This window comes from Poecilia reticulata, chromosome 7 (assembly GCF_904066995.2).
Source record: "Poecilia reticulata chromosome 7, P_reticulata-male-v2, whole genome shotgun sequence".
Classification (NCBI taxonomy): Eukaryota; Metazoa; Chordata; class Actinopteri; order Cyprinodontiformes; family Poeciliidae; genus Poecilia; species Poecilia reticulata.
The window spans coordinates 27,070,016-27,191,729 of NC_088836.1; the positions used below are offsets into that span (position 1 = coordinate 27,070,016).

Genomic DNA, 121,714 nt, shown 5'->3' on the forward strand with positions numbered 1-121,714 from the left:
TTTAGAAAAATGTCAGTGGTTTCTATAAGTTAAAATTCACACCGTTTGGCCAATCTGTAATTCTAAACAGAAACAAGTTTCCTTGTTTACTTTTAAAAGATTTCCCACAATGCTTTGAATTGTAGGCGCAGGATGTAAACATGAAAACACCAAACAGTAACAACAAAAACCAAAATCCATTAATAATTGTGAGGAAAAATATGATTTCATTTTATTTAGCACATAAAATCATACGCAATTTTATCTGCTAAATATAATACAGCAGTAGCTTCTGTCTGATCTGGAGAACAAAGAGGATAAAAAGCAGGAAATGTGTAACTGAATCATTGGGGCTGACCAGGCCAAAGTCCAGGGACAAATACAAAGCGATGAGTTTTTAAAGAAATTTTTCGAACCTGTTCATTTCTACGCATGTTTGAGGATTTGCTGGTTGGAGTCCTTCAGGGTTTAATAATCAGCCCCCTGATTTTTATTTATTATGTCTGGAGGGAATATGTATGGCTGTGCTGACGATGTTCAGCTGTTTCTAATACCAACCAGCTAAACCAACCAGTAAAACAAACCAGCTAAAAAAACAGCTAAACCAACCAGCTAAACCAACCAGCTAACCCAACCAGCAGGGATTCCAGTCAGATGTTTAGATGTGTTTTCCCTTCATTCATTGAATATATCAGGATAAATTTATACAAAAATGTAACCAGAATGAGACAAAGAAAAAATACAAATTCAGTTATTGTTGGTTTTCTTAATACAAAAACAAAATGAGAACAGACAATCAAAACGTAGAGACATGGTTTGCAATCAGATCTCATGCAGGACAAAAACATCTTAAAAACAAATTCCTGTTTATTATGAAAAACTTTTAGCTAAAATCAGCCTGGTGTAACTTTTATCTCGTCTTTAAAACAACATTTCACAGTCAGTACTTTTGCAAGTCACCAGGCCTGTTCTATCAAAGCTGATAAGACCATCTACCATGACTTGGAGGAAAACAGAAAGGCCGATTCATGGCTGCTTGGTCACAGCTGCACAAGTTCAGCGTTAGCTCCCGCTTCCTAGGCCTTAGCCTCAGAGGTCCTAAAAACACATTTCAGTTAAATATTGTCTGAATAAATAACTGAGGTTATGACATTTGGTTTATTTTTCAATGCTATTTGACTCAGAAAGAGACTGAATAAAATGCATGCCACACTTTTCAGGTTTTTGTCTATGTTCCTCCTATTCTAAACTGAGGATAAACTTCTAAAATCCCTAAAACACTAAAACAGAGAATAGTCACTTCAGACCAACCTCCACAGTTTTTAAATGGAAACCAAGAATATTCTTGTCTAATAATTAAAGGAAGCATATTAAAAAGTTCTGATCCAAAGATAACAAAGCTTAAAGTTTTCTGTCTGGTCAGCTGATCTAAGGGTTCAGTTTTAATAAACCTTGTGTTTTCATTTAATGCGATAAAGAGGAAAATGTTGCATGTTGGAAAAGTTCTGTTGGTTCTGATTTGGACTAGTTGGTTCTGGAAGATTAGCAATCAGATGTTTTCCACTTGTACCCAGTGGTTGTCTATAAACCAGTGGAGGTCATGTAGCCTCAAAAAAACCTTCCCAAGTTGCAGATGTGCAACAATTTCTTTTCTATGTTAAAATATTATGACTGAGGACACAAGTAGAGTCCTCATTTATAGATAGTGGAAGAAGGCGGACAGGTAAACAACTTTAATAAAGGTCTATAAATGCTCAAAAATAGGCTGCATGATGAAGAAAAACTCAACATTTAAACAACAAAATCCAACTGTTTTTGAGTCTGAGAGATAAAACTGCTGCTAGAAAATGGAGAGACTCAAATAAACACCAGGGAAATTAATAAATGAGAGTTAGAGTTAGTTACAAAACTAACTATTTCTATGGTTTGCAATCAGATCTCATGCAGGACAAAAACATCTTAAAAACAAATTCCTGTTTATTATGAAAAACTTTTAGCTAAAATCAGCCTGGTGTAACTTTTATCTCGTCTTTAAAACAACATTTCACAGTCAGTACTTTTGCAAGTCACCAGGCCTGTTCTATCAAAGCTGATAAGACCATCTACCATGACTTGGAGGAAAACAGAAAGGCCGATTCATGGCTGCTTGGTCACAGCTGCACAAGTTCAGCGTTAGCTCCTGCTTCCTAGGCCTTAGCCTCAGAGGTCCTAAAAACACATTTCAGTTAAATATTGTCTGAATAAATAACTGAGGTTATGAAATTTGGTTTATTTTTCAATGCTATTTGACTCAGAAAGAGACTGAATAAAATGCATGCCACACTTTTCAGGTTTTTGTCTATGTTCCTCCTATTCTAAACTGAGGATAAACTTCTAAAATCCCTAAAACACTAAAACAGAGAATAGTCACTTCAGACCAACCTCCACAGTTTTTAAATGGAAACCAAGAACATTCTTGTCTAATAATTAAAGGAAGCATATTAAAAAGTTCTGATCCAAAGATAACAAAGCTTAAAGTTTTCTGTCTGGTCAGCTGATCTAAGGGTTCAGTTTTAATAAACCTTGTGTTTTCATTTAATGCGATAAAGAGGAAAATGTTGCATGTTGGAAAAGTTCTGTTGGTTCTGATTTCTTGTTTTCTAGATTTTCTGGTTGGATCATTTCTGGTTTCCCTCTGGTTCTGGATGCTGAACAGCTGCAAGGATTTCCAGTAGTTATAATGCGTAACCACGGCAACATGGTATCGTTTTACATATAAACAAAATTGCCAGGATCGATGGGTTAATTATTTTTTATATTTAATGATGCAGGAAAAATTGTTTTTATTTCTGTTAAAGCAACTTAAGTCTATTTTTCTTTAATTGTGCTTCTAAATCATAAATAGCCCTAAATGTTATTAATTCACACAATTTATTATTTTATTTCCATGTGTTTGACAACAATGGAAAGCTTAGATATGCCAGAATCTGTAAATAACTCAAAATGCCCAAGTTGTTCATGGCTTTGTTGTGGCCAGTCACATTTACCAAACAGCACCACTTTTCTCATTGGCACGAACAAAGAAAACAACAATAAGTGAGTTAAGAGAGTAATATTTTCATTTCAGGTTGTATTATATATTACGATGTGTTATCGCGAGGCAATTTCAGGTTAGGTGGTCCGTGAGTGTTTGTTAAATGGGTTAAGTGGTCCTTGGCCTGAAAAAGTTTGAGAAACACTGCGCTGGAGGAACGTGGTTAGGCGTGACGAGCGTTATATTTGTGGTTATGTGTGCCGTCAATATTGTCAGGGTCTGTGTTTGTTCCCCTTGTTTGTGCCTTAGTTCATTTCCTTTAGTTATTATTTACTGGTCTCCGAGCCGCTATTCCTTGGACATCCACCAGAGGTCACCTATGTGCCACCCCTGGGAAGCGGCAGAGTTCAACCCGGGCACACACCTGCAGCTCGTTGAGAAGGCTCCTGCCCTGGATATAAGCAGCAGCGCCACTCCGTCTCATCGCCTGAGTGTTTGCTCACCTCGGTACTAAATGCTCCAGAGAAAGGCCCTCTGCGATCTTCGTTGTTGCTAACTTTGTTGTTTCCCTCGTCAGAAATCCAGCTGTCTTCCCGTTGTTCCCCGAGACCAGTTACCCCGAGTCTGTGTGAGTCTGTCTCCCCGTTGTGGATCACCTGCCTCCTGTGTCTTCCCCCGACGCTACCGGTGTTGCCGGTTTTGACGCCACCCCTCGTGTGCTCGTCTTCTCCCTGTCGTGGATCCTTCTTCGGCGAAATCCCCTTCGGAGTGTTCCGGGTTAGGAGACCCACGTCCGAACCTCACCGGAGAAAAGGAAAGTAACATCACCTTCGGAGCCTTCCGGGTCAGGAGACCCGCGTCCGAACTTCACCGGAGAAAGGATTGTACAAGACCGGAACCTACTCCGCCATCCCTGTCCGCTCTCCAACGTTTTCTAGTTCACGCCACATATCCACCCAGCTCAAGTAAGCCCTCTCTGTTTACCTCCGGATCCCTTTCCTACGCAGCCTCTAACTCTGTTCTCTCATCGACAGTAGACGACCTGGTTCTTCATTCCAGTATTCACCATCCTTCCCCTGACTTCAATAAATCATTATTGTATTCATTATCGTCTCTTCTGGTCGTGTTCTCGCATGTGGGTTCGAAATATTACATCCATCATGACAGAACACTCAGGCCAGTTCACGACCTCCGCAGACGCGATCAGAAGAGCGATAACAGACCAACACACTCTACTCCAGTCCCACGAAGCAGCTCTAAGAGAGCTGGGAACCCGCCAAGCGGAAACTAATCTCCGACTAACTGAATTATCCACTTTCTTACAGAACTCTGTTTCACAAGACGCTAACCGCTCCTCTGCTTCCCCGTCTGCTCCGTCAGTGACTCCCGATCCACCGGTCCGTTCCGGGATTCCTGAAATCCGCCCGGCAACTCCAGAGAAGTTCTCTGGGGACATCACAAAAGTAAAAGGTTTTGTACTCCAGTGTACCATTGTTTTCAACCACTCACCACAGAGTTTCCCTCATGATGACTGTAAGATCTCCTACATGTTATCCTTGTTGACGGGCCAAGCCCTAGAATGGGCCGAGTCACGTTTTGAAACAGCATCCAACTATGGGTGTTCTTACCCCGAGTTCCTAGCTGAGTTAAAGGAAATGTTTTGCCAAGAGGCTGAGGGAACATCATCCTCTAGGGACTTGCATGGGCTCAAGCAGGGCCAACAGAGCGTTTCTGATTTTTCCATCAAGTTCAGAATTAAGGCCGCCGCCTCGGGGTGGAACGCTGTGGCGCTCAAAAGCGCGTTTTTTCACGGCTTGAACGAGCACCTTAAGGATGAGCTAGCCACGCTAGATGAACCCGAGTCCCTAGGTGACTTCATCAATCTAGCCATAAGGTTGGACAATCGGATCCGGGCTAGGGCTAGGGAACGTAGCCGCCGGGTCACCTCACCACGTCCCTCCTCGTCCTATACTCAGTCTTCCGCTCAGTCATGTACCCCATCTCCTCTGTTTTCAGGCTCCGAACCCATGCAGCTGGGTAACGCTAGGCTCACGCCCGAGGAGCGCCGACGCAGGCTCCGAGCCCGGCTCTGCATATATTGCGGGGAGCCCAACCATGTGATCGCTAATTGTCCGTCACGTTTAAACCCACAGGTCCGGCAGTAGAAACGGGGACACTGCCGGCACCTTCCACCATCAGACCCCGCCTCACCATTCCTGTCACCCTGTTCACCCAAGACGACTCTCTGTCCCTGTCAGTTCTCATAGACTCCGGTTGCGAACAGAATCTCATCAGCTCCGACCTAGTTTCTCAGCTCTCCGTGCCCACTGAACTCCTACCTGTTCCCCTCCGTGTCACCGCCTTAGATGGCAAGGGTCTTCCACAGATCACCCACCGGACTAAACCTCTGCGCCTGTTAATTTCTGGCAATCACACCGAGGAAATTAACTTCTTTGTTTTTCCCACAGCCAGCTCACCCATAGTTCTTGGATTCAACTGGTTGTTCTCTCACAACCCCCAAATAGATTGGGTCGAGGGAAGGATCAATTCATGGTCTCCCAGATGTCACTCCACCTGTCTCCGTTCCGCAGTCCCTCCGCTGTCCAGGTCATCTACCATGCCGGAGGTGGAATTGCCTGACGTCAAGTCTGTCCCGAGTGAGTACCATGATCTCATCGGTGTTTTCAGTAAGGACAAGGCCCTTTCTCTCCCACCTCATAGGCCGTATGACTGCGCCATCGACCTCCTCCCTGGGGCGCCTCTACCTGGTAGTCGGCTATACAACATCTCTAGGGCCGAGCGCCAGTCAATGGAGGAGTACATCAATAACTCACTCGCTGCAGGTATAATCCGTACCTCTTCCTCCCCGTTGGCTGCCGGCTTCTTCTTCGTCGGCAAGAAGGATGGTTCACTGAGACCCTGCATCGACTATAGAGGTCTCAACCAAATCACAGTAAAAAACAAATACCCGTTACCACTACTTTCTTCAGCCTTCGAGCCCGTTCAGGGGGCAACCGTCTTTACCAAATTAGACCTAAGAAACGCCTACCACCTACTCCGGATCAGGGAAGGTGATGAATGGAAGACAGCCTTCAAGACCCCTCTGGGGCACTATGAATATTTGGTTATGCCGTTCGGGCTGTCTAATGCCCCCTCCTTTTTCCAGGCCCTCGTTAATGACGTCCTTAGAGATTTTATTAACGTGTTTGTTTTCGTCTACCTAGACGACATCCTTATTTACTCCGAGTCCCTCGTCGAACACCAAAGACATGTCCGCCTAGTCCTTCAAAGGCTGTTGGAGAATAAGCTCTACGTGAAGGCTGAGAAGTGTGAGTTCCACCGTCAGTCAGTTACCTTCCTCGGTTATGTCCTCGAGAGCGGACAGGTGAGAGCGGCCGAGGATAAGATCAAGGCAGTTCTGGACTGGCCCCGTCCCGAGACGCGTAAGCAGCTCCAAAGGTTCCTAGGCTTCGCGAACTTCTATCGGCGCTTCATCAGGAACTATAGCCAGACTGCATCCCCTCTCACAGCTCTAACCTCCATCAAGAAGGCATTTACATGGACTCCACTAGCTGAAGCCGCCTTCACGGAGCTTAAGTCCCGGTTCTCCAAGGCTCCCATCCTCGTACAACCCGACCCTAGAAAGCAGTTCGTGGTGGAGGTTGACGCCTCGGACACTGGGGTTGGAGCCGTATTGTCCCAGATCACGGACCCTGATCTGAAATTACACCCATGCGCCTTCTATTCCCGCAGACTCTCTCCTGCTGAGAGAAACTATAACGTCGGGGATAGAGAACTCCTGGCCATAAAACTGGCGTTGGAGGAGTGGCGTCACTGGCTGGAGGGAGCAGAACACCCCGTCCTTGTCTGGACGGACCACAAGAACTTGTCGTACCTCCAGTCAGCTAAGAGATCCAACCCTCGCCAGTCCCGTTGGTCTCTGTTTTTTGCACGTTTTAACCTCTCCATCTCTTATCGTCCAGGGTCTAAAAACACCAAGCCGGACGCCCTTTCCAGGGTCTACTCCCCAGATGACTCTGAGGAGAGTCTGGCCCCCATCCTGCCTCCCAGCTGTACGGTTGGAGGCTTGACGTGGGAGATGGAGGACATCATCCGCCAGGCCCAAGTCGCCGAGCCTCCCCCCGAATCCTGTCCCCAGGGTAAGATCTATGTACCCTCAGTGGTCCGTGCCAGTTTCCTGCAGTGGATTCATGCCTCAAGGTTCTCCGCGCACCCTGGAATCAGCCGCACCATAGGAATGGTGAACCGCAGGTTCTGGTGGAGGTCGGTACACAAGGATGTCAAGGAGTACGTCTCCGCCTGCACTGTTTGTGCACGCAATAAGTCATCCAACCGACCCCCTGCGGGCCTGTTGCAGCCGCTACCCATCCCCAAACGTCCTTGGTCACACATCGCAGTCGACTTTGTCACCGGACTCCCTGTCTCTAAAGGTATGACCACTATTCTCACCATTGTTGACCGTTTCTCCAAGGCCTGTCACCTCGTCCCCCTGCGCAAACTACCCACCGCCGCACAGACTGCCTTATTACTTATAAAACATGTCTTCAAGTTACATGGTATCCCCCAGGAGATCCTCTCCGACCGCGGACCCCAGTTCATCTCACAGGTCTGGCGCCAGTTCTGCTCCGCCTTAGGGGCCAAGGTGGCTCTCAGCTCTGGGTATCACCCCCAGACCAACGGACAAACAGAGCGCATGAACCAGGAGCTGGAGACCACCCTGCGATGCCTCACTTCCACCAACCCCGATGATTGGGCCCAACAACTACCATGGGTAGAGTACGCACACAACAGTCATATTTCAGCTGCAACAGGTCTTTCCCCGTTTGAGGTTGTTCTGGGCTATCAACCTCCGCTCCTCCCGTCAGACGAGGATAATATTTCGGTCACGTCAGTGCAGCACCATATCCGGAGGTGCCACCGGATCTGGAGTGACACCATCTCTGCCCTGAACAACTCGTCTGCTACCAACAAGAGGCTGGCCGACCGACGAAGAGTCCCGGCGCCAACTTACTCCGTTGGACAGAAGGTATGGCTGTCCACACGGGACGTTCCCCTAAAGTCCATGTCCAAGAAGTTGTCCCCTAGGTTCATCGGGCCGTTCGAGATTCTGGCGCTGGCTGGTCCCGCAGCAGTTCGCCTACAACTCCCTCCGTCCCTGCGAATCCACCCTACCTTCCATGTGTCACAGGTTAAACCAGTACATTCCAGTGAACTGTGCCCTCCGGCCGAACCCCCTCCACCCACCCTGGACAGAGATGGCCAACCGCTCTTTGCCGTCCGTCGCCTCATTGCCTCCCGTCGACGGGGTCGGGGCTACCAGTACCTCGTTGACTGGGAGGGCTACGGCCCCGAAGAACGGTCCTGGGTCCCCGGATCGTTCATAGTCAATCGCACCCTCATTAGGGAGTATTGGGACTCTCAACCCTCGACCTCTGATCGGCCGCCAGGTGGCGTCCGTTGAGGGGGGGGTACTGTCAGGGTCTGTGTTTGTTCCCCTTGTTTGTGCCTTAGTTCATTTCCTTTAGTTATTATTTACTGGTCTCCGAGCCGCTATTCCTTGGACATCCACCAGAGGTCACCTATGTGCCACCCCTGGGAAGCGGCAGAGTTCAACCCGGGCACACACCTGCAGCTCGTTGAGAAGGCTCCTGCCCTGGATATAAGCAGCAGCGCCACTCCGTCTCATCGCCTGAGTGTTTGCTCACCTCGGTACTAAATGCTCCAGAGAAAGGCCCTCTGCGATCTTCGTTGTTGCTAACTTTGTTGTTTCCCTCGTCAGAAATCCAGCTGTCTTCCCGTTGTTCCCCGAGACCAGTTACCCCGAGTCTGTGTGAGTCTGTCTCCCCGTTGTGGATCACCTGCCTCCTGTGTCTTCCCCCGACGCTACCGGTGTTGCCGGTTTTGACGCCACCCCTCGTGTGCTCGTCTTCTCCCTGTCGTGGATCCTTCTTCGGCGAAATCCCCTTCGGAGTGTTCCGGGTTAGGAGACCCACGTCCGAACCTCACCGGAGAAAAGGAAAGTAACATCACCTTCGGAGCCTTCCGGGTCAGGAGACCCGCGTCCGAACTTCACCGGAGAAAGGATTGTACAAGACCGGAACCTACTCCGCCATCCCTGTCCGCTCTCCAACGTTTTCTAGTTCACGCCACATATCCACCCAGCTCAAGTAAGCCCTCTCTGTTTACCTCCGGATCCCTTTCCTACGCAGCCTCTAACTCTGTTCTCTCATCGACAGTAGACGACCTGGTTCTTCATTCCAGTATTCACCATCCTTCCCCTGACTTCAATAAATCATTATTGTATTCATTATCGTCTCTTCTGGTCGTGTTCTCGCATGTGGGTTCGAAATATTACATCCATCATGACAAATATGGCTTCATTGTGGTTTTGACCTTTCAAACCCATTGGGTGGCGCTGTGGTACTTCAGGAAAAACAAAATCTCATTTCAGGAAATGAACAATAACAGATTAGATCTCGTAATTTCTGGATTTCTATATTGGCCCAGATAGATGAAATGGATTAAATCAACCGGTTTCATGCGTGTAACAAATAATTCACCAGGCTATTCAAAAATAGATAATACATTTTAAAATTTCTGAAGAAGTTCTTTGCATATCAAAGGCTTCCCATGAGGCTGGGGGGGTTTATTTTAAGACGCGTCCCAGAATATTAATAGAAAACGTCTTTATAATCTATTTTTGCTCCTGACACTGTGTCCACTTCGTGATTCTCTTAACATGCAATCGCCTGTGCAAAAATAATCGTCCTTTTCAGATTTCTGTTGGTTAGAATCAACTACACAATTAAAAAAATAAACTATAAAAATATGTACTAATTAATCTAAATGACCTGATTTTTTTGTAGTATAATATTTGATTATCTATATTTTTCCAAATTAATTTTTGTATATTTGGCATGTACTGAATTACAACCTGCAAAAATAGAGTTATGAAAACCTAAAGAAACTACAACTCAAGATTTCTTCATCTGAATACCAAACGTGATGTACAGAGGTCATAATAATAATTATGTTTTGATGTTTTCTTCTCCAAAGCTGTTCCAGGCAGCCTGAATACTGAACATCTTTTATTTGAAAATGGAGAAACTTCCATTAGTATTCAAAATGATGGTCCTGTGCACAGAAACAGGGTTTAAGACCTTTTTCTTTCAGGCTGGATTCTGAAATCAGTCACTTTGAAGCATTAGACACTCAGGATGAATCACTCTTTCAGGCTGCTTAAGGATGTAAACATCATCATAACTTCTTTTTACCGTGTTTCCAGCTCTGAAAATAACAAATAGGTTGCTCTGTCAGCAAGTAGACCAATGTTTGAGACTGGATGTTGAATGTGTAGCATCTCTACAAACAACATTGTTGCAAAAGTCCTGTAGTTCATTTTAATTCAGCTTTATGAATCTTTATGAACCTAAAATGTGTTGCCATATTTGTTTTAGGGAGGTTTTTGCTTCTCCACCCTTCCAAGCACGCTATACGTGTTTAGTATTTCCTAATATTAGAGGTTTCTTAGGGCTGCAGATTATGAGATGCATCTCTTGGGTTTTTGCAATTTTTGTGAACAAAAAATAATGTGTCTTGGTATTAAATTTCACTTCCTGGAAGATTAGCAATCAGATGTTTTCCACTTGTAACCTGTGGTTGTCTATAAACCAGTGGAGGTCATGTAGCCTCAAAAAAACCTTCCCAAGTTGCAGATGTGCAACAATTTCTTTTCTATGTTAAAATATTATGACTGAGGACACAAGTAGAGTCCTCATTTATGGACTCTACTATTAAAGCATTTATAGACCTTTGATAAAGGTCTATAAATGCTCAAAAATAGGCTGCATGATGAAGAAAAACTCAACATTTAAACAACAAAATCCAACTGTTTTTGAGTCTGAGAGATAAAACTGCTGTTAGAAAATGGAGAGACTCAAATAAACACCAGGGAAATTAATAAATGAGAGTTAGAGTTAGTTACAAAACTATTTCTAAACTAACTAGAAAACTAACTATTTCTAGTTAGTTTTGTAACTAGAAATACAAAACAAATCTTACCAAGTATTTTGGTCTATTTTCTAGTCCAAATATCTTAGTGAACTTTAAATAAAACAAAACTAGCTCACAAGTAACATTTCAGAAAGAAATATGAGCTTTAAGCCAATAAAACCTTTATATTAATGAAAAAGTACTAGTTCCACTGGCAGATTATTTCACTTATAACCATTTGAAAAATGTCTTGCTATATGTGACATAATCTGCCAATGGAACTAAAATCACTGAATTTTTGACTTAAAACAAGCACATATCTTGCTGAAAAGTTACTTGTAAGTTAGTTATGTATTAATTCATCAAGTGTATAATATCACAAATAAGCAAAGCTGTTACTTAGCAACCCAAGCTGAACTCCAGCAGCTGGTTTTATCACTGTATGCCATGTACAATGGCTGCAGGAAAAGACAAGTGTTTTGTTGTTGACTTACCATCCAGACACCACTTGGTGCATTCTTGTTGATTGTGCAGGAAGTTCTACTAATTATTTTCAAAGGTTGTATAACTGCGCATTGTTTTTGCAGCCATTTTCTTATGCGAGTATAAGCACTGAGTTGGGGGGCGTGGCCAGCAGCAGCTTATTTGAATTTAAAGCTACAGAAATCCTAAAACAGTTCATTCTAGAAGGAACTGAGAACACACTAAAATCTCATTGTCCAAGAATGATTTTGAGTAAAAAATGTAATAAACGCTTTATTTTAGCATAGCCCATATTAACCTGCTGATGGTCACCTTTAAGTTAGCCTCTTCAGACTATGGAGAGTCAGCTAATTTATGTCTGCAAGGGACACAACAGTAACAAGCCTGATAAAATTAGCATCAATTAGTTCTGTTTAAATTTATAAACCAACGTTTGCAGCGGTAAAACTTGTGGCTGCCTCCCCTATTCTGCCAGCACTAACATGGCACCTTTGATAGTTGAGGCACAATTGATTTTTAGAACAAGGACTGAACCAGTGAGGATGTAATGGTGAGTGGATGAGAGAGGGAGGGAGAAGAGAAGAGAAGAGAGAGAGAGAGAGAGATAAGGACGAGTAGAAGCATCAGTGGAGGAGGACAGAGCGGACCAGAACGCTGCCACCATCTCTGAACGAACGCTGCTTCGTCCAACTCATGGTGAGCTGGATGTTACTAACATCTGTGATTAGCTTGGTCATGTATTTATCTTTATATTATATTTAAAATGATATATTTTTAATGCTAGCTTTAGGTAATGATATAATTCCTCTGGATTTAATATGGCTTTTGTGTTTTATTGTTTCTTTTTACCTGAATTTTGTATGTATTTGGTATAATTAACACCTTTTAGTGATAATTTGAGTTTAGATTCAATCGACAAAGAAATGTAAGCTACAGAAAAAGTAATTAAGCTTCATCTCAATGCAGATCTGAGTGACATTTCACCATAAATGTCATCTGAAAGCACTGAAAGCAAACAAACAGAATAGAATAGAATAGAATAGAATAGAATAGAATAGAATAGAATAGAATAGACATCATTGATCCCCAGGAGAAATTGGTTCAAAAAAGTAAATAAATGTGGTTTTGTAAGTAATTAAATATGACTAAATATAAATTAATAAAGTAAAATAATAACAAGCATGCATAAGAAACGAGTTAATCTATAAATGAGTCCAGATCAAATATAGATTTAAAGACACTCAGAGTTGGGGATTGTACAATCTGATAGCTAAAGGCAGGAATGATTTCCTATTTCAGATAAATCCAATTTACATCCAGATATTTACTGTGTTTAGTTAAAATCCAACTCATTCCACTTTAATCCAATCAGATTCAGGATCCAGTGGATGACTAATGCCAGTGACTTTGCATAGATCTCCTCATCGTTTTGTTAAACACATCGTGGTCCCATTCAGTGTTCTGCTTCACTCGCCTCCCCGTTTCTGCTCAGTTTTAATGCAATAGAGACACATCAGGCTTTGGGGAGGATCTGCTGTCAACAAGCAGCGACAAACACAATTTTAAAGCACTTCACACTTTCATTCATCCATTCATTCATTCATTCATTCATTCATTCATTCATTCATGCAGCATCACCCTTTAACACGTCTGCTTACGCCAGAAACGAGGATGATTGGGAGGAAACAGGAAAAATACTTTTCTGACTAAATGTTGTATTTTAGTTTGGTAACATAAACTAAAACACTGTAGTTGTAGAAAAAGCGTTTATAATAATACCAGCAGCTGTGGTTGCCAGAAATTTCCCATATAAATACATACATATACGATAAATTTTACCTCATGAAATTGATCAAATTGATTTTACACAGTAAAATGATCAGTTCATACCAGAAAGTGACCATATTTTATACAATAAAACCAATAATTTGATATGATAAAAAGATAATTTTTATGCAATACAACAAACAATTTAATTGTATAAAAGCACTAAAATAATGACAGCCCTATAAGAAACTGTAATTTACTCTGATTTTATACATATGATGTAAAAATAAGGTATTTGGGCCTGGTTACTTTATTTTGGCATTGTTACACACAGAGCTAAATTTGACCTTCACTATAATGTATTTACATGTTAGCTTGTAAATATTTCCAAGAAAATTCAAGAAATTTTAAGAGTCTTGCTGTTTTTTCCCTCTATTGATAGTAGATAACATGTTTATATCATGATTCTAGTGTGTCTCTAGTTAAACTTTCCACTTGGTCTTCTGTGTTGAGGCTCCTCGTCTTTGAATCGTTCCTGCTGGACTGAAAAACAAAGATGGAGAACAACACCACCGTTTTCCAGGACGTCGCTCGGCTTGTGAATCTGACTGCGATGCCTCTGAACTCTGTCGAAGAACAAGTCATAACCATATTGTTGACGATGCTCATTTGTGGCGTCGGGATCGCGGGGAACGTCATGGTCGTGCTCGTCGTCCTGCGCACCAAACACATGGTGACGCCAACGAACTGCTACCTGGTCAGCCTGGCCGTCGCTGATCTTATTGTGCTGCTGGCTGCAGGCCTGCCCAACATCTCCGATGTGGTGGCTTTCTGGATTTACGGCTACACAGGGTGCCTGTGCATAACGTACCTTCAGTATCTGGGCATCAACGTGTCGTCCTGCTCCATCACGGCGTTCACCATTGAGCGCTACATCGCAATCTGTCACTCCATAAAGGCCCAGTTCATATGCACGGTCTCCAGAGCCAAAAGGATCATAGCTGGGATCTGGATCTTCACTTCCCTCTACTGCACCATGTGGTTCTTCTTGGCAGACACTAAGGAAACCGTTTACACCAACGGAGTGGTTGTTACGTGCGCCTACCGCGTCTCCAGGAGCTTCTACATGCCCATCTACTTCCTGGACTTCACTCTTTTTTATGTGGTCCCCCTGATTGTAGCCACTGTGCTGTATGGGCTCATCGCAAGGATTTTGTTCATGAGTCCTCTGCCGTCACATCTGAGCGACCGAGCAGGAGGAGGGTCGGTTCATCAGGGCCACTCCCACAGCACCAACAAGCCCAACAAGGGAGCCATTACTGCAAGAAAGCAGGTGCTGCAACTGTTTTATGACGTTTTGTTTTAGATAAAATTTTGTAAAAAAAGCACATGTTGGGTCTCAACTGCATCTAAAAAAAGCCCAAGCCCTTAAAACAAAAACACCCAGTGATTTTTAGGCAATAAAGTTACTTCTTGTGTCTGGAAAATTAGCTGTTTCAGAAACCTCCCAATAATCAAGTTATAATCAATGGGCACTGCGCTGCTACCTAGCAACCTCAGCGAAGTCCAGCCCATCACCTAGCAACCCAAGCAGAGCTCCAGCACCTTTGGTCAGCTGGTTTTACCACTGTATGTGCTTTACAATGGCTGCTGGAAAAGATGAGTGTTCTGTTGTTGACTTACCATCCAGAAATCACTTGCTGCATTCTTGTTCGTTGTGCAGAAGGCTCTACTATTGTTTTTCAAAGATGTATTGTAGTATAACTGCGCATCTGTTAACAGGCCTTTTCATGTGTGAATGTAAGCATTCAGCAGCAGTTTATTTGGATGTAAAGTGACAAGATGCTCTAAAACAGCTCAATGGCAGAGCTAAAATCTCAATATCCTCACCCATAGACCATCCTAACCTGTTTAACGAAGCATATTAGGTCACCTTTAAGATAAACACCTCCAGGGTGTTTTCACACCTGATGGTCTGGTAGACTTGACTTGACTGGAGACCAAAATTGCAACTTTTGTTACATTTTCAGCTGCTTCGGTTCACTTTCACACTGCACTGTCATGGGTACCAAACCCTTTGAAAAACCATTTCCCCTCCTCACCTGTGGTGGCGCTTTGTTCTATGAACTACAGACAACATGTCTCTGAAATTCTAAGCAAAATTTAATATTTGCAGAATACCACGACACCTCCGTACCACGACACCTGGTCAAATAACGAAAAAGATGCAGGGCTTTCAGACCTCAAATAATGCAAAGAAAACATGTTTATATTCATTCAGAAACAACAAAACTAATGTTTTAACTCAGAAATCAGTATTTGGTGGAATAACCAGGAGGTTTTCAATGGGGTTCAGTGCAGAGGCCTCTATTTTTTCCAGTCACCTGAATTTCCCCTTTGAGGGGTTAATAAAGTCTGTTTCTTTTCTAACAATCAAGCTTTAGGATTTCTTCAATCACCTTATAGAAAAGCCTGATCTTCCCATTGTTTCATAAAGTAATGATAGCCGCGTAACTAAATGATTTCCGTAATTTCCCCTCTACAGATAACAAAGATGCTGGCCGTGGTGGTGATCCTCTTCGCGTTGCTGTGGATGCCTTACAGGACGCTGGTGGTGGTCAACTCCTTCATCGACCCTCCGTACCACGACACCTGGTTCCTCCTCTTCTGCCGGATGTGCATCTACACCAACAGCGCCATCAACCCCATCGTCTACAACCTCATGTCTCAGAAGTTTCGCGTCGCGTTTAAAAAGCTGTGCAGGTGCAGCTGCCACGGCAGGGAGGCCGAGTACAACGTGCCGATTTACTACAGCGTGATGAAGAGCTCGTCCCATGGGAGCAACGAACCGGTCACAGAGCAGGAGGAGCTCAGCGGTCAAACGTGCAGCAGGTTCAACGTAACGGAGGACGATGTCAGCGCGCTCAGTGCATGAAACGTTGTTCAAAAGGTTTCCGGTTATTTCTATGGGTAAAAGGATGTGTGGATATTCTTCATGAACTCTAGTAGTGCTTATGTGTGGATCTGTATATTTTGCATTTCTCAGCAGTGTAGTTATTTTAATATTCCTGTTTGTACTGTAAATATGAAACACGACGAGCTTCGGTGTTTGTAAAGTCACAAAGTAAAAATTAACAGCAATATTTATGTTTATTTGGCCTCTTAGAGATAGAATTTAAATTTTTCAAAGTCATGTTTATGTACTTTATTCATACATAAAGTCATTTATGTATGAATAACATACATAAATGCATGTTATTCATACATTTATAAATATCAGAGCAGAGTTCCAGACTAAATATTTAATGCACAAGCTAAATATTTACTTTGCAAATGAAATATTTGGCCTTGAAATTAAATATTTAGTTGGGAATATACTTTATATATATTTAAACTTCTGAACTAAATGTTTAAGTCTGAGCTTAATGAGGGGTTTTAGGAAATATGACATCCACTTTCATCCTAGTTTTAATTGTTGACATAAACTTCCAGTTGAATCATTTTGATCCCTTCTTTGGAGAATAAATCATTTAAAAAGCCCCTGACTTGCTAAATTTGCAGAGTTGTGTTGCTGCTGGTGGTTTTCTTGCTAATTAACAGTTAAAGTATCATTATATTAAACCCAACAGTTATTAAGTTACATTTTTTAACACCCTTATTTAATGTTTTTTAAAATAAATGTCAGCCATGTTTATTTCACATCATTTACTGTCACCAAATTATAATCCTCTGTAAGTGAGTTCAGGAAAACTTTAAGAACTTTCAAGATTATAGCAACCCTTTATTAACAGCATTATGATTAATAACACCCACGGCTTCAGCTCTACAAAATGAGTACACAGCAAAACGGAGGTGAGAGTGCTCTAATTGGCTTATTTTGATAAATGAGGCCACAACGAGAGCCTGAGTCTGAGGGGAATTGGATTTTGGCACCAGATGAGCTTATTAATTAGCAGATCGAACATGTAGCCTGTTTCAAAGTTTTTAAGTTACGTGTATTAGTTTTTCAATGTCTATCATTGGTTATGTGGTTTAGTTTCTCCAATATACATATTTTCTCTGTTGACTTTTAGCTCCCAGATTGTCTTGATTAATGACATTTAAAAAATGCATTTTCTACATTTTGGATCCTTTGGCTTGTTTGGCCATATTCGATTTAAATCAATATTTGTTTTTTTGCCTTACTTTAAATCAGTCGGTTAGTTTCTCTAGGTTAGATCATGTTTGTTTATCTAGTTATTCTTCATCTCTTTTAGTTTTAAGTTCTGCCTGTTCCCCAGTTTTGCTCCTCTGTGCCATTTCTCTCTCTCTCCCTCAGCCTGCCTTCTGCTCTCTCCCCACAGCTGCACCCTGTTTTCTAATTAGCATTCTTCCCATTGTCTAGCAATCAATTTAACTCCCTTACTGGATTCTCCTGTTAGTTCACGTTGCTCCTTGTTTCATGGTTTGTTGATCATCCTGTTTGCCTTTTCGCATTTTTGTAAATTCTGTATTTGTTTCTCAATTTTTACTTAAGATGCGCAATGCCTCAGAAAGCGTCTGCGCCCAAATTCAACCAACATCAAATCTTGACGATTCTTTAGTTACATCCTCCATAGGCCTGAACGATTAATCCGATTAATTGTGATTAAATAATTGTCAACTAATTCAGTAATTGATTACTCGTTAATTGGAGTATGGAGACTTTAAAAAATGGTTGATTGTTGAAATAAAAGAACACTCTTAGATAAGTAAATAAGCCAAACGTACAAAAAATACGTACATTTTGTATTTAAGGTTAACATGATTGAATTATTAATCATCTAAAAACTCCTCAAATGGCAGTTTTAACTTCACCTAGTTCAAATTCTGTAAAAAATCTCGTATTAAACACCTTTTGCTCTCAATTACTAAGTGATTAATTGAAAATTGATAGCAGATCAGCACTATACACTTTATTGATAATACAGTAAGTCAAGCAGAAAGGCTTGAGCTTTTCACATGTTGATGTTAGAAGTATTTGTGCTACAGATGCATCTTATTCTACAAATGTCCAAGCAGACCATATGTTGTTGCATTTTAGGAAATTACATTTTCACTTGTCTACTTGCAACTTTGGCATGACTGAACTTGGACTACAAAATCGCTGCAAGGGAAAAAAAATGGCAGATTCACAAAACTTATGAACTGGAAGTTGTGATTTTATTCAGCAGTTCCACAGTAAATGTGGTGAGGTCATAAAAAACAAGACGTTATAGGCTAAAAACTGAAAAATATAACTTAAAAAGAATATAAAGAAGCAGCAGAGAGAGAGAATAAATTAAAAAATGAACTCCCAGACATTCAAAGCATATATATATATATATATATATATATAGTAAGCTAAAAAAAGTGAATTTTGCATGATATTCCCCTTTAATCCAATGCATCTGTTTTTAAACTCTTCATAGTTTTAAAATCTAATTTTACAAGTAACATATTTGCTGACATAGTTATATTTAGAAACTGTGAGGCTGAAATAATTAGCATTAGAAGAAGACAGGATGTCAGCAGAAAGTACTCCATAACTGGATCCCTTTTGAAAGCAGACGACACAATGAGTCGTTCCTACGCCAGAATGAATAATTTATTCACTGCATCTGTCAAGAGCTCTCGTCATTAACACAAATATTCAAAGAGCAACTAGAGTTGATTGTTGCACAGCAGTAAAGAGGCTCGTCTTTGTTTTTTACCCATTTATCCTGTGGGGTACAAACCGACCAGGTCCAGATCTGGAAGCTCCTTCAGTAAAAGGACAAAATGCAGATCAGATATTATTACAACATAATAAGTTTCTAAGAAATCAGACACTTTATTCCTGTAAATTATTGAAGAACTCGCTTTGTTTTGTTGCTTGTTAGACTGTCATATTTTTGTGCATGAAGCTCCATGTTCTAATCCTGAACAAAGAACAACAAGCCAATAAGTAAACAAATAAATACCAGTTTTAGTGTACACAAATATTTGTTAACTTTCATTTTATAATCTTGTAAAACAAATTCTAGACTTGTAATGATGGCTCTTTCTCTGCTGCTGAAAACTTAAATTTCATCATCATCTGGAGGTTTCTAGGGTTGGGGTCAAACATCACTGGCTTTTGGCCTGTTTATAATTTAATCCAGTGGAAATGAACATGATGCTGCCACCACCGTGTTTCATTGCGTCGATTTGTGCCAAACGTTCATTTAAAATTAAAGACCCAAAGTGTAGGTTCAGTTTAATCAGATCAACATTGATTTGGCCACCAAATTCAAGGAGATTTTATAGAAGCTGGACGGTATTATTTTGGAAATACCGTATTTTCTGGACTATAGAGCGCACCTCAATATAAGCCGCATCTACAAAGTTGTTTAAAAAAAACTGGAAAAGTACCTATATTAGCCGCACTGGGCTGTAAGCCGCTGATATCTCCGTCGCTCTCGGTTTTTCACAACGACGGGGCAGAGGGCTAAGGACGCAGCCCTCCGAACCATGGACTCGTTCACTTCCAAGTTTTATTTGCAGCGGCTCCATTTCCCTCCTGTACTACCAGATCGATCGCTTTCAACTTAAAAGCGAATGAACTTCTTCCTGTGGTTTCCATGATGAGGGGGGTTTGAAAACATTTCTCCGTTGTATCTGCTGTTAGCATGTGCTTGTTCTAAATGAAAATTAGAGCTTTCTTCTTTCATTTCCAATTTTGACTTCCAATGATTCACTTCCTGCTAAAGCGCCCCCTGGTGGTTAAAGAAAAACCCACAGAAAAGCAGCACCGGATTACAAGCCACATGGTTCGAAACGTGGGAAAAAAAGCACCGGCTTATAGTCCGAAAAATACGGTAAATGCTTTTTCTTGACACCCTTCTGCATAATCTAGAGATATTGTGAACAGATGAGCTTCTGAGGTTTTGGTCACAGCCGGTACTTTGCAGGAACACTCAGCTTTTCCCTGAAGGCTGCAAATACTTGAAGTTAATGTGACGAGAGTCCATGTGGGAGAGCTGCTGGTTTTACAGCTGAATCACATTGGATACATTTTTACATCACACAACCTCCAGGTTTTATAGGGTTGAATGGACTTTAAAGATCCACTGCAAATATATACACTGTATAGGAAACCAATCTGAGTAGATGCCTGGTGTTCCTTCACACCAACAACAAACATTTCTGTATGGATTAGTGGCTGCAGCAGTTTTGTACTTTGAACTCAGTAAACCTCTGATGTATAAAAACAGACATGTTAGTTCTTACACCCAGTTCTCATTGATAATCTTGGAGAGTTTTTAAGGTTAATCTCCTTGTTTGCACACAAGCTATGTGTGTTTCTGCTGATTTTATGGAACATAACCGACTGAGCGGTTCTTAAAAACTGGTGTGTTGTTTTCATTTTGAATATAAAACAGATTTTACTTTGAAGGATCTAACAGAAAATGCTTTAACTTTCTCATACAGAATCAATATAACTTCACTATCACAGGCGTTGGAGACAATCTGGTGACAGACGGTTCATTTCATTTAGAAATGAGAAAGAGTCCGTTCTGATCAATAGTCCCCACTCAGCAATCACATGTGACTTTCTGTGAATTGATTAACTTTGTCTTTTAATATTTCAGGAAGCAACTGAGCTTTTAGAGTGATCATTTATTTAGATTTATATTGCAGTATGCAGCATGTTAAACAGGCTCATTCTGTTGCTGTTCGACTGAAAAATTACAAATATGACTTGTCCACCAGCAGGAGGATGCGGCCAAATCAAAAGTAGCTTTTGCATGGCTGAGATGAAATGAAACAAGCTCCCCACCTTCTCTTCCACAAAGCACTTTTGTTGGTTTTTATTCAACTACTCAAATGTTAAAAGCATGCTTTCCTTTCATCTGCAAATTCAGAAGATGGAAAAGCATATTTGGTTGATGGAAGCATAAAAGGCTTGTTCTTTCTTTGGTACGTTTCTCACAAGTGGAGCCTAATTCAAGCAGGCAGCTCAAAACCTGAGCCAACCTTAGTGCCGCTCATCCGATCTAAATATTCAGTAGATCAGCGTCTGTCATTATTAATGTCCACTTTTCGTTTTCATGTGTTTAAAGTCTGCTGCAGATTTTTCTTTAAATGCTCTGCTCATACACAGCCATAGGAGGCAGGAATGGCGTAAGTCACATCAATAATATGTTACTTTTAATGCATCTTACTGAGATTTTGTGCGATAGACGAACACAAAGACATGCAAAAGTTCATGTTTTTCCTCCTTCTGGGTCAGAAACTCTTTGTTACACTTTGAAAGTTTTGTTCCTCAGAGCTTTGCGGCTCTAGAGAGTGATATTTTTGGCCTTTCTTCTTTCCAAAATAACTCACGTTTAGTTTGTGAACATAACTTGCCCCTGGTTTTCATTTAGATTAAGGGCTGGACTTTATGCATCGCGGTCACTGCAGTGGACAGCTATCTAAAAGCCATTTTCTTGTGCTGCTCATGGATTTTTCTATGTTTTAAATGCACACAGACCACTGAAGTGGACACTAGTGCATTATACAATACACTACCAACTACTGGCCCTCCACTGCAAGTGAAAGAAATGTTTTGTTAAATCCAAAGCAACTCAAGAATATCCAGTCCCTCCTTTTACTCTTGCAGGTAAAAAAATAAATAAATGATTGAGACATCAAGTAACACTACGGATGTATTTTCCAAATAATAATTTTGTATTTGGAGAAATTTACAACTGATCACCTTGAAAAAATATGTTTTCCCACTAGTTTTTTATGCCTTTTGGAAAAATAAATCCTGACATAAAGGCTTATAATTGATGCATGAAAGCGCTAAGTGTCGTGGGATAGATGAGTAGATAAAAATATATACTTAATTGCAGCTTATAAAGGATTTTTGTGGATTTAGCTTTCACATGAGGAACGGAGGAGCAGAGTCACCGGCAGGGGGCGACAAAGAGACACAAATCTAAAAAGCTCAGATATTCAGAGCCGCTTAGAAAACATTTGAGTCTGTGGCCTTCAACATCAACGCTTTTCTTCACAAATGCATATTTTTATTGTTGCTTTATATTATTTTCGCCATGTCTAATTTATAAATATATTTTATGGTTAGGCTGCTTTCACGCAATGAAAAATGCAAATTGTATCTCTGAATTACAGCAAAGGATCTTTTTTAAATCCAAAACTCCTCACTGTTTTTTGGGACTTCTAAGGTTGTCTCTGAGTGCCAACAGCAGCACCGCGCTATACTTGTCACTGTGGTATTTTAAACTACATTATATCTTTAGCTTGTTTTACTGCTTGCAGCTGCAGGGCAGAAATGTCTGTTTTTAGCAGCTGTAAAATCAAGTCTGCGACAGCTTTAATTTTAGCTTTTTATCCAACTGAGGTTAGATGGTGGAAATGGTGTTGAGTGTGAGTGGCACTTTGAGCAAACTGCATTAACGTCTCTATGCTTGGTGTACAACTGCTGGGATGAACATGTGTTGTAAAAGTCCATCCAGATGTTGTCATGGTTTGTTCTGATCAAAAATCCAGACTGGAAAACGACCAACTGGCATTTTTACAATTTTACATTTCCTGGTTTGAATTGTACTGGATTTGATGGAAGTGCATCTGGTGCAGCAAGAAACATCTACCCGTAATGTTTTTCTTATTTCTTTTTTTGTTTCTTTGTTTGTTTTGAAAGGATTAAACCAGATTATTTAGATTAAGGGTGTCCAAAATGTGGCCCGTAGGACATTTACGTCCACTCAAGCGATTTTCTTCAGCCCTTCACCACAATAAAAGAATATATACATTTTGTGGCCCTCGATTACTTTCATCTTGCAAACATACAGTCTTACTAGTCTTTATTTCGTATGAAGTATTTCTTTTTACACTTGAAATGCGCCAAAACTAACTTAAATTTTCAGGAAGTTATTGGATCTTGTTTTAAGACAGTAGTTTCTTAATATTGATTAAAAAGTACTGATACCACTGGTAAATCATTTCACTTATAACATGGGGAAAAATGTTTTATTATAAGTGAGATAATCTACCAGTGAAACCAGTACATTTAAAATAAATGTTAAGGAAATACTAATTTAAAACAAGCTCCTATTTTAAATTAATCCATCCATTTTCTTACACCCTTGTCCCTTTGTGGGGTTGGGAGAGGTGCTGGTGCCCATCTCCAGCTAGCGTACTGGGTGAGAGGCGGGGTCACCCTGGACAGGTCGCCAGTCTGTCGCAGGACAACACAGAGACACACAACCATGCACACACACACTCACACCTAGGGGCAATCTGGAGAGGCCAACTAGCCTAACAGTCATGTTTTTGGACTGTGGGAGGAAACCCGAGTAACCGGAGAAAACCCACACATGCACAGGGAGAACATGCAAACTCCATGCAGAAAGACCGGGGCTGGGAATTGAACCCTGAACCTTCTTGCTGCAAGGCAACAGCTCTACCAACTGCACCACTGTGCAGCCCTTATCCAGGAAGATGTTATCGTTTTATATGAACTGTTTGATGCAGATTTTAGTTTTCGTTTCTTTATGATGAGTTTAACAGCTTTTAAAACTAAAAATGTGTTTAATATTTTATTGAAAATCAATTGTTTTCTTCACTAACAACCAGAAATAAATGCAACAGTAAATCTGATCAAACGACAGACATTTATTTTCTAATTAATATTAACTTAAAATACAAGTAACGTAACTTGCAAGTAACTTAAGTAACTTACGTTACTTGTAAGTTAGTTTTGTTGCATTTCAAGCGTACTTAGATATTTTACTTAGTAAAATTTTGCGGTTTTGTGTGTGGTGAAAAGTTTGGACAGTTACTTTAATTCTCAGGTGTACAAGGACACATCTAGGTTCAAAGCTGAACCTATTAAAAAGATATGCTGGGTATCTTAAAGCTAGCAGACCTGCAGGTCAGTGTTCCTGGAGGATTATGGGTAGAGAGGGTCGAACTCCCTGACTTGGCCTTGGACTTGGCAGCTGTGTCGGTCTAACGCTGGGGGCAGATGGCCGCCCTCCCAGGCGTCAGCTGCTGACAAGCACAGATGACGGACTTACCGGTTGGACGCGCTCAGTGGGAAACAACACAGCCGATGTAGAAACTCCGGACAAACTCCTGCCTGAACGCTCCCTGTTTACAGGAATTGGACAAGCCGACCAGGATGCTAACGTTTCTCCTTTAAAGAGCACATTAAAAACCCGAGGATGTGAGCCGCTGCAGGTAGGCCATGAGAATGTTTTCACACGTTTTATCTTCTCATTTGTCACGTTTTCATGTTGTTTGTGGTAATTCAGTAGTTTATCTGACACTGCAGTAGTGTTGTTGTTTTTTAAAGTAAAATTAACAGAAAATCAGGTGTTTTTGTTGCTATTCTTTCATATTTTAGTATTAATGTTTTAGTTTTACCAGAGAAATTTCAACGTCTGAAAGTCTTCTAGTGCTTTACAGTAACATGATAAAGACTCACCTGCTAAAGCTCCTCTAAGTCCATTGGCTGACCGTAGGATCTGCCTCAACAGCTTATCTTTACAGGAGGCTAATGCATCCTGCAATCACACAATCAGCTGCAGGTGAACATGCTTAAAATGTTCAGAAAGTTTACAAATAAGCTTGAAATTATGACATTTACTTTATAAATGGTAATCTTTAATTATATTTTGTTACACGTCATCAGCAAATAAATGCTGTAAATACAAAACTATTCAAATAAATTTGAATATTTTGGAAAAGTCATTTTGTTACTTCCACATTATACCAATTAATTAGACAAATATGAATGTTTTAACACCTTCATGTCTCTAAATAATGATGATTTTCTGCTAACAGCTAATAGAATATTACATCAGACCAATAAAAAACTATTTTTAAAAGCAGAAATGAGGGATTAATTAAAGTATGTTTAATACCTGCTTGAGGGTTATCTTCAGAAGATAATTTTAATCTTAAAAACTGAATGAGTACTTTTACTCTTTTTGAATGCAGGATTATTCAAGTATTTCTTAAGTGTTTTTTGATTGACATTATTGTTCATTTTGGGAAAATGTCCATCCTGCTGCTTTTATTGGTGTCTAAATGTTTGTTTCCTTCTTATTGTTTGGCAAACTGAGGACCAAACCACATGCTCAGAACAATGCATGTGAAAAACAGAGGCATGGAGCCAGCAGGTCATTTCCTCAGCTGCATCCTGTTCTTAAACAAAACATAAAACTTGGAAGGGATGCTAGGTTTCCCTCTCTGCTTCCCGAATAGAAAATTTGGGCATGGGAAAAGGCACTTCCTCATCAGCAGTTTAAAAATGACCTGTTATGTTTCCGTGAATAGGTTGGGACAGGTCTAAAGGGGTTATACAAAACATGTTTGCCACACTTTTTTGCACAAAATCATTCTTGGATCATCATATTTTAATCTGGTCAGCTCTGCCTATGATGAGCTGCTGTCACTTTAAATCCAAATAAACTGCTGCTGGCCACACCCCTCCAACTCACCGTTTACACTCACATGTGAAAATACCTGCAAAAAGATGTGCAATTATACAACTGTACATCTCTGAAAAGCATTAGTAGAGCCTCCTGCACGACCAACTAGAACCCAGCAAATTGTTTCTAAATAATAAGTCAACAAAAAAAACACTTGTCTTTTACAGTAGCCATTGTAGAGCACAAACCGCAGTAAAGCTAGTTGACCAAACATGCTGGAGCTCCACTTGGGTTGCTAGGTAACAGGCTGGAATTCACTGTAGTTGCTAGGTAACGGGCGTTGCCTGCTGATCTGTGGCGTTACATTCAGAAGGTTTTTGAAATGGCTCACTTTTCAGACACCAAAAAACAGCTGGGTGATTGATTTTAAGCACTTGAGTTGTTTTTAGAAGCAGTAAAAACCCAAACTGAAGTACAGGGGAATTTCATGACTTGTCACTGTTTCAGTCTCTATCAAACCCTGAAATCATGTCCTTTTCTTTGTGCAGGTGCACATCAGGAAACGGTTTAATGCATGCTCTGGATCCAGGAACTTCCTCTTTGCTTGGACTTCCAGCTTCCCTCCTCCAATGAACAAAGCAGATTCATGTCCAAAGCAGCTGGGCAGCACAAAAGCAATAATCCTCCATGATGGCAGTGTCTTCACTCTACATTACACAGGAGCCTGGAGCTGGAATCACTGAGCTGGATATTTGTGTTCTTAACAATAATGTGCAATACGAAGTCATCCCGTCTGTCGTCTGCTCCGTCTGCCTTTCATTCGGCCTCATCTACTGCTTTTTTGGTGCGTATCCGCGCTGACATTAGATGCTAGTATTAGCTTACACGAAGCTGTTTTAAATGTTTCAGTAGCTCACCTGTTGGCTTAAATCCCCTGAGGCAGACGTCTGCAGGTTGCCAGGGGTTTAGAGTGGATAAGTCCAAAGCTGGAGGAGGCAGATGGGAATCTAAATTTTATACACATAGCGTTCATGAGACGCCACCTGTTGCGCTGAATGAAATCCCACTGATGTCATGGTGTTAAGGCTCATTCGGTTTTTAACGGGGATTTTGTGTTTAATGTGCACGCATTGCAACGTGAAGCAAACATTTCCCGTTCTGCTTTCACTGGGAGAAAATGTTGAGATGAATCAGGCAACCATGAACCCTGACATTACGCAAACACACATGCTCCAAAGTCCGTGTGTTTACATATGGCAATACATTTTACATTTTATCAGACCAGCTAGTCCAAACATTACTGAAATAACCTTAAAGTTTCTTTCCATAAATGCCCCAACTTCCTAAAATACTTAACTCTGCAAAGAAATGAAGGTGCTTCTTATCATAAACATAAAAAACTAAAATAGTTGTTCTATGGAGAGATCTGGAAATTGATCATAAGTGAAAGTATTCAAACTTTTGTAACATTTCAGGTTACAACCAAAAATTTTAATGTTGTTTTAATTTATTTTCAATGGTAACAGAGTTGTGCTAAACTGTAAAGTGACATGGAAAACACGCAATTATTCAATATTTTTTACAAATAAATTGAGAAAACCTCTTATGAGTCATTTATTAATCTGACTGCACTTCATTGGTTGTAATGTTAATTATGATTCAATATTTCGTGGCCATCACGGACTGAAGGGCTTCGTTCGTTTCCTCTGCTGCCTTTGCTAAAACTACAGGGAGACTACAATTCTACAGCGCAGAAAATTGACATCATCGTTCACAACTGTTTGCTGATTGACCCATTAGAAAATCTACTGGAGGAATCGAAGTAAACGGGAGAAAACCCAGACTGTCTGTGAAGCGAGAGTTGAATCGAGTGGAACAGCGCAGGGAGGCTAACAGGAAACTAGCTTCGGAGAGTCTAAGATTGCTATTATTTCTTTTCGCAGGCTATCGCTGCTTCAAGATGGTCATGTTCTTCTCCGGTTTCATGTTTGCCTCATCTGCCGTGCTCCTGTTCTACCATAAGGAACCGGACTTCACGGGTCAGCTGAGAGAGGACGCCAAGGCGGGCATCGGGCTGGGAGTCGGCGTGCTGTGTGGACTGTTTACCGCGCTGGTGTCCACGCTGGGACTCCTCCTCTGTGGCCTGCAGCTCGGAAGCCTCCTGTCCCTGTCCATGCTGGTGATTGTGGGACAGTTTCACAGCCTTGCTCCGGTGTGGGTGCCTCTTTGTGCCATACTGGCCGCCAGCATCGCGTCTGCTGTGTTCACGCTGCAGTGGCAGAGGCTGTTCAGCATCTTCTACACGTCTGTGTTTGGAGCTACGACCGTGATGCTGTGCGCGGACTACATGGTGGGCGCGTTTGTGCTGCCGCATCAGGTGTATGACGTGTTTTGTGAAGCGGCTCCGCGACCCTTCTGCTGGTTTAACTGGGCGATCGCTGGGATCTGTCCTGTTTTGAGCACCGTAGGCGTGTTGGTGCAGTGGTGGTTTACTGCAAGAGGAGTTTCACACTTTGAAGGTGAGTTTTGTTCAGTTTGCAGTCACAAAGGTGGCTCTTTTGAACTTTTTTACATTTTGCTTCTAAATTACAACAAACTTAGACACTGTAAACATTTGAAGGTGGTTTAACTTGAAAATGAAATTTAAGTCAACAAGAAATTTGTTTTGGTTTTAACTCAGAATTAAAGTTTGTGAAGTTTATTTAACAACAAGAGACAAGTTGTCCAAACATTGTTTTTTAAATAAATCTTGAATTGTGAGTTTTAACTAAATGCTGCAATTTAAACCAAATAATTTCACAACATGCAAGAAAAAAATCTGCCCTCACCTGGTTAAAGAGCCACATTTCTCTATTACTTTCACTCACAATATTAAGTTAAAATAACTACTTATTTTACTTTAGAATAATTTAAATTCTTGTTTCAAATTACATGGACAAAATTTCTGCTCTGATAATGAATTTTATTGAACATTTAGTGTGAACAGGACATTAAAATAAACATTTGCCTCAATAAAACACAAGAGTCAGATCAATGTAACACACTTCTCCTGATACAAAAACGTGCAGCTAAGCATTCTGGGAAATGGCTGTCACCCTTGTCTTTTTCTTCTTTCAGTTTTTTAAGTGCTAACTTAAAAACTCTAATTTATTCAACTCTTGGAAGTTAACACAACTTACAAACTCACACATTTAGGTTTAAAATATAAAACTTGCTAAATTTACTTGACTTGAAGAGTAGAAAATAGTAGACCCAACTAAATGTTGCTCAAATGTTTTACAGTGAATTTGTATGAAAGGGATTTTATTAGATAACTCAATACAAAGTAGTGCAAACTTGTAGAGTGAGAGGAAAATAATCCATCAGTCGTCTGTACCTGCATGTTATTTCTCCACGTTGCAGGTTTGACTTTTGCAGAAGGACAATTTAGAAAAGCCATTTAGCAGATCAGTCAATCAATCAGTCAGGTTTATTTGCAAAGCACATTTCATCAACACGGCATTTCAAAGTGTTTCACGTCTTGAAAACATTTTTAAGACCAGTAACAGATATTGGTACATTTTGTCAAGTTCCATCATGAAAATCATCAACACAACAAAATCATGACCACATGTTGGTCAATGTTCCATTTATTATGGCTAAGCAGTAACTCTAAACTGTTTTTTATTCGCATTAATGACATTCACTACGTTGTATGCAAGAAGCTCTTGGCTTTTGAATCTAGAACTTTATTCTTCCAAGACAATAGCAGTGATAACTGAGCCCTTTAATTTTATTACTCATTAAATATTTTCCCTTAAAACAAACCACCATCCTCCTACTGCATCCTGTTGTCGTCTTCTTTGTCGTTTTTGCCAGTAGTAACACCGGCAGTTTACATTTATTTTGATATGGCAGAAAAACCTCCTCAAAAAACTTTTTACTGAATAATATGATCTTTTTTTAAATAATTGCTTCCATTAAGGATTTTTTTAAATTATACAGCTCGTGTTGATTTCTCACATAAAGTTTTTGATTGGGACATTAAATGTGAAAAAGTTCAAACGGCATGAGTAAATAAATGATTTATTTTAATTCTCTTTTCCAGGTGCCAATAAAAAACAGAAGAAAAATGAAAATAAGCAGAAATGTAGAGAAGGAAGGAGAAGACCCCGGCCATACCGTCGGCGCAGGCCTCCGCCTCTGAAGCGATACGCTGGAGATGTCCTCGCACCAGTAAGAGGCTCAAATAAAAACATAAAATGAAAAAATATCCTCATTTCATGAGAGATTGTTGATGAGTTTTTGTCAGTAGCTGGTTCGTGTAACAACGCGCTCCTCTCTGCTGCCTGCCTTGCAGAGTTATCTCCACAAACTCCAGGAGCGTCAGCTGGGCACCGGCTCCTCTGCCAGCAGCATCAGCACCATCACTCACACTCTGATCGACTTCAACTTCGAGACGGGCTCCATGGTGCCTCTGACCTCCGCCTCCCCCATCTTCACAGTCTGAACGAACACAGCTAACCGAAAGAGCAAATCTCTGGGAAAGTAACTTTGAACTGTTTGTTTTCACTAAACTTGTTCAGATATTTCAGTTTCTGCTTTGGATTTCCTTCACAAGCTTCGTTAGACAGTTACCATCTTTCCTGATTGTTAAATTACATTTATTATTCCTCAGCCTCGTAATTCCAACATTCTTTGAGAAGTTTTATTCTCACAGTATTCACCTTGAAAAAGTGTGCTGTTAAATGTAAATATTGAAAAACTTTTCTTTTTTAAAGGTGACCTTTTATGCTTCCAACCAGGTTAGGATTGGCCTACGGATTATTAAAAATGTGTTCATTCCTTTTTTTTTTTGCACAAAATCATTCTTGGATATTGAGATTTTAGTCGGGTCAGTCCTACCTATTTGAGTTCCTTCTTTGAAAAGCATTAGTAGAGCCTGCTGCACAACCAATAAGAATGGAGCAACTGTTTTCTGGATGGTAAGCCAACAAAAAAAACGCTTGACTTTTCCTGCAGCCATTGTACAGTGCATACAGCAGTAAAGCCAGCTGACCAAACATGCTGGAGCTCAGCTTGGTAACGGCACAGTGCCCATTGATTGTGGCATGTGCTTAGATTTAGGAGGTTTTTTTAAATAGCTAATTTTCCAGATACCTAAAAACATTAACTTATTACCAAAAAACAGTTTTTAATCGCTCAGGCCCAAATGGAAGTAAAAAAAAACATGCAAAATGTGAATTTTGCACAATAGGTCTCCGTTAATTTTTTCTTCATGTTTGGAACAGTCCATGCCACTTGATGCATCCAGATCCAAACCATATCTTACTTGGGCAATGATATGGATGACCTGATCAAGGCATATTAGAACAATATTGGCCAAACTCGACTCCCAACACCTGTTGCTCTTGTACTGGCTGTGATTTCATGTCAGCTGTATCCGTGATGTTAGCCAACAAGCTTTGTGGTCACGGTTTGTGCGTCAGATTTTCTAAACATGGCAGCCAATTATTATGTGCATGACTGGCAAACTGTGTCAGTCTTTATGCTGTATTATAGGCTCTGCATATTATTTTGTTGGGTATTTTCCTAACAAAGTGACGAAAATTGGCTGCTGCAGCTTCCATGCACACAACTAGAAGCTACGGTTTTGGAGCAGAAACTTTTGTACTGTTGGGTTTCCACTGGCTGGAACCTCACTGAGTTATCAACAAGTCGTATAACAATAGAGAGTAAACATGCTAACATTAGCTTAGCGCTGTGGGAAACTGCTGAGCAGGAAAACGTCATTAGCAGTAGCAAGTTGAAGGGTGTAGTTTTACTGAGAGAACAAAATATAAATTTTTAACCAAGTTATGCCTGTGTTGACGGCATATTAAAGCTGTCAAGATTCTGTTGGGACAAAATATGCAAAGTAAATACTGCATATGTAAAATAAAGGGATACGTGGATCATGAAATTGATGGACTGTAGTGTGATTGTACTCAGTTTACAGGCATATGCATGGCATTGATTTAATTTGCTTTTAATGTGAAAACCAATTAAAACATGATATCTGTAGATGCCCAAATTACTTGGATTTGTCTGTAGGACAAAAAAAAATCTTGATCAGGACATTCTTAACTCACTTAAATAAGACAAGTTAGTTTGCTCAAAGTAAATGTGAATAAAATTGTTAACTGTGGACTATAAACTACTACAATGTTGAGTTGGGCCAAAGCCTCAGAGCTTTTATTTCCTGTATCTTATTTTAAGCTTTATTAAAATGATTTTTTTTAAATTACACTGGTATTTTACTTTATATGAATGCAAACTAGAGATAAAATCCATCCATCCAGGGGAGAGAAAAAAAAAGACTTGTTTTAGATATAGTTGCTGTTTTCTCAACAAGAAAAACTGAGCGATGCACAAAATACAGTGTTTGTCATAGTGACAGAATTATGAAAATATTTTGTTTCTCTTCAGTGTAAACTGAATAAAATGCCAAGTCATTTTCTTAAATGCACTAAAAGATCTTTAGTAAATCTAAAAGTTGTTATTGTAACGAAGATTGTTGTATTTGACAAATTTTATGTTGCCTTTTTCACTTTAGACAACAGTAAACTCAAATATTTGTTATTTTAAATTCTTCTGACATCATCAGGTGAGGTGAAGGATCTCTCCGTCGATCCAATCCGCCTTCATTAGTTCAACATGCTAATCCATCCACGGATTGTTTGCTTGAGAGGTAAACTTTCTAACAACTAATCCAAATCCTGTAAAGGTTCTGCATCATTCGCCACGCAGGTGGATTCACCTTACCTGACCCACTGACACAGGTGAGAGTGAGGCAGACGGCTCAGTAATCTAAAGTTAAAAGCAGATGCTTGAATCCTTTTTATTCTGTTTGTTAAATTTTAAAATAATGAAATATAGATTTTTTTAAGTAACTGTTTGCTTGCTCCAAATTCCAAAGGTTATTTAAATTATTTAATGTTTAGTTAACTTGTATTTTAAACTGTATGAATAGCTTTGCTAGCTCTGCTAACAAATTTTCCCAGAGACTGAAAGTTTGATTTTTGTGATGCTGCTCCAAAATATTCACTTTAATGTCCTTGTGCTACTTTGTAATTGATCTATTTGTTTTCTTGGAGACTTTGTGCTTTTTGAAAACCCATTTATGCACAAGTTTAACTCCTGACCAATTCCTCATCATGATGCTGCCACACTGTGCTTCATGTTTGGAAATTTAATCGGTTTTCCAGCAGATAGCATCAATGACAAAAGCATTTAGCAGGTTGTGCATAATGAATTTCAGTTATTGATGTTTTCTCCACTCTTCCACGAGAGCATGAGTAAATATCAATAAATTCCAAAATATGATTAAATGCAGATGCTCTGTGCAGCTTAAGGAGATAAATTAAAAAATTTTAAGTAACTGGCGCCCTGAAGAAACACATTTCAAATGGGAATGTTTTTCAAGAACAATATTTATGTTTGTGGCACTATGAATGCTGTGCTGTGTAGTCACTGCCATACAGAAATGTAAAAAATAAGGAATAAAATGTGGTTTTTTTATCAGAATTTTGTTGTTATCCCAATATTGCGATAAAATTCTGAGTCCATATGGCTTCGTGTTTGTCGAGTTGCCTTTCAGCTCATGTTGGCACAGGACTTTCTTTAATGTTGATAAAGACAATCAATAAAGACATCTACTGTTTATACTTGCATGTATAAATTGTTCCTCACAAATGAGACTAACTTCTTCTTGGCGGATTTCTTTAGATTTTCCTATAATGTTACACGAGGAGGCGATGTGTTTGAGGAGCTCACCTCCTCAAATGAGCCTTCATTTAACTCAAACATTTCAAATTAACCTATCAGAACCTTCCAAAACTACGACATCATCATTTGGGTTTTCTTATATGATTTTAAAGAGAGCACAATTTTAAAAACTCTGCTGCTCTCTTAATATGGCATTTAGCAAATGGATGTAATTTTAATAATCCTAAATGACCTAAAACAGGAAATGTTGAGACTTTTCTGATCTCCGACAGTCAGGGAAAATAATGTTATTTGTCTCTTCATACAGTTTATGAACATTTCAACAGTATATTTTCAGTTTATTTTAATCAATTTGACAAGGCAGGTAATATTTTATTTGCTAACACAACCTATTTCATACAATCTACATAAATCGCAGAATAAATATAAAAACAAGTATACAGTAAAATACACTAGGGAGACGCTGTTTCAGGGTAACATTCACCGACTACAATACAGACTAAATAAATGAGAAAAAATATGACTATAAATATCTGTCATGTGTTATTCTAACTTTTATTGCAGTAATACAGTGTCCTCTATTCGTGAACTGTTTATAGTAACAGTATATTTCTTGAATCTCCAAGAATCTTGAGTCAAATCCTTCCTCTCTGCTGCCAACGTGAAACATTGTGCCTGTGTTGAACGCCTGGCGGCCCCTAGTGGCTCAGTCGTCGCATTGCATCCAGTTAGATGCCGTGTCCTGGGGATACTTCTTCTCCACTACTTGATTCTTCTGGTTCACACGCCAGTGCTGGCTGCCTTTGAACATGTACACGTAGCCGTCTGTCCACGTCACGGCAGCGTCCGTGTTGCTGGGTACCCCATTGAAGAGATCCCCGATCGGTCTGGGGTACGAACGGAGGTCCGTGGGGCCAAATTCATCCCACGGCCAGTATCCAGAGCCCTGAAATGGAGAAAAACGTAATATTTGACGCAAGAGGAGTCGCAAAAAAGAGAGAGAGAGAGAGAGTAAGTTGATGGAAAGGCTATTTCTGTTTGACTCTGAAATGTTATTTTAATAATCGTCGATTAATTTAGTATTGATTGGCTAACTGAAATCTACAGACTCAAAAAGAGTCAATTTCCTGAAAGAAAACACCGTGAAATAAATAAATAAAATAATTTTTTTTAGAATTTTAAGAAGTCCTAATTGAACGCAGAGAAATTTTTGCAGCTTGATCTTTATGTGGCCTGAAATAAAAATGAATTTAACGCCACTGTTATATAGATAGGACTGAAACGATTAACCGGATAAATTGTGATTGGAATAATCAACTAATTTAGTAATCAATTAATAATAAACTGGAGCACACAGACACAAAAAGGCCATTTGCTAAAAGACCAACCTTTTTGGTGAGTAAACAAGCAAAAAATGTACAAAAATATATATATATATTTGCATTTAAGATAAAAAAGAAATGCTTTTTTCCAGTATATGTTTTGCCCAGAACTCCTCAAATGGCATAATTTTAGATTCACCTGATTCAAATTCGGTGAAAATATAAGAAATCTCCTGTTAAGCACCTTTTGCTATCCAGTTATGAATAGGTAAATCTAAAAATTAATCAACATATCAACTCTATTTTGGTGTGGAGATGAGCAGAAAAGGTTGAGCTTTTCTCTTGTTGATTGTAAAAGGTTTTTTTAGCTGCAGATCCATCCTTTGCTCCAAATAATGAAGCATTCACTAAACAAATGGTGTTATTGTATTTTAGGTGATAAAATGGCTATTTTATCATTTTAAAAAGAATTTCATTATTTGCTTATTTGCATCTTCTAATGTCTTTCTAATATTGTTTTAAAAAGGCGTAAGCTGCTAAATGAAAAATGTAGAGAATGTACCAATGATTGTATTCAAGTAATCATCAGAATAGTCAATAGAATAATCAGTTATTAGAATATTTATTAGTTGCAGCCCTACTTCTGTTTCTTACTTTCAAAAAGATCAGCTTCTTGTTCTTGGGGAAGTAAAGAGCTGAGTCGATATTTCCAGGAATGTTGGTCAAACGTCTAGGGAAGCCTCTGTCGAGCTTGGAGCCAGTATACCTCCACACTTTGTCTCCTGAAAAGCAGAAAAACATGTAAAAATCACAGAGAGTTTCTTTATTACGAATAAAACTTGGCCAGCAAAAACAACTGGATCCACCTTTCAGGAAGTAAGATTTTCCAGTCCGCTGAGAATAAACAGCTGCATCGATGCTTCCTGGCAGCTCCTTCCACAGAGCAGAAATCACAGTGGGAGTGTTGAAGCCAGAGCTGGACACCGTCCACACATACTGTCCACTGAACACATAAGTCTTACTCGGAGGAGCTGAAGGAAAAACAGGAAGAAAATTACGTATGTCCTCTTGAAGCAAAGTATTACGGCCATTGTAGATACAAAAAGAAAAAAAAGGGAAGAGTAAATGTCCCCCAAAGAACTGAGATTTATCTCAGAAATTTTCTAGAAAAATTCGGAAATTTCTGAGTTTGAAAAGTTGAACATATCCTAACAAAAAAAAAGAAGCCCTCCAAAAATCTGAAATGTTTTTCATAAATTTTCTTGAAATTTCTGAGTTTGAAAAGTCAAAAATTTGTGAGAAAAAACTCAGTCTTCACTAATCTGGGAGATCGCCAAGTTTATTTTTCACAAATTTTTGACTTTTCAAACTCTGAAATTTTCTTCCAGAAAATTACTGAGATTAATCTCAGAATTTCTTTTTTATCTTGCAAATTTCTGACTTTTCAAATTCTGAAATTTTCATGTTTCCCAAGAAAATTTCTGAGTTAATCTCAGATTTTTTTTTTAGCTTTTTCTTGCAAAATGTTAAGTTTTCCAAACTGATAAATGTCCATGTTTTTTGTAAAAAATTTCAGAGATTAATTCCAGAATTTCTGAGATTCTTCTTGCAGAATTTTCAGAAATTTTCTTGTTTTTTCTAGAAAATTTCAGTTTAATTCCAGATTTCTTTTTTTTTTTTGCCTTTTCTTGTACATTTTCAGCTTGTCAAACTCTCAAAACTATCATTTTTTTATGAAATGATAGCAAAGACATTAATGTTTTACTTAAGTAAAATATAGAGCTAATCTCTGTACCTAGCATAACTGCATCCAGTTTGGCTTTGCACGGATCTGGGGCAGCGCCTCGCGGCACCGGCTGGTGAGGAATCACAGATGGAGGACTGTTCTCTGGTTTTCCTAAAAAACAGAAACAACTACATGTTATGTGAACTGCTGCTTAAAGAGGAAAGTCATATTTTAGAGGTAAATAAATTATAAATCTAAATATATTTTTATGAGCTTTACTGTTCATGTTTTAAAGCTAAAAAATAATTTTAAAAAACTATCTTAAAAACAAGAAGTGAGTATTATGTATGATGTCTATGAATTGAGCAGGTTTTAAGATCATACCACAAAGGAAACTAATAAAAAGAAAGCATAACTAATAGCGATGGCCTTTTGGGAAGCAATCAGTAAAGAAATCTATTTGGACATGTAGTCAGATATTTCTGAGTTTGAAAACTTGAAAATTGGCTAGAACAAAAGTTTCCAAAAGTCTAACATGTTTTTCTAGAATATTTCTGAGATTAATCTCAAAATTGATCAGTTTTTTGGCATAAACTTAGACTGCCGTGAAAAAGTTGGGTATAGGTGACATCTGGGCAAAAAAAGTGGATTTTGGCCACATTTGCTTACTGTGTGAACCTGATCTCTGTCTGCATGGTCATATGGCAAATAATCAACTATGTATTTAGGGGTACAGAGTGTTTTCTTGTTTTTTCTGAGCAGGAGAAAACAAGGATCACAAGTTAAAAGTCTGAACAGACCATATAAAAGCTTATGCATCCTTTATTAAAAAAAAACAATTTCTCTTTCACCAGATTCAAGCATTACCATACAAAGCTTGGATCCCCTTTATATCATCCGGATGCAGCTTGAAGTCAGCGCGGTATCCGATATAAATGGGTCCCATAAGCGCGCTGTAGTACTGCGAGTGGCCCAAGCCGAGAGCGTGACCGATCTCATGAGCAGCCACAATCCTCAGGTTGGAGCCGGAGCTCTTTCCCTCTGTCCACAGTTCATCTTCATCAAAGTGCACGATGCCTGACTCGGGAGCATCAGCGTGCGCTAAAACGTGACCTGTGGGCGAAGAAAGAACGTCATCTCACTCTTTTTCAAATCTCACCTTAAAGGGGACCTATTATGCAAAACATTTTGCAGATAATTGTACTTCCATTTGTGTCTCAACTGCTTCTAAAAAACACCCAGCCATTTTTTGGTAAAAAGTTATTGTTTTTTGGTGTCTGAAAAAGGAGCCTTTTCAAAAACCTCCCGAATGTTAAGTCACATTTGATGGGCACTGCGCTGTTACCTGGGTGAGTGTTTGGTCAACTGGTTTTACTGCTGTATGCGCTCTACAATGGCTGCTGGAAAACACAAGTGTTTTGTTGTTGACTTACCATTGTGCAGGAGGCTCAACTAATGCTTTTCAAAGATGTACTGTTGTATAATTATACATTTGTTAGCAGCCATTTTGAATTAGGGGGCGTGGCCAGCAGCAACTTATTTTGATTTAAAGTGACAAGACACCCTAAAACAGCTTATTCTGAACTGAGCAGAGTAAAACTTCATTATCTAAGAAGGATTTTGTGCAAAAAAATGTAAAGAATATGTTTTGTGCAGCCCATACACCCATCCTAATCTGTTCAAGGAAGCATAATAGGTCACCTTTAAAGCAGAAATGTCTACAAACTTGAATTTCAGAATCAGAAAAATTTATTGTCATTGTCAGAAAGACAACAAAATTGCAGTTTCAGTGATCTAATTTTCCTCCCACCTCGTCCATCAAAGGGCACGGGGCACGACTTGTCTTTTGTGTGAAAGGAGATTTTTATATCTGCCCTTCCTTGGTGCAGCTCCCTGAACTTTAAAGATGACACGTCGCTCCAGTACTTGAATGCGGTCTGAATGGCCTGCCGGGTCTTTGAGGCGCCCAGGTCGGGGGTGTAATTGTAAATGCGATACGTCAGCATCTTCTTCCGCCAGTAACCTGTTCAATAATAACCGTAGTTAACGCTTACACACTTCACCGGTCAGTGAATGTGTTTCACAGAGGAAAGATACTCACCCATAATTCGATATTTGAGAGAATTGTTTGTGAAAGAGTCTTCCAGACCGCAGCGGGGCTGCCTCATCATTTCCAGTGTGGATGAATCCAGGTTTCCAGACACTTGAAGGTTGGATACTTTCTGAAAGATTCTGACATGGACATTAAACTTAACTCTCATTGATTCCAATGAATAGCCAATAATAAATGAAGATGTGAACCTCATTTAGCGTCACCTCAGGGCTTCCTCTATTTTTTCAGGTGGAGGGTTGAGATGTGTGTTCTCCAGTGGGATGTGCAGGTAGCCATACTTCCTTAAATATGCCTAAAAAGAAAAAGGAATCAGTTTAACAGCCGGGCACCAAATCAATTTATTGAACCCTCGAGGGAAGGGTTACTGCCACGTTACAATCATAATCTTCACCGTATTTGATTGTGCATGTGATTCCAGGGAAGTAAATAATGTTTTACAAATCAGGAAGACTGACAAGTAACAAAATTGAACCACTTTTTTTTTCAGAAATTACAGCTGGTATGAGGAGTTTCTACCAGCTTTACAGATGTAGAGACTGAAATTCCTGCTCATTTTTGTTTACAAAATTACAAAAAGCTTAGTTAAATAGATAAGATTCATGAACGGCAACATTCAGCGTAAGTTACATGACAAAACCGGTTTAAACTGGTTTTTCTTTTAGTGCAGTTATATTGTTGCATTACTGCCCCCTTATGGCCAAGAGAGGTATCGGTGTGTTAATTCACTCAACTAAATTTTGTTCACACAAAGCTAAATTATTTCGTATGTTATCTTTACTAGAATTAGAATTAATTTAACACAACAAACACATTTTTATGTGTTAACTTGAAATTAAATACTAATATTTAATTCCAATATTCATTAAATATGAATATTAATTCCCTGTTTCACATCTTTGAGGGCAAATTTGTAATTGGATTTAAGTCCAATTAAACCCATTTGATGAAGTCATGCTAACACACTGCAAAAACACAAAACCTTGTCAAATATTTTTGGTCTAGTTTCTAGTGCAAATGCCTTAGCACACTTGAAACAAAACATTTTCCTCATTGTTGTGAGCAAAATAATCTGCTAGTGGAACTAGTATTTTTAAATACTTAAAATAGCATTCTTTAAATCAATATTAATTACTCATTTAAAACAAGTTTCTATGTTGCTGAAAAAAATATTGTAAGTTAGTTTTGCCATATTTCAAATTGGTAAAATCATCAGAAAACCTGGGATAAATGTTCACTGTTATGCTGATAATACCCAACTATATTTATCAATAAATACTGATGTGTTTGTTGGGTAGACAACAGACATAAAGACATAAAAATCTAAACAGAAACTGATTAGTCAGTTTTGCATTGGCCCCCAAGAATAAAGTAAAGAACCTCTGTGTTATTTTTGACCAGAATATTGAAGTATCATATTAAACAAGTTTATATCATTTCCTATTTTAATTTCGGGGATATTGCCTAAATTAGAAATATCTTGTCCAGGAGTGATGCTGAAAAACTAATTCATGCATTTGCTACTTCAAGGCTGCTTCAGCTGATCCAAAGCAAGAGTTCAAACAGAGAAATCTCCTATTTCAGTTTGTTAAATCCAAATTATAATTCAAGGTTCTCCTTCTCACATATGTAGCTCTTAATAATCAAACTCAATCGTATGTCAGAGATCTGATTGAATATTTTCATAACAGAGAACTTCACTACATCTACAAACTCTAGAAGTTGAATGTAAGGCAGATATTTTAGTTATCAGTGCAAAATTATCAAAATCAAATTAGCCAGTATTGCTGGGGATATTGCTGAGATAATGACTATCAGGAATCTGCTGGGAATCGCCTTGAGATTTATTATAAATTACTGATATTTAAATAAACTGAAGTGCATTGAATTTCCTTTGCCTGCCAGTGAATGACAGATTGAAAAACCCTCTACGGGATGTTCAAAACTCAGGATATTACTGTATAAACTACATTTTAATCTTTTCGCAACTTTACTTTTTATTTGTTTCCATGGAGCTTAAAACAAAAACTTCATGGAAAAGAGTCCAATTCACGTTGAATTTATGTCATTAAAATGACAAAATGTTTACAACTAAAGGGGCATGAATACTGCATTATACACAGAATATGCTCTACAAACTTTAAAAAATGTAATTATCCATTTAATGATGACAATAAAAAATCTAATAAACATTTAAATAATTGAGTATTAAACTGAGTTTTCATTTATAGCTGCTAAATTCCCTCTATCTGCAGTAAAACTGCAGCAGCACCGCGGTTTAGTTTTTTCTTACCACTGCTTCGGTGACGTCCTCGCTGCTCAGAGCAACAGATGAAGCTGTTGTCAGCAAAACAAGAAGCACCATTAGCTCCGGTCTGCAGAACATTTTCCGCTTTGGCTCCTTTGCCATCACAGATGAAAAGAAAAAACTGTCTAGAATAAAGTATGTTGGTTTCTTTTTTAACTTAATGCATGCATTAATGCTCTGTCTTTGTAGCTGTAGCCACAGTCATCCTCTGTAAATTAGCCCTTTTACATCTGCGTTGAAGCTGGTTAGTTTGGGCACTCGCTTTTATAGCGAGTATTTGTTCCAGACATGCCTCCTAACCACACAATAAAACCTTGACAAGGAATGTGAAGAGTGGAGTATAGAAAAAAAACATGCTAATTTCAGGCACAAACTGCATGATCAACTCTTTGCACACCATCATTTTGAGCCCCTTGAAGTGTGCAAAAATAACTCAGACATGTTTGCTTCAAAGGGAGCAAATTTTGGGATTAGGGCTGTTGAGAAAAGGGGGCTAGCTTCCTGCTAGTAATGAAAGGTGCTGACTGTGAACAAATAAACATTTAATTATAAAACAAGAAACATGGGACTGATAAGCTGAGGTAGCTTGAGTCATCCCGAACTTGTGTGAACGAGAAATTGTTTCATATTTGCATGTCTTGCAGCGTCTCCAGCAGAATCTGATTCTATTTTTTTGTTGCTTCATTGTTTCCAGTTTGTGAAAAAACAAGTGACCACATGTTCCCTAGAGGGACAAGAGGAACCGCTTGTTATTTTCCTCCTTAATGTAGGATCACATTCAAGGAAAACCAGCGACGCCTCCAAGTAACCATTGCAACAAATCAGTGACAGAGAACGTCTCGTTTTCAGTCTCACTGAGAGACAATGGCTCATAAAAACTGGGAGGAGAGAAAAAGTCACATCTCTAATCTCCAACCATGTTTAAAAAGCATGGCTAATATTAATGGTAACGCATGATTTAGTCATTCTGAGAAAAGTAAAAGATTTTTTTCTGTTCCCTTAAGGCTTAAGCTTTTGGCTTAATCTAATGGAGGAGAAAAAAACCCAGTTCAAGTTGCACATGACTACTGAAAGTGTTATTGGATGTACACTACAAAAACACAAAGTCTTACAAAGTATTTATGCTTCGTTTCTAGTGCAAATATCTTAGCACACTTGACATGAGACGAAACTAAGTTAAAAGTAACTTTTCAGTAAAATAAACATGCTTGTTTCAAGTAAATAATCCTTGAATAAAGATTAATAAAGTACTGCTTTCACTTTTAGATTATTTCTCTTATAAAATGGGAAAATGTGTTATTATAAGTGACATAATCTGCAACAATATTAATTTGTTATTGACTTAAAAAAAATCCTATGCTGAAAAGTTACTTGTTAGTTTTGTAATATAACAGAGTACTATAATATTTGCACTAGAAACTGTACAAAAACTACTTGGTAAGAGTGTGTTTTTCAGTGTACTTAGAAAACTACGAAAAGATATTGCATGATTGATTGCCAACAGCAAATGTTGATATATTTGTTAATTTTACAGCTATGAGGTTTAGTTTATGTCTAATTATTGGTTATTTATAATCACACTGTTTAAAATTTATTAAAGAGGTTTAATAAATACCGTTTAAAAGTTTCTTTCTTTTTATCTGTTTCTTTCAAACACAACAGAAACATAATGTGGATCAAAGTGAGCAATATGTAACACAGTTATGTAAAATATAACTGAAGCCTCATCTGTAACCAGATACAAGCAGATGTCCAGTAAGAACGATCATCCTTCAGTTACCTAGTGCAGGTAAGATACTGACTGCTCTTAGTGGAGCTGTCCCTTTAAGTTAACTACATTCATCAGAGAGAAAGAAATGGCTGCATTCATATAATGCCTTTCTATTCTTGTTGACCACTTGATGCTTTACAACACAAACCACAACAACCCCAATGGCACACATATGAATACATCGCTTTTTACTCAACGCACCATGTACATTTCTGTTCCAACGCTCAGCGACCGCATAAGAAGCAATATTGTGAAGGGAAAGATTGGGCTGCTTGTTTAATTTTTTTTTTTTTTAATTTAATTATAACTACATGCAATAGGATACAACAACATTGAGTAACCTTTGGTGTTATTGGGGGTCTCCCTTTTTTTAAATCAGGATAAATAAGACATTGGAATAATTTACCAAATACTTCAGGACAGCGGTGAAAGGTACGAGCAGACTTTGCATCTGCTGTTAGGTCAAAGAATTTCCTTTTGTTTCACTTTTTTGAGAAAAATGTTTTGAGTAACACTTTACTCAAAATCAGACTTGGGTGCCATCCTGCCCAGCCATGGTTAATAAAGATGTGTATTAAGTAGTGGCTGGGCAGAAAGAAAACTAACTACACCATAAAAAATGTTTTAAAAAAAATTTACTAAAGAAATTCTGACCATTTTGTTGGTTTCAATCAAATCTTGCCTGTTTAGATTGTAGTTGAGCAGATAAAAAATGTTTAAAAAAGACACAAGACATTTTATTTAAATGTATAATAATTATTGTTGTTGTTGTTTTTTGTTGGTTATTTTGCTGAGCTGACAGAAAAAAACCCAATTTGCATTGTCATTTTACATCTTCGTTGTTCTTTGCACAATCATTTGCACATTGTTTTGTAAATAGGATTTTGTAAAATCAGGCATATTTTGTACATTTTTAAAATGATCGTGTTGAATGGAAAAATGGAAAAAATAAAAACATTATTCTACTCAGTTGCAAATTTCTTTGAAACTTTTTTCAGTAAATGCACAGAATTGTTCCTTATGTTGTAACTTTAACCTCATGTTGTAACTTTTATTGGTTTTTTTTTTTATATATTTTACCTTTGTGTGAATCAGCATGCTATTCCCCCACTGAGAGACAACATATCTACTCTAAAAAGTCAAAAGTTAAATTTAAGAATCTCTCCTCCCATAGGTTTCCTTTGGAGTCTAAATGTAGACAAAGCAAGCTGTTTAAGTTTAAGTTGATTAAAATAGACAAAATTAGAATGTCTGTTTAGTCTAAATTTTGATGGAGAATGTGAGCTAAAAAAAGTCATGTTTTACTGAGTCTTTTTGAGCAAAATGAGGGCAACGACTGGCTGACCTGACAAGAGCAAAAAAATTAAAAAAAAGGGGAGTCCATCCATATCCAGTGTTTGGAGAGCAATTCAACAATGCAATGAAAAGCTCACAGCCTTCTAGGAATAACTTTTATTGTCTGGATAATGACATGTACATATCAAGTGTTTGTTTGGAAAAATATCAAACCAAAACAGAAATTTCATTTTTAGGAAGAAGCTTGTGCTACATTCTAGCATGAAACCCATTCAGTCTGGTGACAAAAAATTAACTGGTTCAACTTAGTTGTTGCAGCATCGGTGCCAGGAAAGGAAGGTGGAACAATAATTAATTAAATATAACTGGATTTCATGAAAAACAAATTTCAGAAAATCATGTTTTTGCAATACGTTTTGTAAATAAACTGCAACAATACCTGAGAATAGTAGGACGCAAACAATTAATTGACTTATTAGTAGTTTATTAGATTAAAATTAGTTCCAAACAATTAACTAATAACGTCAACTCAGACCTTCAGTTAGTATTTTATTTTGACCGCCGTCCAGCAGAGGGCGCCGCTGGTCATCCATCTTTTAAAAACTTAAAATTTACGCAAAATATTTGGAGATTGCTTGTTGGATCATTGATCTGCAGTGCCCATGTTAAGAAAGAAAAAAGAACCAAAGCTTTATTCTGTTGAATGGTTTTAATAAGTTTTGACCAACAATTGAGCTCCAAGACGGAAAAATAAAATCTATAAGTCTTTAGCTACACATGTAATGCTCCTTGGTAGGATAGGTTCACTTTTCCTCGCTTAATTATGGGATTTATTAGCAAAACGAAAAGTACAGCCACACCTTCCTCTCAACATACACATACAGTTTTCCATGGTCTCTGTCCTGCTGGCCACAGTAACATCCAGGTTACTTAGAGTAAAAAGTAAAACTTTTTACTCTTACTGAAACAAGAAGACAAATACATGATTTATTTACTGTACTGACTCAAGATGTGGCATCAGTGACAATGATAAACCATTTCAACATCAAATACTGCAAAAACACAAAATCCTACCTTGTACTTTTGTCTAGTTTCTAATGCAAATATGTGAAAACTAAATTACAAGTAACTTTTCAGCTTATAGGAGCTTCTTTTAAGTCAATATTTCATTAATATTGTTAAAAAGTACTATTTCACTTATTACATGGAAATAATAAATTAATCTGTCAGAGGAAATAGTACTTTTTGAAATCAATATTAAAGAATTATTAACCTAAAACAAACTCCTATAACTTGCTGAAAATGTACTTTTAAATTTGTTCTGTCTTATTTCAAGTGTTTTAAGAAACTAAACCAAACCTTTTCAGTAAGAGTTTTTGTTTTTGTAGTGTGGCAATTGTTTAAAGCAGAAAGGGGGACACAAACTAAACCCTCTTTCACAAAGCTTTGTTTTTATTTCCTGTGGTTCCAGATGGGATTAAAAATACAAAAATGGAAACAACATAAAAGCACAAAACAAGTCACAATGATCAGTTTAAAAGACAGTTAGAAAGTATATTTGCAGACGGGTCACAAACTAAAACTAAAGAAAACAGGTGTGATGATGTCTGCCACACAAACATGGTGTCCTCAGAGCGGCACTTCCTGCCATCATCCACGATGGATGTCAAATAGGGAAACTGTTTCTGGAAGTTGCAAAGGTCCCTTCCGGTTTGCGATTCGCATGATGAGTCCGACTCTCCCGTTTTGTTCCCGTTCAGGAGTCGCGCTCCAGCTGCTCCAGCTCTTCCCGTAAGGTCTCGGCCCGGCCCAGCTTTTCCAGTTGATCCTTTGTCAGCTGCTTTATTTCCCCTGAGTCCACCTTCTGCTGCAGCTCCTCCACCTGCCGCAGCTTCTTTTTCAGGTTCTTGATCTTCTTGGCCTTTTCGGCTCCCACTGCTGCAGCTGCTGAAGACTCATCTGGTGCAGAAACCGACGTGGTTCCCTGGGTCTTGGTGGCAGATTCGCCTCTCTCTGAGATGGACACGTTCTCCACGGCGCTGCTCACCGCATCCACCTCCGCCTCGCCGTCCTGATCCTGGAGCTGCTGCTGTTTTCGCTTTTCCTTGCGTTTCATGTTGCGTTTCGCCGACTTTGACAGACCGGCCGTCTCGCTGTCCGCACAGCCGGGTATCTTTTGCTGCTGCTGTATCGGCGGAGCTGCTTCTGATGGACTCATGCCAGGAGGCAGGTCGGGTTTACTCTTGAAAAACTTGACGTATTTGTTTTCATACCTGAGAAAATAAAAAAAACAATTTATGTAAGGACAGGTGTTTTGATCATCTCTCAGTATGAAGAACTAAGTTGATCGGAACTAGGGTTGAAATGACTAATCGGATTGATCATGATGAATTGATTATAAACCTGGCGGGCCACCAGGCTTTCCTTGCATCCCTACCAGGCTAAGTGTTGTTTGTTTATTTTAGATTTTTTAAAATGTTTGTCTGTTTTAGATTCTTCCAATAATATTGGTATTTTCAAATTTCTTGTCAACATCAAACATTTTTTAACTCAAAAACTTTAGTGCACCTACCACAGGACTTAGCAGGTTTTCTGAGGAAAATCTGTAAAGTCAACTAATTTAGTCATTAATAAATCACTAACTTAAGTACACAGACATAAAAAAGGCCATTTTCTGAAATAAACAACCAAAACTGTTAAAAAAAATACACACTTTGCATTTAAGATGAAAATAACCTGTCTGTAAATATGTTTTATCCAGAACTCCTCAACTAGCATAGCTTTAGCTTCATGTGGTTCAAATGATGCAAGCACCTTTTGCTGTTCAATTACTAAAAGGTTAATACAATAAATAATCACCAGATTAATCATATATTGTATTTATATCAAGTCAAGCAGAAAGAACTGAGATTTTCACATGTTTATGTTAGAAGTTAGCTTTAGCTGCAGATTCATCCTTTGCTACAAATGACCAAGAGTAAACTAAAGGGAAGCCGTTATTGAATTTTAGGCAATAAAAAGTTAATTTTATTGAATACATTTTTATTTGCCTCTTTTAATGCATTTCTAATATTGTATTTAAAAAAAAGGCTAAAGTGGTTAAATGAAAAACCTGTAGAATGTGCCATTTTTTTTATCTTTTAGTTGCAGCCCTGATCTAAACTATTTAGGAAATCATTAACAAGATCAGATTAGTCATCAGATATGATGTCTAGTAACTGTATAAAAATATCTTCTCTAAAAGGCTGGATAAAAGAGGCGGTTTGTAAAAGGGGCTAAAGAAAGGGAAAACATGGAATCGTGAAAAGATAAAACAGTCAATTCCTTTGATGAGGCCAAACTTACACAAAACTTCAAGGAAAAGCCTGTTGTTTATAGCAGGTCTCTGAGCCGCATCCTGCCTCATTCCTCATTCATAAAAAACTGAGTAATTCTGGAGCAGCTGAGACGCTGTCTGGCATCGGCTCACGTGTAAGAAAACCAGCTTATAATTACTGTGTGCGTGTAAAGCAGAGAGAGGGAGGACTTGCACTTACACGGGGACCTCCTCCTGGGGGACATAACCATCCTTCACCCGTCTCGGCTTCCTCCATGTCCCATCGGGTCGCTGAGTTGCAGCTATGTATTTCCCTGAGGAAAAAAAAGGATTTAAAGGAGGCTTTGGTTGGCCCTCTAGTGGTGCTGTAAAAGTATTATCTCATTATTTTTATTGGTTTGTTCAGATCAAACTCTACTTAATATCCCAAGTAAATGTAAAATAAAATAGAACATTTTGTCTTGTTTGAAAGCTTTTGAACCCTTTCCATCATTTTATCCAAAATTAAAAAAAACACTTGATCTTTTATTAACTTATCCAATGAATCAATATTGTATTTATTAAGGGAAAAGCCTATCGAAACCACTTATGAAATCATGTGAGTAAAGACACTTTTTAGAACGATCTGTTCTGATTCCTTCCAGATTAGGGCTTAAACGGATTAATCGTGATAAATCAATTATTGAAATAATCCTCTACTAATTTAAAAATCAAGTTATTATTGAATAGAGTATACAGACTTTAAAAATGTACATTTGGCGAAAAAACAACATTCTCAGAGCGGCAATTAAGCCAAAACTGTTTCCATAAACCACTTGTCGTTCACACTCTGACCACTAGGTGGAATCAAAGTAATTCTAATAGTATTAGAACCACACTATTAACCAACAAGCTATTCATACACCCACTTGGCTGTATTCACAATGAAACAGGCATAAATTTAACTAGGTTCATTAGTTAATAAGGGGTTAATGGAATTGAACATAAATAAAATCTAATAAAGTCAGAAAATATCGTTTCAATTGACATTTCATCCATCACGATAGCTGAGGGTAGTAGACCGGTTGCTAACTTATGCTAACAGGCTGCAAAATCGGCTTCCATGTAAGTTATAAACTCATTATTACATAAAGTTTCACTGTGAGTGGGTATGTGTGTTCCTGGTAAGAGGAGGTTTACTATTCACTGTAATGTTTACATGTGTAAATTACACAGAGCGATAGCAACAAGCTAACTAGCTCTGGAGATAGCGTGCTAGCTAGCAGGCTAAGCTAACATTGAAACCTAATATGCGAGTTAAATGCATTGATTGAAATCAAAACCTCTAAGCACTGCAGATAGAAAACGCAAGTTCAGTTCAGGAGAGACTGTGGGTTTGCTCAATGAAACTGATTTCAGTTGGACAAATGTCTACCACATGCAACAGCCTTACCAGATTCATCTGTCACATAGGGGGTTGCCATTTTGATGTAATACGCTTCTCCGCTGTCCTCAGTGAGGCTTTCAGACCCTTTTATTATATCTCCCAGAACTTCCCTTCACTCGGCTCGATCCCACGCTGCAGCAGCTCGACTACCGCTGTTATAACATTTGCCTAAAAGTTGTTATTTCAGTCGATGTGAGAGCGGTCATGGCAACTGCAGCAGACATGTACTAAAAGCTCAGGCGGGCGGTGCAAGGTCACGAACCAAGCGAACCCTATTCTTCGGCTTCGGAAATGACGACGTGGACGGTACGGTTGCCAGATTTGGATTCTCAAACCCGTTGTTAAAGAAAAAACGCTGTAAAAAATATGACAACTTATGAGAGAACTTGTAATTATTAAAGTAAATTATGTACATATTGGTATAATTATTGGGCTTTTGTTGTTGCAAAATTTAGCAACCAAAACTTTTATCAATGAACGTTTTCATAGTAAGTAGTACTATGAAAATCACTTTCTTGCTTTCAAATCATTGTGATTTTTTTATTTTCACTTTATTTTAATATAATTTACTAATCACTATAATTTTTTTCTCTTCGCAAAATAAATGTGGCTGCATTTCAAATTTGAATGTTGCAGCAAGTTATGTCCTTCTTTTTGTAGACTTGAGTCCTCTGTTTTGCGTGCTTAGACAAAACATGCTGTTCCCTCCGGTTTTGGATGCAGTACAGCTGAAAGGATTATTGCTCCTACTTTTCTACTTTCGGATTGCTGTTATGATGCGTAACCATGGCAACAACATATTGTTTTTACCGACGGGGAGCAGCTAATTAGCATATTAAAAGCTCAAATAATACCTGAACTGCAACACCAAATTCCAGAGCAGTTGAAAAGGAAGCTTCATTGATGCAGAGCAGGACAAAAGAACAGAGGAAGAAGGAAACTAAAACAACTTCTTCTTTACACAGAGATCTAGGACATGTTATTGTAAAATATCTCTGCAGATCAGAACTGGAACTGCTGGTTTGTAATGACCGTCATGAAACTGTCATACAGCAGTATTCAGTCAGAGGCCTCTTCATATTAATTGCAAGACTGACTGCTACCCACAGTATAATCACTCACAAAAAGTCTTTGAAGACTTTTAAAGGATTTCTTGAAACATTTATTATTTGGATTTTATATAATTGGATCAATTTTATTTTATATTTCCGTATATGAATTGGACCTGCTTTGCTTTGTAAATGTGCAATTTTAAAATTACATTTTTAAAAATGTTTCTTTGAAAGGCGCAATATAGACAAACTTAATTACTTAGAGTTGACTTGTTACATTTACTCAGTTCAAATACTTGAGTAATATTTTTGGGGAAAAATGTACTTTTAGGAGTATTTTTACTAGAGTAATTTATTACAAAATATAGGTACTCTTACTTGAGTAAAATTTCCAGATTTTCATCCACTGTAAATAATGTCACTGAATGTAGGACAAACGGAAACAGACACACACCGGCAGTTTTTGTCTGTTTCATAAGCTTCATATTGAAAGAAATTGATTAGGGATAACGTTTATTTTTACCTGATTTTGTTATTTATATTTATTCTTTTCATTTTGGTCTTTAAAATATCAAAATTTCCACATAGTTTGATATTTTTGGTCCAATGTAATTTTTAAACATAAATGATTGATGTTTTGACCATTTACTCAGTACTTTTACCAAATACTTTTTTTTACTCTTAGTCGAGTCATTTCTTGGACGGCTATTTTTTACTTTTACTTGTGTTAGAATATGTTCTCATCTTAACTTGTCTTTGCGTTATTTTGTGTTATGTGTTCATGTTTTATAATTTACTTTGAAAGGTAAAGCTGCAAGTTCTATATCCTGTCACTTTGTTTATGTGCATGTTGTACTGTTGTTGTCCACCAGGGGCGATGAGAGTGAGTTCTTGTGTAAAAGCAACACTGTTCTAATAAACTGAAGTAGAGATGGAGTTAACGGAAGGCTGAACGTTAGCAATAAAGTGAACACAGCTATCTAACGAAAAGAAGTGTGATTCATTTTAAAGATGAGTTCAGAACAAGAAAACGCAACAGGTTATGGGCCCAGGCACCGCACGGGAGGACGATGGGACAGACTAGTTTTCAACGGAGACGAAAACAACTACGAACTTTGGGAGGTAAAGTTCCTCGCTTACTTAAGAACGCTAGGCTTAAAAGACACCATCCTATCTACCGTGGACCCAGACGAAGAGAAAAACGCGGAATGTTACGCGGAACTAATCCAGGTCCTCGATGATAAGAGCCTGTCGTTGGTGATGAGAGATGCCGCCGACGATGGGAAGAAAGCTCTGCAGATATTACGCGGCCATTACGCCAGCCAGGGTAAGCCCAGGATCATCGCCCTTTACACAGAGCTCACGTCCCTGTTTAAAGAACCTGGCGAAACAATGACAGACTATGTTTTACGTGCTGAAAAAGCAGTAACGTCTCTGAGAAATGCAAAAGAGGTTATTAGTGATGGACTAATAATAGCAATGATTCTGAAAGGACTCCCGGAATCATACAAGCCTTTTGCTATTCACACAACACAGAGCAGTGAAGACTTGACGTTCACTCAGTTTAAGAGCAGACTTCGAAGCTATGAAGAGACAGAAAAGTTTGAGAGCAAACCGAAGTCAGATAATGTAATGAAAGTGGACATGACGACTGTAAACTGCTACAACTGTGGACAGCGCGGGCACATGGCGAGAGACTGCCGCCAAAAGACCGCGCCAAAATGGTGCAGCTACCACAGAAGTACAACTCACAGTGACGAGACATGCAGAAGAAGATCGAAACGGAAAGATGATGCCAAACAGACTTCAGACATGCAGGACATCCATGTGGAGGACCAGACCATGGTGTTCAAAGTCAGCCGGAATCTTCTACCTGACAACATCAAGCTTAATGGAATAATGGTGGACTGTGGAGCCACATCACACATCATCACTGATGAGGAAATGTTCACAAGAATTGACAAGACTTTTAACCCAAGTAGGCACTACATGGAACTGGCAGATGGAAAGAAGATGAACAATGTTGCACTGAAGCGTGGTGATGCACAGATTGAACTGTTGAATTCAAAGGGGAGGTATGTTAAAGTTACTCTGAAAAATGCTTTACTCATCCCATCCTACCCACAGAGCATATTTTCTGTGATATCAGCTACAGCCAATGGAGCCAGTGTAACATTTACAGATGGGCAAAATGAACTGCTGAGCAAGGATGGTACTGTGTTCCCTATTGAGGCACATGAGAAACTATATTACCTGAGAATGAAAAGCAATAATGAAGGATGCATTGAGGAAAACTTAAATGACATGATGAACAGAGATAAAGTGAAGCTAGCTTGTGATCTGAAAACATGGCATGAAATATTAGGACATTGCAACATGGCTGATGTTCTGAAATTACAAAATGTGGTAGAGGGAATGAAAGTCACTGACAATAGTAAAATGGAGTGTAACATCTGTACAGAAGGGAAATTTATCAACAGCAAAACAAAGAGTCAGATGTTAAAACGAGCAAGCCACTAGAGTTGGTTCATACTGACCTATCAGGACCTATTGACCCTATAGGCTTAGAAGAACACAGGTATGCTATTTCCTTTACCGATGACTTCTCAGGATCTATTGCAGTCTACTTTCTGAAAACAAAAGTGATGTGACTAAAGCAACAAAACAGTTTCTGGCAGACTGTGCACCCTATGGTAATGTTAAGTGTTTTAGGTCTGACAATGGTACAGAGTACACATGTAATGATTTTCAAACACTACTCAGAGATAAAGGCATTAGACATGAAACGTCATCACCGTACTCCCCACACCAAAACGGAAAAGCAGAGAGACAGTGGAGAACACTCTTTGAAATGGGAAGGTGTATGTTATCAGAAAAGGACTTACCTAAAGAACTGTGGCCATATGCTGTTCAGTGTGCTGCCCACATTCGCAACAGATGTTATAATAACAGAACCAAAAACACCCCATATTTCTTGATGACAGGAAGAAAGCCTGATCTTTCAAACATGTGGGTATTTGGATCAGAGTGTTACTCGTACAACAACCGCCACAAGAAACTAGACTCAAGAGGGGAAAAGGGACTGTTTTTAGGGTACAGCAAGAACAGCCCAGCTTATTTGGTGTACCACCCACAGGTGAGAAAAGTTTCTAGACACAGGCTGGTAAAGTTCATCAAAGAAAATGGTGTTGACCAACAGACACAGACAGATGTTTGGGATCTAGGGACCCAGGATCACAGATACCCGATGCAGACAGACAGACATGATGTAACACCCTTAACCCAGAATGTAACCCCAAGTGACAAAGAGGAAATTACTCTTCAGGAAACTCAAAATGCAGAGTTTTCAGATTATATCACTGGGAGTGAAATTGATGATCAAACAAAACAAAGTGATCGTTATCCAAAAAGAGAGAAAAGACCCCCAAAATACCTTGAAGATTACCAATTAGATTCTAAAACTAAAGATGTCACACAGATAACTGTTGATCACTGTTACAGGGCTGTGTTTGGTATCCCTCAAACATTCAGTGAGGCTCAGAAGTTACCACAGGCAGACAAATGGAGACAGGCAATGAGGGACGAAATTGACTCGCTTAAAGAAAACGAAACATTTGAACTGAGCGTTCTACCAGAAGGTAGGAACACAGTTGGAGGGAAGTGGGTATATACGCTTAAAGAACATGAAGGAAAAGAGATTTTCAAAGCTAGGTATGTAGCAAAAGGCTACAGCCAAACAGAAGGTATAGACTACCATGAAACTTTTGCTCCAACAGCTAACATAACATCAGTGCGAGCATTAATGCAGATAGCAGTTCAGAACAACCTTAAAGTACATCAGATGGATGTCAAAACAGCTTATTTGCATGCCCCAATTGCAGAAGAAATTTACTTGGAACAGCCTGAGGGTTTTGAACAACAAACAGAAACAGGACAAAAATGTGTGTACAAATTAAAGAAATCTCTGTATGGATTAAAACAATCAGGGAGAAATTGGTACAAACTCCTGAACGATCATCTTGAACAAAACGACTTTGAAAGGAACCCAGTCGATCATTGTGTGTACAGAAAACAAACAGAAAATGACACGGTTATTGTGCTCATCTGGGTGGATGACTTGATCATTGCTGCTAGCAGCATTGAAGTTTTGGACAGTTTCAAAGAAACAATGAAATCAAAGTTTAACATGAAGGACTTAGGAAAAATATCAAATTTTTTAGGCATACATTTTGAGCAAAAGATGATGAAATAAAAATGAGCCAAAAGAAGTACATCCTAAAAATGTTGGAAAAATATGGAATGTTGGACTGCAAACCAAGATCCACCCCATGCGAACTAAGACTTGATCACAAAGAAAATCGTGAGTGCGATGAAGCAAAAGTAATGAATCCTACAAACTATCGCGAGATAGTAGGTAGTCTGATTTATGCCATGACCTGCACCAGACCAGACATCAGTTGGATAGTGAGCAAACTTTCCCAGACATTAGCTAAACCTATGACAGAGGATTTAGTGAATGCTAAACATGTTTTGAGGTATCTAAAAGGTACTTGTGACTATGAACTAAGTTTCAAGAGAAACAATGAAGACTTGAACCTTATAGCCTACAGTGACTCTGACTGGGCATCCTCAGTAGAGGACAGACGCAGCACCACAGGTTATTGTTTCAGTTTAACGCCACAAGGTCCAGCCATTTCCTGGAAATCCAAGAAGCAACCAACTGTGGCTCTTTCCACATGTGAGGCTGAGTACATTGGGTTAACAGCTACTACTCAAGAAAGTCTATATTTAAGTCAACTCTTAAATGGTATTGATAACAAGAAGTACAGCTGCACAATGCTTCATGGCGATAACCAAGGGGCCATTGCATTGTGTAAGAACCCTGTGAACAGACAGAGATCCAAACACATTGATGTGAAGTATCATTTTATACGCGATGCACTGAGAGAGGGAAAAATCAATGTGGTGTACTGTCCATCTGAAAATATGTTTGCTGACATCTTAACCAAACCGGCACCAAAAGCAAAATTTCTGAAATTTAAAGGATGGTTTTTTGGACATTAAATATTTAAAGGTAAAGAAGATGAGGACAAGGGAGGGTGTTAGAATATGTTCTCATCTTAACTTGTCTTTGCGTTATTTTGTGTTATGTGTTCATGTTTTATAATTTACTTTGAAAGGTAAAGCTGCAAGTTCTATATCCTGTCACTTTGTTTATGTGCATGTTGTACTGTTGTTGTCCACCAGGGGCGATGAGAGTGAGTTCTTGTGTAAAAGCAACACTGTTCTAATAAACTGAAGTAGAGATGGAGTTAACGGAAGGCTGAACGTTAGCAATAAAGTGAACACAGCTATCTAACGAAAAGAAGTGTGATTCATTTTAAAGATGAGTTCAGAACAAGAAAACGCAACAACTTGAGTAAAAATTTGTCCAGGTAGTGCTACTTTTACATACAATCTTTGAATACAATACACACCTCCGCCACTCCTCAGAGTATTAAAAGGGGGGTTGTCTGCCTCCAACCTGGCAACCGCGAAGCCTAGCTGGAGGAAAATATTGGCCACAGCAGCAGACTGCTTGGCTTTACAGACGGCTGGCTGCTGTGGAAACTGCAGTAAGCTCTTTCCAGAAGCTACCGTCCACTTCGCTGCCAACACCAGGTACGTGTTTGGTATATTTGAGCTCCTAACATAGTTTGCTTTTTTTTATTTAAGTAAAGCAGACAAATACTTAGCTTAGCAGCTGCTAAGTCTTTTTTTTTGTAATGGCAGAATTGATCATCTCACTGGTCGTTAGCCTTTCAGCACAGACTGCTAGCTGCGAGCTAATGTTAGCTAATGCTCTGTTTAAAGGTGAAAGAAATCATTTCTATCTAGTGCTGCGAGTTGCAGTCAGTGGTTGTTTGTCCTGGAAAGCTTTTACAATGGGATAAATTAGCAGTCGGTGATATTGAGTTTCACCGAGCTAATCATAAAACGTTAGGTAATATTTGCAGGCTAACGGTAACCTACGGACTTTAGTGATGAGGGGGCTGAGGAATAAAGGCTCCCTGTAGTTGTCCAAGTTAAATCCGGTCCAATTCAGGTAAAAATAAAACAAAAACTTCAGTGTTGGGGAGAATTAGAGAGGCTGCGGGTGTATAGTGGGTGAAAAGTGGGTGATTTCACACCTCCCAGCATACAGGGCTGTGTGGTTGGGAGATGGTCAGTCTTTGTCGCGAAGCTGCTTCCACAAAAGATGATTTCTGTGTTAGAAAAGCGACGTCGTCTGGGCTCGTTTCACGGCAGACGAGCTAGAAAAACGTATGGACGTTTGAATACGGAGGAAGGATTTCAATAAAAACATTGCATTGAATGTGTGGAGCTGCAGAATGAGATGAATTGTTCTCTACAGGCTTTACACTTCCTCTTTTTTATTGACTTGATTGATGACCTACCTGGACTGGACCCATCAGATAAATTAATTTGAATAGTTAATGACTCTCCGCAATGTAGGGTAGTTCTGGTTCATGTTGTGTAATCTCTCAGGCTTGACTGAAGAAGTGATTTCCTTTTATGTTTTTTGAGATGCACTGATCAGGCGTTGCAACCTCGTTTTGATTTTTCTAAGATCTGAACAGCTGATTCTAATATTAACCAGATTTTTCTTTCTAAAAACTAACAAATTGGAAGGAAAACGTGTAGTAGTTCGGGATACTATAGGAAATTTAAACAACTACTCCCATTTACGCACCAAAATGCAAACCTTTAACAGTCATCTGATCATTAATTAAAACGTGCATTGTGTTTTTTAGGTATTTATAGATTTAATGCAATTTATAAATTAGGGGGGGGGGATTTTTAATTTTCCCAAATCATATTAATGGAATATATCCCAGTTCTTATTTAAAGCTTTTCTTGTAGTTTTTTTATGCTTCTTGAGTTTATTCAATCAAAATATTCATATTTTTAAAAATGTGCATTATTTTTCAACCAATTTTGAAAGCTTATGAGTGTCCATTTAAATTGGATACTCTTAACCAGAATTTAAAAGATTTAAATATGAAGCATCACGTTCTTAATTATTGTTTTAAAAAAAATTGGGATTTGATTAAAATATTGTTTGGTATTTTTTTCCTTACTCATCGTAGAAGCTTAGTAGTGCTCTTCCATATTTCATATAGAAGTCCACTGAAACCGAGATTTTCTATTGCCAAAGTCCTAGAAAATGACAAATTAGAGTTGCCAATAAAGATAAAGTTCCTCTTATCATAAAGGTGAGAGGTGCTCGTTTAAAACGGGGGCAAAAAAAGTCAACCAATATAGGTTTTTTTTGTTGTTTTTTTAAATAAAAATGAAAAAAAAACATATATAGATCGTTTATATATGATCTTAAATGTAAATTATTTTATTTTTCTATGTGAGAATTTCATATAAATTCAAAATGTTAATATATATGCATTTTTTAAAAAACATATTTAATAGTATCAGGGATTTAAGGATTTATGCATCGTTGGGTTGGTTCAAACTCGCATTGGAGAAACGTAATTAGTGTTTTATCGTTGAATAAATCGGCCAACAAACTCTGATGTCTGATTTATGTGAGGGTGTAGTTAAGTTTCATTTGTGTAGTTTTACAGTTTCCTCCAGGCAGACGATCCCTGCCAGTTACTTATAAAAAAAAATTAAAAAACTGCAGCATTGTATCCAGAACCGGGTCAAACTGCAACAGATTGCTTTGTGTTGCTGCAGCATTTAATAAACAACGTCTTCATGCAAACGATCTCATTGGTTTTTAAACAGTTTTTATTTCCTCTTCATATCTGCATGTCGCTCTTAAAACCTTTTGTTTAATTTCTTTTTGTTTAATCCGAATGTTTCCTGTCTTCTTCTTCTTTTTTTTTTTAAAAACACAAACGAGTGCACCTGGTTTGCTTGAATATTCAAACACCATCCCTCTTGATAAACAGGATGCATCCTAGTGCTGGCATGAGCGGCGGCTGCTGTGTCATTTGTTATTTGTGCTTACGTGGGTCTGACGTCTGAAGGTGTGGTGGAACCGGGACCGTGACATGCCTGCTCCTCGTGAAGAAGGTGTTGGTTTGCTCCGGTCTTTTCAAAAGTTTCCCTTTCAAGAGAAAAAGAAACTTAAAGAGGGGAAACGGCTGGCCTGCAAACTGGTTCCAGATTTCCAGATGTCTGGTTTAGAGCATCAGAAAGGCCAAGATGGACATCAAGTTAAAAAGTGGAAAATGATCTTCTTCCTTTTCTGTCTTGTTTTTTTGTTTTATCCCATCAAAATTAAGTAACACTTTGAGTTTCTGGTCTCTCATAATCTAACCAGCTGTTTCACATACAGTGAAACAGAGTTGTAAAAAGGTCCAAAGGTCAAAAAGCATTTTTCTTTTTTTTCTTTTTCTTATTTTAAGATAGCAGTCCTCTTGATTAGACATTCCTGAACTCCTGGAGCTGGTTTATTAAATTTTCTGATCATCTGTTAATTTCCCAGATGTGTTAAACGGATCAAACATCCGGGACTTTAAAGGTGAGGGTTCTGACCCGACGGCTCGTCTTTGTTATCATGAATCCTGCAGTGAACAGGGGGAGAAAAAATCCTTCAGAGATTTGATTCTACTGACTCTTCTCTTGAAATGAAATGCAGCGGTTCTGCCAAGGACGTTATTAAGGACAGACTTTCTCAAGACAGACAATAATTCATTGAAATCTGGTTTTCATTTATGCGTCATTGCCAGAGGAAATGGATTTCTATTTACTTATTTTTTTTTATTTTGCATTTAGTTTGCAGATCCTACAGAAGCGGTTATTTCTGCTGCATTTATATTTATGTATTTATCAGATTAACCGTCTTTTCTTTAATTTTTCTCTTTCCAACAGGTTGGATCAAGTTGACTGCTGGAAGGGAAAATCTGTCTTTGCCCAAGTGGAGACGTTCTGGATGTGAACCTTGTTCTTCCACTTTGCCTGCCAGTTGGAAACCTTATTTGGGATCTCCTTTTATCAAGAGCTACCCTCAGTCTGAACACCAGGATAAATATTATACGAAAAGGGTTAAGTCTCGGTTTTACTCTGATTCTTCTGCATGACGATGATGGCGAAGAAAAACAGTCTGAAGGGTACGTACCGCCGTTTGTCTTGTAAATGTCTTTCTGGTGAAACTTTAACTTTCGAGCTCAGCAGTTCGGTTGTGTTTGTGAATTTCCTTGGGGTCAAATGATGCAGCCGCGCTCCTTTCAGAGAATCTGAGCTTTGAGTGTTTACACCGACATCGACGTGTTTTCATCGCACGAGAAAGACGGCTTGACTGCGACTCAGCAGTTTCCATCTTTTAATGGTCGTAGATTAACTTTGGACTTTGCTCGTCGGCCTTAATTCTCTGCTCACATCTTCATAGGATTTCTTTTCTTCGACTCATCGTTTTGTGGGTTTTATAAACTGATTCTGCAGACCTCGCGGTTGGTCTCCTCCAGCTCCATTTATGTATTTCTTTGAGTCATTTGAATCAGAGTCTGATTCCAAACCGTTCACGCACAAAAGCGCTGAAGTGCTTGCTGCTTGCGCTGCTAGCTCAAGTGTTTGTGCTTAAATGCCTCAACAGAAAGTCCTTCCACCTCCGCGGTTTAAAGAGGTTTGCATCCTTATTTTACGGAAATTGTATGCACATATGTGTGCACATAAAAACAAACTGATTTTCCAAATAATCCGCAGCTGTTATGTGATAAGGATTCATGTGTAATTTTTTCAGGCCATCTCTGCAAAGATATCTGGGGCTTCTTTTGTTTTGCAAATTATGTTCTTCGGTGGTTTGCAAATGTGGGTCAAGGCCTGGACTGATTGCCTTGTTTTTCTTTTCTTCTTTATAGATACATCTGGTGTGGTGTTTGATACTCGCTCAAAAATGGTCATGTCCCAGGGAGGAATGACGGAGAGGATGAAGGACAAGGTAAGACGCAAATCTCAATAAGTTAATTCGGTAAATCTATTCAATATGTGAAACTTTAAGTGTTTACTTCTGGTCATAAAACTAGGGCTTACAGCTGATTTATGAGACAATTTAAATGATAATCATTGTATTTATGTCTGAACCCTCAGACGCTTCACAGGAATCAAGAAAATTACAAACACCAAGTACATCAAGAAAACGCATCAATACAAAACGCATAAAAAATAAAAAAGGAAAACGGTATTGCATAATTTTGACCAAAATGGTTTTTAAATACAGAAAGTATGTTCTCCACAGTTATAGAAGTCTAGGGGAGTAAACTATGGGAGGTTTTATAAAAGAATTGTGGTGTATTGTAGAATATTAATAGAAGGTTGAGTGGAAGAATAACGTATGGTCGCCTCATGCTGCCTTGATAGTTAGGATTACGAAGCGAAGTCTGTCCAATGTCATTTTCTGGTAAATAAATCAACAAAGTAAAATGCAATAAATCAATCAGAATAAACAGAAACTAAAGTGTTGTACTCTATAAAAATATTGGTTATTTATTTATAAATGTGCTAAACTGATCAGCAAAATCGCCTGATCTCAACGTTTTAGTGAATCTGTGAAGTTTTGTCTAAAGCTGCATGACGCATTTTATCAAAATCTGCTATTGCAATCTCAGAGTGGGACTGATTTGGTGAACTATTTTGCAGGATGTTATATTTTAGTCACCATGCAACTTGACATGAATTTTGCATGTCAAGTTTTATTTTTTCAGATAATGGAAACCGTTTTATCAACTACTTTAAACCCTTCTAGATAACTACACCAGAATAAATATAAGAGTAATGTGTTTTTTTGTTATGTTTTAATTTGGTGATATTTTTGTTTGGATAGGGATTGGTGTCAGCTGATGATTCCAACTGATTTCTTGAGTTGGGCTATTTCTTTTAATACCACTTATATCTGAGTCTGTGTTGACACGTTTTATAGATATAAAAAAAGATGCATCAATTAAGTATTGACTGCATTTATCGCTCAAGACACAGACATTTACTTCAACAGGCTATATTATTTTTGTTTGAGAATTTTCAGAGAAATATAGGGTTACTTTTTCCCTCCACTAAACTTTCCATTAATATGCTCTTTTAACTCAGATTTTTTATTTGGCGTTTATATATGATTCATATTTGAAGGAACTGGATTTTTGTTTTTCAGCTGTTATTCATAATAATTAAACTTGGAAGCTTTTTCTTTAAAATATCTGAGTGAAACGAGTCTTTTTAAATAAGTTTCACTTCTTAAATTAAGTTACTCGTATAAGTTGACTTCTAATGTGTCGAGATGCACCTGTATTTGTGGTTAAATGCACTCGAAAGTTCTCAGACTTGCACATGTCGAGTCATGTTTGCATTTAGTTTCGCTCCATACTTTTTTTTCCAAGCAGCAGAGCTGCTACAGTTTGTCAGCTACAAAAAGTTGCAAAAAAAAAAAAAAAATGCAGTATGTTCTTTTTAAATAAGAGCTGCCGCACCCCTCATCTGGGAATGTTTGAGTTATTCAACATCCAGATATCCTGGATATTCAGCTTGAGATATGAAAGTTTGCAGCTAATGGATTCGGTGATGTTGGGCTTCTTTCACGGACAGGAAGAAAACCTTTAGTTTGCTCTGCTAGTGAGTCTTTATTTCCTCAATGTGAAACGTTTAGGGAAGTTGGACAAATATAGTCGATGCAAATGACGGCACAAAAACGTCCAATATTTAAAATTTGTCTTTCGCTGCAAACATGCAGTGAAAGTCGCTAAACGGGCGAAGTGTGAGTGGATGAAATATTTATTCATTTTGCTGTAAAATCTGAGCAGCGGGACTGAAGGTGTGTTTTTTTTCCCTCTTTCTTCACAGATCAGTGCGGTGAGGGCAGTTGTCCCCAACAAAAGCAACAATGAGATCGTGCTGGTGCTGCAGCACTTTGAGAACTGCGTCGACAAGGCGGTGCAGGCGTTCCTGGAAGGTATGAGGCTGTTGCTACTGATCTCAGAGTTCACACGAGTAAAGGATCGTCACATAAGTGGCTTTACTTTGTTTTCACACTTCAAGCAAACCCGCCTGCATGTTTTCTCCTTTCTTTTCTGTTGCCAGCTTGTGCTGACATGTTGCCCTAATGCCTGTGAGCTGAAGCAGCCCATTTCTCTGCTTTCATCAGGCGTATCATGCTTTGAATTCAGCTGTTGAGCGTCATTTGCATGCCTTCAGTTTCGCAGGGTTAAATTTAGAAACAGGGTTGTCCTGGACGTCACACTGCTTTGTTCCTCACTGGCATCCAATAAAATTCTCAGGGCGTTTTGTATTTTAAGGCGGTATTACAAGACTTTGACGCTCTGACGTGCAACTGATTGAACTAGTTGTGACCTTGATGTTCTGCTTTTTTTTTTTCTCTCTCTCTCTCTCTCCATAGGGAGTGCAGCCGAAATCCTGAAAGAGTGGAATGTGACCAGCAAAAAGAAGGTGAGAGAAATAAAGCATGCAATTAAAATTCCTCTGAGTCAGCATGTTCATCTACCTCACAGATGCTGGTTTACATTTCCAGAGTTGCATTCCTACTTACTTGTAAAATGCACTTAACTGCAGATATTCATGTCTCTACTTTTTGCTGTGATTTGATCATAAGCTTCATATGAATTCCTTGAAAGTGTCTGATATTCAAACTGCACAGTTTTGATCAAATGCAGCCTACAGAGAGTTCCCACTTCCTTAAAAAGTCTTGAATTTTAATGCCTTCATCTGTTTTAAATTCTTGTTTTAAGTAAGCTGGTCTTATATTTTGTCTTGACAGAACTATTTACTTTTCTGGGTATTTCTTTTTTGTCTTGTGGGATTTTTCTCTCTGGCGAAAGTTTAAGTTGCATTCAAACATCTTTATTGCATTTTTGAGACGGTAAATAACTGCTAATGCTAACTTAGCTTTTTTTTGCGTCCATCATGGGCAAGTGCAAATTCATCACCAGTTTGTACATTTCTGCGGAGATGTAAGTCTTAATTTTCACCCATAATGGTGTTTAAAAGTCTTAAATTTGAGGTGGTAAAACCTGCAGAAACCCTGAATCTAACATTTGATTAAAAGCCCAAATTTGAAAACCGTTACTTGCAGTCAAAACCAGATATTTTCATACACCTAATAATAAACACGTTTTTTCTCATTAGCTGCGTTTCTACTGACCATTACTGCACAAATTATCCATTCATCCATCCATTTTCTTTCACCCTTGTCCCTCAGTGGGGTCAGGAGGGTTGCTGGTGCCCATCTCCAGCTAACGTTCCGGGCGAGAGGCGGGGTTCACCCTGGACAGGTCGCCAGTCTGTCGCAGGGCAACACAGAGACACACAGGACAAACAACCATGCACACACACTCACACCTAGGGACAATTTAGAGAGGCCAATTAACCTGACAGTCATGTTTTGGACTGTGGGAGGAAACCGGAGTACCCGGAGAAAACCCACGCATGCACAGGGAGAACATGCAAACTCCATGCAGAAAGACCCCAGGCCGGGAATCGAACCCAGAACATTCTTGCTGCAAGGCAACAGCTCTACCAACTGCGCCACTTTATGAAAATTATGAAAATAAATTTGCTTAATGGAAACACAGCAATACAAATACTCGCTTTTTTTTGTGCTTTTTTTTTGCTAATTCGTCGCGCTAAGATGAGTTGTTTTATTTTATAGAAATCTGTGTATTTCACAAACCTGAAGTGGAAACACTTTTTAGCACAAGAGTCATGTGATCAACAACCAGACATTACTACTGGTGGAAATGACAAAGGAGACGACAGGAAGTGGACGATAGTGACGCGATAAACTTATTCACATGTAATTATTATAATTTTTTTAAAATTGCGTTTCTCATTTAATAATAACACAACAATTGTGAAATTGTTTTAATGACATTATCAGAATATTGTCACAGTTTTGAGCAGCTTTGTAATGGAAATGCATCTGACGTCTGAAGTTAATCAGACTAAACTTCTCTTGGTCTGGGTCAGTTGGAATTACCAAACATATTTTATGTGAGAGAGAAAATTAAAATTTAGTCCCTGCCGTAGAATACTATCACAATATTAACAGCGATAAATGACATTGCATAATGGTGGATCGAGGCTTGAGCTTGAGCTCATTTGTATTGTTTTTACCTCCAATGTGGTGCTGGAAAAGTTTTAAAATTTACCTTGAAAAGTGCTTGAATGTTACTGTGGGTAAACCTGCACAAACCCAACATTTAGAGTTGGATTGAACGTGTGCGACGTGAATATTTTCGTTTCCAGCCCAAGAAGAAAAAGAAGCCCAAGCCTCAGCCTGAGGTTTCCACAGAGGCGTCTCAGCCGGAGGCGGCGTCGCCCGACGAGAGCAAGGACGATGAGATGAACGGCTTCCACGCCAACGGGTCGGTGATGGACGGAGAGTCTCTGGATTCGCTGAGCGAGCAGCTGGACTCTGCCTCCCTGGATGCAGCCGAGCTGGACTCTGAACCCGCTACACCCGAAACGCCGGGTAAGAACGAACGGCGTGTTGTTTTCCTCTTAAGATCTGATGGAAAGAAAATCAATGGATTGGTTGATGTGAAGGGGAAAATCTGAACTTTATTGAACTAAAACCACTTGATGTAAAGGTTGAAGCTGCTGATCTTCCAGCTAAAAACCAAGACTAGAGCTGGATGATGAGGTGATTTATTTATTTTATATATTTATTACGTTTTCTGTTTTTGAAGTTTTAATATTTGGAAACTGGGGGATATTTTCCCCCTCAGGAATCCACTCCTTGTGTTTCCATAGTTCAGAGAACCACAGCGTCTTTTTGTTTTACAGCTTCTATTCATTTCACCTGACAGAAGGAATAACTGTAATAAAAACCTTATTTTTTAATTTAACATATTCTGTCTTTTTTTTTTTTTTCTTACATTTTTCCTTAAAAAAAAAAGAGGGGGGAATCAATTAAAATCGGAATTTGAATTTTGGATAAATTTACAGGTTTTATTTTTAAACTATATTGCCCAGTTCTAACAATGAACCGAAACTTATTTCACAATAATAAAACAAAAACCTTTATTTTAATTAACCTGTCATGTTGTAGTTGAAGATGTGTTTTTGTTATATTTAGGAAAACTTTTTCTAGCTGCATTTCTTTTTTTAATTTTGAGTTCTTAACGTTTATTTCCTTAAATTAAAAATGCACAATATTTAAAGTTACCACATAGTATTTTTCTTTCAGAAGCCATTTTTTAAATTTAAAAGCACCCAGTGATTAAACTGGACTAAAAACAGAAACTGTTTTTAAAATCTGTTTTTTGCTTCATTCAAATATTGCATGTTTCTATTTAATTCTGAGCAGCTGAAAAGATGGTAACTCGCAATAAAATTTATAATTTTATTTTGCAACATTATGGCTCCCAAGTACTTTCTATTTATTGTACTTGAAGCAAATGATTTATACATATTTATACACTTGGGTTTTTTTTTGACATAATTAAAGCAAAATTTTAATGCTAAGGATTAATTTCCTAAATTGTGCTTAAATCACACTTTATAATTAAGACACTTGCTGTGCTTTTAGATTATTTTTTTATCTGTTGACTGAAAGCTTAGTTTGTATCACGGCAGGATTTTTCTCACTCTGAAGACGTGTTGAACTTCTGTATCTGAAGCTGGCCGCTCACCCACACAACGCAGCAACAGACTTCACCCACATTTCTGCAGAAAAACAGTTTTTGAAAGACATAAAATTACAACAAACATCTAAAGGATTTTAACGATTGGTGTGTCTCCTTACAGGTGTCGAGGCAGAAAGTATCGTTAGCGCTCCAAGTCCTGCTTCCCAGCAGGGAGGAAGGAATCACCACCAGGTTTCCAGAGGCAACAAGCCCCGGCACAGGACGAGCTCAAACCTTCATCCCTCCTCATCCTCGCTAGCAGCCGCCTTTGATGAGCAGGGATCAACAGGAGGGAAAAAGATGGGTGAGTAACTTAAAATAGAGATGCACCGATCCGATATTCATATCTGTATCGGTCCCAATGTTGGGGGAGGAGGGGCTTCTAGATTTTGTATCATGACGATGTGCCCCATTCATGAGGGCAGATCTATTCAGTCTAGCTCTATCAGGGTTTCCCCCAGAAACATTTCTAGGCCTGGTGCTCTGGCCGCTACGCCAGTCATCCAGCCACCCGCTGTGTTTTTGATTTAAAAAATGTTTAAAGTTGACAGGAAGTTTGAAAATGTCATTTGATAGTTATGGATTTTTGGGAGATTAACACCTAAACACAAACTATAAAGTCTTAAAAGAAGGCAAACATTAAAACAACCTAATAAATCAACGAGGCTAAGCCTGGTGGGGGCACAAGTAAAGCCTGGTGGCCCGCCAGGCTTACAATACTCAGAGGAAAACCCCGGCTGGGCTTTGTGCTCTGAGCTACGTTATGCTTTATTAGAGTTCATAATTACACTTTTTGAACCATTTCAACGGTTTCTTGTAGTTTATTTTTACTTTTTGACTAAGATGGTCAACCTGTTGTTTTAATCAGGTTGAATTATTTTATTTTTTATTTAATATTGGCCGTTATTCTCCTGATTACACTGACTGAACAGATTAAAGCTGTGTTGTGTTGTTCTGACCAAACTTGTGAAGCTATTGGTGTATTTAAGGTGCTGTACAGGTGCAGAGTTATCAAACAGATTTATATTTTCCCTTTGAAGGACAATAAAGGTTGTTTTTATTCTGTAATAATTCAGTACATTTATGTCTGCTTATTTAAAAAAGAGAACTTTTAAGTCGGTTCAGCGCTGTTTTTCTGCATTGGATCGGTTTCGGCTGATGCTAAACCTCAGATATCGGTTACAAAAGTGAAAAACGTGAATCGGTGCATTTTTAACTTGAATCTAAATTAAATTAAAACGGCCCTCTAATTGGTGTTAACCTGAACATCATTTGTTCCTCAGATGTTTAAAAATAATCCGTTTCTCCTCCTCAGCTCCCAACATCGACCGCTCGATGAAAGACCTGCAGAGATGCACCGTCTCCCTGACGCGCTACAGGATGGTGGTGAAGGAGGAGATGGACTCCTCCATCAAGAGGATGAAACAGACGTTCGCTGAACTCCAGAGCTGGTACGTCGGCTTCCTGTGAAACCTTCACACGTCTGATTCTGCTGAAAGAGAAAATCATCTTTCTGAGGGTTTTAATGGCGTCTGAGGTGGAAATGATTCAGAAAAAAGCCCAGATGGTTTTGAACCTGCGTCGCAATCGCAGCCGTCTGAAACGTGCATCAAGACTGAGCTCCTGCAGAGTTTAATCATTTGGATTTGTTCTGCTGGTGCTCAATGACTAAATACGTCAATTTTTAGCTGAAAACAAGTTATTTCCTCAGATCATAGGAGGGAGGATTGAACTGCGATGGTTAAGAGGAGCGCAGTAAATTTAATTCTGACTTTTTTTAAAGAGCAGTTTTCTTTATAGCGACATCATAATTTATTTTGATGGTTTTGGTTGTAAGTAGGGCTGCAACTAACGATTATTAATTGATTATTGTACCAATCATTCTGTCAAAAATTCACATTCTGTGGATTTTTTATTTAACCCATTTTAAAAAATCAATCCTTTTTTAAAATGAGAAAATAATATACATATTTTAGCAAAGTTTCGACTTAATTACTGTTAGATGTTTCTGCACTGGCCTTTTGTGAGTCTGTACAGTGCAGTTAATGATTTACTAAATTAGAGGAGTTACTTCAATAATCAATTAATCTGATTAATCGTTTCAGCTCTTCTGGCTGCAAGTGGTTTTTACTTCCTTTTACGTTTTTCTGTGTCTTTTTATTTTGGATATTTAAAATATCTTTCAGTTCCAGTGCTAAGTCCTTACAAAAATTAAAGTTCATTTGTATTTGAGAGGGTAAATTTGCATCATTGTGCCATTATCAGTAGATTACTTAAAAATGATCTCAAAACAACAATATTATCATTTATCGCAATAATTTCTGATGCAATTTATCATCCAGCACAACGTATCTTTACAGGCCTATTTGCAGTTTGTAGTGAATTTGAGTATAGCTCTTTTTTTTTTTTTTTCGTTTCACTTTTATTACATGAAGTCAACACAACGTCTTCTGTTAAGTTGTACTGGATAAATGTGACATCTGAGACGGGAAGGTGGCAGAAAAACCTGGTTCACAAAAACAAATGTCTCCTTTTTGTTTGTTCTGTGGTTTTCCTGCCTGAGTTGTTACCTGTGATGATGTCGGCTCAACAAACAGCAGGATGGTCAGATGAAGAGCAAACTGATCACAGATTTCAGATGGGAAAACAATCCTGAGTCTCATGAGTCTAAACATGACTTGTAACAGCGTTTTCAAACGTTTCCAATGCAGTAAAATACGTTTAGTTTTTTTGTTTTCCCACTTTGGTGATTTCTGTGACCTTTTTTATACAGCTAAATCTAAAAAACAATGGAATATTATTGAAAAGTGAATTTATTTCACTTGTTCAGTTAAAAACATTAATAATCTGCAACAAAAGACTTTAGTACCGTATTTTCTGCACTATAAGGCGCACTGGATTATAAGGCTCACCTTCAATGAATGGCCTATTTTAAAACTTTTTTCATAGGTGCATAGAATAGACGCTACAGTTTGGGTTGCCAATTTGTTCCTTACTCTATTATTACACATTTTCATTTATAAACAAGTGGTCCCCTAGTGCTTTATATAGTAGGCTGCCCCAGTCATTGTTTCACTCACGGTGTTGGTGTTGCGATATTGTGCCCAACTGCTTTCTGGGTAACACAGACCAACCGACACGCTGCCGCCGCAGTCTCTGTCCCTCTTCCCCCGCCCCTCCGCCCCCTGGCTTTAAATGTATGATCAAACTTTATTAACAAACCAGCGTTTTGACAGCTATCCCAGCATGCACCGCGTATTTCTTCTTCTATGGGGAAAAATGAAGTCGGTGGCTGCTTACCGTAGTTGTTAGACCTGTTTTGGCTCAAAATTGGTCCATATATAAGGCGCACTGGATTATAAGGCGCACTGTCGACTTTTGAGGAAATTGAAGGTTTTTAGGTGGGCCTTATAGTGCGGAAAATGCGGTTATCGATTATTTTATCGATTTAATCTAAAGTTAAATCAGGCCAAACGTCTCGTTTTAGGTCAGTTAGAATTATCAAAATTATTTCTATTTGCAACAAGAGTGATACATTTATTAATGTTTAATAATGCCTAGTGTCACAATAAATCAATTAATTGCATCATAAATTAAAACTATCTCAATTATCTTCCATTTGCATTATTGCTGCTTTTTCTTGTTTCTCTCTTTCTAGTGAAAGATGGAAAATTATTCCCTGCTTTAATCTCAACTGGCTCCTTTTTTGAAGGAGAGTTTAGTTTAGAGGCTTCAGCTTCAATTGTAGTTTTGTGTATTTTGTTTTATTTATTTTGGGTATTTAAAATGTCTTCCAGTTCAAGTGCTAAATATTAATTAGAAATAAAAGTTTAGACATCTTTGAGATGGTTTTCTTGCATTATTATGCCATTACTGTTATGGTCTCAAAACAACAATATTATCATTTATTGCACTAACATCTGGGACAATTTATCATCCAGAAAAATATAATTGTGACGGGCCCGGCCTTAATGGATGCATAACTGTTTTATAAATCAAACTCAAGTGATCTAAAATTTAAAGGTGCAATGATTTTTCCCCCCTTAATTATATTTAGACAGTTTTTAAATAGTGGCAGCATTTCTGCTCCAAACTGTTGTGGTTTTATAATTGAGAAAAGTTTTGTTTTCCAGTGAGTTATTCGTTGTCGTCTTGTTTTCTTTCCAGCTTAATGGACAGAGAAGTGACTCTTCTGGCAGAGATGGACAAAGTGAAAGCCGAGGCCAGTAAGTGCTGCGTTTTCAAGTGTTTTCACGCTGCGCTCGGCTCGTCACTGATGACCAGAGCTGCTGGTATTCTTCCATCTTATGATCACCTGACTGAAAGCCCCGAAGAATCTGACCCAAATCATTCCCAGAAGGAGAAACGGAGATTGTTGTGGAACAGCAAGTCCCAGTTTCCTGAAAAGTGCAGCGGCGCCCTGAGGGTGCTGATCTACCTGCAGCTCCTCCTGTGTGTGTATGTGTGTGTGACATGACAGAGCAGGACTTCATATTTGTATAAGTAGGCCATTCTCTCTTCCTCTGTCCTCTCAGTGTGGAGTGTTGTGTGTTTGAGGCCTGAATAGTGTCAGGTGTCGAGGGAGACTCAATGCTGTCTTTGTGCAAGGTGTGCAGTGAATTGAGTGGAAACTTGAGTTCCTCCTCAACAGAACCAAAGCGGTTTATTGAAAATTTACCCCTTAATGTTGCGCTGTGTTTTTGTTGTTATGAAAATGTTTATTCTGATGGTAAATTATTTTTAATCAGTGCCTCACTACCTGGTTACAGAAAGCAGCAGGAAAGGTGAAGTTCATTCTTTAAAAACATCTCTAAACTCTATTTTGCTAAAATGAATGATATCCTACAAGCTTTCTGGAAAAACTGATTTTTCCCCAAATCAGGAGAAAAATGTTTTATTCCTTTCATGCACTTCCATTTTATACACACATTTATTCCTGCATGCATCTTTCTGTTCAGTCAATCCTCCGTCTTTTTTGTCTCTCCATGCCCTACATTCATCTTGCATTTTTGTATTTATAGAAAATTAGGATTTATCTAGGGAAAAAAAACTGGAGAATCTAAAAATGAGTTATGGAAATAATCTATGGCTATCTCTGCTGTCTGTATTTATATAAATCCTCCTGTCAAGAGTGATTAAAACATGTCCTGTCTCTTCACTAACACCAAATAGTGGCCGTAACATTGAAAAAAGAAGAGGAAATTTGTTAAGTTGCTGCATTTGAAGAAATGTTGAGATTTGAGCAACTTTTAACCATCATGATCGATAACTTCTGCAGCGATCAGAACCTGCCACTAGGGGGCCACAGAGGGAAAAACGGTGAATGCCAGTCAGGGTTGATTTAATTCACAGGGATGTGGAGACTGTAGGAAACCTTCTGCAGCTCCCAGTTCTCAAACTTCCTGCTGGATCTGAAAATGCATCAGTTTGAAGTGCAGAGCTGAAGATCGGTCGGGTCACCTGCTGCTGGAAAAGGCACCAGAGTTCATAAAAGGTTTTATTTACATGGATGCCTGGCTCCTTCTCTCACCAAGAGAAGAAATCACTGCAAAAACACAAAGTCTTACAAAGTATTTGTCTAGTTTTAATGCAAATATCTTAGTGCACTTGAAATAAGACAAAACTATTTTACAAGCAACTTTTCAGCAAAATATAGGAGCTTGAAATAAGTCAGTAATTCCTTTATTTTAATAAAAGAAGGTACTGGTTCCACTGGAAGATTATTTCACCTTTAACAGGACATGTTTCCATGCTAAGTGAAGTTGGCACTATTTATCAACATGAAGGACTTAAAACAAGCTCATATTTTCTGCTGAAAAGTTACTTGTAATTTAGTTTACTTTAAGACAAAACTAGGATATTTGTAGTAGAAACGGGACCAAAAATACTTGGTAAGGTTTTGTGTTTTTGCAGTTTCTTCCTTATTGCTTTGTATTAGAAACCTCACAGGACTCTGAGGTTCAGTTGAATTTATGCTTTGATGATATTTTCTTGTTTTCTGCAGACTTTACTCCAACATTTCTAATACTGGGCGCCTCTTTGAACAAATATTTGCAGCCTGTAGTTGTTTCTGTCAGACATGTTGCCGGTTTAATCTGTGAAACCTTTTCCTGATACCTGGTCCTAAAGTTAAACCAGTTATTTTTCTCTCTCTGAGTTTCTGTTTTTCTGTGTTGCAGTGATGATTCTGGACGCTCGGCAGAAGAGAGCGGAGGAGCTGAAGCGGCTGACGGACCGGTCCGGTTCCATGTCTGAGGAGCAGCTGACTGAGCTACGCGCCGACATCAAGGTGCTGCGAGATTTTCACTCTGCTTTACTTAAATGAGCTTTTATTTTATGGGATCAAACTATATGAATGAAAGACTTTAACATTCTGGCTTGAAATAAGCAGAGAGTTTTATTATTTTTTGTGTTTTTTTTTTTCAGCATTTTGTGAGTGAACGTAAATACGACGAGGACCTTGGGAAAGCTTTAAGATTTACATTTGACCTTGAGCCGCTGAAGACGAGCATCTCTGGGTTTGGATCAGGTACGGCACTTTAGTTCCTTTAATTTGCTCTTTCATTTATATTTTAATATGAATAAAGTCCAGTTTTTATCACTCTTCTCCTCATGGAGACACTTTTAACTCTTAGGTTATCCAAAAATGCAATAGTTGAGACATCAGGCGTTTTGAAAACGATCGGATATTTATCAGAATTAGAACCACATATGGACGTGGCATAAATCGGATTTATTTTATTTTGTTTTTGGGTGAAAACATTGTAATCAGGCCATTTGCTGCATGTTTTCCTCTCTTTCTCCACCCGGTTTCATGTCGCAGTAGACGCTCCCACCTGTCTGATCATGATGCTGAACTTCAATGCGTTGGATTTATTGACTGAGAGCAACAGAGAAAACGTGTTTATAGCAAATTATGATGAGGAAATTTTCAAATAGAATCTTAAAAATCAAATGATTTCTTATCGTCCTGCTGCTTCTTCACACACATCGGATAAAATCCTCTGAGATTCGGTCGGCTGACAAACACTCGGCTTATTCGTGATCAAAATGTTCAGTTATTTTTAACCTCCTTAGACTTTACTGGCTCTTGAAACCCTTAATTCTCGGATAATTACTGTTTGTGGTTAAATTAAGCTTCTTTAAATCTCCAAAAGTCCATTTTGTTAACGAGGCAGGAATCATGTTTTACCGTTTCTGACTCTGTTTCTTCTAGTGTACCATCCACGTACGGGCTACTCGGACCGGTCCCGCTGTAGCTCCACGTCCTCCTCTGTCGCCAGCCCGGTCCAAACGGAGACCCCTCCTCCCACCCAGACCCAGACCCAAACCGCCCCCGCTGAAAACCGCCCGCCTCCAGTCAAACAGGTGAGAAAGGAATAAACTCATTTATCATCTTTATCACACTTTTACTTCTAAAACGTCTCAATTCCAGAGCAAAAAAGTGGTACATAATTGTTAAATCGACAGAAAATACTTCTTAAACCTGTGGCCTAGTCAAAGTCCAGACCTAAATCCAATTAGAAATGTGTAAAGATTTGAAAATGTGACTAACTGCAGTGAAAGAGTCAACAGAGTTGATTCAAATGCAAATAAATGCAACTGTTTTTATTTGTAACAATTAAATGGTGCAGTCAGACGATTAAAACATGTGATCTGATTATTCACTCTTCTTTTGTGACCTTGAAACGTAAATATGCATAATTTCAAAACGTTTAAGAAAATATTTTATTGTCTCAAACCAAACATCCGTTTTCCAGGTTTTTATATTCAGGATATTTTTTATTTTGTTTAAAATGTTGATTATAAGCTGGTTTTGCTTCAGGAGGAGGATAAGTTATCGCTGCAACATCTCCTGCCTTGGTTTGGTGTAAAATTGCGTTTTGGTAAAATAAAACTTTTATCCAAACTCGAGATGTTTTTAAAAAGTGAAATTTGCCGCTTGGCACACCACTTCCACTCTCCCTGTTCATCTTTTCACTCACATGTGTGACTCTGAACTGTCAACAGTTCACTGTTGACAGTTCAGAGTCAAATAAATAAAATAATTAATTTATGTCTATTTTCAGTTAATTCCCACTTTGTTGTTCCATCACAAAAATTCCCAACAAAACATTAAACATTTTGGATGTTTTTATGCCTCCATTTGGGTCTCAACTGCTTCTAAAAACAACTTAAGCACTTGAGAGAGAAAACACTCAGCTGTTTTTTTAATAATTGGTTCATGTTTTTTTTTTGGTGTCTGGAAAACGAGTTGCTTCACAAACATCCTGGAAAGCCACATTCAATGGCCACTGTGTTGTTACTTGGCAAACCAAACAGAGCTCCAGCATGTTTGGTCAGCTGGTTTAGCCACTGTATGTGCTGTACAATGGCTGCTGGAAAAGAAAAGTGTTTTGTTGTTGACTTAACATTCAGAAACAACTTGCTGCATTCTGGCTGGTTGTGCAGGAGCCTCTACTAATGCTTTTCAAAGATGTATGGTTGTATAATTGCTCATCTGTTTGCAGCCATTTTCTTTTCATGTGAGTGTAAACGTTGAGTAGGGGGCGTGGCCAGCAGCAGCTAATTTGAATTTAAAATGGCAGGAGGCCCTAAAAACAACAAAGAATTGATCTGTTTTTTTAAAAAAAGTGATAAAAATGCTTATCGACCGCAGACCGATCCTAACCTGTTCAAGGAATCAAAATAGTTCACCTTTAACTTTCACATCTCGTCATGTTACAGGCACAAACTTCTAAAGAGTTTTAAAAACTCAGTTTATTCATTTTTCCGTTTTAATTTCGTCCTCAGATTTTTCAGGGAAACAGGCGAACCTTCCAGGGACCCGGCTACCACTCGGGCGGCCAGCGGTTCAACGGCAGCTCCCACCACGACAGGAACGCCGGGCGCGGGAGCCACCGTTACCAGGGCGACTCCGGCTCCTCCGGCCCGTCCTCGCAGCAGCCCCACAGCTTCAGGGGCCCCTCCCACCCCCACCACAACCCGGACCGGCCCGCCCACAACGGGCTGCCCCAGCGGCTCCCTCGAACGCACTGCCCTTGACACCGGAAACCGTCTCACTCAATCAAACCCATCCACTACCCCCCTGCCCCCAGAGCGCCCCATTACCCCTCCACCCCAACGCCCTTCAATGAAGAATAGTATACAAGTTTACATATTTCAGTCATTTGAGCTCTGCATCACTTTGTTCATTCTTTGAACTTGAAAAGCTCCGACTGTCTCTCTCCTCGTTTCGATTCTCTCGGTTTTCGTGACACTTTCTATCTTTAGCCTCTGCTGCTGTGGCTCTCCGTCGTTTCATCACCGAGACTCGCGCAATTTACCTGCAACAATCCGTGCACTATTGAAGTTGAACTCTTAGTACTTTTTTTCTTTTTGCGTCGTCAGCTCTCTGATTTGAAGTTTTTTTTTTGTTTGTTTGTTTTTTCGTCTCCTGGAACCATTTCAATGCCTTCGCTGTTTGTGGGGGGGGGGGCAAAAAAAAGTGTTGTGGAAAAGTAGCTGTAGCTTCAACGGGGCTTTCCGACATGCAATCAACACTACATACATACTGTCGTCTGTCTTCGCTGGGTGGAAACGAGACATATCAAACTGTAAATCGGAGCTTAACGTTCGGCTGCTACAAGCTGTAGGGAAAACTTAATGTTTGGACACAAAAGGAGTAGTTTAACTTTTATAAAAAAAACAAATAATGATAATAATAAAAAAGAGGCTCTCGCTCCTTTTCTCTCTGCTGGATCGCTTTGTTTGCTCTCCATTTCTGTAGGGAGTCGAGACTATTCCTGCTGATTTCGCCCAAAGCGGGATCCATTATTTTCTAAGAGGGCTCATTAGCTTTTTTTTTTTTTTTTTGTGAACTATTAATGAAGGAGGCTTTGGTGTACACATGCCGTTTCATAATCCAGAGCATTTATTCAGCTGGATGTTCTCCTGCACGCCCAGTTCCTTGCTTTATTCTGTTTCTCTTTTTATGCACACGAGTGGCATAATAATGTCCTGCTTGCCTTTAGTCGCAGACTTCACATTTGCCTTTCTGCAAACACAGATGTCTCCGTCAGAACCTGGATTTCAGGATCCGTGTTTTTGTTTTTTATTTGTTTGTTGTCCGAGTGCAGAAGTAAAGTTCTCATAGGATGATCGAACGCATCGGGCGGGTGTAGATTTCATCTTTCCGCGGCTGCCAAGGAGTTGCTTCAAGCAGCTTTTTGGGGTTAAATTTCCCTCTTTGTGTCCAGTTTGAGAACAAAACGCTGGTGAATACCTCATAGCAGATCTTCTGTCGCGACCCGTTTTCTCATTAAGAGACGGCCGACCCCCTGGTGATTCCTCGCCGCCTGCGTCGATGTAGTTGTGTACATAGAGCCGAGCTGCAGAGCCGTAGTGGGAAACCAGTCGTGTTACTTTATTGCTTCATGTCGTTATCATGTCGTCTTCCTTCAAGAGGGAAGGGAAAAATTCATCTTTAAGCTTCTTTTCTTCCCTAATTTTACTTTTTAGTTTTTTGGAGTTTAAGGTAAAAATAAGATTTAGTTTACGAGTTAAATTAGTGATTATTGTGGAGAAAATAGTGAAGGGGATGAATAAATGGTGATTAGGCTTGACTGAACGTAGTTTTTTTTTTTTGTTTGTTTGTTTTGGGAGAATGACTGTTGGCTTTCTCATAAGATTTTAGAGCATATATGATGGTATTGTGAGCAGCCAGTTAGCGTATGATAATGTAGACGGAGGGTTCTGGATGTGATCCACAGACGCTCAGACGTTTGTGCAGAAATTGTTTTGACTTTAATCTTAACTCGCCGTTAACGGCAACTCTGAGCAGACTTAAAAATCATGACAATTACTGCAAAAGTAGGGAGATACTTTGTTTTTGTTTTTTTATTGTTTTGTTTTTTGCATGGAGTTGAAAAAACTCAACCAGGTTTTTTTTTTTTTTTTTTTTTTAAATCACAAAAGATTCATATTAATTGAAGTTGTACCGAGTGCTACAACCTTCCTCACCCTCTCCTCATCAGCTCTTTGCTTGAGAACGGGCAGCACTGTGTACTGAATCAAACTGCATCGAACACAAATCCTCCGATGCCCTGTGAGAAACACTGGGTTCTCTCTCTCATCCACATGTTGCGTTTTACATTCCAGGCTCCAGAAACGTTTGGGGTTTTTACTATAGATATGAGAAAAAAATAAAATAAAATCTTAAGCGGATAAATTCAGCTCATTTTATTTTTTTTACTTCTTCCTCCTAGCCTGCTTTAGTTCTGATTCTTTCCTGTACATACATATATGTAGCTATATGATTCTGTGCTCACACCGGGCATTTTGTATGTGATATTCATACTAGGCATATTTGAAGTCAAAAACATCCGGTTTGTTCATTCTTCCAACTGTAAACTCAAGTGCCTTTTCTTATCCCTTCCTCTCCCTCCGACATTTTCTCCTTCTCCACAGTACGGACCAAAGACATCGACCGTCCCGACAGTCCAGCCCCGTCTCTCTCCCTCACTGAATGGCACACTTTTCATTTACTACAAATAAAACTGTTTGCAATACCAAATGTGTATCCTGGACTTTTTGTATTTGACAAAACGGAAAAACAAAACGAGCAAGGGTGATCTTTGTAACTTTAAAAAAAACCCTCAAATGAGGATTTAATTTATGAGGTAAAAACCTTAGTTGTAGTTTTCTTGGAAACATTAAATCAGATAAGAGGGGGGAATAGTACTGTATGTAATTTATTCTGCATCTTTATTTACATGGTAAAAAATTACATAGTTCCAATCAGCTAGTTCTTGTTTTTAAAGGTCATTTTTTTGTAACCTTACAATTGATTTTTTTTAAATTAGATTACATAATAAAATTTGCTGAGTACATTTAAATCTCTCATGCTGAAAAAATAAAACCCTGCAAATAATGACTTTATTCATTAAAGTTGAAGTATTTTGAGGATATTCATATTACAGGAGGTCGAAATGATACGAGAATAAAGTTATGTTACCAGAGGAGTCATTTCGACTTATTCCCGTACGACTTTATTTTCGTAATATTACAACTCGTTATTTTCATTTTCCGTCGTAAAACTGGGCCATCAGAATATTAAATTAGTTTAATCTTATTTTTTTAAATGTCTACAAAAAATATTAAAATGTTTCCGAAATAAGTTTGTTTGCGCTAAAGTAGAGAAGCTTAAGTTCTGAAAGATGGGCAATACCACATTCAGCCAGCAGATGGCGGTATTGTACAGAACTAGATGTGAAGCTGGAGCAGCAACTTCCTGCATAAGCAGGATTTCCCAACCAAAATGTCAGCCGTCTCCACTGAGTAACTGAAGTTGGTTGGGGGAAAAAAAAATCACTTTTTAATTATAACGCCTGAAATCACCTCTATAGACTTAAACAGATGTTCAGTTTGTTCTGCCTCTTTTTCTTTGACAATTTGGTCTTTAAAGTTGCAGTATATAACTTTGATTTTATATATATATATATATATATATATATTTTTTTTTTTACATATTTGTTAAAGCTGTAAATGTCATGAAAGTATAGTATTAGAAAATTTGAAAAAAGAAAAGCTCATGGGTTAAAAGTTCACCTTGCTATAGGTGAAATATGCTAGTACTTTTGAAAATCTATATTAAGGAATTATTGCCTCAAAACAAGCTCCTATATATATTGCTGAAAGTGTAAGTTTCATCTTATTTGTAGACAAAAAACATGGTAAAAAAAAACCCACTAGGAATTCAATTTATTTAACTTAAAACTTTTATTTTGAAATACAAAACAAAACTGTTTGGTCACTGATTCAATAATGAAGCTTCTCCAGTTGAAATGAACTGTACAAACATTCAATATTGCTCGACATAATGCAAAAAGAAATGAGCAAAAATAAAACGAGTGGATTGGTGACGGACACAAATTAACAGTGTGGCTGTAAGGTCAGAGGTCAGATCACAGCCCAATCACTGAGGGAAACACAGCAGCGCCTGTTGAAGGTAGCAAACACTTCAGAGAATTTTCTCAAACTGCTCCTCTCTCTGGTGCCGTTTTGTCCTACCTTGACCGTCTCCAGTATCTGAATCTGGGACTTTCCAGTCCAGCTGGCGGCCTTTTTCGTAGAGTCCCTTCAGGACCTTCCTTACTTCGTCGCTCCCTCCTCCGCGGCTGAGCTCCAGGTACTTCCTGTAGAGCTGCAGAGCGGTGCGTGCGTCCTCTATGCTGTCGTGGGTTTCCCCCTGGATGTTGAGATCTAGCGGCACAACACAGACAACAATCTGGAATGACCCGTTTTCACAATTCCCACTTCAGCATTCCAGATTTTTCCCAGTATTCATTTCCAGTTTGGATATTCCAGAAATGCAGGAGCGGTAGAGGAGATGGTGGCCGAGATGAAGGAGCAGGTGCAATTCACTGGAAAAAATGAAATCCTACCAAGTGTTTGGTAAATATCTGCAGAAGAGGATTAGAGACACTGAAGAAAATAATTCAGTTTTTCTTCTCAGAATTCTGACTTATCTTGAAATTCTGACTTTCATATCGGAATTTTGACTTTAATTTCATTGTCCTTTTTTCAGATTTTGACTATCTTGGAATTCTGACTTTTTAATCTCAGAATTTTCACTTTAGTCTCAGTTTCCTTTTTTTCATATTCTGACTTTATAATCTCAGATTTTTCACTTTAGTCTCAGAGTTTCATTTTTGGGGGGATTTTGACTTGAATCTAAGAATTTTGAATTAAAGTTCACATTTCTGATTTTAATCTCAGAATTCTGACTTTTTTTTCTCTCCGATTTTGACTTAAAGCTGAATTTTAATTCTGGTCAACCTGTGTAAATCGAAATAAATATCCAAAAATTCAACAATGTTGTTAGTATATTAAAATAATCACAGCATTAAATGTAAAACCATGCAGATCTTTATGTTTTCCTCCAACATGAAACCATTTTCTTCAGGCAGAGTTTTCAACATGGCAGCTGGATAATTTAGTATCAGATTATATATAGATGTTAAAGTTTGTCTGTCACTTCGGCTCTGTGGCATTTATAAACGCTGGATCGTCTCACCTAAATAATACCAAGCGAGGAATCGTAAAGAAATCATTCTCTTCCGGGGCAAATGGAAAAGGTAGACCGTGTCAATGACTTGATCCTTGGGGACCTTAAAGACACCAAATATTCAGAGTTTACATAATAAAAAGTTTTAACATTACATTACTGAATCTGACTGGAAATAACTAAATCCATCAACCTACCAGGAGATTAATGACCCGGAAGTCTTTCTGCAAACCGTGGCCGACGAAGCGAACGCCGGTGTCGATGAGGAAGCGAAGCTTTAGGTATGTGGACTTCAGTGTGGTCAAATGTTTGGAGGAAATTTTAGCATCCAGATCTCCTGGTTTGATGCCGGAGTACTGCGTCAAATAGTCGACCACCTAAAAAACAAACTACACCTTAAAACTAGCTTCTCCGTGTTTTCTGTTCAACGATTGAATGTAATAAGCATAACAAAAAAAAACTAAATGTGCTGCAGGTTCTTTAATGCAGGAAGCAGTTTGGATTCAGCAGTTTGTTGATGCGTTTACAGACCAAATAATATGAGAATTATTTGGTGCTTGTATCTGCACTTGAAAAATATTTCAAGTGCAGATACAAGCATAGAAAAAAATTTTAATATTCACCCCTAAGCCATAAGTTTATATTTTTCATATGAAATATTCAGTTGTCTGCCGCACTAATAGGAAACATATAAAAGCAGATGAAGGACCCAGGGTGTTGTTCACCTGCTCCTGAGTTGAGATGTAGTCGTCGATGAAGGGGACCCCCTCGTTGGGCCCCTGGCCCCTCACACAGGTGATCCTGGCTACGGACATCTGACTGGGTTTGATGGTGGACTTGGTGCCGTCACTCCGCAGCTCCGCCTCTTCCTGCAAAGTCATTCAGTTCATTTTATGATGGAATATTCTAGTATTTTTCTCTAAAGAGGAAAATATGAGAGGATAATGTTTACTGTTATGCCGTAAGGATTAAAAAAAGTTGCTGGGAGAGTCGGACAGAATCAGACACATAACAGACCAGACCCAGGTGTTTGAACAGAAAGCTTCAAGTTTTGTCTTGTTTTTTGAAAATATTTATAAATTCATTGGTCTGTGGCAAATGTTCAGATAAAACGTGAAACTTTAAGGAAAAAGAAATGAAGTCCATCCATTTGTTTATTTAATCATCCATCCATCCATCCATTCATCCCTCTCACCATCCACCTGTCCATTTCTCCATCGTTTGTTTATTTAACCATCCATCTATTCATTTCTCCCTCCCTCCCTCCCTCCCTTCCTCCCTCCCTCCATCCCACCTGGTTCAGCGTAACGAACTCGGCGTCCAGCCCCACCAGGTCGCCCGCCTGCGGCATCTCGCTGACCATGAGGGGGATGAAGGTGGCGTGACTCTTCCTCTGTTTCCGGGCCAGCGACGCCTCCGTCAGCAGAACGCTGGCGTCGATTGGGTTTTTGACTGAAAACCAAACGGTGATCGGATCTGAACTCCTTTAAAGTCAAACGTAAATCCTCCAGATTAGACGGTCGACTCACTGCGGAGGTCGTATCTGGAGTGGTAGTTCCTCTTGGCGTAGTACAGGATGGCTGGAACTTTCCAGCTGACGTCAAACTGAGCAGCTTCAGTCTTCAGTCGACAGCAAAGCAGAACATTTAGTCTGACAGCAAACATGATGCAAAACAAGCTAAACAAGTGGTAAAGATCCTACCTTATCAATGGGTTCGATTAGAAAATCATTGAAGAGGTACCACTGCTGGTGTGTGACTCCCTGAAACACAAACATCATTTAAAACCAGAAAGTTTTCTTTTTTCAACTGTGGAGAAGTTTTGTTTTTCTAATTTTCTTCCTTTTGTTCTTTGGTCTCCATGATTCTGTTCATCTAACATTTTATTTTAGGCAATAATATTTCCAATATTTAAAAAATTAAATTTAAACATCCTTTCAAAGTCGTAAATTCGTGCATCTAAAATGAAGGCATTAAAATGTCTTAAATTCATTAGACAATATGTAAGTTGGTCTTAAAATGTCTTAAATTCTTGATTTAATTGTTTAATTGTAAGCTTTAGTGGTTAAATGAAGAATCAGCAGACTTTGCTACTTTTCTTATTGATTCATTTATTAATTGTCAGAATAACTGATTACTAAACTAGTTATTAGTTATCAGATAACAATCAAATAAACCTCCATATATGTTTTTGGTTATATTCTGTTAAACTATGTGTGTTTACCTTTGTAGCTTTTTCTTCTTGATGTTTTAGCTCACCTCTTTCCTTTGATGGTACGTCTCTCCCACTTTGATGTGTGCGACCAGGTTTCCGCCGGTGCGAGCGTCCTGGATGTGCGGCACGGTGACCACGAGGTCGTACAGGGAAACCCCGTCCGCCTCCTCAGCGGCGCTGATCTGCCCACAGACGTCATAAAGAGTTTGAGCCGCCACAGAAATCTGAACGGCGTGACAGTAATAGTTTCTACCCTCACTTCGTCTCCTTCGGACCAGCTGACGATCTCCAGCCCTTGGCTTTTGCTGATGGACATCTTGAGCGTGGCGGGGATCCAGACGTGCCGCAGATCCTCGGCCCGGGTGTCAAAGGTGAAACCCTCCGTGCTGCAGCTCTCCTCCCCGCTGCGCAAACACAGGAATCCAGTCTGACTTAAATCACACTCACTGATCCAAACAGAGTTGAGTCTGCCGGCCAGCAGCCAGGCAGTAACTATAGTTTATAAATTACATTTATAAATATGTAAAATTCTTCCAATTTCTTCGTCTTTATGATGAAAAATGGCTGAAAATGACCTTTAACCTTTAACAAAAATATGAAATGATCACACTGTGTTCAGTCGGCTGTTTTACTATTTTGCCAAAAATATAAACGGTAATGTTTTAAATAACGACTTTATAACAAACGCTGGTTTCAGGAGCTTTATTTTCATGTAATTAATTAACTTTTTATGACAAATGACAATAAAAATAAAGAGATATTGTTGTAGATCTATTTTTGCTGGCATTACGTTTAGTCTTTTGAACGAGTGAATATACTTTACAACTGCTCTTGTTTTGTTTGCTTTTCTTTTAAATTTATTGTATCTTTGTTTTTTATTACACTATGTTTAATAAAGCCAAACTAACAAAATTTTCATTTTCCATAAATTTCAACATTCCATCTTCTTTTCTGCAAAAGTTTCATGTTTTTCTGTATTTTAAAACCTAAAAATAAAAATAAATTGGGGTTCTGTAAAAATGACAACAAATTTCTTGAAGTAAATATTTATCAAAAATTTCAAGTTGATGTTTTTTGAAGTTAATGTAACATCTGTGGCTCTAAACAATCGTATTTAGCTGGACTAACGGTAAATGTGGCTCTTAAGATTACAAACCTCTGGTTTTGGTGTTAATGTTGGTTCTAGTTCTAGTATTTTTGATCTGAATTGTATTTTTCAGATGATTTCTTGCAGTTTGGCTCAAATATCGACTTCTGTTTCCGTCCATTTATTTTGTTGTGTCTTTCAGGTTTTTAAAACCAAAATGATACGTTGATGTTTTCATTTTAAAACATTTTTGTCAACAAATTCATGTGTCTTTATTATAACTTACATTGTTTCAGCCAACAGCTCTCTTATTGAAATTCAATTCAAATTCAAAAATACTTTATTGATCTCAAAGGGAAATTAAATTAAATTAAATTGGGATCTTGTTTCCTGCTGCAACAGCTCAGGTAAGCTTACAATTAGACTTGCTAATGATTTTATTTATTGTTTTGTTTTTGCTGTTATAAAGTCAAACAGCTGAACATAATCTCCAGTAAATTATTGCATACTTTTGTAAAAGAAAAACATAATGAGGAATCAAAAGTTTCATACTCTAAGCACCACTCTGTAGGCATGGGTGGCGGCTCAGTACGCTTTGCAGGCTTCATGGCCTCTTTCTGCATGGCCTTATTGTAAGCACACTGTAAAGATAAACAAAAAAATCCCCATTATGTAAGTGTAAATAAAACTCCCTGATGAATCACAAAGGAAAACAAACTAAGATTCGTTCACCTCTGCCTGAACTTTCCAGAACTCGGCCTCTTTAGCGCTGTTTACTTCACAGTTTATGACCAGGACATCCGGCAGACACCTTATGTTGCGTGTTTGAACCTGCAATGGAGAACAAAAACATTGTAACGCCACAGCGTCGACCATAGATGCAAGTTCAAATAATGTACTGAGATTTAACTCACTGTAGGCTGGTACTTCTCACAGTTTTCACACCATGCTTGAGTGTTTTGCTCCAAACAGATGCTTCTTTTCAGAATCTCAGCAAAGTCATACTCCTTTACTGTTTTATCTACAAAATCACAATGAAATTAATACTCCTTGCCGCTACATAAGATAAGAATATGACACTAGGGATGCAAAAAAATTATCAACTTAAGTTTAATTGCCGAGTAATAGTTTATTACATTGGAATTAGTTGCAATCTATTCACTAATAACGACCGCTTCTTTAAGTGTTGTAGTTCCGCCGCCATCCAGCAGAGGGCGCCGCTGGTAATTTAAGCGGAGGCAGAAAGATGGCGCTGGCAGCAGGAAAATAAAACCGTATTCATGTCTTTGAATAAAACGGTTCAAACGGAGTTCGATGCGCGAAATTCACTTTATGTTAACCTGCTTTGAAATATAAACACACAAACTCCTTAAATTATCATCTTAACGGCTCTCATTCAGCCGAACTGCATGACGGAGTCGTCTCTAACAAAAATGACTGATATGCTAGTGCTACGAAGGCGAGATAAAAGATAAGCGGATAATGTAACAAAGAAAAATTATAACTGGTTTTATAATTTGCTTATTGCTGATTTCGAGGGCTTCCTTAAGCAGAGGTGGGTAGAGTGGCCAAAAATAGTCAAGAGAGAGTAGCACCATTACTTCAATAAAGTAAAAAGTAGCCGTCCAAGAAATCACTCAAGTAAAAAAGTATTGGGTAAAAAGGCCATTCAAGTACTAAGTGATCAAAACAATCATTTAATAATTAAAAATGACATCATCAGACAGACTAAAATATACATTTGTTTGAGAATTTTGGTATTTTAAAAATCAAGATTAAAATAATTTATACAACAATTGCAAAATAACACAATCAGGTAAAAAATATATATATATATTTCTTTCAATAAAATAAAGCTTCAACAAAAACTGCAGTTGGAACAAAGTAAAGTTACTCAGTGTGTAGAGGATCCAGAAGTTTTACTCAAGTATTAGCGATACTTAATGAAAGTAAAAAGTACAACGTTGTAAAAGTGATCCTAAACATTAATAAATATAACTAGTTACTACCCAACTTTAGTCACGAGTAAATGCGGAGTTAGGGCCACAGACTGTATTTCTTTATGAATATCTCTCTGTTCATGGGGAATTAAGTGTTTCACATATTTTGTTCTTTTCATCTTTTATTTTTCTATCCAGCAACTTAAGAGGTTGCTGTTTTGTTATGTTTTATAAAAATGTCTAAACTTAATAATGTGAGAAAAACAGAATTTTCTGTTTATTCAGCCAGTATTTAATAGAGCTGACACAAAATAATGTTAAAATTTTATTGTATTTTTGTCTAATTCAGTGTAGTAAGAGAAATTTAGCCCTGTAGGTTATGGAAAGACGGTCAGTCCTCTTCATACAAGAGAAAATGGCCGCACATCAAATAATCATTAGATGACCGATAAGGTCAATCAACTCGTTAATCAATAACTTGCATCCCTAGCTGATACTGATGGATGTGGGGAACTCACCCTGGGAGTTCTGCTCTGGGTAATGCATGGTGAAGAGCAAGGTGAGCGAGGATCGCACCGTCTCCTTCCCACAGCGGCACAGGCTGCTGTTCTCCACCTCACAGCCAAACAGCTTCCCGATGGCCGACTCAGCAGAGGAGCCCAGAGAGCTGACACCAGTTCAAAAAAACATTTACTTTTTCCTGTTTGGACCAGAGCAGAACCACCGTTGAGGTAGAAGTTGACCTCTGACCTGCTGCTGGCGCCCCTGTAGGCCTGCGGGCCTTCCTGCTCCTGAGTCTCCTGGTGAAGCTGGGTGAGGATGAAGCGATTCCAGCTCTGGATCAGGCGTCCCAGTTTGGCTTTCCCAGTTTGCTCATCGGAGTCGGCGAGGATGAGACCGAGAGCCGAGGCTTCGGGGATGGTACGAAACGCTCGGAGGAAGTTACTGGCCTAAAAACGACGAGCGGCAGGGTTAGGAAACCTACGGCTGCAGGGTGAGATTATTTTAGTAAATGTCGCTGTTGGAAAGATCGACGAGTTTCAACACATTTTAGAAGTTTTCCAGACTGAAGTGAAACTTTTTAGTCCATTTAATATAAAATAGAACTATGACTTTAGAGCAGATACTCCTACAGTGGTCAGAGATTAAATACTGAACCTTCAGCAAAAACTAGAGGAAAGATTATAAGGAAACAAAAAAGGAAGGGAATGAAGGAAGGATGGATGGAAGGGTAAAGGAAGTGAGGAAGGAAGTATAACAAGAAAACAAAAAAGGGAAAAGGATGAAAAAGAAACAAAGGAAAGATGAATAAATGGACGATAAGGATAAAGAAAAGGCAAGAAGATGAGGAAACAAAAAAGGTATAAAACAAAAAAAGGAAGGAAGGATGGATGGATGGGAGGGGAAAGAAAATTAGGGAGGAAGAATAACAAGGAAACAAAAATAAAAGAAAGGAAGGATGAATCGGTGGATGACAGAAGGAGAAATAACTAAGGAACAAAGGATGATAAGGAAGTAAAAAACGCAAATGAAGGAAGACAAGATGGACGGACTGGCAATAAGGAAATAAAAAAGGAAGGAAGCAAAACAAGGAAGGAAGGGTAAATGGATAGAATGAAAGAAGGATAAGAAGGAAATAAAAAGGAAGGGAAATATGATAAGAGAGGAATGAAGGAAGGTGGGAAACAAAACAAGCTGAGCAGATAAAGAAAATACAAAAGAAAAAAAGGAAGAAAAAGAAAGGAAATATGATGGAAGGAGGAGCAAACAAAAGTTTCTACATTTGGAAACAAAATCGAATTTTCTATTTTCTTACTCATTCAGAACTGTAAATACTTATCCTGCCAGACATTTCCTAAATGTTGCAGAATGAATAAAAACGAACCTGGCACGGATCTCCTCGGGACAAATCCAGCATGTGGAAGAGGAAACCCAGCTCACAAGCCAAACAGAACTCCTTCTGACACAAATGGTTCTGCACCAGACACCTGATCGGCTCCAGGAAGTACAACACCTGAAACACCAAAACAAACAGCAGCAGAGTTAAAAACACGACTCTACACAGAACCTGGACCGGAACGTTGGAGGGTATTACCTGGATCATACAGTTACAGTAGGCGTTGGGGATGTGAGGCTCGAGACCCGCAAACAAAGTTCTGTTGTAATGTTTGAAGTCAAAGTCCTCCAGTCCGAGTTTGGAGTATTTAATGGTGACCTGGAGCAGAACAAAGACGCTTAGAAGAAGTTCTGTCCAAACGAACAGCGCGGCGTCCAGCTCCTCCCACCTTCCTGTACTTCTTGGGCACCATGCAGAGGTGCGGCTCTTCGTCACGTCCGATGGGCGACTCTGGAACCTGGTTGTAGTTGTCGTAATCGAGCTCCACGTCTTTTATCTTATAAGGGACCTGAAATCAACATTTTACAAAACATTTAAACAACAGTCAAATGCGTATGTATCATCTTCAATTATTGAAGTACCATATTTTCCGCACTACAAGGCGCACCTTCAATGAATGGCCTATTTTAAAACTTTTTTCATATATAAGGCGCATAGAATAGACGCTACAGTTTTGGTTGCCAATTTATTCCGTACTCTATTATTACACATCCACATTGTAAAGAAGTGGTCCCCGAGTGCTTTATATAGTAGTCTGCCCCAGTCATTGTTTCACTCACGGTGTTGTGATATGGTGCCCAACTGCTTTCTGGGTAACACAGACCAACTGACACGCTGCCGCCGCAGTCTCTGTCTCTCTTCCCCTGCTCCCCCGCCCCCCCGCCTTTAAATGTATTATCAAACTTTATTAACAAACCAGCGTTCTGACAGCTATCCCAGCATGCACCGCGCACTTCTTCTTCTACAGGGAAAATGAAGTTGGCAGCTGCTTAGTGGAGTTGCTAGACGTGTTGTGGCTCAATATTGGTCCATATATAAGGCGCACCGGATTATAAGGCGCACTGTCGGCTTTTGAGGAAATTGAAGGTTTTTAGGTGCGCCTTATAGTGCGGAAAATACGGTAACTGTCAACTAATTTAGAAATCGATTGTTAACTGGAGCAAATAAACTAAAAAAAAGGCAATTTAATAAAGGAACAACAGTCAGAGTGGTAATTAAATCAAAGCTGTTGCATTTAAGATAAACTTTCTTTGACTCAAAATTCCTCTAGTTGCAGTTTATAAGAAAAATCTCCTTTCAGACCTTTTTGCATCCAATTATTTAATCCAAAAATAATCAACAGATCAAACCTACACTGTATAGATTTCAAGTCAAGCAGGAAGAAATGAGTTCTTCACATGTTGATGTTAAATGTATTTTTTAGCTGCAGATTCATCTTTTGCTACTAATTATCAAGCGTTCATATTTTATTGCATTTTAGGCAATAAAATGTCCTTTAAAAGGAAATTAATTTTGTTCATTTGTATCTTTTAATGTATTTCTAACATGGTACTAAACAGGATTTAAGTGGTTAAATGTAAAATCTGCAAAATGTGCCAATTCTTTGTCTGATTAGTCAAGTCAAAGTTTATTTTTGTACATTTATTTTTAAAAGTGCTATGTAAAAACACCATATAAATATTGATTACTTACATAAATACAGCAACGTCAGCTGACCAAAGTGCTTCACAATAAATGCAACATTATGGATAAACGATAAAATAAATAAAATTATTAAGTTTTATTTTTTTTAAAACAATACGATAATAAAAGTGGCAGTAAAACAACATAAGACTATAAATACAGAAACTAATAATATAAACAAAAACAAAAACATACTTAATTTCAGTTGCAGCAATTTCCCAAAAATTAAAATCTATTAAGTACTATTATTTTTTCCTTTAATTTAAATGGTGGTGAAGACCAGGAAAAATAAATACATTTTCCGTCTGGACTTATCAACTAATTAATTAATGGTAGAATAATTAATTACTAAAATAATTGTTACCTGCAGTCCTAAGTTATTTATTTACACTTGATGGCCTAATAATCTTTAGTCCTGGCAAACAAATAAAAATTCCTTTAAATAAATTACATAGTTTTATGCACTAGCATAGAATCCTTGACAAACACTGATGTGTCTCTTGCTACTTTTATGCTTTGATTTAATCATTATCTTCAGGTAGAAAAGATAAATATAGGTTACAATGCTAAAAAATAGATAGTGCTTTTAAAAAGCCTAAATATTTTCATATTTGTTTTTATACTAAATTTAGGTCGTGGATTACTAATTAGAAGTTTCTAAATGCGCCGATTAATTTTAAAAAGTACAGTATACATTTTATTTATTTATTTTACTTATTTAACAGAGATTTCTTAGAGTTGTTAGTATTTGTGGCACTGCTGATTCCATCACATAAAACCCTAACAAAACAGATTTTATTAGATTTTTATTAATGAAATAAAACCCTAATAAAACGGAGATTATTTTGAACTCAAGAGGAGAATTTAAAGTGTTTTTTCCTGCCTGGTTTCGAGGGCGTGTACGAGGATTTGGTGCATAACCGATGAAACCGACGGTTTTCATGGTGCGCAGGATTTCCGGGTCGACCGGAGGAGCTCGTCTGTGGAGAGAAACATGTTTTCAGATGTTTTATCACGCAACACCATGACTAAAGCCGCCACTCTGACGTCTGCTTTATGCACAACGTTGCTAAATCTCAGCCATTTTTTCCCCAAATCTGTGTTGTTCCTCCTTTTTGTTGAGTATGTAAAATAGACAAACCCGTAAACCATGTCACTTGCAGCATAACAATAAAACTCAACCATCAGTTCCACATTTACGTAATATTGCGAAGCCAGGATCCAGTTTTTGTTTTGGTTCCTTTGTATGATTTCACAAACATGTAAAACTGAGACCGATTACGTTACATTTTCGTCAATATTCAGCTGACCAAAAAAACAATAAAAAAACTACAATCTACTTGTGATTTCAGCTAGTTCTTTCCCACTTCCCTTTGGTTTCTGTGGCACAATGCCCCAGGTTCACTGGTTCCTGTTGCACATCTTGAGAAAGAAGAGGTGAATGTTGAGTTTTATTCTCACCAAAGTCTGAACTCCTTCCTAAAACATGATGGGAAACGTCACATTTTAGTCACACCATATTTATCAGGAAGCATCTTCTCCCTTTGATCAGCATTTTTAACCTTTTAACTGTGTTTTTTCAGGAACCAGGGTCTTTTTTAGGTGCCCTCCTCTATGCCCTTGTTTGCTCAACAAAAGGAATCAGGGACAAAGTTATTTTGACATGAACATCTACCTGAGAAAACATGTTTTGCAAAGAGGAATGGGTAAAAATGTCAGTCTCCAGTTGTAAGAGACGTACTGTAAAAGATCTGCAGCTGAGAAATGACTCAGGAGATTAATACTATGGAGTGATTTTATAATTTGTAAAAAGAAAAAGTTGGAAGCTATGGAGTGATTTTCCACAGTTAGATATTATTCTGTGTTTGTTTATCACATAAAACCCAAAGTACATTGAATTTTGTGGGTGTAATGTAACAAAATATGAAAAAGGTCAAAAGGAGCCAAAACTTTTGCAGTAAATTATAAACAAAATCACTCAGAAATATCTTGTGCTTTGTGATTGTAAGAGATTATTAATATAAATAATAAAAAAATTCACAACTTTAGATTAACAATGGCTCAGAATATTTGCAACACTATTATGATCAACAGCTGAGAAATGATGCCACAAAATTCATTGGACAACTTAAAAAAGCATGTTGCCAGAGCTGCAACAGGCCATGTATGCTGTGCATCTGCAACCATAAATGCTAGTCAATCACAGCAGCAATGCCACCGATGCAACCTTATGCAAACGCTCTGAAGAGCCACTCACATCGGGATGATAAATGCTTGAAACTGAAGCTAAAACTGGACGCTCAAAGTAATTTGGCTACTGCTAATCAGTTTAATATTTCATTCCAGTATGGAGAGTTGAATCTTAAATAAATATGAACGAAATGGTGATATCTCAGTCTGACGCAGCAGAATATCATGATCCCAACACACATGTACTATTCATACTGGTAAAGACAACGTGACACTTTTCCCATCTCACAGGTGAAATAATCTGCCACTGGAATTAGTACTTTTTATCAATATGGCTGAAAAGTTACTTTTAAGTTTTATTTCAAGCGTACTAAGATATTTACACTAGAAACTAGAACAAACATACTTGGTAAGATTTTATATTTTTGCAGTGAGACACATTTCAGTGGATTTCATCTGCAAACCTTAAATCTCAGATCTTAGTGGAAATGCGACAGCAGCTGTTGCCTGTGATCAGATCTCACCTGGGACTTGGTGTAGACAGAGGAGTGGACCAGTCTGACAGCAGCGGTTCGGTGCTGGTTAGCGGCATAGGGATGAGAGAAAGGGGCAGCAGGTCGTGATTCCAGTCCAGCTGAGGCAACGTGTCCACCAGACAGGGCAGAGGAAAGTCTGTTTCCCGGGAGTAGTCATTGAAGGAGACCTCCGGGACGTCAGACCACAGGTGCACACACCCACCCGAGTCCCCAAAGGCCAAGGCTTGTTTGCTCGATGAAACGTCAAAGCTCATGAGCAGCTGACCGACAGTGTTGACGTGGAAAATGTCCGCCACATTGGCAAGACCAGTGGGCTCACAGAACTGGCACTGACCTGGAGAAAGAAACAGGAAGTGGACAGATTGAACACTCAAAAAGATGACTGGATGTTTATAAAGAAACTCGGCATTTGTACACTTCTGCCGCAGTAAAATTCAAGAACTTCTCAAGAATTTTTAAGGTGAGTTTCAAACTTTTCCAGCACCAGACTTTGGAAATTAAAACAATTAAAATGAATTATAAATCACAGTTTAATTCAATATTATGTAACAATTTAATTCTGTTTTGTGGGAGTATTTTCCATTCTACAGGAGGCGCAAGGTAAACAAAAAAAAACTAATAAAATGTTACACCTGACTGGTCCTAGAAAAAATAACAAATTTTACAAAAAATTAAAAAATCAAGCCATTTCAATAACGTATAAAAAAGCCAACCTTTATTTCAATTACACATATCATTAAGTCATTAAGAAATCAGGATTATTGGTTACATTGAAACAATAAAAACAAATTAAATACTTAAACACAATAAAAAAGAAAGTCACAAAAAATTTTCTAAAAAATTTTCTTAATGTGTTTTGAGGCATTTAGCAAGTAATATTTAATTGTTATAATTTCTAAATAAAAAATAAATTCTAAATAATTTCTATTTAATTATTACTACTGCTGCTACTAATCATCATTATCATTACCATAAATTATAATTAATTATTAATAATTATTATGATTCATTATAATTATAATAATAATTACTATTATTTAATAGAAATAATTTTGGTAATTCTTACTGACCTAAAACAAGAAAAATGTAATCTAATTTAAATTCAAATATGAAGATAAAAATGTGTCTTTTTATTCCACGTATGAAAATAAATGTTTTCTAATTTTATTCTTTTAATCAAGCCTAAAATTATAAAATTGTGTAGGACTTTCTGCACAAATCAAGCAAATTCCAAACATTGAAAACACCTAATTGGAATTCAAGCATTTTCAAGGATTTCAAGGACTATTACAAATCCTGGAAAACGGACGGAGGAGTCCAACAGCAGCTTCAGTTTGTGGATGAAGTACCTGTCTGTGAGATGATGACCAGGCGGGACGTGTAGGTGGGGATGAAGCGCAGGAAGAGGGGATCCACGTGGACCTGCAGCGGAGTAACGGCTCGCATCATGCGGAGGTCGAAGACCATCAAGAAACGGTCGCACGCCAACCCGTTCAGGCCTCGGCTGGAGAAACCGCACGCAGCCAGGAGGTTCCCGTGAACGTCGAAGTCCGACAGGCTGCCGGAAAACGCGTCAAACTCATTCTCCGTCTTAAAGGTGCGAAGGTCGCGTAGGGTGACCTGTTGCAAGAGGTTTGCAAATGTGAGAAACAAAACTGGATCAAAGCATCTTTGTTAGGGCTGAAACGATTAATCAATTATTTAAATAACTAATTCAGTAATCAATTAATTGTCATCTGGCATGTACAGAACAACACACTTAGAACAGAAATTAAGCCAAAACTGTAAAAAATATATGTATATACATACATTTTACATTCAAATTAAAAAAATAACCTTTTGTTTGTGAATATTTTTTACCCATAATTCCTTAAGTGGCACCATTTTAGCTTCGCCTGGTTCAAATTCTGCAACAAATTTCCTATTCAGCAACTTTTGATATCAAATTATTTATCAGTTAATCCAAAAAAATAATCAACAGATCAGCCATGCACTGTACTGATGTTAAGTCAAATACGATACTTCCACATGTAGAATATTTTTAGCTTTTTTAGGTTTGATGAGACGACTTTCACTAGAGTAATGCTGTTATTGCATTTAAGGCGATAAAACGTTTATTTTCTTACTCAAAAATGAATTGAATGTTTTGTTTATTTGCATATTTTAAACTATTTTTAATATTGATTAAAAAGGTTTAAATGAACAATGTTGTGAATGTGTCAATTTACTTATCCGATTAATCGTTTAATCATCAGAATAGTCTAATGTTTTTTAAAACAGGCATCCTGAAGGAGTCCTCACCTTGCCAGATGTGTGGCCACAGAAGAAGAAACGACTCGTTTGACGCATTATTGCGACTCCAGGTATCTCAACTGTAAACTAATAAACACACAAACAGTAAAAAGTCAATGAAATTAGTTCAAACTTCTCTCATAGTTAATTATGAGTCCCATAAAATGCTTCAACCTTTTGAGTTTCTTGAACTGTGTTCAGATCAACTTCCACAACGTAGTTCTGTAATCCCCCCATGAGCAGCGTGTTGTTATCCGTCATCAGGAGACTGTGCATATCAGCTCCTTCCTCCATCCTGAAAAACATGTCGGTTCATTTAAAAACTTCACTGCAACATGTTGTGTTGCATCATCTTCAAAAAACTTCAGGAAACATCTGGATAAACGTCAAAAAAACTTCAGGAAACATCTGGATAAACGTCAAAAAAACTTCAGGAAACATCTGGATAAACGGCAAAAAAAACTTCAGGAAAAATCCTGATAAACTGCAAAAAAAATGTCAGGAAACATCTGGATAAACGGCAAAAAAACTTCAGGACACATCTGGATAAACGGCAAAAAAACTTCAGGAAACATCTGGATAAATGGCAAAAATAACTTCAGGAAACATCTGGATAAACGTAAAAAAAAAACTTCAGGAAACATCTGGATAAATGGCAAAAAAAACTTCAGGAAACATCTGGATAAACGTAAAAAAAAAAACTTCAGGAAACATCTGGATAAATGGCAAAAAAACTTCAGGAAACATCTGGATAAACGTAAAAAAAAAAAACTTCAGGAAACATCTGGATAAATGGCAAAAAAAACTTCAGGAAACATCTGGATAAACGTCAAAAAAAAACTTCAGGAAACATCTAGATAAATGGCAAAAAAAACTTCAGGAAACATCTGGATAAACGGCAAAAAAACTTCAGGAAACATCTGGATAAATGGCAAAAAAACTTCAGGAAACATCTGGATAAATGGCAAAAAAACCTTCAGGAAACATCTGGATAAACGTAAAAAAAAACTTCAGGAAACATCTGGATAAACGTAAAAAAAAACTTCATGAAACATCTGGATAAATGGCAAAAAAAACTTCAGCAAACATCTGGATAAACGTCAAAAAAACATCTGGATAAACGGCAAAAAAACTTCAGGAAACATCTGGATAAACGGCAGGTAGTTCAAAATAAAGCTGTAATACTATCACTGGGATGTCATTTTATAATAAATGTCAATTTCATTCATTGATGCCGATCATGGATGAAAGTTTGCGACAGGCTGGCATGAAGCTTTTTTCTTTCTTTGCACAAAATCTGGACTTCACATAAACTGCCTTTAATGTCTCTAATGTTTTGTAACTGTATAGAGCGATTGCTTCCTACAACATGACTACATTAATTGCTAATTATGTACATTTTAAAAAAGAACCTTAAAAAAAATATATGAAACATAATGAAATTATATTGAATTGGTGGAATGGGTGAATATTGTTATTTTTAACTATCTTTGAAATGTGTTTTAATTTTGTTTGTGTGTTTTAAAGTATTTCCAGGTGTCCTTTAGCAATGGTTGTAAAATGTTACTGAGGCAGTTGATTTGAATTTTGTGGTTTGATTTTGTTTGTGTCTTATGGTATTTCTTTTTTGTAATGTTTGTAAAAGTGTGATTTTATTGTAATGTTTGTGGTATGGACAGCAGGAAGAATAGTCTCTACTCTAGTAGAGACTGATGAGGATCCTTAAATAAAGAAATAAACAATCATAATAAACAATCTATCAAATAAAATCCCAATAAAAAGCAGTGAAGTGTGTGGTTGGTGCATGGAAAAAGCAGAAATAGCTCAAGCTGTTTGTAGTAAGCCTATTACTGTCAGTATAATAAACATTTATTGCATCACTTACGGGTAATCGAACATAACAAGGCCTCCTCTAGTGTAGCATTTGAGGTTGTTCTTAGAGAGGAACAACACCCCCGTCTCCAAGCTCTGAATGTGTCGGATGTCATCTGTGGCGTGGACTTGGAAAGAAGAATGGCGGCCCATTGTCGGCCCAAAGTACGACGTAACATGGCCCTATGGAGAGGACATTGGGAAAGACGATTAAACATAATAAAGGTAATAAAATTAAGCAGTAGGTACTTCAGGATCTCACTCTGTGGTTTCCCATCCAGAGCATCTCCTCTTGGAGATCAAAATGGGTTGCGGTGACTGGGATGCCAACTTCTGAGACCACGCTGTGGAGCTCAGAGAACACGCCCTCCATCAGGTGCACCGGCTCGGGGACCGTCACAGCCAGCCCCTCCGGGTCCAGCTCCACGCCCTGCAGCAAGCTCGGGTTGAGGTGCGGGTCCAGGGCGGGCTCCAGCCCTGCCTCCAGAGTCCCATGGAGGCCAGCTGGGTACTCACCCATCCCAGGGTCCAGACCCTCAAAGTTCATCATGGGAGGAGCTACGGCAGCCTGCAAGAAGAATCAAAGCTTGATTTAAACACCTAGCACATTTGTTAACTCACAAGTTAATCAACTAACAATTATTTTAATCTCCGATTAATCAATTAACCGTAAGAATAATCAATTGGCACATTCCGCAGATTTTTTTTCTTCAATATTAAAAATTCTCACTAAAAGATGCGAATAAACAAATTAATCAATCTCTTTTTAAATAATAAACACTTTATTGCCTAAAATGCAATAACATAGCATTCCTGAAGTGAAAAGTTGATTATTTGTAGCAAAAGATGCATCTGCAGCTGAATAACTCTAACATCAACATATGAAAAGTGCAGTCATTTCTGCTCTACTTAACATCATTGCTGATTATTTTTTCTAATTAACCAATTAACAATTGCATAGTAAAAGGTGCTTAATAGGAGGGATTTTTTTTTTTACATAATTTGAACTGGGTGAAGTTAAAACCGCCACTTCAGGAGTTCCGGCAAAACACATTTACAGACAAATGTCTTTTATATATTAAATGCAATATATAAGTTTATTTTTGAAAATGTTTCCTTACTGCTATGAGTATATATTGTTTGACTTTGGCTTTAACCACCTACAGCAAATAGACATTATGTATCAATCTAAGCACAACAGAAAGTAAATGAAAGGACAAAAGGAAAATTATACCGTGTCGTAAAATATAGTTTTTGACAGTAGACATTATGTGATGTGCTTCAAATGTTCTGGAAAACCACTGAAAAAATCTTTTGTATTTATGTTAAAATAATAAAAGTCTCAATAAGCCACAAATGTAGTGTTATCAGTAATAATACGCCTGAGGAAAAGTAGTTTAATTAATAAAATTGCAAAATTAGCGGATGGTTAGCTGGGCTAAAATTAGCATCGGCTTGCACCCAGCTGCACATAGTAAGATTATTTAAACCTAAACAACTTTACTATTAATATGCTTACAAAGAATCTTTAAAATAAAATCCATAAAATGCAAATGTAAAGTCTTTACGAACCTTTTATTGAAACTTTTTGACATGTAGCTGCCCATGCTAACTGCTCACAACAACAACACTAACACGGAAACATTTCCGGAGCAAACCGTGGTGCGTTCAAGAGCAGCAGAACTTCCAGGTGCATCCTGTTCCAGAACGGCAGGGAGATGTTAACGGGATTACCGCCACCTACTGGACTGGAAGGGGAGACGTTAGGGAGGAAAGGAGGAAAGACGACATTACTACCAATAATAATAATAATAATAATAATAATAATAATAATAATAATAATAATAATAATAATAATAATAATAATAATAGAGAGAAAGAAAAAAATTGGAGAGGAAAACGAAAGAAAGAAACAAACACATTTTTAAACTAAATGATTAAATTAATACATTTGTTAATATGAAATGATCAAATAAATACTTATTCCTATTTTATTTCCTTACAACATAATTTTAAAAAGTGTAAAGAAAAATACATCAATCATTAAAATGATGAAAACTAATTCCAGAAAATTGACTGAAAGCTCCCTAAGACAAGTAGAAATTACAATATATATGACTACAAACTCTGATTAACATTGAGTTAATATCTATTGTATAAAAACTCCACTTTTAGTTTGGTTTTAAAATATTTAATAGAGTTTGAAGAGTGGTGACCGATTAATCTCCTTTATACTTTTAACTCTGGATTGATCATCGCAGTGCTCATTAAAAGTTTTTTTTTTTATTATTTAATTCTTTCCCCTTTACAATTTTAGCTCTCAGTAGGCTGTGTGTAAGAACTAAAATTATCACTGCCACAAAAGAAAACACACATCTGTATTTTTTGACGTACACAGGTCATTTCTGAGCAATCATTATGGCTGTATCAGAAGGGTTTGTTTACTCAAAGCGAATAAAAACCCCAGGTGCCAGGCAGGTGTTGGTGACACAGTGACCTTAAAGCATCTTTGTGGAAAAGTAATATGATGAGGAAATTTAATCTTACACAATCGGTGGAGGTTTATGACGTAATTTACGGTTCAATGTCAGGACAGGTGTGGATAATGACGTCACAATGCCAAAAATGTTTGGTCTGGAAGATTCAAACAGCAACTTGTTGGAAATTATGAACTGATGTTATACTAATTTACAGCTATTTATATTTCTCTTCCATGCTCTGGGTTATTAAATTCTGAAATATTAGTCAGATGAATTATGTCAGTTTTTATTATTAGATTTATTTTGATTATTATTAGCCCACACTTCCGTCTCCATGGCCACGCTAAGGTGCAGCGCCTCTACTTTTAACCCTCCCTGGAGGTCAGGACTATTATTAATCAAACAATGCTCCACTGATTGCTACACATGTTATCTATAGCTAAGATTAGACACCTGTTTATTTGCTTATTGGTTTAGTTTTATTACACAAGCAAATAAAAAGAACAAGAGTAAATATTGTGCTAAAAATAATTCAATCTAAAATGAGGCAAATCGGAGTAAAACCTGTGAAGAAAGTAATACATGAAAGCAGTTACTTTTTATCAGTAATATTATATTTGATATGAAAAAAAATCATCAAATAATTTTGATCTAAAAGTATTTTGTTACTGAAAACGTTTTTTGTTGCTTGTGGCTTAAATACAGACTGCAGAGTGAATTAAAGGTCTAGATTTTCGTCCCTTTACAAAATGGACAAGAATTTAAAACCTTTCCCAGGAAAACAGTATATTCCAACTGCTTTTAACTTCATTACATAATTCTTTGGTAATCTGACCTGAAAGAAGTTTGAAACCACTGAAACCTCTTTACCTGTTGCAGGATTTCAAACAAACAAACAGATGACATACGAGGTCTTCCCCCATGCAGAACAACACTTTTAGTCATCGCCAGTTGCTCAACTTGTCCATTTAATTAGTCAGACCACATCATCACCAGTCATTATCATCACACACATGGGAAAAATGAAGGAAGTGTGATGTCTTTTGATTCCTTTCCTCATCATCCACTTTCTCAGCAGAAAGAAAACAACGCTTTTTCTCTGGTAGAGAAGAGGGCAGAGCTGGAAAGTTTGTCTGTGGGATTATGATCCAAAAAGGTAACTAAAGGTTATTCTCACTTCCTCCGTCCTGCACAGGATGAGACAATTACTCTTATTGATGAAGCTCATTAGTGAGATAGTTACATTTACTTCAGTAACTTTACTGGAAAAATGTACTTTTCACTTTTACTTGAGTAAAGTTTCTGGATACTCGACCCACTGTGAGTAACTTCAGCTTCTTTTAACCAAAGATTCAGCAAACAGACTTACAGTTTGTGTTAAAGTTTCATTCACTTTTAGTTGAAAAGAAATGTTTCTTTTGTCTGATTCTGCTACTTTGTAGTTATGTTATTTACATTAATTATTTTAATTTTGATCTTTAAAATACCAAAATTCTTTATATTTTGGCCCATTTAGAGATTAATTGATGTTTTTATCAGTTACTCTAAAACTTTTTTACCAAATACTTTTAGTTACTTTTCAGTTTTACTTGAGTAAAAATATGTTGAAGTAGCACGATAGATAGATAGATAGATAGATAGATAGATAGATAGATAGATAGATAGATAGATAGATAGATAGATAGATAGATAGATAGATAGATAGATAGATAGATAGACAGACAGACAGACAGACAGACAGACAGACAGACAGACAGACAGACAGACAGACAGACAGACAGACAGACAGACAGACAGACAGACAGACAGATAGATAGATAGATAGATAGATAGATAGATAGATAGATAGATAGATAGATAGATAGATAGATAGATAGATAGATAGATAGATACAAGGTTAGTTTGAGGGTTTTTTTCATGTATTTGAATTTTAATGACATTGATATTTGCTGCTTGTTTTTGAAATTGTTAAAAAGTTCATTTCATTTTCATTTCATTTATTTATTTATTTATTTCGAACAGACATTAAAAACAGTCAAAAAAGAACAATAAAACAAAATAGAATGAGACAAACTTAAGAAATAAAATGTAAAACAAATTATTTTGCCCATGTGACATGCAATTTTATATTTTCTGTTCGAAAAGGAGCAGGTAGAAGATACATCTTATAATATCCTGCCCCTTTCATACTTGTCGATGTATTATCAATTGACTTTCAGAACATCAACAAGAGACAACTTGTTTCCATTTTTCATTATGTTTAACTATGTACAATTATTTTAAGTACTATTTATATAATCATTTACATTATAAACTATTAAACATGTTATATAGCATATTTTGAAATGAGTTCTGCTTTAATCAATTTTTTAAACTGGTTTACATTTGTAAAGTCATCTTCTTCTTCTATTTTAATTCAATGGTTTTATTGACTCTGACACATCTTCAGTTTTAAAAAGTAGGGTTTTTTTCACCTTTACTTTATTACTAACACAGCCGCTCAGTTGTTTAAGTTACGTTGTCGGTATGATGAACACCTGAAGCTCTGAGGAAAATCCAGCTGTGGCCACACCTCCAGAGGTGTGTGAGAGTGTGTGGCTACAATATAAAAAGGCGACGTTATCCTTGAAATTCAAACACATTCAGCAGACTCCAAAACAAACAATTCACCTTCTACAAGGGGAAACCTAGAGAGATAACTTCAGCATGTCTTCCTGTCTCGCCTCGCTCGCTGGTCTTTTCGTGTTTCTACTCGCAGCATCAGCAGCTCCTGCCGGGCATCACGACGCCTGCGCAGAAGTCCGGATGAGCTCCCAGGATCTTAATCAATATGCCAGAACCGCTTCAGCAAAGGTCAGTACTACTTTAAATAAGTTTTATTTAACTTTAAGTTAAGAAAATCAATAATTAACGAAAGAAAACGTATTTGTTTTTAATGTTTTTGAACATTTCCCCTTTGATTTTTGCATTTATTCCTAATAGTTGCACTATTTATTAATTGCGTGTCTCTTCTGCAGGCACGAAACGGCTCAACTGATTTTGCACGTTACTCCAACTCCATCGCCTGGCTTGAGTCGAATGACATGTGCGACCCTGCGAGCCTCAAGCAAATGTCTACGGTAATTTAAACATTAATAATTAAGTATTTAAAAGAAGAAAAAACAACAACAACAACAGTGATGGTAATTTTATTACATTAGATTATGTTAAAGGATGCCTTTTTGCGCTGTTCCTCTTCAGGCATGCGTTGAGAAGATCCTCGGAGTCCTGACCAGCTACGCCTCTGCAGTGGAGAGGATTTCTGCATTTGAAAGCTGCTCTGAGTTCACCAGCACCGTGAATCCAGCGCTGAAGAAGCTGCACAGAGACATGGGGAAATGCGTGAGGTCGCTGGGAGGGAAGCTTGAGAAGGTAAGCTTCATCTACAACCTGTGATGCAAGAAAACCCCCCAACACAACACGTATTTATGTATTCTGATTGCTTTGTGTTTCCAAAAGGAGCACCACGGGAAGAAAGCCGAGCATCATCCTGTTGAGCACTGGAAAGAGGCGTTTGTGTGCCAGTACACCTTGGAGAGGCTGTTCTCCTTCTCCATCCTGACCGCCAGGGTGTTTGCTGCGGGTGATCCAGCTCAGCACTCAGAGGGATCCTTTCACAGATGCTCCTAAGCCTGAGCATGTCAGTGTTTGCAGCTGCTGATTGTATGATCACACAGATCAACGCGGTTTTCTGTCCCTGGTAATCAGACTAGAACAGTGTTTTCACTTCTGTTCCTGCATGATTGCATGGAAGATTGTATTTCCTATGGAATTGTTGTCTTATATATTTATTCACATTATATTTATTTTTATTTATTTGTTATCTATGAAATCCAATTTGGCTTGTTTTGGTGTTTATTTGATGCGTTTTTATGACTAATAAAAATTTTATAATGAAAAACAAAAATCTCTGTGCTTTTTTACATCCTTTCTGAGGAAAAATATTCGCTCACAAAGGAAATGTTTGAATTTACCTGCACTGTGAAACTCCCTTTTTAAAAAAAAATAAAAATATTTAATGAATGAGTCTAAACAACATGCCAGCACAAGAAGGAAGCTGTGCTTTCCTAAAACATTCCTCCTACTCTTTGGAGATCCACAACTTCCTGCATACTTCCTCCGACTCAGGCAGACATGTGGACATTATGCAATATTAAAACATTTGTAAGCCAAAGCCAGAAAAAAGGAAGGTGTCACGTTCAAAGGGGAAGAGGAAGTGTGAGATCATTGTAGAACCACGAAACGCCTCAACAAGGAAGTATCTTCCCTGGGAGACTCATTAATTCATGCCACCCTCATATTCCAACCCACAGAAACTTAGGATGTTGAAAAAAAAAAACTCTTACGTTTGCTGTTTCAGACAACAAACTCTTATTTCGTCCTTTGACTCACTGGAAGAAAATGACTTGATTGAGCCAGAATAACAAGACGAAGGGAGAAATTTCACAACTCCTATTTACGCTATATTGACTTTCACTTCAATGATAATCAAAAACAAGATGTTATGGCACAAGGTTGAATTTAACCTGGATTTGTTTTCACATACGCTGCCATTAAATGCTTCTTAACACAGTTTTCTGGTACAGAATCCACATTTGTCCACTCGTTTTTCATATGAATCAGATCAAACCCAGAGGTCTTCAACATGGGGGGCGCGATCCATAAGAGGGCCGAGGAGGTACTGCAGAAGGGTCCTCAGATTTCTGATTTAATCCAGAATAATCTCTTTAAATGCACATGACAGAGAGATAAAACAATCTAAATGTCTTTATTTGAAAGAAATGTGGAAAAAGTTAATGAAACAATATGGCATTGTTGTTTATTTTATTGCTGCAATAGTCTTCTGAGCTAAACAGCTACATTTTTATAAGTTTATATTTCTCTCGGCTCCTTTTCATTCATGATTTATTTTTGTTGTTACATAAACTATTCATATTTATCACAAATTGAATGAAATAAAAATAAAAAGAAGAACAAATTGATAAAAAACAGAGGAATATTGTATTTAAGTCATAAATCCACACATTCAGGCAGCAGAAATCTGTTCATTTTATTGAAATGAGTTTTGTTGCATAACAGAGTTAGTTCATGGCAGTGATGTTAAATACAAAATAAGGAAATAAATAATGAATAAAGTGTATTATTTGTTTATGTATACATATATACAGCTCTGGAAAATAATTGAGACAATTTAAAATGATCAGTTTCTCTGATGTTACTTTATGTTTGAGTAAAATGAACATTGTTCTTTTATTCTATGAACTACTGACAACATGTCTCCGAAGTTACAAGCAAAAATTTAGTATTTATTTATCAAAAATGAGAAATGGACAAAATAATGAAAAAGATGGAGTGATTTCAGACCTCAAATAATGCAAAGAAAACAAGTTCATGTTCAGATATACTGGAAGCAACAACGTTTTATTTCAGTATTTAATTCCTGTACTGACTGAGCAAACATTAGTGTCACAAAAGCTTATTTAACAGGCATAAAGTGCAGGTGTCTGTGAACTAATTTTATGTGCATCTTGTGGACGGGTGAAATAATTAAATTAGAGTCAGGGGTTATAATCTAATTTATGTCTGTGCCAATTTAAACAGTGACAAACTGGAAATTTGAATACGATGTTACCAAATTAAAGTTATATCTTCCTTCACCCATGAAGCCTTCGAAAATAAATGTTTGTTTTTTTAATAACAATAAAATCAGTGCCATAAAATTCACTTTGCATATAAACTGTATAAGTTAAACCAACTGAAATGCAGGTTTTGCAAATCGATGAAGACGATTGGACCAAAAGTTCAGTAAACTGTTGCGAGAAGCTTGTGGAGAAATTTGGTCTGATTTAAAGGGGACGTATGGTGCAAAATTCACATTGTGCCATATGTCCAATGTATTTTGTGCTTCAATTTGGGTTTCTAGTGTTTCTAAAAAAAAAGCCCAAGCGCGTAAAAAAAAAACACGTCCAGTTGTTTTTTGACAATAAATCAATGTTTTTTGGTGTCTTGAAACTGAGCCGTTTCAAAAACCTTCTCATTAAATCAGGACAAACGCGGTGCGGTTACCTAGCAACCTGAGTGAAGCCCATCCCTGTTACTAGCAACCCAAAGATCTGCAGGACATTTGGTCAGCTGATTTTACCGCTTTATGCGCTGTATGATGGTCCAAGCACTTAAAAAAACACCCACCCTGATGTTTTTTGGCAATAAGTTAATGTTTTTTTGTGTCATGAAAATGAGCCATTTCAAAAGCCTCTGCAGTGTAACATCACCAATCAGCAGGCGATGCCTGTTACCTAGCAACCGAAGTGGAGCTGCAGCACATTTGGTCACCTGGTTTTACCGCTGTATGTGCTGTACAATGGCTTCTGGAAAAGACAGACATTTTGTTGTTGACTTACCGTCCAGAGACCACTTGCTACATTCTTGTTGGTTGTGCAGGAGGCTCCACTTCTGCTTTTCAAAGATGTACGGTTGTATAGTTGCACATCTGTTTGCAGCCATTTTCACCAAGTGTTGGGGGGGCGTAGCCAGCAGCGTATTCTGAAAGGAGTTCACAATAGGCAGAACTGAGCAGAGTGAAGTCTCTTTATCCAAATCCTGGGAGTGGACAGGTGCCAAGTCCTGCTGATAAATGTAAGCTTGTCAGCAGAACGAAGCATGAACTTCCTGGTCGGCGGCTCGCAGTAGAAACTTCAATCTTGACCTCATCAACATGGACGCCATGTTTCCCCAGAGTCTGGGGCCTTAATATTCAAACAAGAAGATTTTGGACCACTGAGCATCAGTCCAGGTATTTCAATTTAATTGATCTGATTAGGACAGTTCACATTAATCAATATTACCACAACTCATGGCAGTGTAAATATGCATAAATTAGCACAATAGCTAAATGTCATCCTTTGCTCTAAGACAAGCAAGGACAAAAAACAAAACGCCTCACTATAAAATTCACAGGAGAGAACACAGTTACATAGTTCCAATAAAAGAAGAAAAAACATCAACAAAAGAACATTTACGCAAGAAATAACTAATTAACAGACAGAAATAAGCTTTGGAAGACATTATGAATGGATATAAAACTGCTTCTCTTTCAAACAATGCTTGAGTTTCTTTTTATAAATTATAACTGGTAGTGTTTTCTTAATAACTTTGATTTGTATTTTAATTGTGCCAACTAAGCTAGCCAGGGTTTGCATATTAGCATCTAGTTAGCGACTCGAGTTGAAGATGTCTGGGTGCAACTCAAACATTTTCCAGACAGAAAAGTCAGGCGAGAAAAAAAAAACTACATAGAATACATGATATTAACAAAATTTAAGACTTAAGTTTAGCGTACTTAAGCTCAACTTACATTTTTAAATGTAAGTTTAAGACATTTTAAGGCCTTAATTTCAGATACACCAATTTAAGCCATTTTAAGGATGTGTCAACACCTTTTTGAGTATATTTATCTTTTACAACACTTGTTCCTTCCACTCAACTTTTTATTAACCTGCACTTTGTGACCAGCCAGGTTCTTTTACAATGACCCACTACTGCTTCCCATCCTGGAGGAGGATGGTAACGACTATGTATATTTCTGAATAATATTTCTGAATTAATTTAGTCTTTTTATTGGGTTTTCAGGTTTACATCACTTGTCCTGTCCAGAAATTAAAAAAAAAAGCTGCAGTAAAACAGTTTTCGACCTCAAAATAAACAGAAACACTTGGTTGAAATATACTTCTCTATGCATATGTGAGATATGTTTCCCTTTCTGGATGTATTTGCTGAAATAGGTTAACTTTTAAAGATTTTTCTGCCTGGAAGAACTCTAAGTATCTAATGCAGAAAAAAAGCCACTCACAAATCTCAGAAGCAATCACTTTCATCACCAAATTAATTATTTTGACGTTGATCCTTGGTGCAAAGTTTCTGATTGACATACATTTCTAAGCATCTTTTGATAGTTTTAAGTTACAATAAAGTTTCGTAAATATGGAGGCTGAGGAGTTCCCAGTGAGTACAGGCCAAGGCCAAAAATGTGACATTATTTCACAGAATGTGACAAATGTTCATCCTACTATAATGACAACAGCAAACTACAGTAACTAAACACTGTCTGCCTCTAAAAAGTACACTGCATTATGTCGGGAGGAAGTCTTATTTTAATTCTGCACAGAAATGCAGCTGGGTTCAAAGAAACAGAAGCTTGGTTTGCATGAGCTCATCACACAGAAACATGTTTTCTGGTCAGATGAGGACAGTTTTATTTGTGCTCAGAGAAAAGAAGGAAGTCGGGTTCTGTCAAAGATAAAATACGGTCATCAAGGCTCGTTTTCATCAAAAGGTGCAACAGAGGTTATGTTAGTCCTCATGCTGCAAACTGCTGATCATGTTTGAATAGAACAATAATGAATGGATGACTATTTGAAATGTGAAGAACTGAAATGGATCAAACCAGAGCTTATTTTGCACAATGAAGTTTCACAGACATAGAGAAACATCCTGAGTGTAATCCAGACGTTTCTCACATGAGAAGTCTGTATGTACACTGTAAAAACACAAAATATTACCAAGTATTTTTGGTTTACTTTCTAGTGCAGTGACTGACCAGTAACTTTTCAGCAAGACATAGGAGCTTGTTTTTGGTCAACAATTCCTTAATATTGATTAAAAAAAAGTGCTAGTTCCACTGACTGATTAGTTCACTTGTAACAAGGAAAAAATGTCTTGTGAAATAATCTGCTAACAGAACCAGTATTTATTTAATCAATATTAAGGAACTAAAACAAGCTTCTATATCTTGCTGAAAAGTTATTTCAAAATTATTTATGTTTTATTTCAACTGTACCAAGACATCTGCACTAAAAGAAAAGATAAAAACACTTGGTAAGATTCTGTGTTTTTGCAGTGAATAAATGTGACACAAGAACTGCAAAGATCATTGATTTCAAGAAGCCAAATTTGAACGAAAAAAACCTGTGTCTCCCTGAAAAAACAAGAACAAAAATTATTCTTATGTACGACATATACAGTTTTAAAATAACATTTAATGTTGTCAGCATGTTTATTCTGACTGGAAGATTCAGTGTTTTTGCAGTGTAGTCTTATTTTCTGAATCCAATCAGGTTGAATTAAAATGTATATGTACATTTACAAGTTGCTGGGGTTTCCAACTTGCATGAAAATACTATTTCTATACATGGATATTCAAAACTTACATCTGTGCATTGTATGTATATGTGTGCATAGAAACAAACAGCCACACACACACACACACACACACACACACACACACACACACACACACACACCACACACACACACCACACACACACACACACACACACACACACACACACACACACACACACACCCTATAATTTGGAGAGACAGTGGGAGGAAGCTGGGGTACCCAGAGACAACAGAGAGAACATTGACGCTCCAAGCAGAAAAGCCCAAAGCCGATATTCAAATCCAGGACGTTCTTACTGCAAAGCTCCTGCGCAGCTTTTAGAAAAAAATAAAAAATGTTCATCCAATGCATTAAAGTTCATAAAGTGCTATTTAAAAAGGAAAATAAGATGCATCAGTTTTATTTAATAAATCCCTGGTCTGTAACGGCAGAAGGCAGCTCGCAAAGTTATAGATTACATCAATAACAGCTTTTGTTAAATTGAATAAATATAAAAATGCAAGAGTCAGCAAGCCTGTGTCTCTCGAGTTCCTGCAGATGTAAACAAGAGATCACAACAATTAGTTCCTATATTACATCATTTGATTACTCATAAAACTTCCTTATTAACTTCTATGTTTTATTGTTATGCTCTACTGGGAAACAATTTCATTCCTGCTTGTAAATATCTGTATTTTTTCTTATTTTTTAAGTGGATTCATTCCTCTCCACAATCCCCACATGCAGGAGGAATAGCTGCAAAATCAATGACTGGAGATAGAAACTACATTTATATTTTTATATTTAGGATTACGTTGAACTGTGTCAATAAATTATACGGTTGGAGTAGATTGGAAATTGGAAATGAACTGGTTGAGTTTTTCTTTTAAATTGCATTCAGATAATGGTTTCTGTATTAATAAGCTGCATCAAATTAAATAATTGTAAAAATGTAGGAGTCAGCAGAACTGTAAACAAGTGATCATTGCAGTTAGTTCCTACATTACATCATTTGTTTCACATGTTACGAGAAATTATTTCCTCATTTTGTCAGTAATTGTATGTTTTTTTTCTTTGTTACAAGTAGATTCTTCCTTCGCCGAGAATTAAACGCTGTTCCTTTGTTATTGCCTTAAACTTCTTTGTTGTCTTTGTTTCATTTTGTGGAATGAAGTCCACGTTGTTGTTTTCTATGTTTCCTATGTTGTTATATTTCTGCTTTTCATAAAATCGAAGGGGAAATCAGCTGTTGTATGAGATCACCAGGTGAAATAGTCTTCTCAAGCATTATTCTGGCATTGTATGAAACTTTATTGTTTACTGTAGAATGAGCCCATGCTTTATTTTGTTCCTGTTAGTGAAAAACAGATTTAATTTTCAGGATGCAGAAACACAACCATTACAGTCTTCACACTTTCATTTCTGTCTGATTATTTGTACAGAGTTTTATATTACGGAGCTTTGCTGCAGCTAGTGGTATGACTGCTGCTTAAATTCTGACTGAAAAAGGTTTTGTTTTATTTTCACATCAGCACTTTTTTTGGGAATTGCAATATAATTTTATTTTTTTCACGTCTGCTACCTCTTGCAACCGTCAACTCAACTCAGCAAGTGTTTACATTCTGCTGAAATTTGTACAGTTTTTCTGATTTCAAATAACATCCTGGTTGTTTGTAGAGCTTTTTCCACTTCTTGTAAATAGTATGCTGTTTTTTATGCACAAATAAACGTGCACTTTATGTGCATCATATGGAATGATCATAGTTTCTTTGAATTGTAATGTGTTATTTTTAATAACTGCACACATTGCACTCTTGAAATTACTGTGCAGTAAGATATTATTACTTCTATTTAGGTCTGATAATTTTTGTTCTAGAAGTCATTGGAATAAACAATAATAATGTTTTAAGAGGATTGGCATAATAATGCAAGCACACCGTCTCAAAGATCTATAAACTTTTTAATTTCTCACGAACATTTAACACTGGAACTGAAAGACATTTTAAATATACAAAAATAAATAAACAAGACAACCCAAACAGCAAATAAAATGGATACTAAAGTCTCTGCAAATACAACTGCAATTTAAAGAAGGGGGTAGTTTCAATGCCGTCTTTGCTAGAGAGAGAAATGAAAAACCAGCAATCAAATGGAAATTATCAAGCTCATTTTAATTTATTCTGAGATTAATAAGTTTATAACTTATTATGACAGGTTTCTTCTATTTTTTTTAATATTTTTATTTTTGTGTAAATGCTCTGGCTTGCTTGTCAACTGAACTTTCCTGCTGAGGGACAAAAAATACATTTCTATTTCTTTCTATTCTTTTGAGAACTGGACTTCAAGACCCTACATTAAATCCAAATAAAATCCAATCTATATGTGATTTTAATGTGACAAATATCTTAAGGATATAATTTTCACAAGATATTAAAAAAGGCTATTTGTGACATTGCACTGTTGTATTTTGATTTAATCGCCTCAAAGTGCTGCAGAAGAATTATATTTTACTGTTAAATGCAATGGGAAACCGTAATAAACTAGTTTACTTATACAATTATTATGTATTTCCAGATGGAATACGAACACAAAATGTGTTCAGATTTTGAGGTCCCTGAAAGCAGCACCACGCTCAAACCCCTTGTCTCTCTTTGGGAATTTACGATGAAGTAAAAGTATTTCTTGCTCCCACTCGGATGTATCCTGGATTATTTATATCAGTTGTAACGATGTATTTCTCCATTGTTTCTCTTCTTCACCTGCTGATCGGACGCCTTTCAGGAACTGTGCAGGCTGGACAGTGCAGCACTTCTCACCGCTGCAGCCAGAGGATCCAGTCCCGACCAGACGAGGGCGGGGTTAATAAAGAAGAAGAAGAGAAAAAAATAGAAGTTTCCTGGTGACTTACGACAACACAGGAAGGTAAAGTTAGCTTAGCGTCGGTTAAAAGTAACGTTTTAACCCTCCAAATGCAGCCCGGATCATCAGAATAACTCACAGCGTAACTTTACTCAGAGTGAATATAAAGTAGGCCGCAGCTGCTTTCGCTTAACACAAGTTTGATGATACAGCTGGAGAAACCTGTGGATGTTAGCTGACGAACGTTGTATCCGTTTATGTCATAACGGTTCAAAGTTTAAAAATCACAGCTACGGTTTGAATAGTTACGAAATTATAATACTTGAAAGTATGGATTCATTTGCAGTGGTTTGTACTTGCCTGGTTAGTGGTCGGCGGATGAAAACTGCGGCTAAGTATGTTAGCTTTGGTTATTTGGAGGCGCGTGTTTTTAGCACCGAGAACAATTTAACCGGGCGGGGTCGTACCCGCTGTGGAAAAAAAACACACCCTAAAGCTAATATTTTACATTTCTTTTCAGAATGTTTGATAATATTTAATTTTGTCAGTTCACGTCAAAAAGAAACCCGTCACATTTGTGTTTTATTACACATGACAAATATTTAAATAATCGATTCATCACATTTAAACGTTTCAGGCCTATTCTGATGAGGGGAAGACCATAATATGGGCTGAATTGGATTGCATAGGACTGAATGATTTGCAACGTGCAAATGGCTTTTGTAAAAATAAACAAAAATGGCAATAAAAGTAACCCAATCTGAACTGAATTGAACAAGTTTTCTGCATATTTGCTAGTCTGTTGCACAATCCTACTTGTTTATTATAAAATTAATGTTCTGTACTGGAACTAAGAGATTTCTTTTCATAACTAAGAAATCTCCTAGTTACAGTACAGAACATTACTGTTCTGTACTGTAACAATTCTTTAAAAAGGGTTTATAACTTTTTAAAGAATTTGAAAAAGTTATAAAAACCTCCTATGGTCAATTCCACTTCGCGTGATAATTAGTCTGACTGCAGAGAGACAAAAGGCATAAAGTCTAATCATTCTTCAAATCAAAAGCACTATGGCATGTCTTTTAAATTTTATTTTGTTTCCATTGTAGATGAATGTTGGCGTAGCTCACAGTGAGGTGAACCCCAACACGCGGGTGATGAACAGCAGGGGAATATGGCTCACCTATCTGTTACTGACGGTGGTTCTGCACATTATTCTGCTCAGCATCCCTTTCTTCTCGGTGCCGCTCGTCTGGACGCTCACCAACGTCATCCACAATCTGGTCAGTCTGACACCTGAACACAGAATAGAAATGATTTGATCTGTTGATAGATTATTGTGTGATAATCATCGTTCCCTTCCTTACTTTAATGTGTTTTTTTCGGGAGGGTTTGTAGAAAACAGCTTCTGGGTTTTCAAAATTCTAAAATCTCAAAAGTGCGGTGTGCATTTGTATCTAGTTTGTGTCAGTCAATACTTTGAAGAATCAGCTAATTTTACAGGTTTACCTGCAAGTTTTGATGGCATATTTTGTGTATATACAAGTGAACTCTTGCTACTAGGTTTGTTTTGTTTTTTTTTCTATTTTTTATTTGTCCAGATGCTGATATTTATGCAACATTGTCCTTCCAGTTAGCTTCTAGGTTGTTGTATGACAAAAAATGAAACTGACAAATTTTTCTAGTTATAGCTTATATTTACCGTAGATCTTAACGGATTTGTTTACGTTTATATTTTCTCGGTTGCCTTTTGTTTTTCCAGCCAGCCTTTATTTCAGGTGTTTCCCTCTCGCTTCTGTTATTTCACACTCATTCAGACCACATGCCAGCGCGTGGCGGTGAACCAGCAACCCCCTCGTTGCTACAAACACGAATAAAAATAAATATTGTCACATGACTTGAACTAAAACTGCTGACAAGATTTATTGGAATTTGGCCCTTCATGTTTTTTCCCCAAAAACGATGTATGGAGCAACTTCCCTGTAATAACTTTAAATTTAAATGAAAAAATTCACACGAGAAATGTTTTATCTGAGTTTTTTGTAAAGAAAGTTTTTACTTTCTGAAAAATTTCTGGCTTTTAGAAGTTGCTTGTAGATGCTCAAGGACAGTTTATGCACATTTGATGGATATTAAAGTATGTTGGTTTAAGCACAGCAGGTACTTTCTGGGTGTATTTGCATTTTTTAATTATTATTATTATTTCCTAGTTGAAAAAGGTCTCAAGACAATATTACTGTTTATTACAATAATTTCTGGGACAATTTATGGTCCAGCAAAATGTCGTCTTGAGGCACTTTATTTAAAAATATTAGTTTAGTCAGACAGATTCCCATAGATTCATATACATTTTTTTATTATAAAAAAATTTCGAAATCGTCGTCTCAATAAATTTCAATCAGTGTTAATAAATAACAAAAACTGACAGCATTATTGGAAAAGTTATTTTTACCTTTTTCTCCACTGTTTCATGAAGGCATCAATAAATAACAGTACATTTTTAAAAAGTAATTAAATGCAGTTACTGTGTGCAGCTTAGTGATATAAATCACATCTTATGTCAAATGGGAATGTTTTTCAGGAAACGTATTTAAGTTTTTGGTGCAATGAAAAAAAAAAAGTAAAAAAAATAGTTGTTTTTTTATCATATTTTTTATTGTAATCACTAATAATTTCAAGTCAGTTACATATATTTCAATTTGATGCTAGTTACCAAACAATGTAGTCAAATTGAGTTTATTATTCAGATTAATTAAAAAGTTTTGGTGACTTACTTGTCATGACGTGTCATTCGGTAAATAATGACACTTTTAATGCAAAGTTGACTCTTTTAATGGACCTTTAATGCTAATTTTAATAAAACTTTGCATTAAAAGGGTAATTATTGACCAAATAATGGACTTTTAATGCAACCCTTAGTACAACTTTGCATTAATAATGTCATTATTTACTGAGTGACACTTCATGACAACAGTTGTAAACATTCATAAAGACTCCTTCATGTTCCTGACTGTTACGTCATGTCAGTCTTATGCAAACCTCTTTAAATAAAGTGCAGCTAAAGTTTTTTATCAAAGGAAACAGGCGATTGCATTGAGTTATTCACATGTAGAGATGGTGGACAGCCGATTGCATTTGCAGCATGTTTAAAGTTTTGGCTCCTGATTGTACAGAAACTCTCAGGTTAATAACATTGAAATTCCTCCGTTTTTCAACATTTAATTAAACGAATACAGTTTTTTTCCCCCTCAGGAGTCAAACTGAGCTTCTGTTTTGACATAAATGTGTTTGTGATGGGTGACGGCCGGCTCCTGTGCTCCTTTCTCCAGGCGATGTACCTGTTCCTGCACACAGTGAAGGGCACTCCCTTCGAAACTCCAGACCAGGGCAAAGCTCGTCTGCTCACGCACTGGGAACAGATGGACTACGGCGTCCAGTTCACTTCTTCGCGCAAGTTCCTCACCATCTCACCAATTGTTCTGTGAGTATCTCTTACCGGTAAAATGCAAAAATTTGTCTGTTGTGCCGGACACAGTTTCACTTTCATTTTGACGACCCAATCAAATCCGTCGGTTATTTTATTAATTGTTTCCTTGAATGAACGTATCCCAACAAAGGGCTGCCAGTGTGCTAACTGATGGGGATGTTGAGATTAAATTAAACTTGGGAAAATTCTGAAATTCTGGGGACAATTTTGGGGGAAAACCAGGAGGGGAAAGCAGGGCCCTAAAGAAGCTCGGACAGTAGATGAGTAACAGAAAAAAAACATCAGAGAGTGGATTTTACCAACATTAAAATGAGGGCTGCAGCCAACAATAACTTTAGTAACCAATTATTCTATTGATTAATCAGATAAAAAATTGGCAGAGTTTTCATTTAACTACCTAACCCTTTTTGTACAATATTAAAATTAATTATTTTAATATTCAGTTCCTTTTTTAAATGGGAAAATAAACATTTTATTGCCTAAAATGCAATAACAGAATATCTGAACATTTGTAGCAACAGCTCCTCAAACATCAACATGTTACCTCAATACAGTGTAGTGCTAATTTGTTGATTAATTTTTGAAATTACTGATTTTTTTTACCAAGTGAACCTAAAACTATTCCAGTTTGGGTAGAACATATTTACAATTTTTTTTAAATCTTAAATGCAAAATGTTTATATTTTTAGAAACTTTTGCCTCATTTACTCATTTAAGTATATTGTTTTTTCAGCAAATACTCCAGTTAATGCTTAATTGATTACTAAATCAGTTGACGATTATTTCAATAATTCATTAATCACGATTAATCTGATTAATCGTTTCATTAATCCACAGCCTTTGCGTAATACTTTACAGCCTCAAGTCTTTCAAGAAGTACTTCTAACATCAACATGTGAAACGCCCAACTTATCAATATAATGTAGGTCTGATCTGTGTTTCGGATTCATCGATTTAATAATTAGACAGCAAAATGCGCTTAATAGATTTTTATTTTCACAGTTTTTGATGAATATTTGTTCGGAGTTCTCGTTCTTTCAGCAAATTACCTTTTTTGATTCTGTGTACACCGGTTAATGATTAATCGATTAATAAATTAGTTGACAATCATTACAATAATCGATACAGGCTGATAATGATCATGCATCTGTAATCTAAACCAGGGTGAGTAAGTCTAGTTCAACAGCCAGTACGCTGCATGTTTTCAGTCACACAGCAGGTCTTGATTTGCTGATATCTGTATGTCTTAGTTGTTCGTACTAATTAAACTTGACCGCAGTCAGACTTCTGTGTGAACGGTTTACAACCCCAAAGTGACCCACATGCACAGGGGAAGAACGTCACACAGCGTCACACAGTAGTAATGGATGCTGCCATTTACGGACCAATTTTAAAGGGAGCCAACAGCATCGTCACAACATCATAACAAAACCAGGAGAGCTCATAAAAAGAAAGCACAATTTATAGTAACGGCCTTTCGTATTGATTGCAGTTTCTGTAGAGGAATTAGTTTGAGTGTGCAGTCAGTTGCGATTGTGATGCTCTTCATGTAGATGGAGAAATACGATTACGAAGTTAAAGATCCATAAGACTGATCACTAGGATTCCTTCTCCTCTGGTTTCTTCTAGTCCACTTGGCCTGTCAGGAACAAATTTTACTGGGCGATAAATTGACCCAGAAATTATTGCAATAAACAGTAATGTGGTTTTCAGACAATTTTCAAGTAATATATTGATAATGGCATAATAATGGAAGCTCTCAAAGACCAATAAACTGGAACTGGAAGACATTTTAAATCTCCAAAATAAAACACAACCAAAAAATGGAAATAAAAACCACAAACCAAATCCACAAATAAAATTATCTGTAAAAACATAAATGATCAAAATGGGAATTATAGAGCTTATTTTAATTTGTCATGTGTTTAGTTAATTGCTTACAGGGTTTTCCCAAGAAAACCTGCTAAGCCCGGTGCTCAGGGCGCTACAGCAGTCATCCAGCCACCCGCCGTGTTTTTGAGTTAAACAATGTTTAAAGTTGACAGGAAGTTTGAAAATATAATTTGATAGTTATGCATTTTTGGAAGACTGGAAGATTAAAACCTTAACATAAACTATAAAGTGTTTAAAAAAGCAATCATTAAAAAAAACAACTAATAAATAAACAATGATAAGCCTGGTGGCCCGCCAGGCTTATTGTGAGGGAAACTGACTTATTGCAGCAAAACCGCAAGAGGTGTAACTGTTTTACTGTTCTGACCTTTCTTATTCAAAAGAGAACATATTTTACTCATAATGAGATAAATGTCATTATAACACGTATTTTAATCGCGTTTAACGAGATGTAAAACTTTCTCAATTAAACTACGTTGTTTAATTGAGAAAGTTTTCTCATTTGGATGAGAAACGCCTCCTGAATTTACATCAAATCTCTGGCAGTGAAACGCTTCCATAGTACGTGACAAAAATATAAAAATGCTTTTCCTTTTCCTTCTTTTCCTCTTAATGATTCATTTGTATATCCTCCTCTTTTATATTTTTCTAAAAAAGCAACCTGCTGTTTTTGACTTTAAATTCTGTGCATTTTGTGAGGAACAGGCAGCAGATGACAGATCAAACACACTTTTGGTTGCATCAAATGTACAAGAAAGAATTTGTCATCTAAAGTGGATTCATGAATCACCAGACACAAATGGGAATGCACCTTGTCCAACAGCTTTGTAACGCATCAGGTGTTACAAAGTTTGGGTCAGCCATCACACGTGGGCAGCTGTCGGTTTCACACCTGGCTTTCACATTCTCCCCCACACGTGTGACGAGTTACCTGCTCGATGCAAATCAGCCGACTCTACGTCACAGTCAGCCAGCCGCTGGGCGCAAACAGGATGTCATCAAGACTTTGACTGTCGCTGTAGCATCAGCAGAACATTCAGCAGGCTTTTCAAAGCATGCATGTAAAACTGTGTGGGCCTCTGAGTATCAGGGGAGACAATTGCGGTTTTATTTCTTAAAGTAATGATGATACAGAAGTCTGTCGCAATAAATCAATGTGAAAAAGTTAATTAAAACAAGCTCAAACATTTTTATTTTAATGATTTATTGCTTTTTTCTTTTCTCTATTTCTACCAAAAACTGAATGACAAAACTCTTCAGGCTGGTGTTTTGGTCTCAACTATCCTTTTTTTTCCAATTGTGTTTACAGACTTCCTACTTTATTTTATTTGTTGTTTCTGTTGTTTTGTTTGTTTGTTTTGGATATTTAAATTGTCTTTCAAATATTAAAAATGGCCTCAAAACAAAAATATAATAATTTATCGTAATAACTGGGACAATTTATCGTCCAGCAAAATGTATCATGACAGAATAACTGGACTTCTGTTTGGAAATTAAATTAAGCTGCTGATTTTAAATCAGACTGTTTGAAATCAGGATTTTTATTTTTGAAGTGATTCTTTCTAATACAAGCTTCGTGACATGCAAACGTATTCACCTCTGTGTTTCCTTTAGGTTTGAACCACAAACTTCATCCTTTACTAACATCATTTTATAAAGAAGCAACTAAAGACATTGTTAAACAAACAGACTTTTTATTAACCTTTTATGTCAGTTTTTATATTCTTGATTGTTTGTCTTTTTGAAGCATTTTATCATTTTAATGTCAGTGATAGATGCTGTATAAAGAAATTTTACCTACTTATTTACTTATCCATAATTTTCCTTCTAATTCACAACAATGCGCTACAAAAACTCACTAAAATACATTGAATGAGTGGGAGTACAGTGAGAAAATGTAGAAAAGTTCAAGGGTTTTGAATATTTTTTGTATATTTCCTTGCATTCAAGTTAATTCTGATCCGTGTTTCCCTTTGCAGGCACATTCTTGCCAGTTTCTACACAAAATACGATGCGACGCATTTTTTAATCAACACATGCTCCCTGATGACCGTCCTAATCCCAAAGCTGCCGCAGCTTCACGGAGTACGGATATTTGGCATCAACAAATACTGACGCACCCTAAAACCAGGACTTTATCCACAAAAACTGGACTTATAGTTGTTCTGGTCCTGCTGAACTGTTTTCTGAGTAACAGTTTGAGGAGATGGAGATAAAAACTGAGGAGTACCCTGAACGTCTGGAGAAACTGAAACAAGATCCGTTGCTCGTGTTTTTGAAGGTTAAAAATGCACTGGTTTTATTTTGTGATGTATGTTCAACTTTTTTCTTCTTTTTTTTGCACTGGCTGCAACTGTGTAAAGCTGAGTTTATTCGCCATAATTATAAACCAATCAGTTTTTTCTACTCAATCCAGCATGCATTTACATGCCTTCAATAAATATTTTACTGTGATATACAGAAAAAAGTAAAGTGGGTATCATTTTGGAAACCTGCCAGCTCTAAACACAGGACAGGATTTTATAGAATCCACTTGGTCCAGGGTTTCTACAGGTTTCACAAACTCAAATTTTAGACTTTTTAAGACTATTATGAATGGAATTTAAGACCTGTAGCACAACAGAAATGTACAAAGGAAAACTATAAATCAAACCGTTTGGCAACAAAAGTGAGCCAATGGCGAAAACGAACATTGTCCAGTCAAATGCCGATAAATAAATTTCTACTTACCCATAATGGATGTAAAAAAGTTAGCTAGCTTATTAGCAGCTAATTATTAGCTACTTATGGTTCCTACTTATTAGCAACCACTTTGAATCATCGTAATGCAGTGACGATGTCTGTGCACATCTCAGTTTGTGTAGCAGTAAAATCCTGCAAGGAAAAGGAAAACTACATAGAATGAGATTAAATAGTAACGGCACAACAAATTTAAGACCTTCAATTAACATATTTAAGGCCAACTTATTGTTTTACAATCAATTTAAGACATTTTAAGGTCTTTATTTTATATTGATAAATTTAAGAGAATCCTCTTCATGCTGTTAGATGACATTAAATAATTTAATCTTCTTTTGGGATAAATATATTCAGGGTTTATGCAGGTTTCACCAACTCAAATTTAAGACTTTTTAGGACCATGTGAATAAAATTTAAGACCTATATCACAAGAGATGTACACAGCAAATGAAGGGGACTAAAACTAAAATTTCCAGGGTAATTTTGTGGTACTTGGCAGCAGCTTTGCGCTTTTCACATGGCACATAGCCGTCTTCCATTAGCATCTTGGTACTGTTAGCCTTAACAGTTTTGAGTCACAGAACACAGTGAGTGAAGATTTCAGAGCAAAGTCTTGTAAGAAAAAACTGAATATATTACAGTAATTGGTCCTACCACAAGCAAAATTTAAGACCTCTGATTGATGTTTTTAAGGCCAACTTATTGTTTTTCAATGAATTTAAGAAATTTAAGGTCTTAATTTTATATTCATAAATTTAAGAGAATCATCTTCTTGCTCTCAAATGACATTAAATCATTTAATCTCAAATGTAAGATTTTTAGGACCATTACGAATAAAATTTTTAAGACCTTCATCACAAGCAATGTAAAAAAAAAAAAAGGGGGCCGGGGAAACCAAAACTAAAATTTCTGGGGTCAATGTGTGGCACTTGGCAGTAGCTACATGGCTTCTCACATGGCATATGGACATGTGAGCAGGCCATATGCCTTATGAGAAGGCATAAGGCCATGTGAGAAGGCTATATGTCTTCTCACATGGCCTTATGCCATGTAAAAATATGTCCATGTGACATCTTCTTTCGTTATCAGTGAGTGAAGATGTCAGTCCAAAAGTCCCATAAGAAAAAACATAGTATAACATTAATTAGTCCTGCCGCAACAAAATTTAAGACCTATGATTAACTTGCTGTGTTTCCAATTAAAGACATTTTACGGCCTTAATTTTAGATACATTAATTTAAGACTTTGTAAGCATCCCATTGGTCCCAATTTTCAAGCTCTGGGGGAAGTCCAGGCGCTTTACATGAGGAGGCCGTCACAGTTTTCTCCATATGCTCGTATGTCGAAGGGGTTCCCCCCCTTCCGCATTCAATAGAGTCCTGTTTGCATTGGAGCGAGGGTTTCCCTGTTTGTAATGCATGTTTCGGGGAAGTAGTTCAAAGGAAACACAGCGCTGTGTGAATGTTGCCTGGGTTGAGCTGAGCCTGGGAAATACATGCAAATATTGCTCGCTGTAATCAGCTGTTTTAAACCTGTTGAGTAATTGTTTGCAAGCATTTCCAACAGTGTTGATCGCTGCGTGGACACACGCAGGTCGTAAAGAAACCTGCGGTGGGATTCTCGCTGCTGCTGCCTTTAAATGTCACAGTGTCCCCAAGATGTCACTGAAACTAGAGTGGGAGAGTAAAAGAGAAAGGATAAACGTTGGTTTCTTGATAAAAGATAACCTTATCTGCTCTGAAAAGCTGTTTTTCTTTTTTTTATTTATTCCTGGCTCAGCTTCTGCTTTGAATGTAACATCAGTCATACCGACAGTTTGTGAGCAACAGATTTAAAAAGTTTCAGTTTACAGCGAGTTGTTTGTTTAAAGTTTTGAATTTACTTGGAAAGACAAATATGTTTTAGGTTATGAACAGATATGAAAAAGGTCAGAAATTTCTCCTGAGTTATCTTTGATCTCGTTACGCAGATTACCAAGCACAACTTTTTTAAAAATGTGGTTAAAACATGAGTTTTACTGTTATACGTAGAAATCAACACTCAACCTAACCCAGGCATCAATAACTGAGACAATTGGATACATTTCCAGTCAGAGGTTTACATGAACTTTACAGACATTTCATTTATTTGGGGCTTTGATGCATTTGGAAAGTGTTCATTTCATTCAGGCTGTAATCACTATGCGCCACATATTTATGGATCAATGAGAATAAAATCAAGAGTTGGATGCTAAAGATTAAATTTGTGGATGTTTTTTTCTAATTGAAATAAAACATAAAGCTGCACCAGATATTTGAAAATATTGAGAGAGTTGGTTTAAATGGGATGATTTCCTTGGTTTTAAAGGAGAGTCTAACATTAAACTTTGGACTTTAAGTTGAATAATATGCTCCTTTCTCCATTGCAAAGCACATTTTTTAACAATATGTTTGTTTTATTGTCAAGTAGCCACTGAAGTGAGGTGAAATTGAATAACTGGGTGCTTCCTGTGCAGAAAATGACTGTTCAATAGAAACCACTAGTGCCAAAAATGTTTCAGGTAGTTTGTGATTAAACAGAACATTCAAGACACAGACCCTCAGCATGATGCAACCACCACCTTCCTGCTGAGAAAATTATGGGCAACCTTAGCAGTCTCATTGCGAGACTGCTTTGCAAAGAGTGTCTTCAGTCAGAGGTTTCTTCGGGGCCGCTGTAAGAGTGACTGCTACAGGAGATCCTTCACGCCCACAGCCATAAGCATCTATATAACCTTACATATTGAGTTACATCATTTAATTTTCCTTTGTGGTAAAGTATTTTCAGGGTTTCTGTTAAAATGTAAAACTTTTTAAGACCATTATAATTCAAATTTAAGACCTACAATCACAAGAGATGAAAAAAATAAATGCAGGGGACCAAAACTGTGAAGTTTCAGAGGTTTTTTTTGTTGCCCTTGCAGCAGCTTTGTGTTTTTCATATGGCTTATGGCTCTCCAGCTAGCTAACATTAGCAGCTTGTTGCCAGTAGCTTTAGCTGCCTTGAGTCACAGAACACGTTGAGCGTAGATGTCAGGCAAACATCTTTATAGAAAAAGATGTTGCTGCTTTATATAAAAAAAATCTATAAAGCAGCAAAAAAATCTTCGTAGAAAATGTGGCATTTAAATAGTCCTGCCACAACAAAAATTTCAGACCTGAGATTAGCATATTTAAGGCCAACTTACATTGACTTTAATACATTTTAAGGCCTTAGTTTTAAATAAATGAATTTAAGACTTTTTAAGGTTGTGACAAAGTAAACTTTATCTGGTCTATCCGATAAATCTTCCCAGAATAAATTCAGTTGAAGCTTGGATAAAATTCATAATGTAAACAGGGCAATGATTCTTCCCTAGATCAACTGTTTAAATTATTTTTAAAAAATAAACATTTTGTACCAGTGAGTAGTGTATGTAAACTTGTGAGCATGAAGCTGTTTTTGTAGAGGAAATTCAACAGATTTACGATGTACCGAGAAATATTCACACTTCACTTTTTCCACCTTTTGTTAGTCTTATCCTAAATTAATCTCTCTCCTCAAAATTTTACACACAAATAGCTAATTATGAAAATGTGGAAAATAACGCATTTAAAGACAGATTTTTTTTTTTATCTTTAATCCAAAATGTGAGTTTTTTTGTACAGTTTAGGCTTAATTACACCTTTGACTGTGTTCTCTCAGAAAAATTATTTTTGTATTTATACTACAGTTAATGATTAACCGATTACTAGATTATTTCAATAACTAATTGATGATTAGATCTTTGGGTCACCCAGTCTGAGGTCAAGGTTTTCATCTAGGAAGTCTGTTCATCACTACATTCATCTTTCCCTCCATCCTGACTAATCTGCCAGTTTCTGCTGCTCCACATTCCCACAGCATGATACCACCACCACCATGCCTCACTGTAGGGATGG

At 37.6% G+C, this 121,714-nt stretch overlaps 8 protein-coding genes and 1 long non-coding RNA gene across 12 annotated transcripts; 5 read left to right on the plus strand and 4 right to left on the minus strand.

Moving 5' to 3' along the window:
- The first annotated feature begins 12,097 nt into the window (after positions 1–12,097).
- Positions 12,098–18,593, plus strand: LOC103467770 (thyrotropin-releasing hormone receptor-like). Of its 2 annotated transcripts, none has more exons than XM_008414436.3 (3): positions 12,098–12,184; positions 13,769–14,588; positions 15,801–18,593. In XM_008414436.3, the coding sequence occupies exons 2-3, from the start codon at positions 13,812–13,814 to the stop codon at positions 16,188–16,190; spliced, it is 1,167 nt and encodes a 388-aa protein (XP_008412658.2). In that variant the 5' UTR covers positions 12,098–12,184; positions 13,769–13,811; the 3' UTR covers positions 16,191–18,593. The 2 variants fall into 2 exon arrangements, with proteins under 2 accessions (XP_008412658.2, XP_008412659.2); XM_008414437.3 differs by having other exon boundaries at positions 12,123–12,184; positions 13,727–14,588.
- Positions 18,594–24,150: 5,557 nt separating this feature from the next.
- On the plus strand, positions 24,151–31,924 carry LOC103467771 (transmembrane protein 198-like). The gene is made up of 5 exons (XM_008414438.2): positions 24,151–24,463; positions 26,208–26,503; positions 27,603–28,178; positions 29,747–29,874; positions 29,999–31,924. The coding sequence occupies exons 2-5, from the start codon at positions 26,347–26,349 to the stop codon at positions 30,146–30,148; spliced, it is 1,011 nt and encodes a 336-aa protein (XP_008412660.2). The 5' UTR covers positions 24,151–24,463; positions 26,208–26,346; the 3' UTR covers positions 30,149–31,924.
- Positions 31,925–33,756: 1,832 nt separating this feature from the next.
- On the minus strand, positions 33,757–41,120 carry LOC103467772 (matrix metalloproteinase-19-like). The gene is made up of 9 exons (XM_008414439.3): positions 40,857–41,120; positions 38,770–38,858; positions 38,555–38,685; positions 38,264–38,476; positions 37,321–37,566; positions 36,523–36,624; positions 35,594–35,758; positions 35,382–35,509; positions 33,757–34,351 (listed from the first exon to the last, which is right to left on the minus strand). The coding sequence occupies exons 1-9, from the start codon at positions 40,971–40,973 to the stop codon at positions 34,112–34,114; spliced, it is 1,431 nt and encodes a 476-aa protein (XP_008412661.2). The 5' UTR covers positions 40,974–41,120; the 3' UTR covers positions 33,757–34,111.
- Positions 41,121–45,367: 4,247 nt separating this feature from the next.
- pym1 (PYM homolog 1, exon junction complex associated factor) lies at positions 45,368–48,968 on the minus strand. Its single transcript, XM_081609220.1, has 3 exons — positions 48,687–48,968; positions 47,475–47,568; positions 45,368–46,211 (listed from the first exon to the last, which is right to left on the minus strand). The coding sequence occupies exons 1-3, from the start codon at positions 48,715–48,717 to the stop codon at positions 45,695–45,697; spliced, it is 642 nt and encodes a 213-aa protein (XP_081465346.1). The 5' UTR covers positions 48,718–48,968; the 3' UTR covers positions 45,368–45,694.
- A 6,278-nt stretch (positions 48,969–55,246) lies between these two features.
- Positions 55,247–76,915, plus strand: spats2 (spermatogenesis associated serine rich 2). Its single transcript, XM_008414441.3, has 13 exons — positions 55,247–55,393; positions 58,607–58,845; positions 59,593–59,672; positions 61,562–61,670; positions 62,115–62,164; positions 63,980–64,205; positions 65,483–65,665; positions 66,677–66,812; positions 69,529–69,587; positions 71,541–71,650; positions 71,788–71,890; positions 72,578–72,729; positions 74,155–76,915. The coding sequence occupies exons 2-13, from the start codon at positions 58,812–58,814 to the stop codon at positions 74,404–74,406; spliced, it is 1,494 nt and encodes a 497-aa protein (XP_008412663.1). The 5' UTR covers positions 55,247–55,393; positions 58,607–58,811; the 3' UTR covers positions 74,407–76,915.
- A 1,181-nt stretch (positions 76,916–78,096) lies between these two features.
- pan2 (poly(A) specific ribonuclease subunit PAN2) lies at positions 78,097–96,832 on the minus strand. 2 transcript variants are annotated; one of them, XM_081609221.1, is made up of 26 exons: positions 96,692–96,832; positions 95,382–95,687; positions 95,133–95,302; positions 93,422–93,542; positions 93,257–93,334; positions 92,305–92,575; positions 90,944–91,289; positions 89,113–89,209; positions 86,935–87,054; positions 86,745–86,864; positions 86,535–86,663; positions 85,400–85,599; positions 85,168–85,316; positions 83,624–83,730; positions 83,442–83,540; positions 83,262–83,350; positions 81,882–82,026; positions 81,667–81,804; positions 81,111–81,170; positions 80,938–81,028; positions 80,703–80,860; positions 80,134–80,277; positions 79,606–79,785; positions 79,418–79,511; positions 78,412–78,603; positions 78,097–78,340 (listed from the first exon to the last, which is right to left on the minus strand). In XM_081609221.1, the coding sequence occupies exons 2-26, from the start codon at positions 95,667–95,669 to the stop codon at positions 78,306–78,308; spliced, it is 3,621 nt and encodes a 1,206-aa protein (XP_081465347.1). In that variant the 5' UTR covers positions 95,670–95,687; positions 96,692–96,832; the 3' UTR covers positions 78,097–78,305. The 2 variants fall into 2 exon arrangements, with proteins under 2 accessions (XP_081465347.1, XP_008412664.1); XM_008414442.3 differs by having other exon boundaries at positions 78,097–78,603.
- A 3,297-nt stretch (positions 96,833–100,129) lies between these two features.
- On the plus strand, positions 100,130–101,539 carry LOC145552283 (uncharacterized). The gene is made up of 4 exons (XM_081609222.1): positions 100,130–100,452; positions 100,617–100,718; positions 100,840–101,010; positions 101,098–101,539. The coding sequence occupies exons 1-4, from the start codon at positions 100,306–100,308 to the stop codon at positions 101,266–101,268; spliced, it is 591 nt and encodes a 196-aa protein (XP_081465348.1). The 5' UTR covers positions 100,130–100,305; the 3' UTR covers positions 101,269–101,539.
- Positions 100,784–110,093, minus strand: LOC145552284 (uncharacterized). The gene is made up of 4 exons (XR_014088276.1): positions 110,018–110,093; positions 109,558–109,616; positions 104,040–104,181; positions 100,784–100,956 (listed from the first exon to the last, which is right to left on the minus strand). It is a non-coding gene; the product is annotated as an uncharacterized LOC145552284 (long non-coding RNA).
- ormdl2 (ORMDL sphingolipid biosynthesis regulator 2) lies at positions 109,594–120,017 on the plus strand. 2 transcript variants are annotated; one of them, XM_008414445.3, is made up of 4 exons: positions 109,594–109,720; positions 110,767–110,940; positions 112,987–113,138; positions 117,017–120,017. In XM_008414445.3, exons 2-4 carry the CDS (start codon positions 110,767–110,769, stop codon positions 117,150–117,152), a joined length of 462 nt encoding a protein of 153 aa, XP_008412667.1. In that variant the 5' UTR covers positions 109,594–109,720; the 3' UTR covers positions 117,153–120,017. The 2 variants fall into 2 exon arrangements, with proteins under 2 accessions (XP_008412667.1, XP_008412668.1); XM_008414446.3 differs by lacking the exon at positions 109,594–109,720 and adding an exon at positions 109,964–110,052.
- The last annotated feature ends 1,697 nt before the right edge of the window (positions 120,018–121,714 follow it).

Bases quoted from the DNA above. Each gene is read 5' to 3' on its own strand.
- LOC103467770 (XM_008414436.3), top strand. From the start codon at position 13,812: ATGGAGAACAACACCACCGTTTTCCAGGACGTCGCTCGGCTTGTGAAT. The intron at 14,589-15,800 runs GTGCTGCAACTG...TCCCCTCTACAG, and splicing joins CCATTACTGCAAGAAAGCAG to ATAACAAAGATGCTGGCCGT.
- LOC103467771 (XM_008414438.2), top strand. From the start codon at position 26,347: ATGATGGCAGTGTCTTCACTCTACATTACACAGGAGCCTGGAGCTGGA. The intron at 26,504-27,602 runs GTGCGTATCCGC...TTCTTTTCGCAG, and splicing joins CCTCATCTACTGCTTTTTTG to GCTATCGCTGCTTCAAGATG. The intron at 28,179-29,746 runs GTGAGTTTTGTT...TCTCTTTTCCAG, and splicing joins AGGAGTTTCACACTTTGAAG to GTGCCAATAAAAAACAGAAG.
- LOC103467772 (XM_008414439.3), bottom strand. From the start codon at position 40,973: ATGGCAAAGGAGCCAAAGCGGAAAATGTTCTGCAGACCGGAGCTAATG. The intron at 38,686-38,769 runs GTGACGCTAAAT...TGTCCATGTCAG, and splicing joins AAAATAGAGGAAGCCCTGAG to AATCTTTCAGAAAGTATCCA. The intron at 35,759-36,522 runs GTACAGAGATTA...TTTTTCCTTCAG, and splicing joins ACTGGATGCAGTTATGCTAG to CTCCTCCGAGTAAGACTTAT.
- pym1 (XM_081609220.1), bottom strand. From the start codon at position 48,717: ATGGCAACCCCCTATGTGACAGATGAATCTG. The intron at 47,569-48,686 runs GTAAGGCTGTTG...TTTTTTCCTCAG, and splicing joins CTATGTGACAGATGAATCTG to GGAAATACATAGCTGCAACT. The intron at 46,212-47,474 runs GTAAGTGCAAGT...TTATTTTCTCAG, and splicing joins CCCCAGGAGGAGGTCCCCGT to GTATGAAAACAAATACGTCA.
- spats2 (XM_008414441.3), top strand. From the start codon at position 58,812: ATGACGATGATGGCGAAGAAAAACAGTCTGAAGG. The intron at 61,671-62,114 runs GTATGAGGCTGT...CTCTCTCCATAG, and splicing joins GGTGCAGGCGTTCCTGGAAG to GGAGTGCAGCCGAAATCCTG. The intron at 66,813-69,528 runs GTACGTCGGCTT...TTTTCTTTCCAG, and splicing joins TTCGCTGAACTCCAGAGCTG to CTTAATGGACAGAGAAGTGA.
- pan2 (XM_008414442.3), bottom strand. From the start codon at position 95,669: ATGATGAACTTTGAGGGTCTGGACCCTGGGATGGGTGAGTACCCAGCT. The intron at 91,290-92,304 runs GTACTTCATCCA...TTCTTTCTCCAG, and splicing joins GGTCATCATCTCACAGACAG to GTCAGTGCCAGTTCTGTGAG. The intron at 86,664-86,744 runs GTAATACCCTCC...TTGGTGTTTCAG, and splicing joins ACTGTAACTGTATGATCCAG to GTGTTGTACTTCCTGGAGCC.
- LOC145552283 (XM_081609222.1), top strand. From the start codon at position 100,306: ATGTCTTCCTGTCTCGCCTCGCTCGCTGGTCTTTTCGTGTTTCTACTC. The intron at 100,453-100,616 runs GTCAGTACTACT...TCTCTTCTGCAG, and splicing joins CCAGAACCGCTTCAGCAAAG to GCACGAAACGGCTCAACTGA. The intron at 100,719-100,839 runs GTAATTTAAACA...GTTCCTCTTCAG, and splicing joins GCCTCAAGCAAATGTCTACG to GCATGCGTTGAGAAGATCCT.
- ormdl2 (XM_008414445.3), top strand. From the start codon at position 110,767: ATGAATGTTGGCGTAGCTCACAGTGAGGTGAACCCCAACACGCGGGTG. The intron at 110,941-112,986 runs GTCAGTCTGACA...TCCTTTCTCCAG, and splicing joins CCAACGTCATCCACAATCTG to GCGATGTACCTGTTCCTGCA. The intron at 113,139-117,016 runs GTGAGTATCTCT...TTCCCTTTGCAG, and splicing joins ACCATCTCACCAATTGTTCT to GCACATTCTTGCCAGTTTCT.